Raw genomic sequence first — 112,456 nt, 5'->3', positions numbered from 1 at the left:
TACTTTGAGTTTGATTCCATCAAAAGTGACAAAAACATTAGTGTCCGTTGTGCGTGGGAAGAAAACTTCCTTTTACAGCGAAAAAAACCCCTAAACTTCCAACAAGCACCGAGTAGCTACGACTTAATGGGAAACTCACAGAGAAACTCGCGGATTCTTCAACTGACCGCGGCACACCTGCACCAGGGTAAACCTCCGCCTGCCCAACTCCTGCTTTACAGGTGAAAATAGAGCAACAGGACCGCTGAGTCTTTGATTTTATTTATTTTCTGCTGTGTTTTACTTGCATCTATTTGAAAGACTGAGTGTAAACACAAAAAATATTTTATTTTATGTGCTGGAATGTGCAGAAAATAGGTTTAAATGTTAAACTAATTTATTCAAGTCAGAGAATGTTGCATATAATAAAATTTTTGCTTGATGCATAAAATTAAAAGATTAAAACTAATAAAACAAGTTAAAAAAAAGAGACTTTTCCATTTGATTACATTTTGTATGATGGATTATGTAGAAAAAGTAGAATTGGGCTGAAAGATCTATCGCTTTATCACCTATTCAGGTTGTAAATCATGTTTTTAAAAAGTAACTAAGTAACTAAGTAATTAATTACTTTTGAAAATAAGTAATCAGTAAAGTAACGGGATTACTTTTTTAGGGAAGTAATCGGTAATTAGTTACTGATTACTTTTTTCAAGTAACTTGACCAACACTGGTCACCACTAATGAACTTCAAAGCTACTGCGTGTTCCACGTAAAACATTCATTAAATCAGGCTACAGTAGTTGTCACACACATTTAGTGTGATCCTGCTGAAACTTAATGTTGGTGATACTGAGGATATGCAACCCTGGTGTAATTTATTTTTGCCTAACATTAGCATTTTACTTTTTTTTCACTCCAGTGCCACAAATGATAAAAGTGGCTTAACTTTGTGAAGATGTGTAATTACACACACACACACACATATATATATATAGTGATACATGGAGAAAGAGAGCGAGAGCAGAAGACACAAACCCGAGCCTGCTGCCGTACAGTACATGGTCGCCTGCTCAACCACTGAGCTAAACCAGTGCACAGATTTGTCAAATTTGTGAAGCACAGACGAAACAGAGGTATCTCTCCAAGAACAATGTTGCATGTTTAGAAAAATATGGATGGTTTATTTGACCCTACTTTGACAAGCATTATATTCCATTTCCATGATGTTCAAGTCTTCTGAAGTCAATGAAACACAGTCTACATCCAAATATGAACAGTGGTATATCATTTGTCAACAACACATTCATTCACTTTTCGTCCTACAAACAGTTTTTGCAAAGACACACACAGTATAGTATTAATTTATCCGGTCAAATACTCGGTTAAGTGGGCTTCTATTCTGAACTCACGAAACAGTAATGGTTTATAGTTGTTTTTTAAGAATCTATTGAAAACAGACAGTCTAATATAAAGTCCATCCAGTACAGACTTGTCCATAATACTGCTTCTAGAATAGCTTATTTACAATCGTCTACTGGAAGCAAAAGAGGAAACAAAAAAGAAAAAGAAGAGAAAAAACGCCATTGCTTTAAGAACAAAACAAGCTAGCCATTAATATTAAAATTCAAAATTAATAATCAAAAACAGAACATAATGTTTTTTTCATTGATTGTGCTTTGTAACCCACAAAACCACTTCATTTTTCGAAATAGAACACCTATCAGAGGCACCAAATAGGAGTGCTGATAACATCCAGTTCAATTTCTCTCATTGAGATTCTCTACAATTATGAGTAGGACAGGGCATACAAATGGTTCCTTTTTTTCATTTATTTATATATTTATAAAGTTATTACAGGCTCATTCTCTCAGTTCATCACCTGTGGTGGTGTTATGTCGCACAACAGAAGTCACGTAGGAATCGGTTCGTGTGTTTAACCATGCAAAGCCCTTTAAGATTTGCCAGAAAAGGTCACAGAATAGATTTGTTGGACAAAAGGGGGCTGATAAAGGCATAAACAAACACAAATGGTGCTTTCCCACTAAAACATACACAGAATGGTGCCAAAGCCTGTGGATGAATAGGATAGGCAAGACAGTGACAATAATAGTAGGCAAGTTAGCAGGATAATACTACACCTTCCCCATCCATAACCTCCTCTGGCTTCAGATCTGGCTGGGCCTGTGTATGCAATGTACAGTGTAGCTCGTTTTCCCGGTCTCTCACAGTAAGTAAGTGGAAGTTCTTGGTCCTGGAATCTCTAATTTGGCAGAAGCCTTGGTCAAAGAAAGCAAAATTGCCACCATCCTACTCTAAAAGGAGGCCAATATACCACCGTTTGTCAATCAGACCCAGCCCCTGGCATTCAGCAGTGAGTATTCCTGAACATTTACACAGTCACCTCAGTCTTGCTGCCTGTGCGGTAGTGCTGTGGCTGTTGTTGCTGCTGCTGGTGGTGCTGTGGGATGTAGTGGAGTTGTTCCACAGTGTGAGTCCGTCTCGAGGCAAATGCCTGCCTCTTATTTGCTGTCTGGTTCATGGCTAAGGTGTTGGAGTGCCCACTCCCGCCTGCTCCCTGTACCCCACTTCCGCTGCCTCCACCACCGCTGTTGTTAGAGGCACTGGGATGGGAGTGCATTTTGGTCATCTTGTAGCGATCCATTAGAGGCGTAGTTGGAATGAACACGTCTGTGTGTGAGATGGCCCGTGATATTGACTTGTCACTGCCATAAAACCCGCCAGAGATACTGCTGACCATGCCGCGCTTCAGCGACCTCATCAGCTTATCTGGCGAGAGCAGAGGATCCTGGGACAGGAGGCGGTCTTGTGAGTATAGACGTTCTTGTGAATAGAGGCGATCTTGGGAGTAGTGGCGGTCTTTTGAATAAAGATGTTCCTGTGACAGGAGTCTGTCCTTGGAGTACATACGGTCCTTGGAGTAGAGGCGATCTTGGGAGGTGTGGCGGTCCTGTGGAAGAAGACGCTCCTGGGATCGAAGACGTTCAGCAGATAGGAGCTGTTCATCGGACAGGATCCTACCTCCGTACAGGGAAACACCGTTAGAAGACATGGTATAATCTTGCTGGGGGGCTCTTTGAGGGGACAGGACACGATCTTGGGACATAGCCCTCTGGACACGACGGGGCCTCTGCCTCTGCTGAGACTGCTGCTGTGAGGACTGTGACTGCGGAGGGGCCTGGGAGATGGAGGACTGTGGGGGCTGGCTCTGCTGTTGTTCCCGGTGCTATCGAGCAAAAGACGGATGAGGTGAGTTTATTCATAAACTCAGGGGTAAGATGCTCTGCTGCCGACTACTTCAGAATAACTTCTAACATTTAAATCTGGAAACTTGTGCTCTTGCATCATAGATACATAAAACTTGATAGTACATGACCTTGTTTTGAAGCGTGCACTATTGAACGGAACACTTCTGTACCCACCTGTTCTTGACTCATTTTGAGAACATGAAGGGGAAGAGTGCTTCTTGCTGCCAGGTCGGGCAGGTGGCGCTTACGAGTGTAGTAGTCTTCGACTTCTTTATCTGCTGCAGAGGACACAGTGGGAAAAAAAAAGACACGAAGTGAAGAGGCAATTCAAGGAGCGAAAGAAAGAGAAAACACGGGTAGGTACAGAATGCTAGGGGAGAAATCGTGTAACGTGGAATTGGAGAACACGGCACACAATGCAGAGAATAGTGTTGGGAGACCCATCGTATTTCACCTTTCCAAGCTCATAGAGGGGAATAGAAAATAGAGGCAGAGTATCACAGACGGACCACATTACATGCTAGGCACATAACATCCACATATCCAGACTTGATCAGGGATGCTGCAGGCAGTTCTGGCTGTGGGGGATAACTTTTCAAAGGTCATTTGAAAGTCTATAAACAAAAAACATCATATACAGACATGGAGGGAACCACGCAGGCACCTCACATATATGCATGCTGGAAATCTAATAGGATTATTACACAATCACATCAACACTGAAGCTGGGAGTGTTTCATATAAACTCGAGTGGGGGTTTTCTTTCGTATACCTGTGTGCAACCAACAAAAACCTCCAAACCAAACAATGAATATAACATGCATTTAAAAGCAGATCAAAAAGACGAGAATACATTTGCAAAGACGAAGTGTAGGAGTGAATGTAGCATTAAATTCATGCCACACGACAAAAACACATGCACAGAGAGCTGTATCGACCAAATAAATACATAAAAAAACACACACGCACACACAAAGTGATGCACATTTACAAAAACTTGACATCTGGTCATAAAGACAGTAGCATAAACCATTCAAAAATGGAAACATTTATAAGTCTGTGAATGAGCGTTTAACCCGCACAACAAGAGACAGGTGAATGCCACTGCCATTGATGGTGGAAAGGTATAATGAGAGCAGATCTCTCCACCTTATTGAGAATTCGTAGATGGCTTTTCGGTGCGAGTCTGTCTTTTTCAATAATGGTACAGCAGTGTTCACACCACCTGTCCAAATTACTCTCATCCAAATCCCCTTCAGCGCCGAGTCACGGGTGCTTGCTGCAAATCGATTCATTATGAGAGATAATAAAACAAGATGTTCCTTTCTCAAGCATAATAGTCTTCAAGATTTGGGCAGCGCATTGCAAACTCATCAACCATATTACCAGAGTGAATGAATAACTCATGATATATAGTGTCCTGCACTGCAATGGGCTAAGTGCTTTTTTTCTCTTCAGTTTGATACCAATTTGCATTAATAAGCAGTACCATTCTTCTTTTATTATCTCAACAATGAAAACTCCGCTCGATGTTCCCTCCAGCGCAATCCGGCATGATCTATCATTGTGCAGACACTAGTTGAGCAACAAAAAGAAACAGCAGAGCCTTTTGGCTATTTGCTGCAGCAAATAATTTGCTTTTGAAGCAAAAAGAAAGTTGGGAAGACTGAAGGAAGGACACCGCCAAGGGATATTTTTCCATTTCAGAACTGTCTCTTTGGTGGGGTCCTATCTCTGACAATTGAATTCATTTGGTTTTGTTTTACGGTCCATCAAAAGCTATTATGTTAATTCTCACAAGCATTCTTCAAATAAATTGTGGTTGTTTTTATTTCTCCAAAACAACTGAGAACCAGTAAATACTACTGCAAACTTGTTTTACCATTTAGTTTCAAATGGTGCCTGGCAGCTCTAAGTGGGAGCCAGTGCAGAGCGACCCCTGACGGGATGAGTTGTAGATGTCCATCTTTCATTTTGACTTGAGCCAGCTGCGAAGCAGGACGCTCATGATGAAACTACACAAGCCGTAACGGATATTTGTATTTCACTTAGAGAATAGCATGAGACGAGAGCTCATTATGCTGTAGAAATTCACCAAAGAAACGCTAAATTAATACCGAGCCAGGCCAGACGCAAGAAGCCGCTGATATATGTGTGATTCAAGAGAAATCATGGCTGCGGCGAGGGAAGCAGGGAATACCAATGAATCAGAGTTTTTTTTGAGGTGATTAGGCTGCTTTTTTGACAGCTCGGAGTTGAGAAGGGGATACTTTCTGGCTTTAATTCATAGTGCCCTCCATCCACTTAGATCTTTAATCAACGGCGAGCTGCAAAAAGTCCAAAACAACATATACGGGTACTTTTTTCTACAGTTTAACGTCCCGAGTTACAGCAGGTGAGCCATTGTTACATCTGAAATACTTCAGAGCCCTTCAGAAAGTCCCAGCCTGGAGTCAGGAAAGCACACTTAATGCAGTGTTTTTATCATGCAGGGCTTTAGGATCAGGGCAGGGCGCCTATTCTTGCATTATTGCAGTGAACTTGGACCTACTGAGTTTCTTCAAGGACGAGAACCGGTTGAGGTCGGCTTTGACGGCCGCCTCGTAGGAGGGTGGCAGGTGTGACAGGCTCTGGAAGGAGCGTGAGAAAGACAGGTCGTAGGGCTCCGTCTGCGAGGTCAGGATGCCACTTATCCGATTGTTTTCTGGAGACACATACATACATATACAGACACAGAAGAGGGAAAAAGGGGGGGAAATGGGCAGGCTGACGTCTCCTACGCCACCCCCCCCAAAAAGGAGACCCCAGGGAACAATCACAGAAAGACCACCTGCTGTGAAGAAAAAAGAGTGAGCTGGCAGACAGGCTGGAGTTTCAGCTGTACAAATATTTGCTGGAGGCAGAGGTCCTTTGAAATAATCTCCAAATTAATCTCGTCAGTATAAAATAATAATTCCAACCAAGGGAGCCACTGAGTATATGGAAGCCCTGCTCCTCTTCTGGGAGTTTGGGGGTTGTAGTGACCTAAGAAAAAAATCTATATTTGTACAAATACACATGAACTCACACATGAGTACATATAAAATATGTTTTGAATAGCTGGTTTTATAAACCAGATAGAGTCAGCAGCTTACATTTCATACTTTGTATCTCTGAGGTGTGAGTCTTTACTAACTCTAACTCTAGACAATCAGAATATGTAGTTTTTGTTTTGATTAAGTTGTTCTCCTGTGTCTTAGCAATCAGGGAGCAAAGAAAATAATCATTCTAAGTGACATGAACTTTCTTTCCTAATAGTCTATTGTGCCTTTCTCCAAACTATAAGGGTAGGGCAGAGTTAGAGTTATCCCTTATGGTGACTAACCTCAGAGGGTTAAAGAAAGAAACTTCTGAAGGAAGGTACATGTGAAAGGGTTGGAGAATGACTGAGATAGATTTTGAGAACAATCACACTTTATGTTGCTGAAATAGAAAGTTACGTATCCTGTTGATATTTCAGTAAACTAGACTATTAAAGATAGTCATGGCTATAAAACATTTCTTATTTGATAACCCTTAACATTAAAGCCAAATGGGTTGTGTAGGTTCCCCTATGCCAAAGCTACTCTAACCCTTCTAGACACGACACCCTAGGTCCTTTGGTATTAAGCACCAAGATATTAGGACCAGATTCTTTTAGTCATACAAGTTGCAAGGTGGAGCGTCAAATCAATTAGACTTGTTTTTCCAGCACATCCCACACATGCTCAGTTAAATCAGATGGGAATCTGGAGGCTGAAGGACACCTTGATCTCTTTGTTACATTCCTTAAACTATCACTCCAAAATTGTTGTATTCTGGAACCACATATTATCCTGCTAGAAGATACTTTCTGCCTAATAAAGCCTACTACCTTTTGACAGGTGCTGTTATTACAAATGATGGAACTGAACTGACCTGATTTTAATGTTGTAACTTAGTTGAAATACTTCTATCACTTTGGTTGTAGGCTTTCTATGGTTTGTACCATAGCTCTAAAGTTCTAAGTCTTATTGTCTTAATCATCCCTCTGTCCTTTAAAGTTCAGCAATAGTTTGCTGAGGAAAAAAGTTGAATATCTGCCTTTAAGAAACTGTTGCATATTTTAAAACTCCAACTTGTTGGTGCCAGTGATGGGGGAGTATAGGCGGACACATCAGCCACTCAGTGAGTGTTTGGTGTGGGACTGACTTGACAGGCGATGCGGTGGTTTGACGGGAGGAAACAGTGGTCCAAACAAGGAAAGGCAAGGAAAAAATAGACAACACACCAAACAACAGATGTGTGCTGGAGAGTGACCCTGCTTTTGACAGTGCTGTGATGTGAACTGGGACAGGGACGGGAGCAATGCCTGGCTGCCTGTTGTTGGTGTGATGTGAGATGATGCCAGGAAGACGAGGAAGGTGGGGGTGGGGGACTGGACCCAAGCCTTCTTTTCTTCTCACTCTACTCCTTCTCTTTATCTCTCTTTTTCACACATGTACACACACAAACATCCGCAGTCTGTCCCATTCCACTTCCCTCACTCTGTCAATCTTATCTGTCTTACCATGCTGCCACCCACTTTCCTTTGCTCCTTAATTCTTTCTTGTCCATTCAGTATTCCCTTCTCTCTCATTTTCTTTCCCACTCCTGCTCTATCTAGCTTTCCCCTGCAAGCTCCGAGTCTGTCACGCAGTGCAGAGCAGCGGGCATGGGTGTGACTCCACACTAGCCTCCAAACGACAGATAAGAATAGTGTTTTTAGTAACTGCTGCAGGATGGAGAGATGGAAGAGAAAGAGAACAAGAGATGGGGATAAGAGAATCAAAAAGAAACAAGAGACTGAAATGCTCAGTTGTGGTCACAAGCTTACGTGCATTCATTATGGACATGAACGGCAATAATTTGGGTTTTTTTTAAAATAAATTCTTTGAACTGTTCCTTTTAGGGGTGAAATGATTGTGCATGACTGTACATCCATAATGACTTATTTTGGATTGTCTCTAAAGCACACAGAGTCAAAGTTATCCATACAGGCCCAAAAGTGTACATACAGCTCATTTAAATTGACACTAACGTCACTAAAGATGTAGATGGTAAATGGCCTGGTTCTTATATAGCACTGCACACAACTACATTCACCCATTCTATCCAACATTCACACTCTGATGGACGCATCAGAGACCAACTTCGGGTTATCTGGCATGCAGACTGGGCAGATGGGGACTGAACCACCAACCTTCCAATTAGTAGGTGACCTGCTCTACTACCTGATCTACACAATCGTTCCACCCGGGGAAAAAATTGATTAAAGAAATAAAAGCTCATGACATTAATGCCTATGATGAGCGTATGTAAACTCATGACCACGACTGTAAGAAGGAACGAGAGTAAAGTAGCAGGGACGGCAGCATGGCTGAGTGACTGCAGGGGGTCCTGGGAGCTGCGGGGGGGGAGATCGAAGTGAAAAATTTGTGAGTGGGTTGTCTTCCACAGCTGCATTACTAAGTGGGGAATCAACTCAGACTGTGGCATGCTGTTAGCTATCTCATTAGCAGACATACTTTATGTTTAAACACAGTAAAGCCACACAGATGTGGCTCCAAGACTTAAATAGTTAAAAAAAAATCAGCAGTTACTTCATAACTTCATAACTATTGTGATATAGTTTTGAAAAACAATAATTATGAGTTGTATCGGTCAAATCTATAGCTATAACTATCTGTAACTTTGATTATTGTGTTGTTTTTTTCTGGCAAATTAAACCTAAACCCAAAGGCGCTGACTATGTAACATAACCTTTGGTCATAGTAATGACATGAATGACATGACAGTTGATAAGAGCAGCAGTCTTTCAGAATTAAATAACAGTATGGTGTTATGTTCACACAGATGCAGAATTTTAGATGCAGAATTAGTAGGTATCAGTACGTTTACTGACAGTGGCACTAATACTGCTCTGAAAATCAACTCAGGGGATGCAAATGTCCAAGTAGAACATTCTGAACCCTAAACTTAAAGGATACCCTGAGTCACAACGACAAATGCTCATCATTGATGAGAACCACGGGTGACCACGAGAAACTCGTCTCATGGAAGACAGAACATAATTTTGCAACATAAAATAAGCTTAATTGGATACATCAATGAAATGGAAGAAGATAACAACTGATATAAGAGCCTGTCACACAAAGCATTTACATAATTTCGAACAGAATTACACACAAAGTACCAGTCCTCTTACGTGTAACACACATATGTGAGTGTCCCAGTGAAGCTGGGCTCTCAGTAAACTGGCTGCTTGTCAGTAAAAGCCATTCTTATAAAAACCAGCATTCAAAATTGTTGATTTGGTTTTGGTCTTTCTGATGGATTTTTTTGACAGTACGAAAAATACTGCATAAATATAACATAAATAATTTTCTACTGTAACTCATCAGCTTGTGTCCCTGATTCCTGTTGGCCCACATGACCAACAACAAACTGTGCTGTCAAAGCAAAGATCAAACAGAAACTCTTGCTTGAATCAGGTCTGAAAATACACTGGTTTAAGTTAGAGAAAGGAGGAAACAAAGGTAAGAGTCGTGGTATGTACACAAATGTGTGCTGGAATGCAGTGAATGAATATTCACACTAAATTAAACATATGTATGCATGACTTACCACGTCTCAATGATCGGTGAGCTACCGAAACCCAAATGAAAAACAAATATTTCAGAAACATGTTGATGGTAAGAGAAACAGAACCTATTCCTGAAAGACCTTCTGCATATTCAGCACAGCCAGTACAGAAAATCTCCCCTCAAAATTATTCTAATGAAAACAGCTTTTAAGTCCAGAGGCATGTTATGTACACTTGTGTGTATGATTGTGCATTTTCTGCTCTGATATGGAGCAGTATCTCCTGGTTGTTTCAGTCAAGGGCCGCTGGGGGGGTTGTGGCTGTGGGTTTTTATCTGGAAAATACACTGTGTGCCAAAACTTGAAGGATTTTTGGCAGCTTGTGATCAAAGTGTCTGTGTTAGATGTGTTGAAATGGATTTTTCATGTTTTCCATAGATCTCCAAGGCATTTGTTCCCAGTATGCAGTTTTCTTATCTATGCGTGTGATTCTGTGTGAGTCTGTGGATGTATGTGTGTGGACTACACGGTCAGTTGTGTCCATAAAGAAGGAATGAGTCTGTCTGCAGAATTTAGCTATGGCTCCAAAGTGCCTCAACGATAGCAGGTTTTTAATGTTTGTGGTTGAAACAAACAGTATAAAAATCACACGGTGAGATCAGGGCAATGTAATAAATGCACAAGGCAGGGAATATTCAGCTCAATGCCGCTTTTTCTTTTATCTTTGCTATCTTTCCTCTTTCCTCTCTTACACGACTGCTCAACTGGCAGACTGTGACCACGGGCCGCCTCAGCTCCCTCAAAGGAACAGCTGATTAACTTGAGTAATAAAAGCTGATTCACGGTACTGCTCCTCTCAGGCACCGTGAAGTTATGGTTTTTTAGGACAACAGTGGAGAACATTGTCGTGGGATGGGATGACCTTGACAGAGCATTACGTTGTTTTCACTTTAAAGAAAGAGAGACAGATGGCCGACAACTACTGTCTCTTGTCTCTCAAAGAAAAAAAGTGCCCCCATTTCAAAAATTAAAAATGAAGAAATTGAAAATTAGATCAGTTCAATGAATTTACCCCATTAAACATGTTAAGAGCTGCATTCTAGACTTCCAAACATTTGAAACATTGAACTGACCAGGGAATTTACTTGCATAAGACCCTTTCCCTCTAGTTTTCCTTACCATTCTTAGGTGTGCGTGTGGGGCTACCTAGAGCCACATGGTTATAGTTGGGCTGATGGGTACCTGCAATGACAAAAGCAATGAAAGATCTGTTCAATGTTCACGAGGAATGCTCTGTATGTTCTAAAACACAGACTTCAAGCAGTGTGAGGGTGATAATTAAAGAGATAATTCACTGAAGAAGCTGGAAATGTTGTCTTCTAGTGGCACTTGGAGATATGCTTTTTATATAATTCACAAAATATAGATCTATGTAGAAAACATTGTGCATTTTTAATGGACTTTTATAGTTTAAATAAGACACGATGCCGCAGTTACTTTCCACACTTGCGTGTAAACCTATTCACTGAGTGAAATATCCCTTTAATTTCCTCAAATTAAGAAAAGACATGAGAGACTGTGTGATGAGTAAATCTAAATGGAGTCCCCTGTAAGCTTGACATTAGCCTGCAAAATATGTTTACACCAGACATATTTTGGAAAGTAGGCTAAAACAGACGAAAGGAAAAAAAACAGAAATATGGCATACAACATCCTGTCCTGGAAAAGTCAAGAGCAATTACTGTATTTTTTGTAAAGTGTATTATTTAAGAATAAAGACGCGCATTTATGCATTCATCATTACAAAAGATCCATGAACTGCAGTGCTGCAGGTGCATTTGAACACAGGAAACCACCAGTACAACTACAAATGAACAGAGAAAGACATTCTGGTTTAAAATTATATGACCAGTACACAAAAATACACAGTGAACCTACCAAGAGAGGTTTTGCACCAACATTTTTACATAAGCAATGACCAAGCAACTCATTAGAAATGAAAGTTATATTGAACTCACATAAAACATATTTTTTAAAACAGATTTCTTTTAACCTCAGACAAAAGTAGTTAGCAAAAAAACCAAAACAAAGCCAAACCTTCAGAGCAAATTTCAAGGTCTGCAGCCTGTTTACACTGAGCAATTTTTACCTGTTCGTGATGAAGTCTGACTATCATGAGAGAAATTAAGTGAAATCGGTCATTGGTCATCACTTACCAAAACAATTTGTTTTACACTGAAGCCAACCAAGAAATCCCAGAAACTTAGGGGCAGTGTTTGTCAGCTGACTTGAAACCATTGTCATACTTTTATTTACAAAAAATAAAACAACAACAACAAAAAACAGTTGTGGAAAAGAAAACAAAATCCAAACTCAGAAAGAAAAACTATGGAAGAAACACAAAAAATGTTATGACTCATACAAAGAAGGAGCTGATAGTGTCCCCCTGCTTTGGTACATAGTTTTTCATATTTAAATCTAAGACGGTGAAGTTATTGTACATTTTTGTGCCACCAGCTAACTTGCTAACATTGAATGGTATCAGCTTACAGGTCGGCTAGCGACACTGTTATGAACAAATAGTGAAGGATTTAGATTCCTCGGTGATGGGAGCTGTGAAGTGCAGTGACCTTCAGAGATACCACATCAGTAGCGTTCTGAACTGTACTGTCAGCAAAACATTACCAGAGCACACAATTACACAAGGTGACAAATATGTTTCATGTTGTTTGCTTAGCTAATTTAGCTAATTAGGCTAGCATAAGCTTTGCCCTGGTTGCTTCCCAAATCGTGTTCTTGTTAATCTGAATTTTTTAGCATGCATATTATACAGTTGTGTGTTATCTGACACGGTCAAAAATCAAGCCCAGTGTTTGTCCAGACAGGTCATGACTTCAAGCTCAGCCAGAATCCCAGCAGACTAGCTTATGGCTCCAGTCCGTTTTTTTCACTGATGTTCTGTGCTGTAGGTCTTACTGCTGCCATCTCTATCTCTGGCTTTCCACATATGTGCATGGAAAGGCAGTAATTTTTCAGGATGAGTATGCATCAGAGTGATTAATACGTTTCTTATGGATAATGTTTGTACAATATATTTGGGATGTGTTTTTGAACTTGTAGTCTTTGGAATGGACTCTGCAAACTTAACATGCACTGGTCCTCATCTCTGGCCATTATCCCTTTTTTTTCTGTCTCTGCAAGGAAGCTCTAATCAGTAGTAACAGTCAAACGTGTTATCATTTGAGTAAGCAGAGCCTTTTTAAATTTCATCTCAGAGGATAAACAACAGTTGGCCCCAAACACCTATCCATCCTGCTGTGCTGGAGTGTTTGTGGGATGACAGGGAATGTGATGCAGTGGTATGGTGCTCGCCTTGGCACCGCACCGTGGAAGTGCTTTAGTTGAAAGATGGGACCTTTACTGAGCCCATTGTACTGAGAAAGTTGATGAATGACAGCTATTCTCAGCAGCGTGGGTTTGTGTGTTTGTATGAGAGGGGAAGGCAGCAATAGATGGAGACCCCAGTGTAGAGTGTTGCCATTGCAACACGTTCATTTGCTGTCTGCTGCTGTGCCTGTTTAAAAATGCATTAGAGCCAACTGCTGAAACATCCATTTACATCTGTCACAGAAGTGAAGAAGGAGAGTGAGGCCCGACGCTCTCACATCATGGGTTTCAATATTTGCTCGAGCTATAGAGATAGATGAGATGTGTCTTCTGTGTGTTCCTCCACTGGCTTTTTCTTTTTTCTTATCAGTGCTTAACAGTGACTCACAGAAAAGATTATTCAAGGGGATAAATTCACAGACTTCAGAAACTGCTTCTTTGGAACATATTAAATGAACAGCTTAGTAATATAAAGCCATGTATAAAAAGCTATGTCTTTTTAGTTACTATATTATCTGTATCTGTCACAACAGATCTTTTGTTTTTACTTGTCCCTGGTAGCACTATCGTTCATTATTAATGATCTATTATATCACAATAATGCTGCTTATTTTACTAATGCATCAAATCAATGTGTTCTTCACTTTTATCTATGGTCTATGACCATGCGGTGGGGTGTATTGCTGGTGGACCAAAGAAGATGTTCAGATTACTGTCATCCTCATTTCTAAAGTCTTCTCCTATCTATGTTAGAATTCAGGAGAAGACCCCTAAAATGAAACCCCTCCTGATCAGGAATACGCCTGCCAAAAAGAGAGATTTCTTCATTTGTTGGTGTGATTAAACAGGTGTACTCACACTAGGCTCATTTGAATCCCAAAGTCCAATTCCTTTGACTAGTGTGTTACTTTGACTAATTGCTGAGCACTGTGTCCGGGCATGCTTAAGTGTAGTGTGACTGTGTCACCACTTACAAATGAAACCACAAAACACATAAACTAGGGAAGCTAATTTTACTGTGAAAAAGCACTTATCAAAAGCTTCTCTGTGCATGAAAGTGAAAGAGAGTGAGAGGATATGACTTGCTGAGACAAACTGAAGTGCGTTCAGGTCATTAAATGACAACAACAAGGCAACTATTTTGTGCGCTGCAGGTGGCACACCAAGAGAGCTTGAACTATTTTAGCTTACAAAATAATTATTATTATGAAGTATACTACTGAATTATTTCACCTAAAATCAGTGTTTGAGAAACTTGCATCAGATTTATTGTTGATTGATGCAATTGATGTATTGTATTTGCCAATTAGGCAGTGAGACGCTTCTATTATGGTGTCTGGATGAATACCTAGAGAAAATAAAGTATCAATACTACTGATACAAAGGCTTGTTTTGAGTAGTGATGCCAGGAATGACTGGATCACTACAACCAAGACTTTCTGTCTCTGCTAAAGCTCACTGCATCTACTTTAGCTTATTAGTATAAACAATTCATGAAATAAACATTTTTGGTATGTCACTGAATAGTAGAGCGACTTATGAATGAATGTGCATGTGATTATGCTAATCTTATTAAAGGTGACTAGTAAAACAAAATGTGGTTGACAAACTGGTAATTACATAGCCCTTTCACTACTCTACCTGAGCATTCAAAGTAGCGTGCAAGCCACATTCACACACTTTATTCTATGCCTCAAGCACTTCCTCAAAATCACACATGGACACATTGAGGGTTAGACACTTTAGCATGCAGACTGGGGGGAGGCAGGGATTCTGATTAGCAGGCGACCTGCTCTACTTCTAGCCAAGACATCCCGTGTCTGGGAAAACCCTCAGTAATGGTGATAATTTAAGAGAAACAGCCTTTTAATGACACATACAGGGTATATAATAGCAGATTAACTTCTTTTAATTATTAAAAACTGCTAATGACTATGGCCCAGGTATCAGTTGGTGCTGGCGTGGAAAAAACTGCTATGATTTCACTTGATCTTAATTCCTATACTGCAGAGTAGACACAGGATGCCTTATCATAGCGTGCACAGAGTGCATGCATTTAAATCAAACATGGTTAAAACTGGTCCATTTCAATCTAACAAAGAAAGCAACAACCCCGCCCTATCCCCACCCCCAGGAAAAAAACCAAAAACCAACGTGCAGTATTATGTTAATGAGTCACAAAGTGAATGACTCATCTCTGCAAACAAACTTTTTCTGTAATGAGCTACAGCAGGTGACAAGTAAACATCTGTCCTCTGTGCAGAACATACAATAATTTATTTTCTTCATTCAATTCAATTCAGCTCAGTTCTATTTTATTTATAATGTATTTATATAGCGCCAAATCACAACAATAGTTACCTCAAGGCGCTTTATATTGTAAGGTGAACTCTTGCAGTATGTATGAAGGGAAGTAGAGAAAAATTAATTAGAGTGTAGAATACACACTCTAATATTAGTTACTCCAGTAACACATGAACATCATATAGTTTCAGTTAATTCATATTCATGACTGATTTATATGTTCTGGCTTGTCTTCCACCCTGTGTCTTTTGTCCTGTCTCCCCCCCCCCCCCCTCAGCCCCAACTGGTCGCGGTAGATGGCTGCTCCCCATGAACCTGGTTCTGCCGGAGGTTTCTTCCTGTTAAAAGGGAGTTCTTCCTTCCCACTGTCATCAAATGCTAAAAGGGGGTTGTGTGATTGTTGGGGTTTTCTCTATATTAGTGTAGGGTCTTTACCTTACAATATAAAGCACCTTAAGGCATTTGTTGTGATTTGATGCTGTATAAAATGAAACTGAATTCAATTAAATTGAATGTTTTTACTTTTAGAACTGAAATAATATTTTCATTCTTTACTGATAAACACAACACTAACAGTAAGTATTTATTGTATATTTAAAAATCCAAATGGTATTTAAGCCAATTCCACAACATAGATTAGACTTTTTTAAGTCATTATTTTGGACAGTATGATATCTTTTACCAAGCCTGGTAAAAGATATGTTGCAGTTCAACATGTTTTCAGAATAAGGCTGCCATTTCCACAAAATCCTAGAAGATTAAAAAACATCTGATTTGAAGATAAGAAACATGTTTTCAGTTGAAAAGTAGTTAATTGAGGATAATTGTGGAGAGGTCATCACCAACCATGTAAACTGCATGCAGTTCACGTGTTGTTGCGCATGAAATGTGTAGTTTCAGTACACGCTACCCAGCAAGTTTTTAAAAAGTGACAAACTTCAAGAAAAATGGACCGTGCTGATAGGGGAACTCATCATTGAAGGATATTATGTGTCTCTACTGTAAAAATTTGAAAGCAACAGAACCCAGAAACAGAGCATAACTTTGTGAAGTTTTGTCTCAATCTGGTGATTTCGATTCAAAGTCTGGTCTGAGGGGTCCACAGAGAGAGCCAAAGCTGAATGACGGGCTGAGAAGCAGGAGAAGACTAGCTCATTAAGAGCCTGGAGAGCAACGTTCACTGATCCCAAAGTAATCAGGGGACCAATTAACCACATTGAAGACAGAGTCCCAGCACAGTTAGCACCCCCAAACTCTCAGGGCCATGAGTCTGCTTATCAGCTCGGAACACCCAAATGCACCATCATCCTCCTGGGCTCCTGGAGCTGACATGGCAAAAAAAGAAAAAGAAAAAAACTCTCTTGGTACTACTTTAAAGCACCCCAGGAAACCTATTTTTCAGTGGTTAAGTAAGCTTAGTGTGGAGGGTGAGATCTCCTGAATGTTCCGCCATCCTTTACTTATTGCCTTCATCTGCTTTAATTGGCATATTAAAATAGATTCAAAGCCAGTGCTGCTGTCTAATCATACAGTGGGTTGATTATCTGTGATTGACGTACTCTCCAGATTGTTAGGTTAAACAGGATCCCTATCTAAATTGCTAAATGGCCGATTTGCTGTCAGTATGTTGATGACGGAGCTGTGTGTTTGTCAGATGGTGTCAGTCAGATTTAATGGTTAAATCAAGCATATACACCCATAGCTGTGATCAATGGGCTGCAGAGACTAATCTTAAACACCTTTTTTGGATACAGTCACCCTCAAGTCCGCAAGAACATTACTCACATTAAATTTCCCTTTACTGACACGGTAAGTGATCTCTGGAGAATACCTCCTTGGCAAGTTTGCATAATAGCATCCAGATGGCGTGCAAGTGACTCAGTATTCTGACATTTGGTGTGGCATTTTGTTTCACATCACACTTCCAAGCATTGCATCCACATACAACACATAAGGGAGGTAAGAGAAGGCATGCTGAGAAACTCAGAAAATACCTTGAACCCCTTGGCAAGGTTAAATAAGCATTTGTAGTCACATTCTCTGAGGTATCATAGAAACTATCAGAACATTCATTTCTAAGGATTTGCGTTCTGTCCAACTACTGAAAAGCCAGCCACTGAATATCCAGTGAATAGGGATATGTGTATTTGGCCACAATCTCTAGTGAAGCAAATGACAGAGAAGAGAGTGGTGAGTGATGAGAGACTGAAAGGGGAGAAAAATAACAAACATATGACCAAGGTCACCAAGCTCTAGACACCAGCTGCCTAATGTTAGCACCATGCACATACAAAATCATTTTGAGCCACATACAAGCATCATGTACTGTACACAAACATAACAGAGTGACAGTGATATATGAATAAATTAGCAAAGGTTGACTTTTCTATTCCAGATCAGTATTCCCTGGGGATTCACTTTAGAAAGGACAGTTTCACATTTAATAATTAATAAAATACGTTCAGCACAAATACAGTGTGCCCTTCGTGTAGCTAGGGTGAAAGTGAGGCTGAAGACGTACAGTAGCTGAATAGCGGAAGCTCCAAATTTCATGAAAGAGGCTGGATTTCATTTCCAGTCAAAGCTGTAGTTAACCCCAACCCCATATCTGGGTAAGGAAAAACAAATGTTAATAAATGGTGTGAACACAAACATATTTGATGCTTCAGGCATGCCCCGCGTCCAGTTTAAATGAGATGTCGCATTGTTTGTGCTCAAGAGTTGAGAAACGCTAAGCTTTTCAAGTCGCTTACAGTTCTCATATAATCACACTGTGTTTATTGAAATGGTTGAGCGCTGCTGCAGGCTAATGAAATCAAATAATGCTTGAGTAGCTTACTGTTCAAGGTGATTTTTTTTCTATGCTAACATAGATGCTATGCTATGCTAACAGCTAATCAAAAGTTGTGTTAGCTTGCCATGTAATTTGCTATAACGAACATACCCAAACATACCCATTTAGCCTGTTTTTGAAGATTCTCACCCACCCTCTGCTCCAGCTGTGTCCCTGTGTATTTCTAACCCTCTCTTCCTATTTTTCACATTATCCGTTCACCCTCATGTGTCTACCAGTTTTCCTATCTTACATCATTTTTTCGATTTCCTCGCATCTATTCAATTCAATTCAATTTTATTTATATAGCGCCAAATCACAACAAAAGTCGCCTCAATTGGATTAGTTTTCTCCTCAGCTAGATTTGTACAGCATGTTTTGATTTATCCTCTTTTTTTTTTAGTTTGGCAAATAGATTTTTTTGTCATCCTGAGATTTTGTCCAACATTTGGATCCATTTCTCACCATATGTATGTTCAGAAATCAAATCCAGATAAATTACAGTTAATACCCAGTGAAATATTCATTAATCCTACAAGACTTTAACCATAGCTTATGATGCCACGATTCCAAAGTTTTCCAAACCTTAACTCTAATGGAGTTCTGAATTGAGGAATCATTTTGCTCATCCAGTGTTCTAGCCTGCCAGTAAGGGCTGTGCATACTGCCTGTCTCATTAGCATGAAACTTGAGCTGTTGCCCTTACAAGAATGCATTATTTAAAATCTGCTGAGGAATGGGAGATTTCATAGTAACACATCAGATGCTCTTCACTACCATTAACCAAATGAGGGAAGAGACTGTATTTTCCAAAAAAAAAAAAAATGCTTGCTATCACTCCACTGGTGAACGTGCATCAATCAGCCACAACATTAACACCTGTCTAAGATTGCACAGGTTCCCCTCACTGCATCAAAACATCTCCTATCCACCAAGTCCTGGACAGGTGGGACTCTTCGGTCCTCTTAGTTAGGGTGGGGACTCAGTGGAATAGGTTTGTTCTGGGGCAAACAGCAAATCCTTAGATGGAATGTAGCGCTGGAACTTTTAAGGCATGGTGAACTTTTTTCAGGTAATTTCTAAAGTAATTTTGCTTTGTGGTTGGTTGGCAGTAATGTTTAGATGTGTAGTCCTTGGGAAAGTAGTACACAATGTACAAAAATACTTTGATCCTAGCAGAATGTTGAATTGTGTTGGGGAGTAACATAATAAGCATGACAATATATTAGGTAATCCAAAGTATTCAGAATATGTTACTCACATTAAGTAAATTAACAGAATACATTACAAACGACATTTTGGGGCATGTATTCTGTAATCTGTAGTGGAATACATTTTAAAAGTAACCTTTCCAACACTGAATGAGATAATCACTGCTGTTTAATTCACCTGTTCGTAGTTTTAATGCTGCAGGTTTGAGAAACTGAGAACTCATCTGCAGCTTTTTGGTGGTGCAATACCTTACAGAAAGCTGGCTTATACAAACGTGTACCATCAAAAGACAACTTTAGCTTGTATAACACAGAGAAGATATTTACTTTTTTTGTTGTGTTCTTCTTACAAAACAAAACATATCCCTTTAGATTGTTTGTATGATTTTTAAGTGTATTTGCTAGTTTGGTGTCTTTGGAAAAAACAAAACATGAGCTGATTATCATAGAAATCCTGGTGGTCAAAGACAGACTTCAAGACACTGGTGTTAAAGCTGCTCATGCACAACTTAATGGAACCCCAAAGGCCTAGTATTTCTGAACAACAAGGAGGAGGAGGGAGGAAAGCAAGCACAGTGAGACAGAAATACAGTGAGCAAAGGATAAAGTGAGACACAAAGTAGATAAGAGAAGGAGAAAGTATGAAAAAGGAGGACGTGCTGGGGTGCTGGGATGAAAAGTAAATGGCCCAGTGACCACAAGGCATCCCTCCACCTCTTCCCTCTGACTCCAAAGCACCCACCCTAGTTCTATTAGAAAGCCATCTTCAGCTTTCTGCTCCACTCTCCTCACGACACCCCTCTTTAAAACCAGCAGCCCTGCCATCCCATTAGCCTTAGCTAGAGCAGCTACCAGCATTATAAAAGGCCCAGAGGAGATGGAGGTGGTGACAGTGGGGTTACACTGTGCATGCGTGTATCTATGCACCAGAATCTGTGCAGAATGAGTGTGACAGATATGCAGTATATGTCCCATTGGCTCAGCTGACAGCCCAGTGGCACCAACATGTCCCTTCCCTTTCTCTCGCAGCAAAGGTAGACGAAAGGAAAGCCGCCATGGGCTTGACATTTACCAACTGACAAAGACTGTTCACATTTAATCGCTAAATGTTAACTGCCATAATAGCCCTACTTCACTCAGTAAGTAAGGGACAAAGCTTCAGGCCCCACCTCCTCTCTGATTTCACTGGAAGAGCAGGAGGCTTAACTCTGACCCAATTGCAATCCTAGTGATAATGCTTATAAGTTATATTTATAGCACTTTTACCCCATCTAATTTTAGCCCTCAGTGCTCATTCTTAACTGAGTGGCTCTTATCTGTCAAACACAATTTTAAGCGACAAAAGGCTTAGACTAAATATTTGACTTTAAGGCCATAACAAAAACAATGAGAACAGAAATTTCAGCAGATAGGAAAAAGACTTTGTACAGCATTACTTTGCAGTATCAGCAAAACACATTTCAAATTAAAGAAAGCGCAGGGAACTTGTTTGCAAATAAAACTCTGTAATAAATACTCAACTATAACATCACATTGACATCATGTTAATTAATATGACGGGATTTCCTTTGGAGAAAATTATGACCATCCTAAATGTAGCTGTTTTAATTCTCGTGCCTGACAACAGCGTGGTGTTATGTACTGGCAGAAAGAGCGGCGATGATGAACAGTATATGCAAAGGCAATGGAAACAAGACTGAAAATAATGAGCTAACGGCATACGGGTTGATAATTCAGCACCGAAGTTTGCCATTAACAAATCCAACAGCTCTCACACAACCAAGGTTTTCTGAAACCTTGTTGCTGTCTTTTTCAGCCACTTGAGACTAAACTCTAGAATTCATATCATAGATATATTTGATATGCTATAGCCTTGCAAAGATATGACAAACATATTCACACACAGTTCTGTAATTTCTCAGTCAAACTTCACTATGTTAGATCTTTATATGAATTTTAATCTTAGACTATGAAAACCTGAGTTAATACAAAATACAGTTTTTAAATGATGATTTCATTTATCAAAGGAAACAACCATCCAGACCCACCCGGCCCTGTGTGGATAAGTATCATGTAATTCAACAGCATTTCATAAGAAGAACATCATGCCAATAGTCAAACATTGTGGTGGTATTGTGAGGGTCTGTTGGTGCTTCATTGCTTCAGGACCTCGACACCTTGCTGTAATTTAGGGAACCATGAATTCTGCTTTCTACCGGAAAATTCTGAAGGAGAAAGTCGGCTGAGCGCACTTGGGTTATGCAGCAGAACAATGATTTGACAAACACCAGTAAATCCACCTCTGAATGGCTCACTCTTTATTTGACTGTTCACTATGCCACTGTGTTCACCAGCTAGTACATATAGCTACTTTCTGATGACTTTAGACTATGAAAGAATCTTATTCCACAAGTAGGAAAGCAGTAGCCATACAGCCTATATTAGTCAGTCATAAACAACACAGGACACCAATTATATATCCTTCTTAGGGTGTGAGACAAATGATTTTTACATTTAAGTGGGAAACTGGATTCCCGGAATCTCTAAAATCTGTTTTGTTTTTTTTCAATGGCCTGAAATACCAAAGAAAGGATTTGCCACACATTAGTGAAAGGAGAACAGAGGGAGAAGCAGGTAATGACTAAAATAAAGTGCAGCTCTACACAGCTAGTAAAAACGATTGAATTACAGGTCAGTTTCACAAAACAAGTTCTAAACAAAACCATGTAGTAACACACTATCTTTTTCTCATCCGTATGCTGTACTTGTCACTGGCTTTAAAAATCAGATGAAAGGTTTGGATCGTATTTTAAATTATTTTATTGATTTTTCACAGCAGCGAGTTCGATTACATACATTAATGAAAATTTTAAAAATTACAGTAACTGGAGCGGTTTCCTGTCTGTATACTTTTAGTATTACAGACACAGTGTATTGCTACATGGCCAAGGTTGCGGACTGATCTCTACCTCATGTCTGTTAATGAGTGTTTTGAATTGTTGGAAGCTAATAGCTGCACAGAAATACTCAGATTTTATTATGCATTCATAGATAAATACATTAACAAAGAGGGTTGCTACTATGTTCTTCCAAGTGCAGTAAAATCCAAATACAACACAGACTGTGTCTATCCACAGTGCCAGTAAATATCGCTCTTTATCTCATAACTCACAATCACCCCCAAGACACCAAAGGCCAAGCAGTTACTTGACAATTCACTGCCTCTGCTGCTTGACAAATGTGCCATGATAGTCTCAGCAGGGAAGGGGAAGGGCAAGAGGTTGAGATGGACTTCATACCCAGTTCATTTTGAAATGTGATAGACACTGAACCCACTGTGGACTGTGACCCCAAGTGTTAAAAGGCAATAAGGCATCCGTTTTATTGAAGTGGTGTGTCATGATGTTCCTACAAAGCTTGCGTGGTTACACTCGGTTCTCTCGCCACAAAGCCACAGTGGCTCCCTGGGTTTAAAGATAATCTTTCTTGAAAATCAAACAGTGTAACAATATGCCGTTTTCATCGCTTGGCGCACTGTAGGAATAATACCTCAGCAGAAAAGAATCAGTTTCTTCTGCTTCACAGTTGATCGACATACCAACCGACTCCTTTTGCAGGCTGTTGAAAAGCAGACTTCCTTTGGGAGGAGGCGGAGGGCGAAGAAGAGGTAGAGGAGGAAGAGGAGGGTCCGTATATCGTAAGCAAGAATAAGGACAGATTTATCTGATGTCTTCTTAAAATTAAAAAAGTAACATCATCAAAACTGCCTTTATCCATGCCTTCATAGACCAGCCCTCCTCTCCACTGAGACGGACAGAATCGAAGAGCACGTACACCATAGAGGTTAGGACATTCAATTCAGTAAAGAGGACAACACATAGAAAGTGAAACATTTCAAAACATACAGTCCAAAGGGCAGGAATTAGAACACAAGCGTGAAACAAGACCAGTTGGGTTTTAATGCACAGCACAATTTTTAAAAAAAAAAGTCATATAATGTGGGCCAGCTTCAACAAACATCAGGAGGTACAGAATATTCTTGTTTACAAAAAGTCTGTCCTAGTTTGGTTAGCTTTTAAAAATATATATTTTTAAATAAGTAGGCTGAAACTTTTTTAGTGCAAATCTCCTCTTAACAGTGTTTTCTTATAGGCAAGCCCACATTACCACACCAGTGACCTAAACAGAACTAGATAGGGGTGTTACGGTACATACATATAGCCTGTTACAGGGCATTGGGTTCAGTTTGCCTTTAAATTAGCGTAAGACTAATTAAGTCTATATTTTAATGCAAAGGAAACTTGTTATCTCAAGTTAGATGGTCCCATCTGCAGAGCTTTAACAGATCGCCACTTTTGTCCAACAACATACTAATGTATGTATTAGCCCCTGGATGTATAAGAGGCACCACCCGGCTATCATTCAAAATGACAAAAACTGGACACAGACTAGTGCACCACATTCACTGAGTCTACCAAATACGTGGAACTAAAGCTTGGATGAAGAAAGGTAGAGCTAGGGTAAAAAAAAACCCACACCGCCCCTTTTCAGTTCTCAGGTTTTACATATCAGGACAACCTAAAACATTATCTGGTCCTACTCATTAATCTGATTAGGTTTATTAGCTTGTTTCCAAACAATCTGTCCACGAATCCAAAGTTCTGTAATGGAGTGATGATGAAATGGACATCCAGGGAAAATGCATCCCAAAATAAAATTGACCAGTTTGCAGAGGAATTACAAAAACTTACATCCTGGATCTATAAACTTCAGTAAGCACGTTAAAGTTCAGGACAATACAATTAGAAAAAAACTGAACAAGTATGACATGTTTTGGAAAGGTTGCCAGTAATTAGCCACTTCTCTTTAAAAGAAACATCATTGCATGACATACCAACTATCTAACACGGTGGCGGATCTTGGGATACAGACTCAGTACTGTGTACCAACTTATTCTGGAGTTAAATGTCTCACAGGTAACATAAGGTAATGAAACAGGACAATGATCCCAAGCATACTGGCAAATCTATTTAAAAAATGGGAAAAAAATAATAATCAAGGCACTGCAATGGCCCAGTCAGTCCAGATCTCAGCTTATTTGAAATGCTGTGGCATGACCTTGACATGAGAGCTGTGTATAAACAAATCTCTGCAAACCTCAATGAAGAGACTGACAAAGCCTTAAAGGAAATGATTAATTTAAGTTATTCCTAATAAAAATGATTCTACAAGCTACTGAATCATTGGGCGCACTTAGTTTTTCCCTCAGTGCTTCTACATTTTGCTTTTATATTTCTTAAATAATGACTTGATATATTTTTTTGTTCATCTCTCATTTTTTGTGATGTCCTGATATGTAAAACCTTGGAATTGAAAAAAAGAGGTATATTTTTCTTTTAACCATGACTTGACAATTCTAATGTGCAATTAACTATTTTAGGATTTTAGAGTCCAGTTAGCGGCTGCATGACAACCAAAATGTGTTGGAGGCAACCTTACAGACATGACTGGAGGCATGCTTTAAGGAAAAACCACCAGTGATCACAGCTGATTCAAAAGTGCCAGTTATTTGGTTGTTTCGTATTATAGCTTTGGACAAAACCAGGTTGGCTATTTCCTCATAAATCTGTTTTTTCTGCTGCTTCAGGCTTGGAAAAATATTCTTTGCAGAAGGGTGACATAGCATGTTTGTCTTTATTATGCACAACTTCAACTTGTTTTAACATTGCATAGACTTTTAACCATACTAATTATTTTTGTGTACCGTTTCACCCCTAAAAATAGCACACAAATGAACCAGACTACACATGTGCACTTGTTACATAGACAGAAAAGCTAAATGTCAAGTAGGAGGTTATATACTGAGTATACAAATAGAGATCAATGGGAAGGCACTTCACTACAATTAACACTGCAGGTATAAGCTGCCTCCAAACACGCAGGAAGTTGATATTATCTTATATTATCTGTATAAATCTTTAACAGGTTCATAAAGCAAATGTAAAATAAGTGGCTAGAGGCAGCTTTAACCTTTAACAAAGAATAGCCATCCCTACCATGGTGACTCTGGGAGCGGACCGGCCAATGTTTTTCTCCTAGAAAACAGAACCAAGTGATTAGATTCTGCCACTTGGATGGTTATAGAACATGATCACACTGAATAACTGGCAGTTATTGTTTTTGCATGTGGTTAAATTTACAATAGTCTTGTTCAGAGGTGAAAACAACCATTTTGCTGTTATTCTACATGCCAAAATTCAGCCTCACTGAAGCGTAGTAGCTTCACTCATGACAAACATGTCTTTTATAGTGGTTACAGGCAAAATGTTACCAAAAGTGAGGTCATTTTTTGTGCACCGATACTGATTGTTTATTAAAGGTTAATATTTTTCTTCCCATCTGCTAGTGTCTGATTCTACCTGACACCATGACACAAAGCATCAAGTCACCTCTCTCCCCACTCCAAAATTCAGACACACATTGCATTTCTCTTAATGTAGGGGAGAGACAGAGAGGGTTTCAAGATGAAGAGAGAATTGGGGTAAAAGGGGAGACAAAGAGGCTAATGAGTAGAAAGGAAGAGATGCAAAAGTCACTGTTGTTCCGCACACCCTAACACCGCAGGGCTCCAGCCATGCAGCACTTTGATCCATCATCATCGATTTAACATCAGCTTCTCATCGTGGTTGCCTCCCACACAACAACACGCAGCTACAAGGATATTTTCCCCAGCTCTGTGTCTACATGGTGTGCATGCCAGTTCTGACCTTAAACCCAACGACTCTATAATACATTCATGACAAAAGGTGGGGGTGTTATTTTACTGCGGATATACTGATGAGCATGAATTGCAGATTTAAGTGTAGTTATACATATACATTAAGTGGTTTATGTGAAATCCCCTGTGAGAGAAATCTGCAAACACTACACCTCAGTAATGAAATGCTAAAGTACACATACCCAACAGAGTGAAGACACATGGACACACTAGTGTGCTCACTGTAGTGTATAGCTTACTGGGTCTTTCCTGTCTCCCTTTTATATTGTAAAGAACCACCCATAGCAGAGAAATCAGATCATTTTATCTGACGCTTTATATAGTAAAACTACATAAAATATGATTTAGAACTAAGCTAGTAATAGGTATTTTAACTGTGGACACACTATTGCTCCAAAAACAAGCTCCTGTAACAACATAGTGAGAGCAACAAAGCTCATGGTTACCAGCGGCTGCCAAAATGCGATCTGGCTACACCATTAAATATGTTATATTCAATTTAATGGTGGGAGTGAAAGAAAAAAAAGCATAATGTATGCCAAAGCTTTCCTTTTTTATTTCAATTTTCAAAGTGAAGAACTGCATGCAGCTGCAGGCGGTGGACCGAAAAACTGTGTGTTTGCTCAGCTACGAATAAACAGACGTACAGACAGCGGTTTAGTGTGTCATTTTAATAGTTAATTAATTATTTGTTACTATCATAGTAGTAGTAAATTCATATATTGATTGTATCATTTTATTGATTTTGAGCTGATTCTATATCTAAACAAAGTGCTTTAACTTTTTTGACTTATTAAGCTGAAATAGAAACAACATACAGCAGCTTGGAATTGCCTGCAGCTGAAAAAATAATGAGCTCATATCTTCCAAAAATACGAGGAAAAAACTAACTAATTAGAGCAAACATCTGTCATAAATATTTGGTGGAGAGGTAGGGCAATACACTAACAAATACTAAGACGGGTTGTATTGAAAGAAAAGCTGAGTCATGTATCTTTTTCATTTGAATCTTTTGACATATATATTTGAATGTGCTCATTATGATATCAGTAGCTGAGCTGCTGTAGAGTGTTATTGATGAGTAGTTCATGATAACCTCTTCATCAGATTAGCTATGGTCACTTTGACCTCACGAGGTTGTGACCTTACAGGAGCAGTAAGACCACTGAAATCAAACCCTTGCTTTCACTGCTCTCAAGCAGTATGGGTGAAGACTCTTACAAGATGACCTTGAGTTTTATTCACATCAATAAATAATAAATGACTTGATAAATCTATAAGACATGTGATGCAAGGCTGACGTATTGATGGTTGCAGAGTGTTTCCCCCAGAGAACACGCTCAATGCACCTGATTGATGCCCTATGCTTGGTGAGGGGGATAATGAGGAAGATGTGGATGTATTCCTGCAGCATGGGAGCGTTGGGGACCTGCAGTGAAATCTATGCTCAGTTTAAAGCCTAGTAAAATGTGTAGCTTCCATAAACCTTCAGCTTTAGTAGCCACAGAATATATTTTCTTTTCTTTATTGGAGGTAATGCAGGCAATTCATCTCTTTGTGACCCTGCTGTAAGAGCTGCAAAAGACCAGCCCTATTTGTGGTTTCTCATGCCAGCCTGAGGGTTGATGCACATTTTTTAGAAGCAAATTGTGACAAGAAACCTTGATACCTGAGCATTAGTTACTGTTCTCCTGAGTCAGCATTATGCAGTGTATTTTATGATGTGTGCAGTGTTTTAGTCAACAGAAACTCATATTGTTGAAGACTGCTACAGGAAGATTCAGCATTTCCCTTCAGCGTTGCACAAGCAAACAACTGTCTCATTTCACAGTGTTGCCATGTAAAGCAGTCAGTTATTTTGCATTTTCTTAAATACCGAGAAACCAGATAAATTAAAGGTTTCAAACAGTCCGTTAAGAAATTAGATAAATCAAAAGCTGGGTTACAAATATAAAAGCTCAACAGTATACGACATTAGATGTGCTCCTTACATGGAATAAGATGGTTACACATACATACATTTATTGATGCTGGCTGTGGAAGCTGTAGAGAGAAGTGGGTGCACAGGGGAGACCTCCTTTCCTAGGAAAATCTCCTTGCCAGCACACCCACCATCAGAAGTGAACAATGTTTGCTCAAATTTTCAGCCCAAGATTGTTCTACAGGGCCGCAGCTGCATTTCCAGCCACCTATGCCCCTGTAGGCCCTGACATATCAGCAGGACTACCTGAAATCAATGATGTGGAGTCGGCCTGCTCAAATGTCAGCCCCAAACGTGGCATGTGTTCATAATAAACACAGACCCAAGGTGAGGGAAAAAGTATGAGCCAATAAAATGGGCAAAACTTGGCCCCCTGATATTTACTGAGAAGTTCATAATTCACAAATCTGTTTCCATCCAGCAATCAATGCTGTAAACATCACTGATAGTAATGAGCATTAACGAGCAACATGATGGGAATACTGACTTCAGGGGCTGCTGCCATACTGTGATGCATGTTGCAATAAAACTAAATGTTTTTTTATGACTACAAATTCCTCGCGTACTCTTGTATTTCATATTGACGCAAAAAGTAGCATATGTTGGCCTAAAATCACATTAGCCATGTTTGCTGATAGTGGAGATGCAGCCTGGGAGCTGAACACACAGTCAAACAAAATGATTATTAATTCATCACAACAAATGGATCATTGTAATGAGCTAACTCGAAACCTTCAGCGTAACATGCAGAGCAGCTGTTGGGATGCCTCACTGGTTTACTGAGATGGAAGGAGCCTCCAATCACTTCAAGATCATTTAAAGCAAGCTACATATTTCCATAGTTCAGTCATAGGACTTGTCTTTAAAATGAATTACTTAATACAGCAGAAGAATGCAGTTAGAATTTGGGGCATATGATACCCTGTAAATAGAAATTCTTGTAGGGTCACATGATTAGCGGTCATGTGACTGCAAACTCTGCAATGCAGCATGGTCCATATACAGCTTGGTATTTGTTTTGGTTAAAAATCAAGTGTGTATCTTTGGTCTGTAAATAAAATGGTTTAATTTCAAAAATGTGCATTTTGTTTCTTCCCCACTTCCCCTGTTGTTGATTTCTTTCAATCAGCACCTCACTGAGTGATGCGCGCTCAGTTTGTTGCTTCGCTAATCTCAGCACATTAGCATGTTAACAAATCAAATTCCCTGAAGGAGTGAATCTCTGTACCTGTGGCAAAACACTGGGTGTAATATTATGTAGCGTACTGAATGTGTGATTTGTTTCACACCCCCAGACCCACACCCAATATACATCCACACTAGGGTTGCCAACTCCCTGAAAAATAAATAAGGGACACCTCGTGGCCAGGGCCGGGCAACCCAGTTGTCTTCACCCTTCCCAGTGTGGTAGCTCTTTTTTTGTGTGTGTGAAATTATTTTTTAACCATTTGACTTGAATTTGATTTAAGCAGATGCATATTCTTTGTGATATGACCATATGGGAAACAAATGATCATTTAGCCATTTATTTTTAGCTCAAAATGACAACATTAACACAGTAAAACAGGTCTCTTTCTTAAACAGAAGCCTGTCATGCTTAACTTTTGAGAATATAAGTAAATCTTTCTTTAAAAGAACTCTGTCCTGCTTAACTTAAAATTATATAAATTAATAGAAAGCAATAGAACGAAAAATATTCTTGTAACAGTGCACATTTAGTGCATTTAGTACAATTGGCTTCAGTTGAGGTATTATTTCAGCTTTTCTAATGCTAATCAGCTGCTCCTGTTTGTAAACCCGCTTGTTCCCATGATTACGCACCTTAACTCATCATCATTATTCATCTATGTATTACTTTTATGTATTAGTCATCTATTTGTTGTAATCATCTATCCTTGCAGTTGTTTATTACACAAAATAAATTATATTATTACACTTCTGGCCACATAGCGCTGATATTCACTGCACATGCCCATATTAACCTTAACCAGAGGGTTTAAACAACAAACCAGTGTTTACATACCATATCTGCTTCTGCCGTGGCCTGGTGGACAAAAAATTGGTTAAGGGTTCCCCGAGCTTTCACGCCCCTCATGTTCTTCTTGTGCCCACCACTAGAAGCATGCCTATGGAAAAAGTGCGCCGGCACACAGTGCAGTGCGCTTTATAGGTGTTATCGTGCACTTTCCCAGCCAGGTGTTTTCCTTTTCCCAGTCCTCCCTGTACTTTTGCAGCCTTTTTTCTTTTCTTTCTCTGAGGGGAACAAACATTGCTGCTCTAATGCTGGGCTCACACTGTGCGATTTTTGGCCCATTTTGAGCCGATTTTTGAGTCGTGCGACCGATTTGGTGATCGGCCCGATTTTGGCCTTCATCGTGCATCGTGTAGTATACGTGGGGTAACGAGAAGCGATTAACACCTCACGACCAGCTCCCGATCATCAATCGCTCGTGAGGGTGTCACCACAGCCGCTCACACTGCTCATGCGCAAACACGTAAACATCGGTGAAAAAGACGGCGCAGCACGGCTGTGCAGCGTGTGATCTGGACACAAGTGATGGAGGCACTTGTAGAACTTTGGAAAGCTCATCCGAGCCTTTTCGATGTGGCATCACAAAATTATCACGACCACAACAACCGTGAAAATAGTTGGATTTACATCGCTGCTCAATCACAGCTGCCTGATCATGTTTTTCATTAGCAATTTAGCAAAGTTGATGGTGGTGGTGTGTCTGTGTGAGTGAAAGACAGAGAGAGCGAGCGACAGATTTTCTGTTATAACCTTCATGTTATGTTGGCACAGTGTGAGCACTCAGGTCGCATCAGAGCATCGGGCGGTATAGTGTGAGACCCTGCATCGTGACCTGCAAACTTCTAATCCCTGCGAGTCAATCGTGCAGTTTGAGCAGGAGCTGAATAACGTGACTGAAAAAAATCACAGTGTCTGCCCAGCTTTAGGTGTACTGTCGTCCGAGACGTGCACCGCAGTGTCGGCGTTTGTTTCCCTGTTGGCCATGCTTGTTGTTGTGGTCATCTGTTGTCTTCCGGTATTTTCTCCGCAAGCGACCTTTCCTCGACCAATGAGATAATCTGAATTGTCATACTCGAATTGTCATAAGTGTGCTGTCAGCTCATTGGTCACAAAGCAGGAGAGGGGCTGGGAATTATGTTTTCAAACAAAGCGTTAATTCCATTAACATTTATAGACTACTTTTGATTCTCACTGTATTATGGGACAAAGTGCGTCCCTTATTAGCTCAATACGGGACGTGTACTTTTGTTTCTAAATACGGGACGATTCCGTTTTTAAGGGACGGTTGGCAACCCTAATCCACACACACACACACCGCCGCTCCCCTGCTGGATTGCTATCAGTCCCTGAGAAAGCTGCTTACATAACTACACTTCTAGCATCATCCCACGTCAGCCTCCATATCAGATGATAGCATCTTAAATGGCTATTTGACAATGTTGCATCTCAGTAGCAGTTTATGAAGACATGGCCACATATGAGTGTTTGTGTAAGGACAAGGGCGTGTAAGTGGTATAAAATAAGATGGTGTGTAATGAAAAGAAATAAACAGGGAGATTACTGAGATTGTTACACGGAGAAGGCTGAAGCCATTCGGCCAACTACAGTCCCGATTCATTTGTGTAGCAGCAGCTCATGCAGTTATTTAAGCCGTATTCATAGAGACTTGAAAATAACAATGTTAAGTATTCATGCTTAACTGGTTCAGGGGTTGGGATTGTAAAGCATGAAAGCTGATCGTGACATGATTAACAAAAGCAGAGTACAAAGTTGTCAAGAGTTTACCCGTCTTCATGCAGGGGAAGAAAAAAAATCTTCATTAACTCTTCATCTCATACAGCTATCCCCCAAGCTCAGAAAGAGTGGGGTGAGCAAGCAAGGGAAAGATTAAGAGAGGGAGAGTGAGAGTAGAGATTCGATAAAGAAGAGTCTTATTTCAGTGCTTCACACAGTGCTGGATGATCAAAGTAGAAAATGCTGTTTTAATTCCAAGGATCATATCTCATCTCCTGTCCACAAGCTCATTTTGGAGAACTATGCTGTAGGACAGAGGGAAAGAGAAGTAGCAGAAGCACAGGAGGCATCCAGCCAGATTACTACAGTATACTTTTTAGCACTGCTATATAACTAAAATTGCTTGACCTGTGACAGATGGTTTAAATAGTACTGTGTTTCCCAGCATTGTCTTTCTATAAATTCTTCACCTACTTGATCCACATGAGACATCTTCTGTGTTTAACATTGATAGATAGATATTTTTTAAAGAATGGCATTGAAGGTATTTAATGAACTGACAATCAGCAGGGAAACTAAGCATATAAGCAGCACTCTGACTTCAGATATCCTCAAGACCAAAACTCATTAAAGTTGCCGTAGTCTTGGCTGGCTTAAACTAAATGGCCTACTTGCATGCACACCTCCAGTACACTCCTATCTAAATACACAATTTAAATTCAATTCAGTTTTTATCAGGCCAAATGCCAACAACAATCACCTCAAGGCATTCATATTGTAGGTAAAGACCCTACAATACAACAATGTCAAATCTTAAAATCGTGAAAAACCACATCCACTAAAAATGGATGAATAAAGAAGTTTTTTAGCTTCTGGGCTTGCTTCCACATCATGATTCTACTGCTCATTAATGTCATTACTTCATTGCTTAATCCTAAAATTCATTTGAGTTTACGTTTAATAATAATTAGTGTGTGATTTCTTATGTTATTAAGAAAAAAAGTGATTACAGTGATCTCTCAGGGATCTTTGGCCACTAAATAGTAATAAGTTAAGGTAAGAAATTCCAGCAAGGTGTTCAGAAATGTTACATTCAGAAATTGGTTGAACGTGGGTGAAAAAATAACTGGTCTACATAACTGCACATGTGCACATATGCAAGTCAAGAATATAATGTTTCCAAAATAGCTGTCAAACAATACAGACGTGTTAAAACCAAGTCTGGGTTTGAGAAGTGAACTCAGTGTGGAAATACCTTCTTTCTAATGATCAGCATGAGAGAACTCTTCTGGTTACAATACAATTTCCTTCTCCATAGAAATTGTGGGCTTGTTTCAAGTCATAATGAATACATACATATTTATATATGATTCGATAAAAGTTGTCTTATGAGTGAAAACATTCAGATGCTGTGTCTAATCACTCTGTTCTTCCATTGCTGGAAAAAAGCAGTAAGAACTGGTATACAAATATATCTACGCTTACAATGGCTAATGCCAAATGTCTCTGAGTATACAAGTAGAACTGAGTGCAATGGATTAGTTTAGGTAGTATTTAATGCCCTCTTTTAACTGGTGCTCCAGCTTTAGCAGTTGATGCTTTCTTTACATCAAAATAAAAAAAATTACAATAAAATTCAAAGTAAAGATGAATTGCCACCAGATGACACCTGATGTCAGGCTCCACAGCAGTCACCTGTACTGAAGTGCGACCACTGTGAAAAACCCTTCCCACTTCTAGACAGCGAGCAGACACCTGCACACACTGTGCACCCTGTCCATACTTCTCCAGTTCCCCATTCAACAACACAATCAGCCTCAGCAGGGTCTCCGGTCTCCAGTCAATACAGACAGTTAATTCTAAACTCATTAACAATGGAGCCATAACAATGGTGCACACAAAAGCAGAAGGTGTGGGTGGATCGTCTTTACACAAGAGGAAAAAAAGAAAAAGCTGGGTTTTTCATAATCAACTGTCAGTCATTTGCTAAGATAAAGGCTTCTTTAAGACTGCATAAGGGACGGAAGCCTACTGTTGCAATTCAATTACCATTTTGCTGGAGTTTTATAAAAGAAACATAAGGATGCGGTATCATGGCTATGACGGGTTTACTTCATGAATAGAAATGTGTTTCTGCAGAAGAAAAGAGGAGAGACTAGAATTAAAGCTTTGACACCATTTATCAATCATTTTTCACCATTTGCGCCATTAAAATTTCAGAGGCTCATCACATTCCTGGATGTGACAGAAAATGTGTCCTGCTTCAAAATCAGCCTGAAGCACAAAAGCAGACAGCACTTGACATGGTTTGCACAATTGGCTCCAGGCAAAGGGTGTGAGTGAGACAAATTTGAATATTGATTAAGGCTCTTTAATCCACCTAGGGACCTATTGGTATGTCAATCATTCTCCCAAATCTAGTAAAGCGTAGCAGTCTCAAGAGCAAAACAGTGGCCCAAGGACTCTGTTCTTTTCTGTTGTGTTTTAATTGCTGTTGGCACTGCATGCCGTGACTCATGGTAATGATTTAATGAAGTCATTGAGATTTAGTGAGCAGCCACAGGCTACAGAGCTCCAGCTGAGAATAGTGCACCGTTCAGCATGGCTTTATTAACATGTAAGAAAGATGCCACTGGTCACATCAGTTGTACCGATCACAGCAATTGTGATTGATTTGGTGGCGAGCGAGGAAAAGCTACACAAAAGGTTTTTATAGGACAGTATTTAGGATTCTTAGTATTTCATGTTTCTCACTGGGAAGTAAAACCTTGTCTCTTTTGCAGATTTTTGTTTTCAGTTCACACACAGTCTGCACCGCCTATAGAAAGTACGCATTCCCATCTATACTAGATGTGGCTTTTTGCTTTTTGACTCTCCCTAGGGTACTCAAAGCGCTCTATACAACATTCAACTGATCACTTTTCTTCTAATTTTTTTTTTATAGCTTCCTAATTCATGCTTCAATGGACGCATCAGAGAGCAACTTGGGGTTTGTATCTTGCCCAAGGATACTTGCCATGCAAACTGGTGGAGCCAGGGCTTGAACCACTAACGTTCCAATCAGTAGATCACCTGCTCTACCTCCTGAGCTACAGCCACCCCACCCCCTTTTTATCCACACTAGTGTAGTGATGGCATAATGAACCTTTCTGCTGGTTGCATAGGATACATTTGAGCATGTAGTAATTCTCTGATTAACTAATTTGCGCCACCTACAAGTCAAGATAGAGAAGTTGGAAGAGCAATCATCGATTAATAATAGTATCCCAATAACTTTGGGAATTTCTGAACTAATTTTCAATTTGTTGTTTCTATTGAAATACTGAAAAAAATCTATTTTCTAACTTTTTGTGGAAATTCTACTTCAGGCAGTCAGGGGTGGTGCCCTGATCTTTTACGCAGAGTAATCATTAGGTTAAACACAGAGAACATGCTGTAATGGAATCACATCATATTATATACACCAGATTTTTATATAGAAGATAAATATGCTTACTTAGTGGGGACTCACAAATATATTAAAAGGCATCAAACAGGTAAGTGTGCGTTGATCCCATCGTTTAAGAGCCATACCAACCCTATTTTCCATGGCTGGATTAATAAAGACACATAAATACACATTAAAGTATTCAAAACAGCCACGGTGGTAGCTTCAAGAGCAGTTTAAATGGACTGGTACTTGCATAGGGCTTTTTTGCTGCAACTGGGCTCTCAAAACACCAAAACCTTATTTTGGTTCATAAATTACAAAATGAACATAATGTGTTTTTTTAAATGCGACTCAAAACTAGTAATTGAACAAAGCTTACTGAGGTAACGGAGCAAAAGAGCAGTTTTCCTACTACTACAATAGTAGTCATCTCCTGCAGGAAAATTACAAAGAACACAGATTTCAGCATAAGCTTCATTTTTCAGACCAAGAAAAGTTTTTCAACTACTTGGTTCTGCTATTCTTTCCACAAATTCCACTGAATTTCAGCCCTGTTCTGCAAACTCCGCCAACTCAAGTTCAAGATGCCATAATGAAATGCATTGGAAAAGCAGACTTGAATCAAAAGGACCCTTCCTTTTACATTCTTATTAGATTTATGTTATAGGAAGTGCCATGTTATGGGTTATTAAGCAGTTGAAGTGCAGCCTCCTCTAGATGACAACATGGCTATAGAACCAGCAGTCTGGTTTGACTTTGATCAACTCAAAAACACTTGTCTTGTTTGAAATCTTAAAAGAAAATACATTTCCAAGTATACATGCATTCAATAAAAGCCACCTAAATCATTTAAAAGTCACCGAGAAGCCCTGATGCCATTTTAATCAGTCGTTAAGAAATGGAGAGAGCTTGGCACAGTTGCAAATTTGAGTAAGCAAGCGAGAAGGGGACTTCTAAGGAAGGACGCCAAGAAACAATAACTCTGAAAGAGCTTCAAGCTGTATCATTCAGAGTGAAGGGACTGTGCAGACAACAGCAGCTGAACCTTGTCCTTCACCAGAATCTGTGGTGTGGCAGAGTGCCAAAAAGAAAGCGCTCAAACTAAACCACGTGACGCGTCAGCTACAGTTTGTCAGATGACACACAGGAGACACAGCTGGAAGACCCGTTCATGCTCTGATGAGACTAAAGATTTACTTGACCATGACGGCAACTTCCTAACAGACGTATTGCATTTTTAGGCACTACGCACTTTAGTTATTATTTTATTACCCAAGTGTATCATGTAATAAAATTCAGCAAAGAAACCTTTTTGAAGGGGATAACTGAGCATGTTTGCCTAGAATGAAAGAAAAGATTGTACTGGACCACACTTTGTTTAAAAAAGAATCATCTCTTAACATCATGTCATGAAATGCTTTCGTTTGTACAACACTTAATTTTCATTATAATTGATTTCAGTTCAAAAGAGTTTTTTTTTCTATTTCTAATGAGCAGTAAAACTTGAAAGATTCTAGATTCCAGCTAATCCTGAAAACAGGGGACTCATCCTGCAGCGAAACATGGGTAGAGAGTAAAGCAAGAGCAGGGATTTGAGGAATGGCATTCATATATTATTTCAAATTTCAAATTTGTCAGGTAATTGGTTAAAGTATCTGCCAGGCGATCAGTATTCTACACAAGCAGCTGGGGTAACAAAAGTCTCAGTTGGAGGCAGGGGAAATGTCTGACAGAGCCTTCCTCCCATCTAATTAAGTAATAACCCTCACTCAGAGAAAACCAGAATAAGCCGCGAGGAAAATCTATAGAATTCATTTCCAGAGATGCAGCAGTAATTTGTTGCAAAATGATAAATATTGCATTTGTTAGATGCCCAAAACATAAATCATGAGACTCTATTATGGTGTGAAAGGCCAGGTTTGACATTCTTGGTCATGGCACATTAGCACTCATTGAAAGAAAATCTGCCTGTGTGGATTTCCTCTTCCTTGATGTCTCCGTCCGGTCTTCCCCGTGCTGTAGTAAATGTAGCAGCCCCTTTGCCAATTTTTGCATTCTCCATAATGGTTGGGGGAGGGGACGATCCCCACTGTGTGAAATTACGTCTGCACAGTCAAAATGACAACAAAACCAGCTTCAAATATGGCAGATGGGGAAAGACAACCAGCGAGTCTCTCCTGCTACCTCTTCATAGCGCAAGCCATCAACAAATCTGGGAAGCTGAGAACGCCTTGCTTGTTGCTTTTGTTTGCATGAAACATCAAACTCTCTGACAAATAGCTATTTGATGGTGTGCGAGCGAGCCATTTCTTTCTTCTGCCACTATTACTCTGCTGATATCGTGTGGGGAAACAAATTGAAAGATGAGTGAAGTGGAAAATGACTGTTGGTATATAACCAGTGAATCATTGTAATTATGCACCACAGCTAAGCATGAAATGTTTACCCAGGGAGATGTCTGGAAAATGCGCAACATGTACATGTCAATATATGAAATACAATTGGTCTTTATGGGTGTGTTTAATTATCACATTCTGCAGCTCTAGAGCCACCACTCCTCCTCTGCCTTTAACAAAGCTTCATATTTCATGTTGGCATGCGTTTCAGTCAAATGAGAGTGAGTCAGGTTGATAGATCAGGCGTCTGCAGAGATGATGCATTTCTTCTGTGATTGCTTTCATAGCCATTACTCACAGCATAGGGTGATTAGTAGGCTGGCAGCTGACACCTCTGCTTGCGCGTGCATGAAGGAGCTATCTCATAGGAGGGTCCTGTTACCTCTGCCACAACACTGATCTTTGGGCACAATCAATGGGCTAAAATAATGGATTAGGCACAATCCTATCAATCAGCCTGTCAGGGTGGAGGAAGTCATGAAGGACAAAGAGCAGCCGAGCTATTTATGTAAAAGGCGACAGGACTTTCTGAAATATCACTCAAACGTTGTCTCCCGGAAGTCATCGTGTTACCATTCATAGGTATTTTGGGAGGAACGTACTGTATCGGTGCTGACCTTTGTTTGCCTCTGCACACAGTGAGAGAAACAGCAACAGTCACAGAGCGTCGCCCTTTAACTGAGGTAACTCAGTCTTTGGCCGATCAATATTTTCTCACAGTCAGGTTTGAACAAGCATGTATAATGTTTACATTAATGAGAAAGCAAATTACATTGCCCAGTCCTAAATCCTATTGCAGAATCAATGTTTAACTCATCATCTATTAACATCAACTATCAACTGACACACAAATAGATGAGGTCAATATTGTCCTGATGTTACTAAAAGACAGTTTCCCATATAAAGGCAGCAAGTGGCCCCATTCAAATCTATGAAACAAAATGCGTTAATGCACACAGATTTGATTTTGATGTCAATAGATGGTTACATTTTAACAAGCGAAGAGCAGGAGGCTTATGAACTGCAACACACTGCATTAAAAGAGGGTTGTGGGCTGGGATTGGCTTTATAAATGTGATATAAGGAAGGGCTTTTCCAGGATATTTTAAAATGGGAGAGTAAAGACAGAATATTTCTGTTCTGAATATTCTTGTTTAATCAAAAATTCAAATCAGAAATATCAGAGACCATATATCACATATAATGCTAGATTTAGATATAATAGATATAATGCTAAATTTTTCAAATATCAGAAACATTGATTTGATATAAACACAGGGTGACTGGTTTCTTTAATGTAATGTAACTTATAATAATCATTTATTTCCTTTATTTGTAGATTAATAGATATGTCGTTTTAGTTGTAGCATTCTAGATCATCATTTATGTTTAGAAGCACCACTGAACGACGCAGGAAATCATTCCTGCCTGTGGCCATCTGTACAACTCATCCATTTAACACACTGTATACTGCAATAGCTACACACTTTTTGCACATGTTCTTCCTTTTTCAGCTATTTATTAATAAGTGATCTTTATGTATATATATGCCTGTATATATTGTGCTATTCTTAGTTAGTGTATTGTCTATCTTTGTTAATGGTTGTTTATAATGGAGCACTGTAACAAAAAAGAATTTCCCCAAGGGATCAATAAAGTATTCTGATTCTGATTCTGATGTACACTTGTGCAAATAGTTACAATTTTGAATGTATTTTTGGGTTTGAAAAAGGATTCTACAGAGTGCGAAACACAATATTTACGACCAAATACAATAAAAACAAAGCAGCATAACACAGAAGCACTTAAATAATATATCAGGGAAGGCGCAGTGCCTGACATATCTGGACACATGGCTTCCTAATCAAACACATGCATGTTAGTTTAGCTGTGATTCTCAATTGGCCGTAAGCGTGAGACAGAATTTCTTAAATGTAACAGAAGAAATGTCCGTGTGAACATGTGATTGTGTAAAAATGTCAGTTCGATTAGAAAAAGGTTATTACAATTTCTTGTTGTAAGTTTGTTGAAACATAAACACTCCAGTTATGAATATTACTAAGTTAATTAGTAGGTTAATAGTGATGCTGGTCTAACATTCAAATTGAACTGGAGCTGCAGATGCCATAAAACATTTATTGTTTTATTTTCTCTTTTTTTTATATAATCTAATCATAAGTATGATAAAAAGAAAGTTTCAACATTTTAACCTCTTCACGTACAACAGGTCAGATTTAGGGGATCCTAAAACCTCCCATAACTCTAAACATGTTCCCAACAACCAGGTGGGTATTAAGAACTTAAGCAGTTTTTTGGGCGGTACAGTGTCCTACAACTTATTTTACAAAGCTTTAGTAAATGAGAATAAATTGTTTTTTGCTGTTTAAAAGCATTTGATAATGGTACCTTTTGGATGATTGTACATGTGATTAATTGTCTAATTACGTGTTGTCGGTACAAGCTAATGCATTTTTGTTACTTCTCTAACCCAATATTATGGTCAATTTCAGTTATAATCAATTTAACCTTAGTGATGCCCAATTCATTGGGGGAGTTGCATCAAAGATCACTTACTCTTTTTTAAAGATCCCTTAGACCTACTATAATGCTAAATAAATCAAGCTAAATAAAGGCATGAAATTAGATCATTTTTACTAGGTGAACTGGGGAAAATGGCATTCCCTCCGTCTCTCTTCTGGGTTTATAGCATTAGATGAGATCATTAGTGAGCTGCTACATCCTCAGAAGTAGGCTCTGCACTTGGTTGGTCTCTTGTCTCAAATCGTTTGACCAAAACCACCAGTTTAAATATGAATATGTTTTAAGTGACCCTAATTGCACACAGATTGCTATCAGATGCAATTTGGTAGCACAGGAGTGCATCTGAGCGGCTCCAGGCCAATAATTAAAATCAAGGTACATAACATCAGCACACTGTCACCAGAGTCTGCAGAACCTGTTATAATGAAGGGCTAATGAGCTAGCTAGAGGACTTGGGTCAATGAGTCACCAGTACTGTAGATGTCCTCCTCTCAAACACTGTTCTTTACTATATCTCCCACAGGGCATTGTGGCAGCTGCATGACTGATTCCTCCTGGTTTAATTTAATATCTTCATGCTTCCCTAGATTGCTGTATCTGCCAGATAGACCACAGTGGTCAGGAGAGAGATGGAGGAAAAAACCAGTGAGAAGTCAGGTGGAGTCTGGGCCAAAATCTGGTCCAGCTGCGTTTTCAGAAGACAGAACTGGAATGCCTGAATTCCCTCTGCTGCTACCACAGGTTTGAGTGCTTTAACTTCCAGTGAGCAAATATTGACTTACTCTGTTGTAAACATTTAATCTTCACAGTGGATACTGTGGACCACATACTAATTACAAAGAATAACTAATTAATATTTGAAGTGATTAATAATGTAACAAGTCCTGTTTTCCAAAGCTCACCTTGCGCCACAAAAGAAGTGGATCTCAATTATTCAGTTCTCCCTCGCACAAAATAAAGCCAGTGGGTGAGATGAGGCGGCATGTGATTCTTGCCAGGGAATGAAGACAGACATGTTTATTACCTCTCCCTAGATGGAGTGCAAAATAGTTCTGAGCTGTTTAGAAAGAACTTGATGCAATATTGATGGTGGTGGTCAGACTATCAGACAATGCTCCGAGTAGACCGATCAATGCCACATCAAGGGAATAGAGACAGTTTAGTACAGGGAGCACAATTGAACTGGAGGCAGATCTGGTTGGAGATGTTGTGTTGTAGCCCGCTGTGTACAGTTTCTGTCCATTCTAAATCACACCGTGTATTACTAGGGGAACAAAAACAGCCCCTGCAATGACACGATTGCTTCTTTATATCCAACACAGGTACAGTTATTTATGTCGGCAATTTTTATTTTATTTTTTTATTTTATTTATTTAGGACAGTGCATGTTAATGAACATAAACAATAAATTACATGTAAACATGCCAGATTATAGCCAAGGGCTAATTTCCATATGTTGTCCATAAAACATTAAAAAATAGACATGACACTGACATGGTGTCAGTGTCATGTTGTGCTGTGTTTAGGCCTGTTTTACCTACAATTAGCTGACTCTTATAATTAAAAGAGTGGGCAAACATACACATACTTTGGTAGCAGAGTGTCTGCGGCATGGATATAAGAAGAGTTTTTACACTAACACCTCGGGTGCTTCGCTGTCAGCCTTTGCAGTTCATTGCCTCTGGCTGCAGGAGTCAACTCTCTCTGCAGGGTCCTTTTATGTTTTTCCCATTATCAACTGACTCAGAGAAAACACTGACAGGAAATTGCTTGGGTATAAGACATACACGCTAGTCTTTTATTTCAAGTTTGAGTTATTAAGTGTAAAGGAGAATTTCCATTAGATGATTCAGCTGTAAATACAGAAATAAGATGTCTTTAAGTGATTGGACCTCTGTGATATCCCAGCAGTACTTATCTAACCAATAATGACTCATTCAATTGTCAAATAAAATAAAATAATATTGAGTCATTATTGGTTAGATTAAATCCTGTATATATCTACAGCCTAACACTTTGTTTCTTTTTTAATACTCGTTAAATATTGTCTGTAGAAATAACGATATAATAAAACATGGATGTAACATGAGGGTTGGAAAAATGAAGCTTATCCAGAGTGATTTAAACTTGAATTCTAAAGGCTACCAGATGGTGATAGCTGTGGTTGCAAAAAGATGGTCCTATAGAAGTCTATGGGAAAATGGCTTTCTCACTTGACCTCAATTTAGTAAGTCTTGCTCTTAAAATGTTTTACAATGGCAAATGGTGGTGGTATGCTCGCTGGCTTATGACTTAATCCAGCGAGTAAGTGGTTTCGCGGTCAGACTGAAGCGTGAAGATGGTGACCAAGAAACCATGATGGATTCGTTTGTTTGTTTTTTATTTATCACCAGTCTATATTTAGGTTGTGCAGACACATGGCTACTAACAATATGACATTAGCTTGCTTGCCATCGTGGATTATGTGGCAGTTATAGTAACAATGTATCAAGTGAATACGGTCCTAATCAAACAGTCCTAGAGTCAGGGTCACAACCTTTGACAACCACCAGTCATGAGGGAAAAATTTGTTTTGCCGGATGTTGATGGCAGTCATGTAAATCCCAGTCATGCTGGCCTACAAACCAGTCAGCAACCCTGCCAATATCCTGTTGCTAGGGGAAAAAGTGCATTTTCCAATGGAAGTGGCAGACTGGTCTACGCACACTATCCAGCTACTCTCTGAGGCAAAGTGGAAATGGAGAAGGTTTGCCTTCTAAGTAAAGTTGTGCCTCAACACTGCAGCCAACATGTTGTAAAAGGTGCAACTTTTACTTTCTTTTTTGCTCAGCAATAGTAGTTTATGGCACACACATAATGTCTTAGAGAAAAATGACTTTTATTGGTTGTTTCATATAATGTTCTGTAAACCCTGTTGTTCTTGTGGCAGCCTCTATTTTATAGCTTCATCCATGGACTAGCCATGATGTTGTATTCCCAGTATGGATTTTTGAAACATCGGTCTTTCCTTTACCACAGTCAGCATTCCTCTGGGGATTCTGAGTTGTGTGCAAAATAAAAAAGACCAGCCAGTATACCGTATCTCCAAAGGCAGACAGAAGGAGAGAGCGAAAGTATCGACACTCTTCTGTTTTATGCCAGCATATGGATGTTTCAATTCTGCCATATGTGCCTGAGGGGGATTCTCCCTTGAGCTGGCTCTTTCTCTTTCTTCTGCCCCTCCGTGGGGATCTATGGCCCCCTCCAACACTGCTTCTGTCATCCAAAGCATGCTAGCTGGGAGCTTTTTCTCTCCTGCGTCCTCCCCTGGCTTCTGTCACCAACCGCTGTCTGAGTGTCTCAGTTGAGTCCCTATCTCCCGACAGCCAGCTCTGCAGTGCACTGTGCCAAATGTGAGGTAATTAAGACACAGAAAACTCCTCCACTCAGTTGGGAAGAGGATTGAAAAGCTCATATCTATCAGAAGCGGCAGCATGCGGCTAATTTTGCCTGATTTGAAAGCGCTCCAAGGGTGCACCAATTACTATGTGCATATAGTATAGGCAGTGACATGTGATTCACGTTTGGGGATGGGCATAGAAAAGTAATGAACACCACCAACAGGCTATAGTTAGCCTTTTGTTAAATATCAGATGGAAGATTACAAATTTTATATTAACCATCAGAACGTAGCCATCCATAATTTTTACACTGAATTTCTATCAGTCACCATATTGCCCACTTTAAATAATATTTCTTTTCTAGCATCTTTTCCAAACAGTCTTTTATCTCTGAGATTGAACATTGTGTCGTAAAATTGGATGAACTGTGTGTCACAGATATAAATCTTGCTGCTTTGGACTTGTCTGTAGTGAGTCATTTAGCCTGCCGTAATTAGACATAATATAAGTAACAACATGGAGACAACTTTGCCATAATAAACATGTCCTTTCTGCAATAACAACAACAAAAAGTCATGCTTTATATCGACACTATTTTAAAAGTTATAGACTATTGTACTATTTTATTATTTCGTGCACATAAGCTGAAATCAGCTGATTGCAACAAGTGTGAGGAAAAGAAGCCAGCTTTGATATTTGTTTTCTTAATAACATTATTTATGGCCAGCTAAGAATCACCAGTTGACCTAATAAGCATATCTTTAAACTATGGGAGAAAAACCCGGGAGCCAGAGAAAACCCATACAGGCTCAAGTCGAACATACAAACTCCAAATAGTTTATCATTTCTATTTGAAAAAAGAATAAAGAAGAAGTGGCAGTAGGCTAATAACCTATATTTTCCAAATTAAGATTGATTAATTATTGATTTTATTGTTTTTATTTTATTAAGTTATTATTGTTCAAATAAAATAAAATACTGGTTAGGGCCAATGCAGACTCAGTGTAGGCCGTGTAGCAATAATGGCAGAGAATCCAGCTTGGATCCAGAGAGAAGGATTTACTCTCAGTTCCTTTTGGATTTTTTTTAGTAGATGGCAAAACAATGGAAAGTTGATTGACTGAATAGATACAGAATAAGCCTTATATACTGGCTAGTAATAAAAGTGTCCCGCGCTGCTGGTTGCTCATGGTGTGATTTTTTCTTATGTCATGTTGAGTAAAAGATAACTGCAGAACTCCCTTAGAATGAATGTCCTTATTTTCATATCTTAACTCTTGAGTAATATTTTATTTTCTAATGTGTAAATATGTAAAGTTGGCATTTAAATAAATGTACATATAGAAGTAGGTCTGATTTTCTTTTATCCCCTGTAGCTGTGAATGGTTCATATCCGTGTGTAGGGTTTTTGAACAAATATTAAATTGTGACTTTTACCCTGACATAGTACAGACTTTATTAATAAGAAAATATTTTAAAGTAAATGTAGTTAAAATATGAATCACACACATATTTTTGACAGACAATTTTTAAATGTACGCTGCACAGTTCAAATGTACGGATTTTTATCCTGTTCAGCAATTCGTCTTTTTTGTCTTGGTTTATAGTTTGCCAAATTTTGACAGCATAAACATTTAATGTGAGTTCAGTGACTATTTAATCCACTGGTTTTCATTGTCGTAATTAAGGAATGTGAAAGTAATAATACTACTAATAATAGACTGGTTTCATAACTGGAGGCAAGGTTCAGCTATATGGATATTGTGTCTGAAAATTAATGGAAACTAATGGTTTTGACTCCTTTCTGTAAACCATTTGACAATCATAAGATACCAACAGATTTTTAACACTCAAAAATGAAATAAATGTTTTAGGTACCCGAAGCAGCATTTGTAAACTTAAAAAAAAATCAATTTTGTTCCATTTCTTGTTACCCTTTACTTAATATTTTCTCCTCAAAGTGCCACTGATGAGATCTAGCGCAGTGTTTAATGTCACTGAATACACTTAATTTACATACAAATGAAGTGAATTTGAAATCATTTAAATACAGTACATACATAATCACTGTTGCCATCATTAAGCAAAAGTGAGGTTTGAAAATCTTTTTTCTTTCTCAGTTCACAAATCAACATTAGAAATTATAGTGTGAATAAGTGTGAACACGAGTATACGCACTGGGTTGTTGGCCCTATTCAAAAACACTGAACTGTCCCAAATATTTTACAATGGAAATGAAGCCCTATGCTAGAGCCATTTGAACTGAACAAGTAGAGGGCAGTGTTATCACCAAATGTGCCATGAAACTGATTTTTGTAACAACCTGACCTGGGTAGATGTAGCTCAAAGGTGCACGGGGTTAAAATTCGTTCAGTATTTGGAAACAAATTATTTAAAGCATATATCAGTGAAATCATTACAGAACATTGAAACTGCGGTGTGGTTAATGTCCAGCACTTTTTACATACCGTAACCCAAATCATAAAAAGAAGAACTGTAATTCCAAAATGAATGCAGTCAACATAGGTGATAATCCTAACCCTGTTTCATGAATGCCAAGACCTGAGAGAACAGTTTAGTTGCACCCCGCCTCTCACCCTATGGATTGCTGGATGGACAAAAATCCGTGTTATGGCCCTTGCCATAATTTGAATCCCAGTGGCTGTTTTTTTGTTCTATGCTCTGTGTCTTTAAGAGTCTCTGCAGGTCGTTCCTGATTGGAGAGCTGGCAGCTGCTGATTGGCTTCCTGATCAAGTGGCTATTTTGAAAAAACCTCTCCAGCAGTTGTCCCCAGGCAGCAACTGGCAGCAGCAACAAACCCGACCTTGGCCTCCAAACCCTCTGTGATTCTTGTGCATGTTTTCCCGAGGACTGTTGAGCTTTGTAACTAGGTTACTTATCACGTGTAAGTAGGAGGTGAAGCTGAAGGGGTGAGCTGCCTTATTATTTTGTTTTCTCAGTTATACTTTAAATCCAGTTTAGTTTTAAGTATATGGCTTTAATGGACCCTAGATGCGTCACCAATGACCTAATGTAGAGTGGTATTCTAACCCTAATCCTATACTTTGGAGAAAGGGAAAACAAGCTTATGTTGGAAAACTGTGAAAAGATGTGTGCTAAATGAATGCTCGAATGATTGTCTCTGTTCCCTGAATGAGATGTGAAAAAACAATTTAAAACTGGTACTGTTAGGATTGGGATCGACACCAGTGATGAGTTAGGCCTCATGGGTTCAGCTAGATTTTAAACATCAACAAACGACAACTGCAATCATTTTGCAAAATGTTTAGCAGTCACATACATGATGTGTAGTACATTGGCTGTGTCATGGAAAGCTGCTGATTTGTCTCCCTAATGTCTCACTGAATTTGTCAGTTAATAGCACTTTCAGATAATACCACGTTTGCGTCATGCACAGACCTGTTCCAAGTGATTCATAATGAAGCCGTGTGAGTGACTCCCCCTCCTGTGTTTTCACACCCATATCATATTCCCTCCATGCCTCACCCAGTGGGGGGTTAACAGGATGACTCGATATATGTGAAAACACCTTCCACCATCTGAAACTCTGCCTTCCCCAACCCTTAACAGCCCACAGGGAAACTTCATTATGTATTGCTACTGAAGGGGCCTTTCAATTATAATATCTCAGCCTCCGTGTCTATTACCCCACAGTCTGTACTGACAAATTGATAGATATTGCCTCTATCTGTGATAATTCATTCGCCCACCATGTGATAAGTTCACAGAACCAGGAACGGCAACAAGGTAGAGGCAATTTGCAGGTCTGGTCGGAGATAGCTGAGAGTACCATGTTGTAATGTGCAGTGGGGGAATGGAGTCAGTGACAGCTAAGACATGTAGACTTTGCTGCACGTTCTCTCTTCAACCAACAACTCGTGGAGTAGCTTTTTCACTCCAACAGAGTACCTCTCAGCATGTCAAGTCTCTCACATCTTGTGATTTTTTTCAGATTGCAGCCTAATACCGAGCCTGACAGGGTGTTGATCTCTCGTCCCTCCAGCTTGCGTGTACAACAGTGTGAAATAGATGCCCAGGAAAACACCGCCTACTTTATGCAGAGACAGAGAGACTTGGTTTGTTGTTAAATATATTGCAGAGATAATAAAACAATTACGTATAAAAGTGTGGTTGAGCCCAGATCAGGAAATGTATTATCCCTCTGTCCGAATTCACTGACTGTGTCGTAGTGGTTTATCATCTGTGACTATTAGCAAATTGTGAAGGCGCTCAGTAAACAATCGCCCTCTGCAAATTGATAATCATTACTGATTATCTCAACAACAGGAGTCATTTATCAGCTTTTACACCAAGAGTGGGACCACTGTTTGTTTGTGTGTTTGAGTGTGTCAATGTGAAAACATTAGTATGTTTGTTTTTGTATTTAATGTGACCATCCTGAAATGATCACCTTTTTACCTTTTTTTCATATTTATTCATCAGTTATTCGTTTTTTACAGTGATCTCAGCTTTGAGCTCCACAGCTCCTTTTTATCACATAACAAATATATCTGAGGTTAGAAAATCTCAAGTTAGATTACTGCAGGATGCCCCAAATCATCAGTGGGATGACTTCAGCTCATTGAAAATGCAGCAGATTCCTTACCCCAGTATTTAAGGGGCTCTTCATTGGCTTTATAGCCTTTGGTGTTTTATTTCATTATATATTTTTTGTTTATCTGAACACATACGTGTGTGTGTGTGTGTGTGTATATCTACATATATATTCGTATCTGTAAATGAAAATATATGTAGTGTGTATATATTGTTTTTTGTTTTATATGTCTGAAACAAATAAAGAAACAAATAAAGATACAATACAATAGTTTGACTCCCCCATTTCTACAACCCAGTCAGACCTCTCAGACCTTTTCATTTTTTCCTCTAGATCTAAAATTTATATGGATTTAAAAGATCTGATTCTAGATCTTTTATTTGTTCCTAGAATCAGGTCTCAGGCTGCTCTCAGTTACTGTTGTCCTGGTCTTTGGAACAAGCTGTCTTGCTGATTTGGGGTCAATTACATCTGTACGTATACTCAAAAACAGACTCAAAACCCTTATATTCAGACAGGCCTGAGCTTAAGAGGTGTTTGTTTGTTTTTTAATTTTGTTTTGTTGTTTGTTTTTTGGTTCTGTTTTGCTGTTTTCACTGCCTTAAGGCACTGCAAACCTGCGCAGGTTTTTATAGTGAATGAAATGTGCTATATAAATGAAAATGTCATTGTTAATGAGGGAAACAAAAACAAGCTAGTCCACTCATGGCAAATATTATTCTAGTGACTTAAGGCTGGGGTCCATTATGTAACATTTATGATATATATATATGACCATTGGACTATATATGTCCCAACAGACTAGCCACAAACTTGTCTTCGGAGTTCTCTTGGAATAACAGAGCAAATTAGCAGCAAACTCAAAACGTGTTCACTTTTGCATTTTCAATTTTTCATCTGCAAGAAATAGATTTGGAGAAGGATACCATCTCAGAGCTGATAAATTTTAATTTGATCCCTCCCGTGCATTATTATTTGCACAATGCAACTGGCAGCCATAGCCTGTGTGCTCTGAATCTACATTCAAATTCTGCACAGAATACAAATTTTCCCCTCTCCTATACAACAAAAGGCAGTCGTTCCATTTGTTTTCCCCTCACAATAGCTTCTGGATAATAGTAATGAGGGGTTGAGGGGCGGTGGATGGAGAAAGAAGTGACCAAGTTATCTGCTTCTCCCAGTCTCTACTCTGCCTCTTCGTTATGAATAATAGATTACAGATGAGCGCAAGAGATTGCCTTGTAAGGAGGTGGGATATAAAGCTGCTCGAGGTCAGCACAGAGGAGGCAAGATCAGTCTTTTACCAGGTTTATCTAAAATACTTGAGAAAGTATCCTTAAAATGCCCTTAGCATCACTATTTATAACTGCTGTTTTCTCACTCAGTGCAACTCTTTAAAGGACATGACTGTGCACAGTGATATGGTTTTCAATACGATAAACAGCTTGAGCCAGTGCCATTGTTGCTCCTGTTCCAGCTTAGCTGCTCTTATGTTTGGTATTTTGAATCTTCAGCTGGTGTAAAAAGAGCAACAGCAGATAAACAGTTTAAAGGTATTTAGAGACAACAAGCATTAACACAACTGCCGCTGTGTAAGTTAATAAATAAAGTCCAGACTTAAAGGCATCCTAAATAGGAAGTGTTGCTATACAAAGGCTGTTAGATTCAAAAGCCCATAACTGTCCTTTGAACAGTGGATTAACAGCTCTCAGATCTGCACCCATGTCTCTAATGAGAGAGGGTGTTCACTGCTCACGTTCATTCATAAAAAATCAATTAAAAACCATTGTTTCTGCTGTGAAATAGAAGAACAAAAAGCGCCCAGTGTAGAGAAACTTGAAATTCAAAGACCGGGACCAGACCCAAAACACAAACCGGCCGCTGATTACAGATTCACAAGGGAGGCAAAACGGTCCACGGGGTGAGAAATTTGGGCCAAAGTTCACAAGTTTATTTCATTTCAGAGAAGGCCACCGCATTTTTAGCATATCCTATCGGAGAGGGGGGCAAAGGTGGTTAGGCAGGAGGCAAAGGTTGGATTTAGAGTTGCTAAATGTTCTTCTGATGATGGAACCGCTCCCAGAGACAGAACTGGAACAAGAACAGAACTTGAATCCCATACTCTGTTTGTTCTCCACTTTTAAAGATGATAAATGCTCCCTTGCAAAAAGAAATTAATGCTGCACTCAATTTGGTTCTGAACAACTGAAGCGGGATTTAATATATCACACGGTTTCATTAAACATAAATAAAAGTCCTGAGTTTTCTAAATAAACTGAAGCAGCAGAAGCAATTTGCAGATGTGATTCATCCAGACTCATCAGGCAGCACACCCTCTGCTTTATTTGTGTGCAGGACCATGTTGATCAAAGATGATGAATAACAAATCTAAAAGAGGGAAATTAGCATGAAAATGTCCTTGCATTTTAACTGATGCATAAAATATCTGCACTTACTTTAATGAGTGGCGATAAAAGTTGCCGTGCTGTGCAGTGGGCAGCATCTTGATTGATGCTCCACATTTAAAGTACACTGTGCTCGGGCAAACATCACCGCAGCCTTGTCAGTCCATTGTCCTCCAGCTACCTGCCTGCAAGTATTCTCTATCACTTCTCCTGCCAGTTACCTGCCAAACAGCTCCTCTCAAAGTACTTTTTTAGCTTGCTCCCTCGGTTAATACTCAGATATTCTGTCTGCGCTACAATTCTTGCATATTCCCCTCTCCTGTCTTTTCAGAGATAAAAGCGTTCTTTCTCTTCCCCTCCAGCATACCTCACTGCCAGACAAATAGCTCCACTTGTTTCAAAGTGACCACAACAGAAGGACAATGATAAGAGAGCTGTCTCCCAACTGTCATTTCCTCTGTCTGCCCCCACATCTCACATCACTGTAATTGACTGCAGTGTATCTAGAAGTGCTATTGTTCCTCGGGATACCCAAGAGTCTTGTCAGGAATTGTAGGGTGGCTTGTCATTCACTGACCTCGACATATTTGTTCTCTGCTGGTATTTTGGAAAATGCTACAAGGTGTTTGTCACATGTGTTAAAATTTCAAAAACCAGAGACAGTTGCTAAATCAGTCCTCAGCTAAAGGACAGTGAGGATTACTTCAGTGTTGTATAAATTCATGAGTTAATTGTGGGAAAGAGAAGCTGCCATTAAATCTCTGCAGCTGAGGAGAAACTATAGAGATCTTCAGGACACAACAATACAAATGTCAAATAATAACCACTCAATGTCAGTTCAGAGCTGCAAGCCACTTTATATTGTGAGCGTTCAATATTAGAAACATCTGACAATCACAGATGAACAAGAAGTTGATAATGATGAGGAAGGAGACCTTTTTTTAAAGGAAAACACCTTATTTAAAAAAAGGTCTGCCATGTGCAATGACTGGTTGAGATGACGACAAAGAAGAAGAAAAGACAGAAAAAAAGGCAGATGAAGAAATAACACAGACTACAGGGCAGAGTAGACAAAAGTAATGATGTGTAATAGTGACTTAGAAACACATGGGAAGTGAAAAAGAAGCGAGTAAAAGAGAAGTGCTCAGTGCTTCATCTGTAGTACCTCATGAGGTACTGCGTCTTGTGAAGCGTCCCACCACCATACCTTGTTTATGCTGTTGCGACATAATGTAGGGGTGACAACAGACCACCTGATCCAACTTTATCAAAAGGTCTACTGAAGCCAACAACTAACAACTAACATTGATTGTCATCCTACATTTGCAATGTTCTACTGGGAAACCTTTGATCCTGGCAAAAATTGTTGCAGTAGAGACACAAGCTGCCATGGAGATAACATTCCCCAATGGCTGTACACTCCCAGAGTAGAAAAATGCATCCAAATAAACCCAGCAAAACTACTCATAGACAGTTCAAAGAACAAAGGAGCGAGAGACAGGATTCATTGCTAGTGACACCACAGGACATCACAGAGATTGACTGACAATCCTTCAATGGGTATGGAGCCACGGGGATCCTCAAAATACAAAGGAAGTGATATTAATGTTGTGGTTGATCACTGTAGCCGTGTACCTCAGCAAAACTGATCATCTCTTCATGGTGTGGTTGGGAGTGTTGAGAAAGATAATTTAACTTATTCAGCAGCACTTTTAATGTTACAATGACCATGCAATTTGATGTCAGTTAAGTGCAAGACTGGACTGTATGAATTTGTTCACAGTTATCCAAATATTTAAACTTCCATCTACGCTCCGTTTGGAACAAATACAAACACTGATTTCTGCCAAACACAGAACTGTCAGAACTAATTCTAACAGACTATAAACTGGCCCAAAATATGGTGAAATGCATAGCAAGTCACTTTTTTTCATTTTCTTTTACAGACACAGTTGTTCACCTCTATCCTTCTCCTCCTGGGCTCCCCTACATATTCAGTGGAAGAACTTTAAGAGATGGGACAAGTCCAATCACTCTGTAATGTATCTGAAAGGAACCTGCTAATGAGCACCACAGCCCCAGCCTTGCCCTCCACAGGACCTTATTAACACTTCTTTAATGGTTATTCCGTGATTTGCTTAGCCAGCAGGTCATCCATGCCACCTCCCCAGAACCTGACCATCATTTTGAATGTGCAGGATACTTTGTAGTGCTGTCAATCAAAAAATCTGCCACAGAGCCAGGATGGATTTCCACCTAAGACTGATTTGGGAGGTAGAGATTGCTCCCTGAAGTGGGACCTGGTTCCAAAGTGTTTTAACCTGAACTGATAATAACAAACGGAAGGAAAAGTCGCTGTAGGGAAAGTAACCAGCAGAACCACGAAGAACACTTCTTAAATCTAGAAATAATGCATGTATTCCTTGTAAGACCATGTTTAGATGCCACATCATATACTATAAAATGATTTTTTTAATAGCTGTGAAGGCCTACAGAAGCTTGTCTTCTTTAGCATCTTGCACTTTAAACAGCTAATCATCAGAGATGTAAGCAACACAAGAGACCTTATATATTTCGCTTAAGCTGCTATTTTAAAGATGTGAAGAAACACAACACTAAAACTGTCTTGTTTTTTCGAAAACAAGCCAATGTAATTCTCATGAAAGCTATTCAAACAATGACAACAGGAACTACGAACAGTTTATAGTTATTCTTCCTACCTAACTCCATTACTTATTCAAATTTTGAAGTCATATTTGAAGATATCATAAAGATTTCTTCAGTTTGTCAAATGACAAAGTGAAAAATGTCACTTATTGTGATGAATCTACAGAAAATTATCAGCAGACTCTCTTGTCAGTTTACAGTACGTCTTTACTGTTTTGTTTCACTCTCACGCTTGGCATACTGCCATTTTCTGTCACAGCAGGCAGCTGATTTCTCAGATAAAGCTCTCAAAAGTCAGTATACAATACTTGACAGACACAATTACAGGCTATCTGGATAACATAGTTGAGCATTTAGCAGCTCACAATGAATTGGTTGAACGGTAAATGGAAATAGGCCTATAGTTGTTGAGATTTGGAGTTCAGACCAGTTTTTTTTTTTTTTGCAGTAGCATCTCACTTACTAGTGTAATTGTGTGAGACTGTAACGTAAGTGGTGTTTATTTTATTCTTTAACACGATTTGAAGGGTTTTTGATCAGTGAAAGGACCTTGCAGTAAACACTCACAGCTTTTCAAGGAAATTTAGTCAGTTTTTTCAGTCATACTGAGTCTCTCCCTCACTAGACAAAACAACAAACATAAAATCAGAACAATTTTTCAAACATGTGTTCACTGAGATTGTTTTGATGAATAATTGACCTACAATAAATAGTTCTGGTGGTCAGGTCAGGTTGTTATACAAATGACTTCTTACTAAGATAAATAATAAATTACAATATACGTGAATAAATGAAAGAAAAAGGTAAAAGGTAAAAAAAAAGAAGAAAGAGAAAATACTCCAATACTGCTGATACACAAATGGCCTGTGGGAGTCTTTGTGGAGTTACTTAAGCTAATTGCTCATTATACAGCATGTTACAACTTCCAGTGTAAGCTATTAAACAGTGAAAAAAATTCACACGACAGAGCAGGCCATTAAGGTGCTGGTTACATGCGTGAAATTGGGGAGTTCTCAATTTATAATCCATGTTGTTGAGTGTCAGATGTAACCATAAAACCCAACTCAAACAGCCACATTTAGGCAATCAATGCACATTACACCTTATCAGCCAGAAAGCCATCTTTGACTTGCTGTGTAGCCCCTGATCTTCATTGTGTAAAGATACTACTGCCACAGAAAACTGTTTATCATCAGTTTTCAAGTTCTGCACTGTCTGCTGTAGCTGTCCTGTCTTGCTTCTCCCACGCTCCACTCCAGCTTCCCAGTAGTAGCTCAGCTTTCAATTCTCTTTGTGTGTTTGTTTTTAACAAAATTGCAGAAATGGAGCCAAAAAAAACTGACAGTGTTTACTCTGCTTCCATTGTGAAAAACATTTCCAACTTTCAAAAAGTGTTTTTTTTTTTCCCAGGAGAGTAATAATAAAGAGGTATAAACTGCGTCTGGTTCCCGTCTGTACTCTGGCTAAGTTCACCTTACAGTCCAGATGTTTCACAACGCTAATTAGAAGTCGGTAGAAGCTGCAGGGTGGTTAGCATTTCGATTGCTTGCTCATTCTGTTACATTGTTTGAATCCCACTAGCCACCTTTGTTATGTAATCTCTTTTTTTATATAAGGTCATTATATTACTGTTAAGAAGAAATTCTGCATTATATAACCTTACAGCTCCAGTGTTAGTTTGGCAACCTCCTAGATCCACTCACATTGATGTAGATTAGTCTAAAGAGGGCAAAAGTGCTTATTTAGTGACCTCATCCAGGATTAGGGGTTCCTCTGGCTGTGGTTGAACAGGCAACCCATACTCTGCCCTAGGCCACTTCTTGTCTGCTGTACTGTCTTGTCATGAAAATAATCAAACACATTACAGTTAAATATTTAAATAAAAAGGATTAGGGACTTTGCGGAATCCGCAAGCTGTCGTGACGTCGTCTGAAGGAGGGCTGAAGACTGAACTGAGTAACTAAGAACACTAAGTGTTGTATCTCATCTTCCATGTCTAGCCTGACGATCCGTGGCCACCATGTGAATCAGTTTATCTCTGGATTTGTTTTCCCTTGCACACTTTAAACAACAGCAAACGCTTTCACGGGTGGATGTTTTCATCTTCGGTCTTATCAGCCTGGAGTGGTGATTACACAGACTGGAAATGATGATGCTTGTAGGCTTGTTTTGTTTTTGTTTTTGTGTTGCATCTGATTCATTCAGAGGAACAAGAGATGACTGTGTCACAATCAGAGGGGAGTGCTGAAATGCAGGGAGGGGCTTGTCATACCCTGCCATCAAGTTCTTCACAAAAAGGTAAACAAAAAAAAAGAACACATCAGAGGCAAACAGCTGTTAGTACATAACAGGAGAAACAAATGACTGGTGTTTGCTCTGCTAGTCCTTTCCCTTGATAGTCCCTACAGTCCCTCGGCACGATGCCGTTGTATAGTACAACTCGAGTTGAATGCCAATTAGTGATGCCTGGACTTGTTAATATATTGAAATTGCGTTGTAAATAAAAAGTTAACTTCCCCATCTAATTCTGCTGCTGCATCATCACATGCAGCATTCAAAACTTGTATTCATACAGTAAAAACACTAATTGCCTGCCATGAAAACCAATTTGCCTTCCTCCACAGGGCAGAATTAAAAGTTGGGCTTAGCAAGGTAATGAAGTATGACACGCTAAGTCAAGGATGGAGGCTTTGTCTGAAGTAATCACTTCTCCAGATGCCGTGACTTGGTCGTATTTCATATCAACAAGAGTGACATATGGAAAAATAATTAAAATGGACACATTCGAGTTGTTGCCTGCAACAACAGCTGGCAAGCTGCATTTTTAATACACCATTAAATTTGCATGCTAGCTGTCAATCCAGTCTCCTGTCTGAGGCAGAAAATTCTAATCAATCAAGGTGTTAGAAGTGTAATCTAACTACATCAGTGGCGTGGATTTTGAGCTTTTCTCTTTAACCACACTCGCGCACAGAGGAAATATGTGCTAACAATGTGACAGTGATTTACAGTGCTGAATTAGATTCAGTGACAGTGAGTGAATAGAAAAGTACACTGCAGTTCTCTCATGACAAAAGCAATTAATATAAGTTTGCAATGGCACTGAAGTCAGTCTGTGAAAGCTACGAGTGGTGATGTGGTGTAGCGCTGCCAGCAAACGAGAAGAAGCACCGCCTTGGTCTTATCCTTCTTCTAAGATTATGCTTCCAAAGAACTTTTATACAATTACTGGTGACTCTGACGCTTCAAACTGAGTTCTGCAGTTTTTACACCCAAGGCAGAGGTAACAGTGCGGTTCTATCTGACAGCAGCACACACACACGCACACACACACAACAGATCTTTGAGAATCTTTATTGGTTTGGCTCAGTTTGACAGAAGCCTCAACCTCCCTGCCTCCTTAATTTTGGACAAGAGGACAAGAAAAAACACAAGTGCAAAAGAATGTGTCAGGCAGTGCATCGATCTGGACAGATGGCTGAGGGGACAGAAGCAAGGTAAGCAGCTGTGCATGCTAAATGAAGGGATAAAAAATTGACAACCAAGTAACAACAAAAAGATAATAAAAATGCTTTACTAAATGATATTTTTGCAAGAAAGACACATAAGCCTAATGTTTTTGTCATTTAGTCTTTCCCACATAAAATAAAAGAATGAATAAAATATTAATTTCTGCCATACCATAAATCAAAGCCACTTTGGTAGCCAGTATTTTGTATTTGCTTTGCATCAACTTGAGGCATTGAGCAAAGGGAATTCATGCAGGGAACAGATGGCCACCCACCCTCACAGTAGACCTGGCTCCATACACCACCACAAGGCTTTGAATGGAGTTGTGAAATTGAAAGAAATGAAATATTTTTACACAAAAAGCTTGCATCTGCTGGTGGTTTGACTGCTGGGACAAAATAATGCAGCTCTTTTTTTCTATCAGTGGAGATGTGAATGGGCTCTAAGATGGTGTGAAGTAGACTACAGTATAAAGATGCTGTGACATATGTGAATTGAATCAAAATATGCATTATCCATGGCACACCTGCTGATAAATTTACCCAGCCAAGCTCCAACATTAAAAGGTCGAGGTCTGTAATTGCTATCAAATATTTTTTATAAATTCAATTAATTAATTTTCTTTGAATTTTATTTTTCAGCCAAACTATTGCATGTATATATATCTGTGTGTGTGTGTGTGTGTGTGTGTGTGTGTGTGTGTGTGTGTGTGTGTGTGTGTGTGTGTGTGTGTTGACAAATTTGACTGCATTGCCAGACACTAAAACCAAACACTAATACTGTTTTATGCATTTATTGATGTATTTACAGGTCCAGGTTTTTTTTCTAGTTATTCTTTTCATTGACTTTTAATTTTAGTTCTGTTTAGTTCAGTCCTGGTAACTACAAATGTCGTGATATGGTCCATCCTATTTTTTTTTACACGAAAAATAACTTTTTTGTGTGTCAGAAGAAAAAGTCCAAAATGTGTAACGTTGTCATGGCCACATGAGTATGTATTATTGGAGTTAATACATACTGGAAGCATGTATTGGAATTATGTGCAGTAATTCAGCATTAGGGCAGCACAGTGGCATGGTGGTTAGCACTGTTGCCTTATAGCAAGAAGATTTGGAGTTCAATTTCTGTGTGGTAAATAGTCTGGTTCTTATATTAGCGCTTTTCTACTCTTCTGAGCACTCAAAGCGCTTTACACAACTTGTGCATTCGCACAAGCACATTGTTCTAAGTGCTTTCTAAGTGACATTCACACTCCGATGGATGCATCGGAGAGCAATTTGGGGTTAATATCTTGCCCAAGGATATTTGGCATGCAGACTAGGGGAAGCCAGGAATCGAACCATCAACCTTCCGATCAGTAGATGACCTGCTCTACCGCCTGAGCTCCACCCCATGGAGTTTGCATGTTCTGCCCTGTGTTTTTGTGGGTTCTCTTTGTACTCTGCTTCCTCCCACAGTCCAAAGACATGCATTTAGTGGGTTAGGATAATTGGTAACTCTAAATTGTCCAAAGGTATGAATGTGAGTGTTGTCTGTCTCTATGTGTTAGCCCTGCAACATACTGGGGACCTGTCCAGGGTGTAGCCTGAATCTCAAAGCTGGAATAAGCTCCAGCTACCCCATGACCCCGAAGAGGATAAGCAGAAGAGAATGGATGGATTTATCATCATCATCATAGTTTATTTATATAGCACTTTAAAAACACACAAGGCTGACCAAAGTGCTGAACAATAGAAATATAAGAGATACAATAAGAATAATAAATACGATAAAATAATAAACATAGCAAAAACAATAAAATATAAGTAAATACATGTCATTTAACCACTGAGTCAAAAGCCAGTGAATAAAAATGTGTTTTCAATCTGGATTTAAAAACCAGCACTGATGTCGATTGCCTAATGTGAAGAGGAAGATTATTCCAAAGCTTTGGAGCCATGATAGAGAGCGCTCCTTCTCCTCTAAGTTTCAGCCGTGATTTGGGGACTGAGAGCAACAGCTGCTCAGCTGACCGGAGCAAACGAGTGGGGACATAGGGCTTCAGCAAATCAGACAAATATGCAGGTGCTAGACCATTTAAGGATTTAAAAACCAATAAAAGAACTTTAAAATGAATCCTAAATTCAATTGGAAGCCAGTGCAGGGAGGCCAGAACCGGAGTAATGTGCTCAAATTTCCTTCTACCAGATAAAAACCGCAGCATTCTGCACTAGTTGCAGGCGTGTCAGAGTGCCCAGTCCAACCCCTATTGAAAGGGAGTTGCAATAATCCAAGCGTGAGGTTATAAAAGCATGGATAACAGTCTCCAAATCAAGGTTTAACCTTCGACAGACATCTGAGTTTGTCGAAGTTGAGTTGAGTTGAGGATTTAAATGAAAATAGTATTTGTACAATTCTAATGAACTTGAAAGTCAATAAAACCTAAAGAATTATGGATTTGATCAGGTGGTCCGGTAATGAAATTGACACCCTTCTCTTCTCAACGAGAAGCTTGGGCTTGGGAGAGCCCGATTGTCCTTCAGAGACATTTGCTGCCGGATACTCAATGTGTTTTCGTGGTGTTTCATTGCTTCTTGTCCTAAAGGATCATGTAAAAAATACCAGTCCCAGCTATTTTGACAAGGTTCCCAGCACCACTGGATAATATGCAACCCCAAACAATGATTTCTAAAGAAATGAGGGGGTGGCTCAGTATTGTTTAAATGTAAAATGATGCAGAAAACTGACTTGGTGACTCCACTGGGATGAAGAAAACAACAGATGTGTGTGGAGAACTAAAAACCTTCCCCAAAACAGAAGCGTCATATCTCTTTATGTTCACTGTTGTAGGTGTGATTAAAGGTCTTTTAAAACAGTGTCTGTTTCTACAGGGGTTTAATTGCACCATACAGGAACATTTGGTTTATTCAGTTCAATTCAATTCATTTTTAATGATATGGTGTCAAATCACAATGGCAGTTGTCTTAAGGTGCTTTATATTGTAAGGTTAAGATAACTATATAACACCTATGAGCAAGTGCTTTGGCGACAGTGGGAAGGAAGAACTCCCTTTTAACAGGAAGCAACTTGTAGCAGAACCAGGCTCAAGGATGGGTGGCCATCTGTCATGACTGGTTTGGGGTGAGAGCAGGAAGGCAGGACAAAGACGCGCTGCGGAAGAGAGCCAGAGATTGATAGCAGATTATTATTGACAGAAAGGAATGAACCAAAGTTTTAATTTACATTTCCTTTTAAGGATTAGGTTAGAAAAATTGTGAAGAGGTGCATTCTCCAGACACTCATGTGGATTTTGCTAGTATTTTACATTTTCTGGTGTTTTAACAAAATGAAACGTAATAATATGTAAAACAATAGAGACACAAGGTTGTAAAATCAAATCTAGATAAAAACACATCTTAAAATGTATTCTTAGTTGCAGTTTGTCACCACAACTACTCACTAGTCAGTCAAAGGTTGTGCATGAACATTCTCAACCGTTGACTTTCATCCACTTTCATGGTGAGTGTTCACATTGCTTGGTGGTAGGGAACCTGTTTCCAAACTGTCATGATCCATAATCGTACATTGATGATAACCCAGCCCTGACCTCACCTGTCCTCCCCAAGGCATTCTGTCCCAATGAGCTCAACTCATTTGATATACAACTCTTTAACAAAGGTGGCTCAAGTCAAGTGGTTGCTAACTGGTTGTATTCTAGCCATATTTTGATATAAAGCCAAAGTTTTTGACTTTCTGCCATTTTAAAGTTAAATGACTATCCTGCAGTAATTGTTCACAAGTTGTGAGTGATTTCTGTGTATGTGTATTGAGATTTTCACAAATTTACTGCAGTTAATTGAACCTTTTTGTGACAAATAGTTTGCATGTAATTGCCAATTTTACCACTTAGTCCATTTCAACATCTTTTCTAACCTTAACCAGAGGTCTTCTGTTGCCAACCCAAGCACAAACATGACCACCCCCTAATCCAGGTTGTCAAATATGACCACTCAAGTTCCTGATCTCTATGTAAAGCTTGCTAAAAGCACTTTCAGAAATGTGGGTGATTCCTATCTGAAGTAGAATCTCAATCGTACTCAAAAGGGTGATTTATACTCTCTGAGTATAAATGTAAGCTCCCCCTTTTTCATGCTCAGAGCTGATCTCATTTGACACATAGTTGTTTTGTATCATGCTACACAGATGTGAAACATCCAGCTGCTCTGACGCCCAGAAACCCAGTCCTGACTTCACCTGTCCTCCCCAAGGACTGCATTACAACAGCACACACACCTATACACACAAACACACACAACTTGCCATCTAATTACCAACCAAACATACCTTCTGCCTGTGTAATTAAGTGCTATAACAGATGCTATGCTAATCCGAGCCAGAGGACTACATCATGACTTCTAAACTTCGTTGTCAACCTGGCAAAAAAACCCATATATAACAGAAGAAGACAACATCTGTTTCAAATTCATGTGGCAAACAGACTTTTTCCACTGACTGACCTGTGAATATGTATTTGCATTCTCTCATTTTTCCAGCTTTGTTACTCTTGGCCTAGAGCAAACCAAGCTGTGCAAACCTCTTCCAAAAAAAACGTAATGAAGGTCGATATGATTTAACTTCAGCTGTTTACTTGATGTTAACCTTAACGTGGCTCACATCAGCCCACATGTTTACTGTTTGGACATTTTAGAATCCATCCACAGATTTTGGATAAATCCAAAGCTGGTTAAAGAGAGGGAGAAAGTGACTTTCTGACAATTGTAAATCACTGGGCTGGAAATATTAACACATGTTGTCAGAAACTCCGACTTTGATGTAAAGTAGGTAGAAGAAATTTAGTTTCTTTTGCCCGTCAAGGAGAAAACTAAGAAGCAGCTGAATCCATTCTGCTTTAGTGGATTTGTAGAGGACTTGTTAAAACACCATGAAAGAGTGTGGGATCCCTAATTAAACGGTTTGTTTGCCTCTGCTGTCCTGAAGTGTACATTGCTAAAGATAATACAGAGCAGTAACAACATCTGAACCAAACTTCACACCACCATTTCAATGATTTCAGGATTCACTCCACAGTAATACCTGCCTCTGGGCACGAGCATGGCCAAACAGAGATGTTGGAAAGAAGAATACTGTTAAAAAGAACTGGGGCTCTGCAAAAAGCTTCACATATTTGTTTGTGAGAAATTTAAGCATCAGAACGTCTTTCTAAGATTCCAAATTCTCAGTCTGTCACATTTTATTTGTTTGTGCTGTGGAGGAATCAAAGGCTACAGTTTGCAAGAAAACACGGCTTTAACTGCACAGATGCTGAATGCTAAACCATCCCCCTTGCTGCTGTTATGACAAGTGCAGGGATGCGGGAGTGCTGCTATTGTGATATTTGTACAGGGAGGAAAATCTGCTTAAAAGAATCAGGATTCACAAAACTTCATTACTCATCTCTGGTAGAGAAGCGCTGGGTGGGGGGTGGAGGGGCTACAGAGCATATCAGAAGGGTTTTTTATTATTTTTTTTATTATTTCTAGCTGCACATGAATGCCATTGTGAAACAAACCCCCTCTGGGGATGAAAACAAATGAAGCAGAGAGCAAAGAGGAAAACGGCTAATTTCATGTAAACATAAATGCGATGGTTCCTCATTAGAAGTAAGAGTGGGAGGAAAACTTGCAGGCTCCTGCAGTCTTGTGCACTTGGAAACAAAGTCATGATGTTTGTTGAAAGAGAATCCGTTCCTGCTGGTAGAAAAGCCACACATATACAGTTACACATACACACAAACAATCACGCACACACAAATACATGTCTACCGAGCAACACATAAATCTGAACTGGTATTTATTAAAGCAACGGCAGGTCATCAGCTGCCGTAATTATGGTGATGAGCAGGAAATCAGCAGGTTTTGATAGCAAAGAGGAAGCGTGGAAATACATCAAAGTACACCACAGAGGAAGCAAATTATATTTAAATCGAGTCGATTTTTTACAAAGGCAGTCATTTACCATGAAACGGTACAAGCATTCAATTAAACATTTGAAAGCAGGGTCAGGTAAAGGATGTCATCTTGCAACCACTGCAAGGTTGCACCAACACACACACAGCCACCAACACACACAGGCACACACTGAGTCTGATTTGTTGGAGCTAAAATGGATGGGAATAAACCACAAGAGCTTAGTCAATGTGGCTGCATACTAATCAGTGTGTTACCCATGGGAAAACTCTACCCCCGCCCTACTAATAGGTGCATGTGGGTTGAGAATGCATACACAAAGTCACCTTCTCCACCCCATGTCGCCCATCACCGGAGCTATGTTTATGCTTGCTTGTATTTGATTGCAAAATGTATTCATGGGGACTGGATAGGGAAATTGAATCTGGAAATATTTTACCTCTGTCCAGTGTCTCGTAGTTGATCATCGGTGATGTGAGTGGAACAGTGAGCAGGACTTTAAGCATTCAGCAGGTATAAAGTGTGGTGTTTGCACAAAAAGAATTTAAACTTCTAAGTAAGAAAAAGAGAAGGAAACGAGGACAGAAAAACTACTTTACCTTTCTGATGGCCTCGTCCCAGTGTCACAAAACCAGAAGAGATAAAGTTGTGAAGGTCAGCGCCTCCACTGCTTCTGACGCTCTCTTTTCCGTAGTGGAGACCTGATCACATACAGAGACACACAGAGGCAAGCATGTAGAGCCACAACACAGAAACATTATAACACAGCAGTTGGGGAGACCTGAATGCACAGTGTTAGTGTTCTGAATCCTGAATATGAACGTTTAAATTTTGTGTAACCAGTAGGTAACTTGTGTCTGAGATACTGAGGGCGTGCTGTCCAAGATGTGTACTTGCATTTACGCAGCATTTTCCCAGTCTCACTGACCGCTTAAAGCACTACAAGTGGCATTTTTAATCATACATCACATTATTCTATGCACTTCAAACACTTTATACCTCACGTCCATGGCCTATTAACCAGTTAACATATATGACCTTGGGACAGAGGAAATAAGATCAACTGAAAAAAACCCATGCAGGTCTAGCAATAACATTACAAACTCCACACAAAACAACTCCAGCTAGGGTTCAAACCAGGAACCTTCTTGTGTGAGGCAACAGTACTAACCACCATGCCAATCAATAAAGAAGGGAGCTTTATCCCACCAAAATATCCTGTTATGCAGAAGTGACTAAATACACCCATTTTCCCTGATTAATAAGAAGGCATAATATTGCAGTAATTTTTAAACGTCATAAGGGAATGATGTCAAACATAAGCATCTGACTCACAATGAGATGTTAAGCTAAAAATTAACAAGCTTTATTTAAATATGCTTAAATTTGGATATTGTTGGAGGCACACTTGCTTTTCCTGCAGCAACTCAAAAATTTTAAAATTCAAAGAGACAAGGGGAAAACTGTGTGTTACAGTCAACAATTGGTGGTCAACATGAGTTTTTTGCCATATCCACACTGTGTTTAGACTGTTTAAGTCTGGACAGTTAAGGTTAAGAAAAAAGCAACATGAAACACAATGGCGACATTGAACCAGAGGGACAAAAATGCTAAACCATGTGCAATGGAAGACAACGTGGGAAATAATCTGCTAGCACTTCCAGGGAAGGCAACTGTAAAAGTAAAGTATAAAGTATAATCGAACCTTTGCAATAATGTTGACCATCCCGTTGAAGCCTTACCCTTTCTGAAAGTAGCATATTCAATCACTTGTGGGACTATAACAAATTAATATTTTCATTTTTTACTCACTTGTTATTTTAGTTTAGTTTAGTTTATTTTAGATTATTTTGTAATCGGAAGGTTGCCGGTTCGAGACCCGGCTCGGACAGTCTCGGTCGTTGTGTCCTTGGGCAAGACACTTCACCCGTTGCCTACTGGTGGTGGTCAGAGGGCCCGCTGGTGCCAGTGTCTGGCAGCCTCGCCTCTGTCAGTGCGCCCCAGGGTGGCTGTGGCTACAATGTAGCTTGCCATCACCAGTGTGTGAATGTGTGTGTGAATGGGTGGATGACTGGATATGTAAAGCGCTTTGGGGTCCTTAGGGACTAGTAAAGCGCTATATAAAGACAGGCCATTTACCATAGTAAATAAGCTGGTACTTATGTAGTGCTTTTCTACTCTGTTCATGCACTCAAAGCGCTGTCTATGAGCTTCATTCATCTATTTACACAGATTCATACAAATGCTTTTATTTAACATTCACAAACTAAATTCAGGGTTCAGTCACACTCCAATGTCGTGTACAAAGCTCTCCGATTATTAAATGACTCGTTTTACCTCCTGAGCTGCAGCCACTTGATATGAAATGTTAGAAATTAACTATAAAAGCTACCTGCTTTCTCCCAGAACTCATATTCAAATGTCAAAAGGTGGCGCCCATTACAAGTGAATCTGACAGTTAGGACAAAGATTTAATTTATTAGTTTGACTCAGTGTTTGGTGACAGGATAGAATACTTTACGGTTATTGAAAATGCACAATCAGACTAATGGCAGAGATTGGACATTTAGATTATTGCTTTTACTGTGTTGGCATGTAATTGTCCGTGTCATTGTAACTCTTTTATATCACTGAAAAGCACAAATATCACAGATTTTTTCATTTTCTTTGTGACACTGACGCAGTAAAATGTAACATTTGCACAAAAAATGACATATAGAAATGTATAGAAATTACAAAGCTCAAAAAGTTATGTATCAGTTTTTAATGGAAACTAAATATAGAACCACTTTAATACTGATAGAACCCTTGGAATATAATATATATACTAACGTATAAAATCAACAATGTTTCACTTTAAAAGAACATTTGCAGGGCAGCTAAATTGTGTTTGAGTGTTTCTATCAAATTTCTTATTTGCCTCAGATGTGTTTTGTTTGTTTTTTTTGTGCCAAATATAAAATTTTCCCATGGTGTCATTACCCCTCAGACATGGATTGAGGGGAAGTGGCTGAAATGTGAACAGCAGCTGCAAACACAGTGCTGTGATATTCAAAAAAAAAAGGAAGAAGAAGAAACAAAGCAATATGTTTCCACCACCCACATACTAGTGCACTTTGAACTCAATCACACCTCTCCCTGTGCTGCCTTCATGCTGCAGATAGAATATCTACAAGGGTTATTTTACGCATTCAGTCATACCAGCATGCATGTATATATATCACATGCAGAATTGCTAGTGCTGCTGCACTATTGTCTTCTTTTGTCATATTTGTCATTGGTAGGTAACTCCACAGGCCATTGTAACGACCCTGGAAAAACCATTCAAAAGTGATCAGAATTCACCTTTTTTCCCCTCCCGCTTTCTCTCCCACTGCTCACTACTGAGAGATAGCATGAAGAGTCTGCAGAGAGAACGTTGCACATTATTAATTTATCCTCCTTGATACAAAGAAAATCGTGACTTTCACCTCAATGATGTACTATGGAAATGAACAGCCGCTGGAGCCAATGCACGCTGAGGATTCATATGGTAATATTTTTTTTAATCTGACCTCTTCACTGCACACCTACACCTCTGAAATTGGAAAAATGTGAATAATAAGATAATTATTTTATGAACAAAGCCTGATGTAGTGCAGCTTGGCAGGCATTGGAGAGACTATCTGAATCCAAGGTCGATTAAGGTCCAACACAGCCAGGCAAAAGTAATTTGATTCAATTCAATTCAGTTAAGTTTAATTTTTCGAACATCAATTCACAACAACGGTCACATAGAGATGCTTTATACTGTAATTTAAAGAACCTACAATATTAGAAAGAAACAGAAACAATCACATGACCCCCTTTGAGCGAGCACTTGGTGACAGTGAGAAGGAAAAACTCTCTTTTAAGAGGAAGAAAGCTCTGAAAGAAACAGGCTCAGGGAGCGGCAGCCATCTGCAGAGAACTGTTGGGGGTGAGGGGAAGAGACCAGTCAGGACAAAAAACAGATTACGGAAGAGAGAGCCAGAGTTCAATTCTAACCTATGATTAAATGCAGTAGTAGTGTATAAACACCAGTTAAAAGGAACGAGCAGCCAAGCAGCCTGAGCTTATTGCAGCATAACTAAAGACTGGTTCAGGGTCAACTGATTCTCCCTAACTATGAGCTTTATCAAACAGGAAAGCTTTATGCCTAATCTTAAAAGCAGAGGCAGTGTCTATTTCCCAAATCCAAGGCTGATTCCATGATGCGGCTTGATAATACAAGATATTATATGTGAGGAGAAGGATTTTAAATTCAACTCTGAGCTGAACAAGGAGTTGATGAGGAGAAACTAATATGGGAGGAATGTGGTGTCTCTTTCCAGTCCCAGTTAGTACTCTTGCTGCGGAGCTCTGGATCAACTGAAAGCTTTTTGGGAAGCTTTTAGAGCAAACTGATAAAAATGAATTATTATAGCCTTGAAGTTATAATTGCATGAATCAGTGTCTGAGACAAGATGTTTCTAATTTTAGCAAGAATGCACAAATGAATCAGAGTGATCCTATATATTTGTTTGATGTGCTCACTGAAGGACATTTCCTGGTCACAAATGACTCCAATATTTCTCACATTATTACTGAAGGACAAGGTAATGCCACCTAAAGTAAATATCTGGTTGGATACCATGTTTCTAAATGTCCTAAATGTTTCAGGCCAAGTATACTAACTTAAAAAATGCCTGTAGTTTAACTAGGTGATTTGTACCATGAGACTTCATGGATAAATAAAACTGGGTTTCCCCTGCATAGCAATGAAAATGTGTGCAGTCCTTTCTAATAAAATTCCCTAAAGGAAACATGTACAATGTAAAAAGTATTGGTCCCAGCACAGTCCTCTGTGGAACTCCATGACTAACTTTTGTGTCTGAGGAAAATTCCCCATTTACATACACAAATTAGACTCTGTCAGATTGATATGATTCAACCCACTGGGCTGAGATCGAACAGGAACAATACAGAGGTGAGGCCACTGTCAGACGCCAGTCACTCATGCTGTTTCTGTGACATGATGTACTCTAACTCCTGACTGAAACGCTTTCCAATAAAACAACATTCCTTTGTAAATGATCAGTTAACTGTTTGACAAAGATTTTTTTTAAATGATAGGAAGGTTGGAAACTGTTTTTTTATGGCTGGATTGAGTAAGGGCCTTAAAAGCGTGTGGTTCACAGCCTGTTAATAAAGATGGATTAATCATATTTAAAATTAAATCATTCATAAATGGTGAAACTTTTTTTAACAATCTTGTAAGGATGGAGTATTGATGTTTTAAAGGAAGACATTATTGAAGTTAACTCTGAAAAATTGATTGGAGAGAAAGACTCTAAGTTCCTCTGCTTAATGACACATCTGTGGGATAGCTGTGAATATTTTTTTTCTCTATTGGTTAAAATATGTAAAGAAATTCATAAAGTCCTTGCTAATTTAGGTCAAAAAGGAATAATTGGCTCAAGAGAGCTCTGACTCCGTCAGCGTGGCTACAGTGCAGAAAAGAAACCTGGGGTTGTTTTCCTTGATCGTACCAAATAGTAAACGTTCTAGCTTTATGGAAGACTCTTATTGTGGTACAGTTTTGGATTTTTGATTTTTTTCTACCCAAATTAAGATCTTTAATGCAATTTTCTCTCCAAATGATGTTATCTACTTTAAGGCACAGATTTATCAGTTACGCAAGGTACCAACCTCTGTCACCAGTATCGATCTCTGATTTGTTGCCTTCTTTTTTGGAGCAGCCAAAGTATCTGGGGTTGTAACCTGAGTATGATTAAAGGCATGGCTGGGCTTATTTATATTTTCTCTAATAAAAAATTAAATGAGGTGTTAAGGCTGGGGGTGGCTGTAGCTCTGGAGGTAGAGGTTCGATCCCTGGCTCCTCCAGTTTGCTTGCCAAGTATCCTTGGGCAAGATACGAACCCCAAGTTGCTCTCCGATGCATCCATCAGAGTATGAATGTTCATTAGGAAGCACTAAAACAGATAACACCTGATTTTTGGCTTCTCTGATAAGGGTGGACAAAGTTCAGAGTGGCTTTCAAATGATTCATAACTCTGTCCAGGTTGATTAATAAGTAAAATAAGTAAAAGACTGCTGCCACTCCTCTCCTTGGCCTCTGACAGTATGACTTGTGGGTGCTAATTTATTTAAACTAACATATTCACATTGTTGTAACAAGGTTTCCTATGGAAAAGAAAATCATCATTCTGATCAATTATTTATTGATTTATAAATAGTGATTTATAAGAAAGAGAGCTAATATTTAATATTGCACATTCATTTACTTTTAAGTGTACTTAATGGTATTTGATCAATCCTCTGTGAATTTTAAGTCTGCTTCCTAAATTAAACCGTAATACCATTTATATGCTGGTTTTAGAGAATGATCAGAACTATATGTGTCATTTTGATAAAGCCATTTGACTGTAGCTCAGTGTCACATATCTCATTCTTTTTCAGTTTCTCTGTTATATAAGCTGAAACCTCTAAAGGAAACATTTTCAGTGATACCTTGGAAAATACATGCCCCTGCCCTCTCATGAAACTAATTGTGCAGTGCAGTCCTCAGTTCTAACCCACTCTGGGCTGTCTTAAACCACAACAGCTGCGGGATATAGTTGGATTCCTGCCTCTGCACCTGAAACACACTTACTGTATCCACATACACACATATGTCTGGCACTCGGGGTGCCAGAAGTCCAGCTGTATAATAAGGGGCAATAATGAGATCTAGGGCAGGAAACAATTAGGTGGAGTCTCTCAGTTGCTCAGGTTAAACACAGGTGCACTCAAGAGAAAGCTTCTAATAAACATGTTGATGCAGTCAGCACAGAAATGTTGTTTTTAACATGGGGCCTGATGATTATCTGGCCAATGGGGAGCCAGTGAGGTCACAGCGGAGATGTTATTGCTGCACACTTCAAGGATTAATTGGAAAGAAGCAGCAAGAAGAGGAAGCAGATGTTTGTTACATGTGTGTAGTAGTGGTTGAGGCGGGATGCCTCACTGAATATAATTATAAAAGTGCCTATTGGCAAATAATTAGAGTAATTAATTCACTGTTTTGTTGTTTAGGCAAAATTTGGGGTTTATGTGGAAAGAAGGTGCTACACACAGAACGCTTTTAAAAATATGTATCTGAAGATCACGTCATAACCGCCAAACAGCCGAAAATGTTGTTGTATCATCACGACCTCTAATTGTCCACAGCAGCTGACCTTTAAGCTCGAGAGTCATCGCATAAAAGGAACTGACAGCTCACATCCCTTCAGTGCTGCATAAATACCAGCTCAAGGCTTTTCAGCTGCTACGAGAACCCTAACATGCGGCGATTCAATGAACTCAACACCATAAATTATAATCCAATCTTTAATTCAACTCATTACAAGTTTATTGTTGTAGTTCACCCATTCTACTTTTGAAAACTGGGCCTGACCACTCAAGACGTTGCTCATTAGGAGATGGAGGATTCTTTCATTCTCTTCTGCATTTAACAGGGAGACAAACATAAGATCTCTCAAAGATCTGATCTCTCTTTCAGTAAGAGTACTACCAATCCCTGCAAGTGTTCTAAGTGAAGTGAATGCTTTTAAAACACTGTGATATTAGGGAATTCTAGTTGGCCTGCCTATAAGGAACAAATGCGCTTGACTAGTATTTTTTGGTTTCTGTACCTGAAAACTTTACTTCATCATTCTCTGCATTAGGAAACTGTCAGACAGTAAACCAAGCAACACTTTAAAAACCCTCCGAAAAACAGGCAACTCTTTGCCTGTGGTTTGTGGTGAATAAATCAGCTTCATCTGAAGAGAGCTGTGGGCCAAACTGCATTACTCAGAGAGGCGGTTATTGTTTACTTTAACCGACGGCAAACTCCTGCAAAGGTATCTGCTCCTCCCTTTCAAGGCCGGCTCCTTGTTGTGGCTCCGGGGTGCTCTGTGTTTACACCCCGACCTAAAAGAGGATCTGAGCCACACAACAATGCAGAGTGGATTCGAATAAAAATAGAAGCACTTGCGCTGGTATCATATTATGCTGTCTGTACTGTTTTTGCTGTAGGCCGCTCTTTTTTTTTATTTAAAAAAAATGCAGGGATGTTTTGCAATGCACCAAGGGTACCATGTTGCCACACAAGATCTGTGATGTGAAAAAATAAATCAGCGTGTATTTTTAGAAAAGGGCTGAAATAAAGGATTTTAAAATATGTTGGGGAGGACATCTCTGCAGCTAAGAGAGACCGGACATGTTTAAATGCAAAGATCAAAGAAGATATGGCTGTTATACCCACTTTAGACATAAGTTGACAGGATCCTCTTGGGCCCCTTAGCCTTTTACTTCATGAGGTCTGTCCACCTGATATAAAAGTGTCTCAGAAAGCCTCTGGATGTGAAGTGCCAGCAGCAACAGTTCCACCCGAGAACCCTCTCCTTAAGAGGCCTGCCTTGCCATTCTGTGCCAAATGCCCATTTAGGCGTACATGAATATGCATTTTCTATGTGAGCGAGTGGACTCCCTCTCTGTTCTCTCAATTTATATGCACACATTAACGACACTTGTGCCCGCACTGTCACTGCCTTTCATGTCCAACCCCATCAGGACGGCTGAGGTCCCTGATGTGGAGGGGGTGGGTTTTTCTATTTTATCTAGGATAGACTGAGCAGAGCTGGCGCAAGTTGTATTCTCTTTGCAGTGACTCTCTGCAAGCAGGCAAAACACAGGCGACAGAGCAATATAAAGATAAAGCGATGCCCGAGCTCATGTGAGGAAAAAAACATGCAAGTGTGCACTGAAGGCAGGCTGACATGTGCAGCTTTGCATCTGCCCTCTCTCCCTCTCTGTGCATGGGCCGGCAAGTGACCATTAAGGATAGACCAATTCATTCACTAAGCTGAGGAGACATTAAGTGAATGAATGCAGACTGCAGCTGCAACAAGCACTGTACTGCAAGAAAAATGCCCCCCCCCCCCAAGTGTGTGATAGATGTGAAAGTGACAGAAAGAGGCCAAGTTTACATGACATTCAAGCAGCTGCAAACCCAAATAAAGCTGAGAATATGCACAATCTATTATTTAAAGATGAGGATGCAGAGAGACTGTTGCTGTCTTGTCCCACAACTCAGCCATAACAACTTCATGTACTGTGTTAGGTTCTGTGCTGCTTACATCTACAGCTCAGAAAATAAACATTTTAGCTATAATATTCTCTTTGCTCACATTTTCTGAAGGTCGTTATGACTCTCTCATCGATTAATATAAATATGTTGTTATATGATTGGTTTCTAATTAAAACATTTCAAAAAGAGTGGAAAAATAGGCATGGATTAAGATTTAATCGAGGGATAGGTGGGGGTGGCATCTTAGGGGATAGCATCAGGCAGTTTATTTCCTACATTCTGGACTACATTTGTGCACCAGTTTATATACAGGGAGTGCAGAATTATTAGGCAAGTTGTATTTTTGAGGAATAATTTTATTATTGAACAACAACCATGTTCTCAATGAACCCAAAAAACTCATTAATATCAAAGCTGAATGTTTTTGGAAGTAGTTTTTAGTTTTAGCTATTTTAGGGGGATATCTGTGTGTGCAGGTGACTATTACTGTGCATAATTATTAGGCAACTTAACAAAAAACAAATATATACCCATTTCAATTATTTATTTTTACCAGTGAAACCAATATAACATCTCCACATTCACAAATATACATTTCTGACATTCAAAAACAAAACAAAAACAAATCAGCGACCAATATAGCCACCTTTCTTTGCAAGGACACTCAAAAGCCTGCCATCCATGGATTCTGTCAGTGTTTTGATCTGTTCACCATCAACATTGCGTGCAGCAGCAACCACAGCCTCCCAGACACTGTTCAGAGAGGTGTACTGTTTTCCCCCCTTGTAAATCTCACATTTGATGATGGACCACAGGTTCTCAATGGGGTTCAGATCAGGTGAACAAGGAGGCCATGTCATTAGTTTTTCTTCTTTTATACCCTTTCTTGCCAGCCACGCTGTGGAGTACTTGGACGCGTGTGATGGAGCATTGTCCTGCATGAAAATCATGTTTTTCTTGAAGGATGCAGACTTCTTCCTGTACCACTGCTTGAAGAAGGTGTCTTCCAGAAACTGGCAGTAGGACTGGGAGTTGAGCTTGACTCCATCCTCAACCCGAAAAGGCCCCACAAGCTCATCTTTGATGATACCAGCCCAAACCAGTACTCCACCTCCACCTTGCTGGCGTCTGAGTCGGACTGGAGCTCTCTGCCCTTTACCAATCCAGCCACGGGCCCATCCATCTGGCCCATCAAGACTCACTCTCATTTCATCAGTCCATAAAACCTTAGAAAAACCAGTCTTGAGATATTTCTTGGCCCAGTCTTGACGTTTCAGCTTGTGTGTCTTGTTCAGTGGTGGTCGTCTTTCAGCCTTTCTTACCTTGGCCATGTCTCTGAGTATTGCACACCTTGTGCTTTTGGGCACTCCAGTGATGTTGCAGCTCTGAAATATGGCCAAACTGGTGGCAAGTGGCATCTTGGCAGCTGCACGCTTGACTTTTCTTAGTTCATGGGCAGTTATTTTGCGCCTTGGTTTTTCCACACGCTTCTTGCGACCCTGTTGACTATTTTGAATGAAACGCTTGATTGTTCGATGATCACGTTTCAGAAGCTTTGCAATTTTGAGACTGCTGCATCCCTCTGCAAGATATCTCACTATTTTTGACTTTTCTGAGCCTGTCAAGTCCTTCTTTTGACCCATTTTGCCAAAGGAAAGGTAGTTGCCTAATAATTATGCACACCTGATATAGGGTGCTGATGTCAATAGACCACACCCCTTCTCATTACAGAGATGCACATCATCTAATATGCTTAATTGGTAGTAGGCTTTCGAGCCTATACAGCTTGGAGTAAGACAACATGCATGAAGAGGATGATGTGGACAAAATACTCATTTGCCTAATAATTCTGCACTCCCTGTATTTTCTGCACTAGTTTCCACTTTAATATATACTGCAATATAATGTACTGAGACTCTTTGGCACTGTAGTGCTTTCAATTAAATTTTCATGACGTTTTTTACATTCAACACTATAACTTCCACATCTACACTTACATGTTCTCCTACTGTACAATGAGCTGACAATATTGGCTGCCATCAGGCTGCTTTTGTGCCTTTTCTCAGGTGAAGTAACCTGCGTAATCGTCCATGTATGTATGAGAATTCATTTATTTGCCCTGGATTTGGGGGCTCAGATGTGTTTTAGTATGATACACATATTTATGGAACTGACTGAAAGTGAGAACAGCCAACATTATCTCAAGGTCAGTTAGCAAACTAGCAACCATATTTCCAAAGGTAAAAAACAGTGGCTCACAATATCCTTTCACTTCTGATTTCTCCAACCTGCTCATTTTCTCACAGCATCCGAGCTGTGAAGCTGCTGGCAGAGATCAAAACACTTTGTCTCAAAACTTTGTCCACTAATCTGAGGTTCGATCTCCAGCTCTCTCAGTCCACAAGTCAAAGTAGCCTCGGAAAAGGTACTACACAGCAAATTGTCCGATGCCTGCATTGGAGTATTTGAATGACAGATAGCCCTCAAAGTCCGAAAATGCTTTGAGTGCTCATTCAGAGTATCAAAGTGATATATATACCCTGTCCAACTATAGTTTGGATATAATAAGAATTTCTATACAGCAAGATGATTTCTAAACAGAGATAACTGCTTGTTTGTCATTTATCACAGTGTGAAAGCATCCAAGCAAACACTTTGACTCTGAGTAACTGTTAGCTGATTGTCTTTTATTGAGGCCTTGGATGACAACATGACAGTTCAGTCTTCCCACGTGTTGCTCGAATGTCATTCTTAGACTTTTTTTTAGCTAAGGGAAGTTTGCGTATGAGAATTATTTTATATTGTTCTGTTATATTAAAAATGAAACTAAATTTTCTTGCTGAACTCATGAAAAGTTAAGCTGTCATATACTGACGTATGTAAAGACAGTTTCTTCTGGCTTTTAATTTTAGTTTAGTTTATATAACTTGCAGGAAATCCCCCAGCCGGACTTAAAAATTAAAAAACACAATTTGTAGTTACTTACCAGTGTCAACCACCTGAGCTTTAAATTAGGGGTATATGTATAGCAAGGGGAAGTTTCTTCTCTGACAGTAAATACATAGATAAATTAATAGATCATGCCACAGAAAACGTTACACAGCAGTAAAGTCTGCCGTGCTTTCAGAGCTACATCACCTTTAATTTTCTACTCCGTATCTCTGCATTTGCTCATCCCTTAACATCTTTCTGTTTTTCTTTCCATCTCAGCAACTCCATTGTAATATCTCATTATTTTCCATCTGTGTCCCTCTCCCCAAGTGGCTTTGTATCTCTCCATCTGATAACACCTGCTTTGTCTGTGAACCTGCCAGTGCTGCCTGGATTCTGTGTCCGTTTTTCAGGCCATATTAATGACTCACACTCCTGTCTGTTCTTGCAATTGCAAGGTTAAATGACTCCGTGTGTGTGCTGACTGAGTGAGAGGTCATCACTTCCAGCCTATCAGAATCTGCTGGGCAGGTCTACCTTTGCTAGTCTGTGATTATCTGTCCTTTAGTCTCGCTGTTGCTCTCTCTTCTCTTTTGCTCAAATCAGATGATTACAGGATGTTACCATGGAAGATTAAAATGCTGAAAGGGTCAGTACAGTGGCTGCGATTTGAATGGTATTGCAGAATTTTACACACAAATAATGATGATATGCTGCAAAAGCATTGCACAAAAATGCTCTCAAAGACACAGGCACAGGGTTCAGCTGCTGAAATGTCCCTTCAGCCATAAACATAAGCTTTAGAGCTTCGAGTATAGAGAGGAGAGCAAGAAGAGCTCTTACCATGGTTGGATTTGGAGGTGTGAACAGGGGTGTAGTGGTTCTTGGATGAGGTTCTGACTGGTGTGTTGTCTTTGGGTGAGCCATTCATGGCTGCAAAATTCTCACAGTCGTATTGTGATATAGGGATGGGCCCCTGCTGCCTCAGGATGTCTGCAAGGGCCCTAAAAACAGACAAGCACACAGCAAACAAGTGTGAACATTACACCAAAAAGGAGGCTTTTCCTCTTTGTACAGGTTGTCTCTGTGCATGCATCTGAACACAGTTAAAAACCAGACGTGGATTGTTGAAACAGTGTTGCGCTATTATGGGTAATTCAGGGCTGCTCCGTTTCTTGTTCTTCTGTCTCTCTCTCTCTTTTCTTTTTTTTTTTTTTTAACACGTCTGGGAACATGACGAATGTTCATTTGCAAGAGAAACAGCGTTGGATGTGTGAGTATCTCAGCTAATTGGGTTGAATTTGAATGTTTTTCAGACCGCACCAGGTGCATGTGGAAGGATGAAGCCCTCGAGGGGGGTGAAAGAGGGAGAGAAGCAATCATGATGAAAGAAAGTAAAAAAAATGTTTGTTTGCTTTTTTTCTGACATCATACTTAGAAAAAATGGGGGGAAATCTAATTACTTTGAAGGCGCCGCAGCATCTCAAAGCTTTTGTACGACAAATATATTGGTGGTTTAACCTTTGCCTTTAAATTAATATCTTAGCTTCACTTTACCTCCCCCCTCTCCCCACCTCAGCGATTCATCCCTTTCCCACCCTGCCCTCCTTTGTGACCCTTATGGAATGTGGTGGTGCCAGTGGTGCATGCGTGTCACACAGCCTTGATACAGCCAAAACATTAATGCAAACATCATCTATTATTCACAGACTTAAGATTGCTCAAGACTGTGAATAATGCATTCAGTAATAATAAAAAAACAATTCAATGTTGAAGATCTTATGTGTCAGCATTTGTTCGCGTTGGTCTGCCCGTGTTTGATGGGGCCAGTATGAGGAGATGGGATGCAGTTGCGCCATCTCTGCTAAGCATCCTCATCCACCTCCTCACCTGAACACATCAGACAGCCATGTGCTGATGTGTAGAGGCTGAAGAGAGGGCTGTCAAGTATGATTCTTGACAGCTGGCTGGTTGCCTCCTGAGCCCAGTATGCAGACTAGTGTTAGACTCCAGCACTAGTTACAATTACTTTTTCTTTTTTTAATTCTGCAATATGAACTAAAAAACATAAAATATAAACGTTGGCCATTAGTCCTTCTCACTCCCACTCATAGCAGATGCACGCACTTGTTTCAGGAGCACCAGCCTACCACAATCAGTATCAGTATGATAACACTCTTTCAACTTCTCTCTATAATTATTTTAGGCTTTGGTTTTTCTGGGATTTAACATCTGCTGCAGATCGAACACAATTTGATCTGAGAAGTGCTGCCTTTTAGATAACAGTCTGTTCATTCATTCCAGCGCTTTACCAGCCTCATTTTCACTTCGTTAGCGCTGATGGAGAGGAAGAAAACAAGTTGCTTGCTTGAAAAATATCGCATTTGACAGCACTTTGGGCCTGTTTCTTTGACCTTTAGCCCCTGCCTGTAAATGGACTCTACATCTCTGTGCATATTATGGTCTGTCCAGTTATACATATGCATGAAGTGCAAAAGGCAGACTTTTAATATGCAGCTTTGTTTCTTGATTAAAGGGAGCATGTTAAGCAGAATTATTACAGTCTTCCTCCCACTCACCTGTGTATATTCATTTCTTGAGGCGGCTCTGTGGCTTTGTCATATGCAACTTTGGCCGACACTCCCAACACTATGATGAAGGCTATGATCCCACAGGTGATGTAGACCGCCGTGTTGGTCTGATCCATGGAGAGATAGGGATCATTGGTCGGGATGGGGGACGGAGTGGCCGTCTCCAACCAGCCCGGCGTTACGTAGTTCGTGCACGCAGTCTGATCAAGTCGGTCTTTCTTATACTCGCAGCAAAAGCGCAGGAAGCACGTCCCGCAGCAGTACCGGTGATCTGTGTTGTTGCACTCGAACGCACTGTCAAACTGCCCGCTTACATCGAAGTAGCCCTTGCAGGACTCGTGTTTCCTGACGGGCGACGGTTTTGGAGTCTTCTGCGGGACGACCGTGGGGATAGCGGTGGCTTTCGGAGCCTTCCTGGTCGCCGGCTTGGGTTTTTTACCGCCCGTTGCGGCGCTCAAGACGCACAGGGGGTCCAGGTAGATCAGCAGCAATAAAAGGTACCTTATCCCCATGATAATGTGAAGAAGTCTTCCAGTGTTATGTGCTTGCACAGACACTTCAACTCTGGTTAAACGCTCAAAGGTTCAGTCTCGTGCAAGTCTTCCCCTATTCGGTCAGTGTCCTGTGCAGCCGTCATGCTGAATGCAACTCTGTGCGGACTGTTGTCAAGGGCATTCTCTGCAGTTATTATGCAATGGACACACTAAAGCCCATTGCGAGCCTTCGCCGAGTGTAGACAGGAGAGCACAACCATATCTTGACCGGGCTCAGGAACTGACAGCCGCCCGGGCTCTGCGCGTTCTCCCCGCCTCTGCTGAGCTGTTGCGGCGCGTCGCTATCCGAGGTGCTGATATCTGGAGCCCACAGTCAGCTCCGTTAAGAGTCAAAGTTAGGCTGGGGGAACAAATAAAACAAATGAGCTCATTAGGTATTATCCTCACGTCAGAAGCGCGTCATTAATTCATTTTTCTACCCGTATAAATATCCCGACACATTTGAGTCATGAATTTGAGTTCGTTCGTGCAGTTTGCGCGACACCTCGAACTTGATAACATTCCACCCACACATCACAGGATCGTCCAAATGAATCTGGTGTGTTATCTTTATGTTAAGCATCACACCCGAGCATTGCAGTACTAAACTAAACGTGGCGCCAAGAGCATTCCAGTCATTAATTTCAAAGAGGATTCAAAGTAAGTTGACGACTTTTATTTTTCTCGATATATTCACGGTATTTTAATTCGGAGTGGGAGTATGAAAAGCCAGCCTACCTCTGTTAGGATACCCACTGGGGAGTTGCTCTGTGTCTGGGTCTCTGAAAGTCTCTCTCCCTATCTCTCTACTTCTCCTCTCCTCTCCTCCTTCTTGGTTTTCTCCCTCCCTCTTGTCTTACATCACTTCGGTGCTGGCGTCAGAACTCAGCCATGTATCGGTAAATTGCACCCCCGTCTTCTTCTTTTTTCTCCTTCTCCTCCTCCAAGCAAGCCTGGTTATTGGCATTAACACTTCTAAATTAAATGGCTGCACAGACCTCTTGTTCGCTGGCGGTATCCGGCAGCATCCTTCACTCTCCGCATGGGTTGCATGCTTATTCGTGCTTGCAGTCTTCTGCGCAATTTCCTGACCTTTCTGTGCGACTGGCTGTTATCATTTTGTGGCTTAATGTCTGTAAACACGCATTGTTTTCAGGAGGAATCAACACTAAGCTGTGCTCCCGATCACAGTTAACACACTCATTATTCCAGATTAAGTCATTCACGTTGGCACTGTAGCCAAGCCATGGTACCTGGGGGATTGTGGAAAACTGATAGGGCTAAATTACCAGTCAAGTGTGTGTTCAGCACTGTTGCACTGAAATGCACACTTCCACAAACAGATCTCCCTTTTTCTTTTTTAAACGGCGGTCAGGAATGCAAACCGCCCATGCTTTTATTTCCAAATAAACCCCTTCACTAATTAACACACATTCAGCTATAGAAATCGGCAGGTACAGAGCCGGGTTATAATGAAGAGCTGCATACATCGCTCCTAGCGCTTGAAAGCAGAGTTATACTACACATCATATTCGCACCCAACACTTTCTCGCCTTCTGATGACAAACTGCCAGGGGTGTCTTGACAGCAACAGCTTCAGAAAGGTGTGGAAGCTGCGGGGTGAGAGTGGGACCTTAAATCGCAGTTATCCTCCATAGCTGGAAGCGCACAGCAACGTGAGGAGAATTCAGCGTGTTGTTAATGACGAGTATTTCTGGTAGGCAGCGGGCTGTAATGATGTGAGACAAAGGAGCACTAGTAAAGATCAGACAAGAGAGAATGTTGTGAGAACTTGAAGAGAGAGAAAGAAGAAGAATCGACTAGAAGTGTTTTATTATTTGCAAACCTCATTTGATTACACGTTTATTAAAGTTATAGCTAAGTGCGATTATGTTTGTGGCTTTTATTGCATTTTCAGAAATCCACTCTCCCACACAACATAATTCACAGTGGAAAGACTGAGCAAAGACTTTGGTGGAAAGACTTTGTATGAAGCTACTAACCTTATAGACCTAAATAAGTACACTTTTCTCCCCCCCCCCCCCCCCCCCCCCCTTACTTTAACTCCCCGAGTTCTGAAATCCCAATCAGTGAAGACCTACTCTAAGTGTTTCAGAGACAAGCAAAAAGAGAATGTTTTAGTATTTTGTCTTCCAGTTGCCAGTGCATGGAATAACAATTTAAGAAAAAGAGTTGTGTTGAGTTGATGAAATCGAAGCGTTTTGGTGAACTACTTTGGAGATTAAAGAAGCCCACTTAAGAATCTTATTTCAGAGTAATTATTTTTGTTTGTACATCTAATACACTCTGTAGGTGGAATTCAGCAAATATGATGGGGAAGTCTCAGAGTTATTAAAAGAGTGAGACATAGCACTCAAAGAATTCAGAGTAGAAATCTATGGGAAATTTCTAGCAAAGGTAGTAATGACCGTATAAATTCCATGGGGCAAAAGGCCATTTAAAACCTAATTTTAGAGCAGTTCACAAACCTTTTAAGCTGCTTTTATCGGATTTGATAGAACTTGATTCTATACATGCAGCTTCCTGGTAAGTACTGAAATTAAAGATAATTTAAGTAATGGTGGAAAATAAGTGCCTGGAAGTGTTTCAAGAAGTAGAAAATGGGAAGTAGAAAATTATGCATAATTATACTGTATCATGTTGAGTCGTTTGGGGTTCTATTTCTCTCAAGCTCTGTTATTTATGGCTGTGTAAAGTAATGAAACTACAGTTAAACACTGCTTTTGTGTGATTAAGAAGAAATTGACTGAAAATTAAGTGATATTGGCTGAATAACTATAGTATTTAAAATGCTTAAATTCTAAAACCACAGGAATTTTCAAGAATACCATACTTTTAAAGCAGTTTGTATTAGGATTTTCATGTTGAGGATAAATGCAGAGTGGTAATAGATACTCAACAGAGACCGCTGACGTATGTAGGCTTGGAAACTATTTAGGGTCAGGTGTGTAAATGCCCAGTACTAAAATAAATGCATGAGTTAGCTAACTCATGTTTTCTACTGAATATAAATATTTATTTTAATATTTTCTAGTTTATTCAAGTTTTACAATATCCTATTTTAATTTCTTCAGAACTTTAAATATGGATTTTTTTTTATTCAAAAAATGTGTTCTAAATATAAAAGACACAATAGTAGTTAAATACATTTGCAAATAGCTGTTTCCCATATGTGTATAAGGTCAAAGAAAAAAAACACTTAAACAGCATGGTGATAATTTGTCCAATGTTATGTTGGTTTTACTGCTCTAAAGTGACCAAAAAACCCTGTCTTAAATAAAGGCAAACCACTTTTATGCTCCCATGAAAGATTCAAGAACCTGAAATTCCACTCATGCAGCCATTATTTACAGTCCAACAAGCCTGAACTTCCAAATCATTACAAAACTGGGCATGATTTTTGAATGTGCTGGAAATGAAGTTACTCAAAAGGCCTTTGCAGTGAAGTCACGTTGCTGCATTTTATATCTAAATTTTATAGGCCAGGGACAATTGACTACGGTGGAACTCACCATGCTTAAATCAGGGTCAAAATTAAATCAATTATGTATTTATATGTGAAACACTTTGCTTATGAACCATAAAGAATTATCTAAACAAATTACTTAGTATGTCATAAAAGAAAAAAAAGTGGGCTTTATGTATAATTGGGAAATTTTCTGGAGTAAACCTGGACTTGCATCCATGTTGTTGCAGCAATCTACCTCTTCAGCTTCAGCTTTAATTCATTTGAAAGCCTGATGCTTAGTCTTGTCCAGCTGGAAAACTCAAAAACCAGGTTTATTTGTTATCTATCATCCACCCTGGCCTTACTCAGAGTTTCTGTCTGATTTCTCAAACTTTTTATCTGATTTAGTGCTCAGCGCAGATCAAATAATTGTTGTGAGTGATTTTAACATCCATGTAGATGCTAAAAATAACAAGATCAACACATCATTAAGTCTATTATTAAACTCACCCGGCCTCTCTCAAAATGTAAAACAAAAATGTTGTTCTGATGTACAGGATAGATGCCTGAAAGTGCATAAGAATGAACTAAACATAATATCTCCCTGTTGATTTAGATCATGCAAGTGTGGAGCCAGTCGGTGATAACAATAACTTCATCCTCCAGGAACTGTCTGGTTCTATGGAAAATGCCAGTTGGGCTCCACGGTGCCAGGCGGTGAGCACTGGGCCCATCGGGTCCTCAAATATCAGTAGCAAAATGGACCTGTAAAAGCATTCTTGTTTTGGTGTTTGTCTCATTGTTGCCCCTGTGGCATCCCTGTTTTTTATTTAATTGACACCAAAGCAGCTGAAACCGATTAACAACCCCTCTGCTACTTAACTGACCAGATCAGTATCACAGAAGTTTCACTTACTTGATGCCATACTCTGATTAAAAAGTGTCCCCCAATTATTTTTTCGAGCAATGCATGTCTGACAAATTTAACGCTTACAACTTTTACCACATCATAAGCTTTAATCATGTAAAATTAGCTGAAAGTGAAATGAATAAAAGTATTATTATTCAATGTGTTTTAACTTCTTTCTTTCACATTGTGTATTAATTGTTCGAGAAATTTTCTGTGGATAAATCAATAATTTATACATTTATTGTAAAACATTTTAGGCCTTGAACAGTGTTTCTATGTTTACATGTAAATTTCAAAAAGACATGGGTCTACACACAACACAAATAGCTTTTTCCCACTAGTACTCAGCTTAACTTGACACTACTCAACTGGACTCTACTCGGTTTCTGTTGTTTTCCATTACAATTGAGTACGTCCTAATGTGTCGTCATAGCAACATGCCCGAAAGTCTCATGACGTCATGTGTATGCAGCACAAACGCAACACAACACAGGACGCCGCTGAGGCCATAATATACATGCTGCTTGGTGTATCACGGGGTTGTTTGTTGCGTTGCCATTTCTCTCATTGTCAGGTTTCAAAAATGGCTAAATTAATTTTCATGAATGAGTCGCTCTCATGACTCACCAACTGACTCCACTGACTTGCCAATCAGTGGATCACCTGTGATTGCTTAGGCCCCCTGAAGTACCTGGTACCAGGTATTACCACCTAATGGAAAACCTTAAAAATCGAGTCGGGATGAGCTGAGCCGAGCCGAGTAGGTACTAGTGGGCTCTCACAGTCCTGTGAGAAACAGTATGAATAAGGAAAAATATTCATTGCATTTTTGGCAACTTTTTGTTAACAACAATGTTAATTTTAGACAAAAAAAAGAGTTTCTTCCATAACATTTTGAAATTATGGCAAGTATTGATCATGTTGATAAAGGTCTCAGAAACTCATGTATCAAATATGATACAAAGGACATTATAGGATTAATCCCAGATACAGATACTGCAGCTGAAAAGAGAAAAAACCTGGCGCACCAGTTGTGGATGAATCAAAAGTAAAAAGTAGTCAACAACAAATATATCATTTACCTTCATAAAAGTAATGTTTAAAAGAAAAAAGGAAGAAAAGAGAACGGGAGACAGTAGCTGTTTCAGGGAGTCGCTGAACCTTTATTAACATAACATATATTTTCCAACCATTTTTTTAAAACCCTTTTAATCCTCATCACTTTAAATAAATCCAGTTCTAATCCTAATTATCAGACTATGTAATTTAAAAAATGCTTTTCTCTGTAGTGTCCAAATTTAGGATTAGAATCACTGATGATTACTGAGAGTTTTACTTGAGTCTTTCTTAGGGTTACGTCACAGTAAGAATGTTTTCTTTAAAAACAGGGGTAGGGTTTCAGGGCTAGGGTTATTCATCAATACCCGAGACCTCAGAGGGTTAAGAGAGTCTACAATTCTTGATTCTGAACTATGATATCACAAGGAAACTGACTATAAAGTTGCATTAATCCATATCTTTCAGCACTCCCCACCAGAAATGCACAGGAACTGCAAGATCAGATATCATCGCTGCAGATGGAAGTCATCTGACCACCACCTTGCTGTTCTATGACATTTTTTATGAAGCACACAAACCCGCTTACGACTTCTGCATAAGCTGAGAGCAGAAGACTTTTCCTGACTGTGTCACTTCCAGTGCTGTCATCTTTCCGTTTCCTCCCCTCCCTGCTTGTCCTCCAGAGGAAATACTGTAGGAAGGTGGAATGCCAGTTCTCATTAGAAAAGGGATTTCAAAAACTCCCTGACAGAAACAGCATGGGGGGAAAAATGCTTTGCATAAGCATATTTTTTCCACTATCACCAGTGGTGTGACTGGCAGCAGGTTAGGGTACCAAAAGATCCTAATTTAAAGTCTAAGCCTCTCCTATAAAACTTACAGTACTGTATCTCCTGAATAGATTAGCACATCAGGCTGACGTTGATAGACTGAGTCAGGAGGTAGATTTGCCCCTCAGGAGAGAAATAGAAAGACTTTTTGAATAGAAGTTTTCTTTTTTTTAATTTAGGACATATCAAATATTTCACTCAGTATAGGTTTAGCACACTGAGTGACATGCAGTGAAGAGAGAGAGACTGTGATGATATTTGTGTCTGAATCTCAAACCAACAATGCTGCTGATTGGGAGGCTGAGAAGCAGTTGCTTGGTAACCACGTTTTACGATGCCATCCATACTTGTGATGAAAAATTTAAAACTACTCAATACTGAACTATTCTCTGGGACTTTGACATAAGATATAGATGGTGCTTTGAAACATATGGATTAGGACACCAAGCTGAGCATCAAAGAAAAATACACAGTGGTGCAAAACATACAAATACACAGTAGGAGTTCAGAGTGTACTCTGTTTCCATGAGTCGCAATTCATATTGCTGTATCCCCAAACGCACAAATGCATATGCGGAGGGTAGTGTTTTAACCTAAACCTTGTACTTTCTGTGTGCTGTGGTTTGTGACCAAGTGGGATGATGTTCCATTAATGTTTCAGATCCATTTCTGTTCCTGCAATAAACATGATTGAAGATGCATCTTGCATAAGGCTGCATTTGGCATCATTACTACATCCCATTACTGGTGGTGTCATAACTGTATTAATGTTTGATTTGGTTTTGGTGGCATATGTTTTTTACAGGTTTGTTGTCATGGTCGTTGTAATTATTCTTTTGGATTTCCTGCATGTTGAAGGTTTTCCTTTTTTCATTTGCCTCCTGTCTTTCCCCAGTTTGCATCTCATATTTTTCTCTGTGTTTATTCTTGGTCTCTTTCCCAGTTTACCACAGTCTTTATTTTGAAGGTTTATGCCTCATCTGCGTTTTATTGCTTTTTATTCACTAACACTTGTTAGTGAATAATTGAGTTTACCTATTCCTTACTAACCTTCTCTACCTTGTGTATATCTAACTTTTGTCTACTCCAGGAGCCCTTGCCAGGTCCTTGTCATCTTTTTTTGCAGTTTTCGTATTTTTCCAGTTGTTTCTATGCCATGTGCTCTTAGATTTTGAATGTCTCAGACTTCAGATCATAATGTGAACACCAAGGAGAGACATTACTACTGGTAATTCCTATGTTATATGTTTTAACTGGCTTCCTAATATTAACCATGGGTTTTAGGGATGTGCACAACTAAAAGGGTCAGCTGAATGACATCTAAAATCATGTCTGTTTTGTTGTTAAATTGAAATACAGTTCCATTCATAACCATCTCATCAAACCAGTTTGTGATAACATTCCAATACGTAAGTGTAATATGCTAGGAAGGATGATTGTTGGTGCTAGGACTAGTGTCAGCAACACTCAGAAAACAAATATTAGAATCATGAGGAGTTACATATTCCAAAGAACCTAAAATAGGATTTTTCTAAATGATGAATGTGAATAACTTCTTAAAATCACTCTTAAATATATATATACAACGTATGTGTGGACAATGTTTAAATTTTGAAAAAGGAGACTAAAGTGGGCTTCAGGGTGGGCCTGCCTTGTGATTTACAAGTTGCTACCAAATGAGTGCAGTGTTGGCCAGTTTCTAAGTATAGTCCACCTCACAAAAATGCTCAGCTTCAGACTTCACTACACTTTACTAATGTCACAATGGCTTCATCCATGTTTTATACACAGTCTGGGTTCTTGTCCTTAAGGTAATAACACCATCATATGTTTTAGATACATATGACCACTACTGGCGGCCTAACTTTAAAACATGTGTAGCTCAGAACAGTTTGCATAAAGCACCAATGGGGTCATTTTCTTGGAGAGTACAGTCTTACATCCCAAGCATGAATATATGCTGGTCCCATCAAGTTTATTTTAACCTCCTAGGACCTGGTGTCCACATATGTGGACATCACATTTTGGGTTATTTAGACCAAAATACTCAATTTTGCTCTACAAGGGCCTGATATCCACTTACGAGGACATTATACTGCTACTGTTCTATCGAAGTTTTAAACAAATATCCTCATATGTGGCTCTCATTTTTCTTTGTAACAACAATCAGGTAAAAAAAATCTGGTTATTCTTTGTTTTTACATTCATTGGGTCCCAATCAGCCCAAATATCAAAGAGAAATTAAAAATGCATGCCGTGGAAGAGTTCGGGTCTTAGGAGGTTAAACCTTTCTTAAGCACTTTGTGTTGTAAAAGGTGTTATATAAATAAACTTTACTCATTACTAAAGTTCAGTTTAATTTAATTCTATTTATCTACCAGCTATATACTGTATAATAAACACCATACAATTTTAAAGCAAAAATCCACTACAGGCAACTGCAAGTGACAAATAAAGGCTCATTCATCATCATCATCATCATCATCATCATCGTGCAACAATCACACAATCATCCACAAGCAAGCTCTTGGTGACACTAAGGAGGTGGAACTCCCTTTCAACAGAAAGAAACCTCTGGCAGAACCAGGCCCAGGAGGGAAAAGCCATCTACCATGACTGCCTGTGACGTGTAGGGAAAGAGAAGACAAGAAAGGAAAGCATAGACACAAGAACAAAAAACACAAAGAAGAGTGATAAGACAAAATCTAATGAAATGTAGTATAGTGAGGAAGGCACACTTAATGCATCATGGGAACTGCCACAGCAGCCTTAGTCTAAAGGACCCAAATGCATTCTCACAGGCAGGCACATGTAAACAAAAAGCAAACCTTTAATTAGGCTGCTGTCAGATTTACCAAGAGTTACCAAGTCCATGACATGAAGAGGCAAACTAAAGCCCCAGTACTTCATAAACTGGCAAAGAACACGAGGATGACAACAGCGAGACGAGACTGAAGGCAAGACTGCACTACTAAAACACAAAAACAGTGATTAGGGAATTGACCACTGGTGGGTAATCAGAGGCAGGTGAAGATAATCAAAGACATTGACACATGAGGCAGAAAGTAGAGCTAAACACAAGACACTAGAGAAAAGTAACTACAATAATCAAAGGGAAAAATACAGACACAAAAATGAACTTAATAAGGGAGCTGATGAGACAGGAAACACCCAAGAGAATAAAATGAACTCCAATAGAAACTAGAAGTAAAAACCAAAGTGTCAGCATACATGAAATTCAGGGAATGAACAATAATTAAAGAGAACATTTTAAATACAGAATATCAAGTACAATAAACTGCACACCCTGTGGAAAACCCAGGGATTATTACAGTAGTAGTATAATCCTATAATGCCCTTTGTATCATATTTGATACGTGAGTTTTTGAGACCTCTATCTCACCAACATGATTAATACTTGCCATAATTTCTGGACAAAAATTTTTTGTCTAAAATTAACACTGTTGTTAAAAAAAAAGTTGCCAAAAACGCTTTATGTATCAAATGCGATACAGAAATATATAATAAACATCACCCAGTCTATAAACTATATCAAAAGGGAAAGTTTGAAGTCTAATTTTAAACATTGACAGGGTGCATATTGGACAGGGTGCTGCTTAATTAATATTAAATGTTGGAATATTCCTTAAAATTGTTACAGACAGGGTCTTTAGTTATTGTGCAGCTCCATTGTTTAATATACTTGACTCATGTGTCTGTTAGTGTTGCGTTAAACAATTATAATGAAGTAAAAGTACAAATTCAGGGTTTTGTTAAAATCTGTTAAGAATCAACAGCATCTCTGTTTGTGTAGTCATAATGGTGAGTTAGAAATTTTCACAGTGACCAGCCGAGCGGAATAAAGACTGATTTTTTGAGTGCCTTGGTTTTCTCGCTTTCTTTTTCTTGTGTAATTTTAAGCTTGCAATCATGACTAGCCATGCAGAATAAAGGCTTCGGATACATTTGTTTCAAGTGCCATGGCTTTCTCTTTTTTTCCCACATGGCTGCCAAGAGACCTTTTTGACACTGAAAAGCAATGAACTTTACCATCACTTGAGTCAGGGAAAAAATAAGCCTTTTATTTGCTTGTGAAATGACCTGATCGGTGTCATGACCACACTATGCATTACCTGAATGTGGAAGAAACAGAGAGATGGGCTGAAGGAGTAGAATTATACAATCCAAGACTTTGCTGTTACAGCACTGACAAACCAGTGAAGCGCGGCCCTGTATGAGCAGGACACCATTGTTCTTGACTCCTCTTTCTCTCTCTCCAGGGGCCAATCCTTTATACATGCCATGTTCTTCTGCCATTACCATGACCCAATTTCTTTTGAAAACCGTGTTTCCCAAATTGCAGAAAGAGCCGGTGCTGGGACAGGAGCTTTCAAGAGAAACTGTCCCCTTGAGTTTAACTATGCGTGCTGCTGAGTCTTACTCCAGAAAGTGCTTTGTTAGGAATTTCTGATAATGCTTCATTTTTTGCCCACAGGGCTACAAGTTTGAGCCATCGGCTTTAAGCTGGTGGAGTGTGGCGCAAACTAAAACCCAGACAGATTCTCTAATATGGAAACAGAACACTTCCCAACAAGATGGTGTTTCTAATGTCGTGTATGGCTGCTTTATCCTCACATGACATCAGCAAAAATAGAAATACATGTTCTGTATGGTGTGCTAATGCCAAGTAAAATTAAGTGAATACATGCACCACTTTTGGGAGTGATGAAACACTTTAACCCTGTCAGTATTTTTCTTAGCTTTCAGCTGTTTGCTAGCTGTCTCATGAAGATGAATACTGTGGCAGCTCTAGAGTAATGGCACTTGCCAGCATGCTGTCATCACTTCCCATAACTGTCTTGTTAGTCTAAAATCCTGTCCCCGCACCAGCGCTGGCACGCCATAATATCTCACTAATTTACAGCCAGACTTACAAGTGAATGAGCCCGTTTGATGTTCAGTGTTGGCTTTTGATCAGGGCTGTATATTCAGAGCTCTCAGTGGTTGGGGTTATAAATGATTATTACTGAAGTGCCGCTTTGTAGAATGTAATGAATGGGAGTTGATGGTGTAGTGGAAGTGCCTGGGGATTGGTAGCCCATATAGGAATTGGAAGAGTTCTTTCAAAGTGCAGTCAATTACAGAATATAATAATCATCTGCTGTCGTCATCAGGGAATCTTGGGATATTCCAACTGTATGCTGTAAAACACTGTAAAAAGAAACTGCAAAGTGAAATTGTTGATTTCAATTTCATGACATTATCATGAATCAAAGATATACATTTGGACAACAGAGTGAAGCAGGGATGGATTTAGATTGGGGTGTGCAAATAGCTAGCTCTTTAGAGCTCAATTAATGGATATTTTTGTGTAAACAATGGTTCAAATAACAGTATGCAATGTGGTTACTCACTCACTCGTGCAGTTTTTACTAGCTTGCTGCTCATTATTTGCTTTTTATAGCGTAGAATTTAAAGGTTTTGATTTGGTCCCTGAACTCGTATGACTATTTCTAATTTAATAAATTTACTGTATAGTACCTGGCAAGTACCAAATAGAAAATAGTTAGCAAAAATTAATGAAAAAGTGAACCACTGAAATGCAAAATTGGCAGAGGATGTCAGTTAATGCATCATTGAAGTTTTATAATACTCACACTTGTGGTCACTGATTCTAATGGTCATTGCACATCAAAGAATTCCATAACAAATCACTTGAGTATTGACCACTAGGAGGAACAAATACTCTTTGAGTTTGTGTTTTGTGTTAACTCTATCAAAAATGTACGGAAGAGAATTAGAGCCACTGAAAAAAAACGTTTTGTACTACAATGCCTTTTTTTTATCCTGCTAGATGAGGAACACTTAACAAGTATGATTCTTTTAAAAAACAAGAGACACAGTCAGTGTTGAGGAGTAACGGAATACATGTACCGCCGTTACGCATTTAAAGTGCAAAATACGAGTAATTGTATTCTGTTACAGTTACCGTTTAAAAAGGTGGTATTCAGAATACAGTTACTTTGTTGATATAAAGGGATTACATGGCGGTCTTTTCCTGTTTCATATGCTAGGCTATGCCCTCTCTATTTTTGGTAATTCCACGCCGGTGGAAATGCAAACAAAACACGCATTAAGAGGCTCAAATGCCTGTGTCTCAATCTCGCGTCTCATAATGCCGTGAAGAAATATTTTTAAAAATTATTTAATATGAAGGCAATAGGCAGAGCGTTACAGGCTTCGCCCTAGAGAATGTAGCCTGATGGGCAGTGTAGTCGTGCTGCAGGGAGAATGGACTGCCATACCCGTTATGTGTCTGTGAACGCGAGGAGGGAGAAAAAGGAGAGTGTAAATGTACGAGTTGTCATCGAGCAGAAACGGGAGCTGGAAGCATGTAAATATAATAATAACCACTGCAGCCAAGAAGAGTGCCTGACGAGCCCAGTTGTAAGTAAGATATTAAGACTCAACTGTACGCTGTGTTCGTGTTTTCCTCCGAAACAATAAGTTTCGTTGGAGCAGCCTTTCAACGCCTCTCTCTGTCTCTCGCTAGCAAAGTTGACCCAGGCAACAAAGTAAAGCTAGTTTTCAGCTACAAGCCCGTATTAGCCAGAGGTCCCTTTACTACGATTCGGAGTCTCGGACATGTTTTATATATGCACGGAATAGTTTTCTATACGAGATCACTTCAAAAAGTGCAGCCTTACCTAATGTCCACCCTACAGTTACTCATTTTATATTAACATTTAAAAATTTAGTTGGTATTGGTAGTAACCTTCAGTAAAAGTAATAATTCACATTCATGTAGTTGTAAAAAAGCACGATAATATATTAAGTAATCCAAAGTATTCTGAATACGTTACTCTCATTGAGTAACGTAACGGAATACGTTACAAAATACATTTTGGGGCATGTATTCTGTAATCTGTAGTGGAATACATTTTAAAAGTAACCTTCCCAACACTGGACACAGTAGAGACAAGGGTGCGACAAACTAGCAAGAGTCCTTATATTTGGAATGAAAAGTGTGTATGTAGGTGTGTGTGTGAGTACGGTGTGTGCATGCATAACTTTGTTTCTGTGCACCTGCACGTAGTGTTATTATAGAATGGCAAGCCAAGAGGCCAATAAACTAAAATGAGTCTTACAGGTACTGTTACTGCAGTCGTTGTCGTCTCCATCACAAGTGTGTGTGTGTGTGTGTGTGTGTGTGTGTGTGTGTGTGTGTGTGTGTGTGTGTGTGTGTGTGTGTGTGTGTGTGTGTGCGGGTTGGGTGGGGGGGTGATTACATATTTGAGTCTTAGTTTTTGTTCTGTGCTCCTTAAGTAAAATTCATTTGACTTTCAGTGTGTTCTGGGAATCCAAAGCAACATCCCAAGAAGGTACCAGGAAGTCACATACCAGAATGTTGTACTCTAAAAGTTACGGGAAACGCACTGAGGCCCTGCAAATCATGTCAATGCGTCCCAGAGGATGACTTTTCCAGATGCCTCTGTTTTCCTCTTCACTGATGCATTACGGCATTTGTGGGTGTGCGTTTGTGTGTATCATAGCTTGTGCATGGATGTGTAGAAGTGGGTCACAGCTGCCAATATAAGGGTATTTTTGCAAAGCAGGGTCTTTCCATGAGCAGGGAGCATCAACCTTGTCCCCTGCTTGTCCTCATCCAGCCCAGCTTCAAAATACATGTCCTCTCCTATGGAAGCAAGAGGAAGACAGTGGCAATAGCAAAGCATAAATTTTCCAAATAGGCTGTAATATTGATGCACGTCCTTCCCTCTATCTTTTAGGTATCCCTGTATTTCTCTTTGATATCTGCTTTGTCTCCTCAGACCAAGCAAAGCTTGTTTCCTAGGTTGGCCTTATCTTTGTTGTTGAGGAAAATTTAATTTAGTCTTGTATTTCCAATTTCTGCATAGACTATGGTCTGAAAATATTTGCAGAATATTCTGCTTCTGTGTTTTATTCAAACATACTTCTGTTAATGATAAACCACAAGGTTTCTGTGTGTATGTGAAGATTTAATTATATTAGGATACCAAATACAACTAACGAGTGTCTGTGAAGGTTCTCAGTCATCCATGACTACAACTAACGAGCACCTCACCCTGTGCACCCTGTGTCTTTCTTCACTCTGGCTTTCTTTTATTTTTTCACCTAATTACACAAGCATCCACATGAAAAGCAAGTTAAATAACTTACTTCTGTTGGCTCGTTCCCCATTTTTCCTTTTCCCTACCACTAGTTATAGGCTTACATAATCAAATAGCTTCAGTGAGACATATGCTTACGAAAGGTTCAAAGAGGTGAGCGTTCACAAAATTGAGATAGCACCTCACACATTATTTATCGAGCCTGACACTTTCACATCAGAACAGTAAGTGACGGTCAACATTATCAGTGTAGTTTTCCAGCTCATTACCTGGAGTTCCTTCAAACACTGCACCTCTTCTGGGAGAGATTTTTATGTTATGTAGTGGATCTCCCAGGCTACGGAGAAAAAAACCATCATATGAATTCAGCAACACTGTGGACATGATAGCCAATGCTGCTATAAACTGTTCAGACTACTCCCATCAGGAAGGAGGTTCTGCAGCATCTGGTCCCGTACCAGCAGACTGAGAGACAGCTTCTTCCACCAGGCCATCAGACTGCTGAACACGTCATAGACCCCTCAGCTTCACTACTGGAACTTTAACATTATGCACTCCATACTGTACAGTAATGCCACTGTTTTGCACATGTCTCAACTCTGTATATTTTTATATATTTTATTTATTGTTTACTCTATTTAATTTGTAAAATATGTGTACACACACACACACACACACGTAGAAAAATATTTAGTATACACATCCAGAAATGCATATACTATTATATATTGTACATATATTTATTAGTTTCAGATGTAGCCATTCTTGTATTTTGCTTGTTTACATTATTGTATTTTGCACAACTCTGTTGCTTGTGAAGCTCGCACACAAGAATTTCACTCACATGTGCTGTACCAATGTACCTGCACATGTGATGTGACAATAAAAGTGATTTGATTTGATTTGCTAGCAACGATCTTCATGTTATTGTTTGTAGGATCCTAATGAGTATTCTAGGTGTCACTGCCGGGATGGCTGATGTGTTTGTGGTGTGGACCCAAAAGCAGACATGGAAGAGAAAACTAAGTATAACAAAAGGCAAGCCGTTTGTTTTGGCGGAAAAACTCAAAACAAGGCAAAGTGAAACTGGGGGAAAAACTAAACTAACCTGAACTGGGACAAACTATAACTAAACATGGAAACTATGATGTGAAACCGACTGTTTCAGGCTCAGAAGAGTTAAAGTCAGCTAAGACTGTTTGTTTTAAGACTGATTGCTTGTCAGTCATAAAGGAGACATAGAAGAAACATAAACTAGACTAAAAGTCAACTAAGACAAACTAATAATAGTACTAGAACTTAACATTATCTCAATATATAATAAGCAATGAAAATACAAAACTGAAAAATGCTGGATCACAGATCCAGCCCCCTGACACTGGGCTCTCTATTTCTCATAGAAAATTGTTTCATTTGACCCTATGTTTTTTAAGTTTTAATCTTTGCCTTTGAGTTCAATCAAAAAAGATATGGTCCGCAGCATGCAGACCTGCAAATTGCCAATATTTAATTTAATGTTATGACCAGCTAAACCAGAGGGAAGTGGACCCAAGTGCAAGACCCAGACAAGAACAGGCAAAAGAGTGGAACTGAGTAGAACATTCTTTATTAACACACAGACATGATTTGGTTTAAGTACATGCAAGAGATCCAGCAATGTTTTGAACAGGCTTTAGCTACATTACATTAAAATAGATGGTAACATTTTTAGCCATAGACAGGCTCCCACACAGCACAATGGTGGCCTTACTAATTTTCTAATCTTCACATTTTTGCAGTGCCTTTTATTTCTGAACACTATGCCAAACACACAACTAAATTCAAAAGGCCTGATGCTAATGCCACTTTGCTGACTAAATATCTAATTAAGCTAGTCAGCTAAGCTAACAGTTGTCTGTACTCTTTTTCTTTCAGAAAATAAAACAGGTCAAAACAATTAGACGTAATTTCTGACGTCAACAAGGGAAGATGGATGTTTCTAATGTCTATGCTAATCCATGAAGGTACCAATAATGAGCCACTAAACTTACGTTAAGGTAGAAAAAAGATGGGGAAAAAATAAGAGAGAAAACAGAAACAGAGCGACAGTGAGATCAAAGTTTGTACCCATGAGTGATGCAGGGAAACAGCCTCTTCTGCTTGGATGGCCACATCAAACACAGCCACAGCTGTGCTGAGTTGGCTTTGTATTACTGTAAGCGTGGATGTGCATGGATTGGATGCATGCATGCATGCATTATTGTTTACATGGATATATACTTTTGTATAATTAAACTTTTTGAACTGTATAATACAGTATATTTGTGAATTGTGTGAAAGGTGTGTGTATGTTTTCTTTCTGTGTGTGGATAACAAACAGTAGCTTCTCTGCAGATACTATAGTCAGTGAGTTCCTGAGTGTGACCTTCACTATGGGTCCATGTAAGAATGGCGTCTGCTTTCTGACACTGCCTCTCTCTCTCTTTCCTAGGGTCTTTCCAGCACGGGGTCCGCTGCATGGCTCTGTCTTCTCCATTTGGATCAGTCTTGCGTGTTCTCTGGGGCGAGATCCACTGCGCGCATGTCTTCGGTGATTGCGTCCATCCACCGCTTCTTTGGTCTTCCTCGCGGTCGGCCACCGAGACCAGGGACCCGAGGTATTTGAATTGGGTGGTCTTCTTTAACTCCTGGCCGTCGATCTGGATCGATCCCAGAGTCTGATGGCCACATTCTAGATACTCCATCTTGTTGGCGTTCAGGCGCATTCCACTTTCTTCCAGCCAGTCCTACTATTCTTGCGACTGCTCTTAGATGGGCAGGCAGTCTGGGTCTGCAAGTGCCATATCATCTGCGTAAAGGAGTCTCCAGGGTATTGGTGATTGTAGGTCAGTCGTCACTGTGTCCATGCAGAGGATGAACAGCAGGGGTGACAGGGCTGAGCCTTGGTGGACGCCGAGGCTCAGCCCTGTCACCCCTGCTGGCAGGCAGTGTCACTGAAATGATGGGTTGGGCTGAACAGTGTAACCACAATGACTATGCATTGAATGTGCAGATGAACAACAACATTAAATACCATCTGCTCAATATTGTTTAGGTACCCTTGCTCTGTCAGCAGTCTAGAGATAACGAGTGGTTTAACTTGGAGAATTTCAAATGCAAATTGATAAATGCTAAATGTGTGTATTTGTTGTCCTAAAAGTGTGCATTTTGTAAGTTTTACTTGTTATGATTATTCATGTTTGGAGTCTTGGGGAACTAAAGCAGGTACATGAAATTCACCTTCTATTTATTTGAATATTTACACATGTGGTTTTCTTGCTGTGACATGTCCAAAAAAAACACTCACTGAAAAGGTATATGTTTATAAGCTGCTAAATAATTTATACCCGGAAAAAGAAAAGACGATCATGCTACTTTAACCCCTAGGTGTCATGATATCAACTGAAAACTGATTATTTCTACACATTAAAAACAATAACAATTAATATCCTGAAAACCATGTGTATACAGTAAAACACATCTGCTAAATATTGCATCATACAGAGGCTGTGGATAATTCATCATGATGAAATATTAACAGCTGCTTATATACGTAAAATGTTCAAAAATAACCCAGGAGCCTAGAATACATTGTGATTCAACGCCTGGAAGAACACTGCAAACAGAGGTTCTTAGACTTGTGAGGAGTCCTGACAAAGATAGTATTATTTTGTTGTTGTTTTGGGGATTTTTTCTTTTCAAATACCTGCCAGACAAAGTCCCTCTTCTCTAGACCTAGCATGTTACAAAGATGAAGGACAGAGAAATGGCTCACTCATTCCAAATATCACCCACCTCACCAACACAGCAGTGACATTAGACCTACTAGCCACTGACCATTGCTGTTGTGTGTTGCATTCTTCTTTTTCTTCTTCTTCCAGTATTGTTCCAATTCAATTCAATTCAATTCTATTGATATAGCGCCAAATCACAACAAAAGTCGCCTCAAGGCGCTTCATAGATACAGAGAAAAACCCAACAATCATATGACCCCCTATGAGCAAGCACTTTGGCGACAGTGGGAAGGAAAAACTCCCTTTTAACAGGAAGAAACCTCCGGCAGAACCAGGCTCAGGGAGGGGCGGGGCCATCTGCTGCGACCGGTTGGGGTGAGAGAAGGAAGACAGGATAAAAGACATGCTGTGGAAGAGAGACAGAGGTTAATAACAGATATGATTCAATGCAGAGAGGTCTATCAACACATAGTGAGTGAGAAAGGTGACTGGAAAGGAAGAACTCAATGCATCATGGGAATCCCCGGCAGCCTACGTCTATTGCAGCATAACTAAGGGAGGATTCAGGGTCACCTGGTCCAGCCCTAACTATATGCTTTAGCAAAAAGGAAAGTTTTAAGCCTAATCTTGAAAGTTGAGATAGTGTCTGTCTCCCGAATCCAAACTGGAAGCTGGTTCCACAGAAGAGGGGCCTGAAAACTGAAGGCTCTGCCTCCCATTCTACTTTTAAATACTCTAGGAACAACAAGTAGGCCTGCAGAGCGAGAGCGAAGTGCTCTAATAGGGTGATATGGTACTACAAGTCATTAAGATAAGATGGGGCCTGATTATTTAAGACCTTGCATGTGAGGAGCAGGATTTTGAATTCAATTCTGGATTTAACAGGAAGCCAATGAAGGGAAGCCAAAACAGGAGAAACATGCTCTCTCTTTCTAGTCCCTGTCAGGACTCTTGCTGCAGCATTTTGGATTAGCTGAAGGCTTTTCAGTGAGTTTTTTGGACATCCTGATAATAATGAATTGCAGTCGTCCAGCCTGGAAGTAATAAATGCATGAACTAGTTTTTCAGCGTCACTCTGAGACAGGATATTTCTAATTTTAGAGATGTTGCGCAAATGGAAGAAAGCAGTCTTACATATTTGTTTAATATGTGCGTTGAAGGACATGTCCTGGTCAAAAATGACTCCAAGGTTCCTCACAGTGTTACTGGAGGCCAAGGTAATGCCATCCAGAGTAAGAATCTGGTTAGATACCATATTTCTAGGCTTTTCAGGGCCGAGTACAATAACCTCAGTTTTATCTGAATTAAGAAGCAGAAAGTTAGCGGCCACCCAGGTCTTTATGTCTTTAAGACATTCCTGCAGTTTAACTAATTGGTGTATGTTATCTGGCTTCATGGATATATAGAGCTGGGTGTCATCTGCATAGCAGTGAAAATTTATGCTATGTCTTCTAATGATACTGCCTAAGGGAAACATGTATAGTGTAAACAGAACTGGTCCTAGCACTGAACCCTGTGGAACTCCATAATTAATCTCAGTGTCTGAAGAGGACTCTCCATTTACATGTTCCATCTTCATCCTTGGTGTGGCTGTTGTTCTCCTGCTGTTACCTTGCAAGTGAGAGTACACCTTGGATAGTTCAGTGGCTACATGTGTCTAAAATCAAGCACCTAGCCATGCACACTTATTCTACAACCATTTGTAAAAGAATGGGTGGTTCTCAGGAGCAGTGAATTCCAGCATGGTACTGTGAAAGGATGCCACTAGTGAAACAAAAATCAGTGGTCATTACAATTTGCATATTAATAATCAAGAAACTGATCTCACAGCCCATTGTTCACCAGTGGTGTTAGTTTCAGTCATTATGCAGATGTACTCTTTATAAGGTTGGGGAAACCTGCTGACACTGAAGAAGTCACTTTGGATAAGTGACAAAATGTTTCTCCCAATGAACAGAATCAACTTTTTGGGATTTCCTTACCTGGATGATTGAGCATGCATCAAGACATTAATTGAACCAATTAAATTAATCAAAATCCTTTTTCTTGAATTTCCAGTTTTCATTATGTAATGTCTTTAATTCATCAACAGCAGGTCATTTATCCAGAAAAACATGCTTCCGATAAACAGTTCTGTCAGTGAATGTTTTCAAACATTCATTCCCGCTCTGAAGTTGATACCCTATCCTTCTAGAGTCACACGAGGTGCGTTGGTTCTCAGCTTTATTTCAGATGCTGGCACACTGCTCCCAGTTTGCTCCGAGGACCACTCCAACATGAGTGATCTCACACTTGAGATGGGATGCAATCTGTCTTTTCCCAGGGCTCTTTGTCTAATACTACTAATTAGAGAAAGAGAGAAAAGGGTCAGTCCTCTCTGTGTGTTCTTTGTATACACCCCCCCTCCTCTCTCTACTCCTCTCACTCTACCAATTACTGTCTTCTGCCCTCAGCTGAATGTCTCTATCCAGCTTATGCAGTGAGCTAAACATAAAATGGCTTCAGTAAACACTCAGGAGACCGCGTGCCATTCTTCGGAGCTTTACTGATCCTTATTTTCCTTTTTTGTAAAACTGTAATAACAGAAACAGAATACAGTGTATTCACTCTCCATACAAATACACAAAGATTACATTAAATATTGTTGACTTATGTAAACAGTCACTACACAATCAAGAGATACAGAGATGGTAAGAGATACAGCTAACACCACATGCTGGTATGCTTCATGTTAGCAGGCTAAACAAAGGGCTAACAGCTAGCTTGTGGTAGTAATGTAACAAACTCGCTAAACACACAAGAAGCTCATTACTTTGCTGAACAAGGTACTAATAAGTGGGAACAATAAACCGTTTTGCCACACTTACAGATTATGCCTTTTCAAGGGCGTCAGATGCAGGAATTTACAGAGACACAGCCAAATGGACCTTCCCTGTCGAGCGCTGGGAGAAAACCACTGCTTGCGCTCTAACATGGTGCTACCCTGTCAACCCACTAGATGGCAGGCTTTGCCCAGACAAGATCAGGAATAAACATATTTTCTGACATGTTGCAACAGTTAATTACAGAACGAATGATTATGACCCACCATATAACAAACTTATAAAAAACATGCCTTAGAAATAACAGGAGGGACAGAATACTCCCCGCCTGACGTCTGCAGGACGTCACACCAACTAAAGCTGAATCCCACTATTACAAAGGATATTAAGAGTCTTTCAGACTTAGCTCTTAGGTACCAACAAGACGACTTCACTGATGGGTCTCAGGTACACTCTACATTCGCCACTGCGGATGATCTTGACTTCAATCTTCCTTACTCTGCCATCTTGACTGGGGAAGGTCTTTGTGACTAGCCCTAGTGGCCAGTCAATCCTGTTTTCTTGTCCCTCTTTGAGCAGGACCACATCTCCAATTTGTAGATTGGGCTTTGATGCCCTCCACTTGCGACGACCCTGTAGTCCGCTGAGGTACTCTCTCCTCCATCGTCCCCAGAAGATGTTGGCTAGGTACTGTACACGTCTCCATTGCGCTCTAAACAGGTCCTGATCGTGGAACTGACCTGGTGGTACTGGGGGCGCACCAACCTTTTGTGTGAGTAGCATGGCAGGAGTGAGAATCTCAGGATGCTCTGAGTCAGCAGAAACTGTGGTAAGTGGCCTTGAGTTGACTATTGCAGTGACCTCCGACATGAATGTCACTAACACCTCATGTGTGAGCTTTGCATTTCCGTGCTGCAGCAGCATTACGTCAAGGATCCGCTGACTGACGCCAATCATGCGCTCCCAAGATCCAGCCATGTGCGATGCATGTGGAGGGTTAAATTGCCACTCACAGCTTCTGTCTCCAAGATACTTGTTGATTTTGTCGTTATGACAACCCTTCTTGTCGATTTGGAGTTCTCTGCAAGCACTCACAAAGTTTGTGCCGCAGTCGGATCTGAGTAGTTTAACAGCACCTCGCATGGCAACGAAACGGCGCAGAGCATTAATGAAAGATGAAGTGTCCATTGCTTCTATCACTTCGATATGTATGGCACGAGTGCTCATACACGTAAAGATCACTGCCCATCTCTTGGCCTCTGCTTGACCTCCTCGTGTCTTTCTGACTGTAACAGGCCACGGACCAAAAACATCTAGGCCCACACACGTGAAAGGAGGGTCTGTACACATTCTGTCTTCTGGTAGATCTGACATGATCTGCTCTTGTTGCTTGCCCCTTAATCTGCGGCATATGACACAGTTGAAGATGACACTACTGACGGCTCTTTTCCCACCCACAATCCAAAAACCTGCAGCTCTGATTGCACCTTCGGTGAAGTGTCTGCCCTGATGACATACTTGTGCGTGAAAGTGTCTGATTATGAGCTGGGTTATGTGGTGTTTACTGGGAATGAGCATGGGGTGTGTCTCATCTGTTGACAGTTGAGCTCTTGCGAGCCGGCCACCGACCCTAAGGACTGCATCAGCGTCTATGTAAGGACTCAGCTTGCTAAGTGGACTTTGTGTGCGAATGGACTCACTCTGCTCCATGCGCTTGATGTCATCCGCATACACCTCTTTTTGAACTGCACGAATGATAGTAACCTTGGCCTGCTGGAGCTGTTCTTCTGTAGCATAGTTGTTGCACTTGTGCCATCCACGACATGTGCTCTCTGTTTCACCTTTAAACGACTCGGCAATGTGCAGCAGTCTGGCAATAGTTTTTAGCAGACGACTCCAATTTGAGAATCTCTCGAACCTTGTGGTCCCGAGCTCTTTTTTTGACAGAAAGGTGGCACAGGATACGATATCTGGGCGCAGCTCAGTGTCGTTTTCAGGGCAAACAAGGTCAAAAGGTTCTTTCTGTATTTGTCGTTGGCCTGAATCTGTAAGGAAGGCAGGTCCGCTAAGCCATGTAGAGTGAGACAGATGCTCAGCGGGCAGTGCTCGTGTGGCATGGTCAGCTGGGTTTAGCTGTGTGGGTACGTAATGCCATTGGTGGGTCTGGGTAGAACGCCTAATGCGCTCCACACGGTTATGCACATACACATAAAAGCATCTTTTTTCATTGAAAATATATCCAAGGACCACCTTCGAGTCGGTGTAGAAGTTCACCTCATCGATAGTAGTGTGAAGCTCCTGCTGGACCATTTCCGCCACTTCTACAGCCAGCACAGCAGCACAAAGTTCCAGTCTTGGAATTGTGATGTCTGGTTTTGGAGCCAGCCTGGCCTTTCCAAGAAGAAACCCAACTTCACTGAGCCCATTGCCTGCTGTGAGTTTCAGGTAAGCGACGGCTCCAACAGCTTTTGTGGATGCATCACAAAAAACATGCATTTCTTTTCTCTGAGATTCAGATAGTGAGATGGATGTATACATGCGGGAGATCTTGAGCTGTTGTAAGTGCTTTAGGGAATCTTTCCATTGTTGCCACTTGTCCTGTTTCTCCCTCGGCAGCGGTGCATCCCATTCGCTAATGTCCATAGAGATCTCTCTCAGAATGGAGCGGCCTTCGATGCTGACTGGCACAGCGAAGCCGAGTGGGTCATACAAACTGTTGATGACTGACAATACACCACGTTTGGTGAAAGGCCTGTCATTGATTTCAACTTGAAATGACAATTGGTCTGTCGACAGGTCCCAGCCTAACCCAAGGCTGCGTTGCATGAGTGGGGCGTGTTGTCCACGTTGGAGTTCCTGCGGGCCTGTGGCTAGATCTTCACTTGGGAAGGCACTGACGACTACAGGGCTGTTGGATGAGATCTTGTGAAGGCGGATGTTAGACTGAGCCAGCATCCTTTGTGTTCTGTGAAGGACATCAATCGCCTGGGTCTCAGAGGGAAATGACTTTAGCCCATCATCTACATAAAAATGGCGCTCAATAAATTCCCTTACATCACTGCCATATTCTTTCTCTCCTTCCACAGCAGTCTTCTTGAGTCCATAGATGGCAACTGAGGGGGACGGGCAATTCCCAAAAACATGGACTGTCATGTGAAACTCGTCCACTTCTCCATCGAGGTCGTGATCGCGGAACCACAGGAAACGCAGATAATCACGATGGTCCTCTCTGACCGTGAAGTTGTGAAACATCTGCTCCACGTCAGCCATCACAGCATGTGGGTCACCTCGGAATCTGAGAAGCACGCCCACAAGGCTGTTATTGAGATCTGGGCCTTTACACAGTACTTGATTCAGAGACACATTTTCGAACTGGGCGCTTGAATCGAAGACTATTCTGATTTTTGCTGGCTTTTGGGGGTGGTAAACACCAAAGTGTGGGAGATACCAGCATTCTTGGTGGGGTTTGAGAGGGGGTGCCCTTTCTGCATGACCTTTGTCGAAGATCCTTTTCATAAACTCCACATAATGATCTTTCATCTCCGTCTTTCTCTTTAATGTCTTCCGTAGGGACATGAGGCAGTTGAGAGCCTGCTCTCTGTTGTTGGGTAAGCGACGTCGGGGATGACGAAAGGGCAGGGGGGCAACCCAGTTATTTGCATCATCTTTAGCAAACTCTTTGTGCATAATGTTCAGAAACGTCTTATCTTCTGCAGAGAGTGCCATTTTGTCATCATCAGTAGTTTGTTGAAAGATGTGTTTGCCCAGTTCATCTTTGACCTGTGTGCTCTCAAAAAGGGGGCATTCTTCTGTGATCTTCACTTTTGTGTAGATTCTGTTGCCACAGGGAGAGAGAAAACTGGGGCGGCCATTATCCAGTATGTTAGTCTTGTAGGAGTTCAATGTGGGTTTGTGAGCTCCCGAGAGGCAAACATCCCCAACAATTACCCATCCAAGATCAAGCTTTTGGGCATAAGGTGCTTCATTGGGCCCATTTGCCTGGCGTCGAACCTTGTGAGCCTGAATTACATCACGGCCTAAGAGGAGGAGAATATCTGCCTCTGGATCAAGAGGGGGTATTTGTGCAGCTATGTGAGCTAGGTGATGATGAGCAGCTGCAGCTTCTGGGGTGGGTATCTCACTCCTGTTGTCAGGAATCTGATTACACTCTGTCAGTGTTGGTAGTGGTATGGACACTTTTCCGTCCACACCCTCAATGACAAAGCCGTGAGCTCTACGGCCTGTTTTGTTCGTCGTGCCAGAGCATGTTTTCATTGTGTATGGAAAGGCTTCACCATGTACATTAAACATGTCAAAAAAGGGAGAACGAGCCAGTGACACATTACTTTGGTCGTCTAAAATTGCGTACATTTTCGTTTTCATTTGAGGGGCTGTGCTGTGATATACTTTCACCATGCAAATTTTAGAACAAGACCGTCCTTGTTGTCCCTGTCCACATACCTCAGTGCAGTTAGATGTAGTCACTGTGGAGCTCGGGATGTCTGGCTCCCCGCCGTGTGCCTCTGGTGTAGAATCAAAGCTCCCACTTCTCCAAGGGGGTGGCCCGGCATGCATGGCGGAGATGTGGGTATCGCTTTTGCACTCCAGACAACGAATATCAGCTTTACAGTCTTTGGCCCTGTGTTCTGTTGATGAGAGACACTTGTAACAGATCGAAAGCCCTTTGAGCAGACTTTTCCGCTCATCCAGTGTTTTCATCCTAAACCCTCTACATTTTGCAAGTGAATGGGGCTTCATGTGTACTGGACACCGTTTGTCGGGATCAAGAGAGTGAGTGTTAGATTTGTTGCTGGGTGTGCCAACCTGTGTTTTGTTTGCTGTTAGCGGGGCTCTAAAATGTGATTGTCTCACCAGTGGCCTTTCTATCCTCATGTGCCCAGTGCTGTAATTTTGTAGGATAAAGCTGGGGTCAGTTTTCATTTCAGCATTGCTATTTACGAACTGGACAAAGTAGGAGAAAGGCGGATAGTGCACTCTGTGTTCTTTCTTATACTTGGACCCCTGTTTGATCCATGACTCTTGCAGGGTATGTGGGAGTTTTTCCACAATTGGGTTTATGCCTCTTGGAGTGTCAAGAAAGCTGAGGCCTGGCAGATATCCTTCGTTTTTTGCTGCTTCAAGTTCCAGGAGGAGATCTGCAAGTTCCTGTAGAAGGTGATTGTCTCTCGGAGTAACTCTGGGAAAGCTCTCTAGGCGTTTGAACAGAGAAGCTTCAATAACTTCTGATGAGCCATAAATCCTGTCTAGCCTTTGCCATAAACGCTGAAGACCTGTTTCTGGATTGTTAACATGGACAGCCCTGATTCTCAGAGCATGCTGGAGAGACTCCCCACTAAGCCACTTAGTGAGCAGATCGAGTTCTTCACTGCACTTTAGGTTTAAATCTTCAGTGGCATTGTGAAACGTAGATCTCCATGCTAGATAAGTCTCTGGCTTGTTATCAAACACTGTCAGTCCTGCTGTCAGTAGGTCACGACACGAGAGGAGGGCAGCAAGGTCTGATACATCTGCTTGTCGTTGTGGTTTGGCTGCTCCAACATAGTTGGACCAATGGGGAGGTGGAAGTTTGGGCTGCCAAACAGGTGGAGAACTGGGGGGGTACCCACGCGCAGCTGCTGCTGATATGTCCGGCCCTGTAGTGTGGGTGTTGTCTAAGTCACATTTTTGCTCTCTACTGTGTTTTGACTCACCTTCCATATTAGTGTTATTGTGGAAGTGGGTATCTACATACTCTTGAGTGCGGCTGACAGCCGCAGCTATTGTGGCAGGAATGTCTGGTGGCTTCACAGACTCTGCTTGGTCCAGAACTGCAGCCTCTAGGACCCTTGCAGCTGCAAGTGCTGCTTCTGCTTCTCCCTCCTGCTTCAGAGCATTTAGCGCTGCCTCCATCCGGGCCTTTTCGACCTCCATGTCTATTTGGCGTTTGGCATATTCTGCTCTTGCTCGAGCAGCTTCGGCTTCAGCTCGTGCTCGTGCTGCAGCAAGGCTTGCTGCTGAGCTGTTTGACCGGCGTGAAGCTGCTGAGCTGTTTGACCGGCGTGAAGCTGCTGATCTGCATTCCGACCTGACTTCCAGCTGTGAAAGCTGCGAGGTGTCCCCGTGGTTGGACATGATTGCTGTCGCTGGAGTGTCTCAGGATCCTGGCAGTGCACTTGATGCGTGGACAATCTTTTTACTCTTCTGCCCTCAGCTGAATGTCTCTATCCAGCTTATGCAGTGAGCTAAACATAAAATGGCTTCAGTAAACACTCAGGAGACCGCGTGCCATTCTTCGGAGCTTTACTGATCCTTATTTTCCTTTTTTGTAAAACTGTAATAACAGAAACAGAATACAGTGTATTCACTCTCCATACAAATACACAAAGATTACATTAAATATTGTTGACTTATGTAAACAGTCACTACACAATCAAGAGATACAGAGATGGTAAGAGATACAGCTAACACCACATGCTGGTATGCTTCATGTTAGCAGGCTAAACAAAGGGCTAACAGCTAGCTTGTGGTAGTAATGTAACAAACTCGCTAAACACACAAGAAGCTCATTACTTTGCTGAACAAGGTACTAATAAGTGGGAACAATAAACCGTTTTGCCACACTTACAGATTATGCCTTTTCAAGGGCGTCAGATGCAGGAATTTACAGAGACACAGCCAAATGGACCTTCCCTGTTGAGCGCTGGGAGAAAACCACTGCTTGCGCTCTAACATGGTGCTACCCTGTCAACCCACTAGATGGCAGGCTTTGCCCAGACAAGATCAGGAATAAACATATTTTCTGACATGTTGCAACAGTTAATTACAGAATGAATGGTTATGACCCGCCATATAACAAACTTATAAAAAACATGCCTTAGAAATAACAGGAGGGACAGAATATACCGGATTAGAAGGCATACTACCGGGAGTCACTTAGAAACCCAGGCCCACATGTGCTGTCATTAACAATATAAGGATAATGGTGACTGTAACACAGCCTTGAAGAGCCCTTTGGTTTGTGACCAAAGTTGGCCATTAGCTGATTACTGCAGTTAATGCAGAACAACAAGAAAATCAAGGCCTTTACTCTTATGTACTCCTACAACAGAGATATCAGCACAAGAAACAGAGAAACAGAATATACAAACTTCACCGGAGTGTGTGAATAGCTTTAATGTGTACACTTTACAGAGGAGAAGACACATTTTACTTTCAGCGATTCAAGCAATCGGTTTCTTAATTACTTTTTAAAGAAAGCAATCCATTACATTGAGCATGTTAAGTGAGTCAGTGAGACAGCAGAGAGGACAGTCATTACTGTGTGAAGTTTTCACATTATTTTGTGCTGGGTTAATGACAAGTGAGCTACTTCACATGTTTAAGAAGTACCTGCAAGAAGTTTTGGAACACCAGTAGGGAGACCAGTATGGAGCAAAACCATTCTCATATTGGCACCAAATGTTTATGATATGATCATAAATGTAAACTAAGGTTTACAAATGTGTAGACTGATTTGTCTTTAAGTGTTTGAGAGTTCACAAATGCTTGCTCCAATCCACACACATAAATGGAACTGCAACATACATAAAGCTATTTTCAGAAAAATTGTATAAACAACAATGACCAATAAGAACAGATCGTGTAATGTGCATGTGGGATTTGGAGACATATCTCATACTGTTAGATCCAGAAATGTAAGCTGCATTTAAGTGCTGATGGAATATCAAGACAGATGGGATTCCTGTGTATTCCTGTTTTTCTAAATAAGAAGAAACATAAGCACAAACAAGCTCTTCAACGTTCAACAAGAATACAGGTGCTGCTTCACAGTAGCCTGTGAAGGTTAATATCTAGTTTCAATAGGCTTCTGCTACATGGTGGATGTTTGTCTTAAATCCATTTAAGTAGTTTAACATTATGATTACTTAATTTCCAACTTCTTAGACAAGTCCAGTGTTTCGAACTTGGGTATAAAAATGAGAAATTAGTTCGTCATTTCTCTAATAATTAGAGAATAGCTTTTGATAGTTTTCTAAATTCCTTTCTCTAAAGCTGTTGCTGATCGTGTGGAGAAGGAAATGTCACATATATACACTCACTACACAACAGTGTTTGAGTGATTACTAAAAAATATATTTGACATTACTTCTTGCTTTTAACAAGTAATGTGCAATAAGACTAAGTGCAATACTCTTTTCTGACAAACTTGTATTTTTACTCAGTTTTATATAGAATTTGTATTCTATTTTTATCCTATTGTATATAGTATTTTATTTTATTCTATTCTATTCTGTACAGTTGTGTACAGTATATTATCCGTATTGTATTCTAATTTTTGCTATATAACTTTTGCACTGTCCACTTCCTGCTGTGACAAAACAAATTTCCCACATGTGGGAGTAATAATGGTTCTCTTATCTTATCTTATCTTATATGTTATTTTTACATATTTAATTGAAGAAAGTAACTTCTTACTGTCATGAGCCAGAAGGCCAGTGGACAAAAGACTCAATGGACAAAACAAGACATGAGAGTTACACTACTTGTTTCATTCTTTATTCTGCACAATAGCCTGACATGAATTCTCATATAATTGATCATAGTTTCCAACCCTAACTTAGAGAAACACAATTGACTTTTTTTTGGATTTCAAAAAAAATGTGAATAGTTTACTTTGGCATGCAGACTGGAGGAGCCAGGGATAAAGCCACTGAACAACTGATTGCTACGTATACGGTACCCCTCCTCTTTCTCCTGAGCCAAAAGAATCATAATGCTGTGCAATGAGGTGAATTCGGTACACTCAGAAGTATACGTACAGTAGGCTTCACATCTGGACAATATATCCAACAAGGTAATTGCAAATTTTCTTTTTGGTAAAGCAACAAGTATTTAAAGAGTCAGTACTCTCAGTAGGCAATACTGTAATCTAAAAAATTACCTTTTCATGTCAGTAATTTTGTAATGCAAGAAGTTACTTTCAAAAGTAACATTCCCCAACTCTGAGCTCTCTTGGAAGTGCAGTGAAACCTAAACAGCCAAATGAATCATCCAGATGGTCTATAAGATATTGCATACATAGCAGAATATGATTTGGCTTTGCTTCCGTATTTTTTTCCACTGTTTGCTCTCTACACATAATTTTTAGACATGTAAAAGAATGGGCATCTCAATCAAGAGGGTGTTTTCCAGCCAAAAAAACCCTCTGCCAAAATGTGCCATCTGTTCCTACTCTGGGGCAGAGGTAGCAGTATATTAAAGCAGCTCCAGCAACTTTTGCTTGGTGTCAGGAGAAGTTGCTTCCAGCCAACTGATCATTCAAATATCCTTGAGACCGTAACGTTAACCTTCTCTGCAGGAAATAAATGGACTTCATTTGCTTTAGATTAGCACTCTCACTGCTGTGATGTGTAAAACACCTACAGGTAACAGATGGCTGAAAATCGTCATGGTCTGATAGATGCAAAAGTGTGAAATGGGAGCTGAAGCGTGACTTTCCTGTACAATCAACTGGGAGATGAGAAGGAGATTCTATATGATCTAATCTCATCTGCTGTTTACGTAAAGGTTTCTCATTCCTGAACCTGAGAACATGCTGAGATGACAGGAGTATTTCCCTCAGGGATGATCACAACCATTTAGACACAAGATAGCATGAATCAAGATTTCCCAAAGCTTTCCCCAGTGGTCCATTTGGACACTCGTGAGTAAAAGCACGATGACTCAGGAATGGGGCAATTTTCACAAAGAAGGCTCTCAGCTTGGTACTTCAGCAGAAAGATGAGTTGATTTTTTTGCCTCTGACCTTTTAATGTTGTTTGCCTTCTGCTTTTGCAACCAAAAAAACCTTAGAAACCTACAAAATGAATCCCAACTTTTACCCTGAATGTGCTCTGAGCTTAAATTACAGCAAATTAAGCCTCTTTTGTAGGGGAAAAGCTTATCCCTGCAAAAGCCACCCCACCCCTTCTGCTTGTTAGACAGCCTGAGACTTAACAGTGTTTAATTGATTAAACTATGAATGCCTTCGAAGACTCAGTTCCACCAAGTGATGCAGTGTACAGACACCGAATGGATGGCAGGCAACAGCAGAGAGCCCAAACTCTCTGAAATGACTCACAGGGGCAAGAGAATATGGTGTTGATTATATAATTGTGTGCATGCCTACTCCAGAAAGTCTCATTGACTCTAGCTTTTATACAGCACTCCTATCGTCAAAGGCGCATTTATGTTCCCACAATATGTGTATGTGTGCATATGATTTGTGTGTCTTGCTAACAACCTTCTTCGCATCAAACTTTTGTATTTGTCTGCTTTCATTTGATCTACCAACACTGTTGTGTTTATTTGTGCTCCATGCTGCCAGAGGAGGCTTGTTAGTCAGGATTGTTTATTGCCCTTAGAGGCCCAGCTTTGTCGTTGCCTTCCTCATCAGCCAGTGAGTGGCTTCACAATAAATTGACCTAAATTATGCATGGCTTTCTTAGGCCAGTGCAACGGGTTCCTGACATCAAGGGGTCCCTTTACAACACAAGATTTAGTTTAGTTCACACGCAGCCAGCCATGCCCATGAAGTAACTGTCAAAACTTGTTTTCAAACTCACCCTGTAAAACTTGCTTAAATCCTCAGGTTTGCCCGTTTTTCCTGCTTCTGACACATTAGCTTTGAGGACACATGTTCATGTGCTCCGTAATATATCTCACACACTAACAGGTGCCACAGGGAAGACATGCTCAGTGCTATTCAATGGTCATAATGTAATATAAATGCTGTTAAACAGAGAAATAACTTTTTGACACAGGTTTTCCAAACATCCTAGTTTTAGTTTGGATGCTTACATTATTTAACTTTGCACACAGACACAAACTTATTTTACAAAAGCCAAAAACTATTGGGGTCAAACTTATTGGCCCCCCTGATGCTAATGTTCAATTGTAGATCCTTGTTTCCAGATAATAGCCTGTAGTTCTTTGATATATTTTTCAACATGCCACACACATCTCTTGAGCAAGTCCAGCCCAATCTTCAAACACTTACTGACCTCCTCCATACATATTGATAATGATTTGAACTAAAAATTTCAAATTTGAATCGATTACTGCATAAGACCTTCTTCCCCTGATACGTAATGCCTCCATGGCTCCTGCAGGCTAGACTCTCAGTCAGAGTGGATTTCCCTGTGATTAGTAATGTTTTGTATGTACAGGAATTAGCATTAGAGATGGTCTGAGGAGCCGAGGTGGGGGCAGGAGATACTTTAAATACTTCCTTAATGTTTGAATAAGCTAGGTCCAATGTGTTCTCTAGGTGGAGGTGACTCAAGACTTTTGCACAGTACTCGATAGATCGATAGATAGATCGATAGATCGATAGATCGATAGATCGATAGATAGATAGATCGATAGATCGATCGATAGATAGATAGATCGATAGATCGATAGATAGATAGATAGATAGATAGATAGATAGATAGATAGATAGATAGATAGATAGATAGATAGCTTTGACAAAAGCTTATTATCAAACCTGACTTGATTTTTTTCTGTCAAGTGTTAATTTTTGTTTTGTGGAGAGGGATTTTGTCACCTTATTAACCAATGAAAGATCTTGATACTATAATGGACTTATATAATGCCTCCAATGCCCAGGTTAACTAATTATATTGACTGGAGCAGCTGTATTTTAATTGAGTGACTTAATAATAGAGGGGAACACATATAAAAACATGCATTTGTGCTTTATATCTGTAATTCATTTAAATCATTTTGTATTTAGTTGGTGTTACAGCCTGGGGTGGGTGTAGCTTAGGTGGTGGAGAAGGGCCTCTGCTAATTGGAAGGTTGGTGGTTCAATCCCTGACTTTCCAGTCTGGATGCCAAATGTCTTTATGTAAGATTTTAACCCCACATTGCTCTCCAATCCATTGCTTGAAATGTGAATCTCAGAAAGTACTTACATAGAAAAAAGTGCTTGAGGTGAGTTGTGTGCTTTGAAGTGGTGAGTGCTCAGATAGAGTAGTTAAGTACTATATATTTATTCCTTCCACTGCTCTCAACCTTATATAGAGTTTTGCTGTCTGTTCTTTGGGGGTTTGGAGTATATGGAGGATTTTACAGTTTTATCAGTGCTGTTTTTTCCTCTTCATTATGTACAGATGTTCTTCATGTCTTCTGTCTAAGGAACTTGGAATGAAAAGCCTCTGGACTTCTTTAACATTCTTGAAGAGGTTTCACCTCTCATCCAAGCAGCTTCTTCAGTTCTAAGAGCCCTATGGGAGTGTCCCCAAGAGGGTCATGGACCCCCATTGATCCTCTACCTAATCACACAAGCCAAGGTGTGAAAACAGGTGCAACCTAGCCCCGCCCTATCATGTGATTTACTGAGGTCAAATGGTGGGCATTAAGGTGTCTGGGAATCGCAAGGACCCAGGACCGGGCCAGCAAAGGGAGAATGGTGGTGTTGATCCAACACAGCTGATTAAAATGGTTAAATTACCTCCTCAACATGTCTTGAAGTTCTCCTGAGGCCTGGTAATGTACTAATCATGTGATTCAGTAGTGTTGACTCAGGGTGAGATCTAAAAGCTGCAAGACAAGAGCCCTTGAGGCCTGGAGTTCCCCATCCCACCTATAGGGTCCTTACCTTATGATATAAAGGCTCTTGAGGCAACTGTTGTTGTGATTTGGCACTACATAAATAAAACTGAATTGAATAGATTTGAATTTAACATTAAACTTCTGGAAAAGCCTTTCCAAAGCCTCAAACCTCAAAAGTCTTGAAAGATTATAGACTACACTTAAAAGCCAGGTCCATACCAGGAAAGTACCAACTAAAATGAACTCTGCCACTGTTTTTGAAAAAATGGGTAAATATTATTTCAGAAGCTAGTTGATGGCTACTAAAAGCATTTGATAATGGTATAAATTGCTAACTGACATTTAATCAAATATAAGTGGTGGTGGTGTATGTATAATTTTAAAGCTTTTGTCCACACGTGAGTTAGTGAAAATCCAAAATAAATACGTACTTGTGCATCAAATAATGTATAATAAATTTACCCTAAGATCAAAGAACACTTCAAAGAAATCACCAAAAGTCAAAACTTTCAATGACATTCATCCTCTTGATGAGTATATAAAAACTTTTGACTACAACTGTACCTCTGTCAACGCCCACCACCTTGGTCAGGGGCAATGTGGTCAGAAAATGTGCCAAAAAGCTGTGACATTCACTGGTTTTAATCAACTTGATAGATGATTAAAATGGTGACAGTACCCTTTTCAAACCAAAAA

The 112,456-nt window shown here is 40.0% G+C and overlaps 1 protein-coding gene across 5 annotated transcripts; it reads right to left on the bottom strand.

The window, feature by feature from the left end:
* Positions 1-1,142: 1,142 nt before the first annotated feature.
* Positions 1,143-79,228, bottom strand: shisa6b (shisa family member 6b). Of its 5 annotated transcripts, XM_085465468.1 has the most exons (10): positions 78,907-79,228; positions 77,624-78,529; positions 75,888-76,048; positions 63,580-63,681; positions 25,661-25,699; positions 11,049-11,111; positions 9,912-9,932; positions 5,800-5,952; positions 3,423-3,526; positions 1,143-3,226 (listed from the first exon to the last, which is right to left on the bottom strand). In XM_085465468.1, exons 2-10 carry the CDS (start codon positions 78,145-78,147, stop codon positions 2,372-2,374), a joined length of 2,022 nt encoding a protein of 673 aa, XP_085321594.1. In that variant the 5' UTR covers positions 78,148-78,529; positions 78,907-79,228; the 3' UTR covers positions 1,143-2,371. The 5 variants fall into 5 exon arrangements, with proteins under 5 accessions (XP_085321594.1, XP_085321596.1, XP_085321595.1 ...); XM_085465470.1 differs by lacking the exon at positions 5,800-5,952; XM_085465469.1 differs by lacking the exon at positions 25,661-25,699 and having other exon boundaries at positions 78,907-79,227.
* Positions 79,229-112,456: the final 33,228 nt, after the last annotated feature.

The sequence above is a fragment of the Copadichromis virginalis genome, linkage group LG8 (assembly GCF_057382275.1).
Source record: "Copadichromis virginalis isolate Kocher_CV1m ecotype Utaka linkage group LG8, C_Virginalis_male_GT1.1, whole genome shotgun sequence".
NCBI classification, from domain to species: Eukaryota; Metazoa; Chordata; class Actinopteri; order Cichliformes; family Cichlidae; genus Copadichromis; species Copadichromis virginalis.
The sequence above is the reverse complement of the archived record's forward strand: the minus strand, read 5'-3'. Positions and strand labels throughout refer to the sequence as shown.

Coding starts and splice junctions, on each gene's coding strand:
- shisa6b (XM_085465468.1), bottom strand. CDS start 78,147: ATGGGGATAAGGTACCTTTTATTGCTGCTGATCTACCTGGACCCCCTG. Junction 63,682..75,887: donor CACCTCCAAATCCAACCATG/GTAAGAGCTCTT, acceptor GTATGTGATCAG/GTCTCCACTACGGAAAAGAG. Junction 3,227..3,422: donor TCAAAATGAGTCAAGAACAG/GTGGGTACAGAA, acceptor TTTGCTCGATAG/CACCGGGAACAACAGCAGAG.